This window comes from Thamnophis sirtalis, unplaced genomic scaffold (genome assembly GCF_051295495.1).
Source record: "Thamnophis sirtalis isolate CommonGarterSnake01/CBP01778 unplaced genomic scaffold, rThaSir2_p1.2 scaffold_6, whole genome shotgun sequence".
Lineage (NCBI taxonomy): Eukaryota > Metazoa > Chordata > Lepidosauria > Squamata > Natricidae > Thamnophis > Thamnophis sirtalis.
Genome location: NW_028261386.1, coordinates 7789012 through 7933190, shown reverse-complemented (window position 1 = coordinate 7933190; position 144179 = coordinate 7789012). Strand labels below are relative to the sequence as shown.

Sequence of the window (144179 nt, the reverse complement as noted above, 5' to 3'; positions counted from 1 at the left end):
CTCCCCAACCTCCTTGCTGTCCGACTCTACTGCCAGCTCCGCAGGCCGCCGGTGGACCACAACAGGTTGCCCCAAAGGTGCTTTTTCAGGAGGCAACTGGACTTTCTTGTTTTTCCTTTTGAAGACGTTTTGCTTCTCATCCAAGAAGCTTCTTCAGCTCTGACTGGATGGTGGGAAATGAAAGTATTTGTATTCCTTGCAGACAGCTGGTCATTTGCATCCTTTTAGAGGGTCATTGAAGCGCTTGGAGTTTATCTGTGTCCTCAGGGTCACCTGACTGGTGCTCCTGGTTCCTGTAGTCTGTATTTTTCCTCTAGAAATCCATTCCTACTCCCACACTATTCAAAGGGTCTTCATCCCAATTGTATAGCAAAAGGGTCTGTAGAGATTCTCAATCATCCAGATCATGGTTGTCCCAAAGGTGTTTTTTTTAAGGAGGCAACAGGACTTTCTTGTTTTTTCTTTTGAAGACATTTCACTTCTCATCCAAGAATGGAAGGATTTGGAAGGATTTATTTGGAAGGATTTCCTCTGATCGGCTGGGTCTTCTTCTGTTGCCCTGCCCAGGAGAACGGAGCTGGAAAGCAGGTTAGTGGGGTGGGGAGGGAATGGGGATTTTGCAGTATCCTTCCCCTGCCACGCCCACCAAGCCATGCTCACCAAGCCATGCCACACCCATAGAACCGGTAGTAAAAATATTTGAATCCCACCACTGGTACCGATCCATGGGTCCTTCTCTGCCTATGGAGATTCTCCGTCATCCAGGTCATGGTTGTCCCAAAAGTACTTTTCTTCAGGAGGCAACTGGACTTTTTCTTTTCTTTTGAATGTGGGAATAGGAATGGATTTCCAGAGGGAAAAAATTGCAGACTACAGGAACCTGGATCACTACTCAGGTGACCCTGAGGACACAGTTAAATCTCCAAGGGCTTCAAGGAACCTCTAAAAGGATGCAAGTGACCAGCTGTCTGCAAGGAATATAAATCCTTTCATTCCCCACTGTCCTGTCAGAGTTGAAGAAGCTTCTTGGATCAGAAGTGAAACGTATTCAAAAGAAAAAAAACAAGAAAGTCCAGTTGTGTGCTCATTTGCGAACCGGTAGGGGAGGTAAGTGAATCCCACCACATTTCCTGTATAGGAAATGTATCATAAAAACTTTCTGAGAGATGGGGCAAGTTATTATTTTATTTTGTCTTCAAAATTTCCTTCTATAGAGATGAAATGGTAGGACGGAGAGGCAAGGAAAGCTAAGCAACCTTGTCAAAGAGTCACAGAGGTTTGTCATAATATAATACAATACAATAACAGAGTTGGAAGGGACCTTGGAGGTCTTCTAGTCCAACCCCCTGCCTAGGCAGAAAACCCTATACCGTTTCAGACAAATGGCTATCCAATATCTTCTTAAAGACTTCCAGTGTTGGGGCATTCACAACTTCTGGAGGCAAGCTGTTCCACTGATTAATTGTTCTAGCTGTCAGGAAATTTCTCCTTGGTTCTAGGTTGCTTGATTAGTTTCCACCCATTGCTTCTTGTCCTGCCTTCAGGTGATTTGGAGAATAGCTTGACTCCTTCTTCTTTGTGGCAACCCCTGAGATATTGGAAGACTGCTATCATGTCTCCCCTGGTCCTTCTTTTCATTAAACTAGACATACCCAGTTCCTGCAACCGCTCTTCATGCGTTTTATAAATGTGTTTTATATGAAAAGCACCTTTGGGACTATTTATTTACCAAACCTTGCTTAAAACCAACTACATTTTTTTTCTCTTTACCCAACTGAATAAGTACGTGGTTATTTAGTGGTTTTGTTGAGGAAGTGTTCTTGAAATTCCAAGGGGCACTGAACTGGAATGGATAGTCATCTTTGAATTCTGAGAAACGGAGCTATCTGCCGTGGACAACTCCAAAATACAGTCAGCCATGGAAAAGCACTTAACCGTCTATTCAAAAGTAACTTTTTCTGGAAGGGTAAAGGCTACCACGCAAAGTGGCAGCACCAGCTGATCTTGATGGATCACAGAAAAGCTAAGATGGGTCATGCCCTGGTGTAGCATTGTTGAGGGTCAGAGCAGACGTGGGATTTAGCAGGTTCTGACCAGTTCTGGAGAACCGGTAGCGGGAATTTTGAGTAGTTTGGAGAACCGGTAAATACCACCGCTGGCTGGCCCTGCCCCAATCTATTCTCTGCCTCCGAAGTCCCAGCTGATTGGGAAGGAATGGGTTTTTTTTCAGTAGCCTTCCCCTGTCACGCCCACCAAGCCACGCCCACAGAACCGGTAGTAAAAAAAATTGAATCCCACCACTGGTAAGGATGGTGTTTCAATTTATGAATGTTGACAGTGTTAGGTAAGCTCCCCATTGGGAGTGTGAGTACGTTCAGCGAAGCATTGTGAGAGTTGTGTTAGAGAACACACAAAGGGATACTCCAGATAACATAGTCCAGTATCATATAATCAGTTCAGAACTCAAAGTTTGCTAGCAGTTGCAAAACTTACAATAGCTCACGGCACTCAGATCAGATCAGCCCAGCATCTAACGAACAGAGAACTAACAGTCATTCTGGCTCCCTCTTATGGCCGATTGAGGAACACAGCAACCAATCACATTTTACAGTATGATTTAAAGAAACAGGTACAACATTGTTACATGATTTATATATTGCCAACCCAACCGTTAGATTATATTCCTAACACTTGACTCCAGTTAGTCCTTATAGCAATAGTTGGGACCAGAGTTTCTGTTGCTAAGCAAGATAGAGAGTCATGCCCAATTTCATGACCTTTTTGTCATGATTGTTAAGTGAATCACCGCAGTTGCAGCAGAAGACTGTAGGCTCAAGTGCTGGCTTAGCTAGGAAAGTCAAGTGGGTGACTTTGGGCCAATTACCAGGTGATGGTGAGTTCTAGTCCTGCCTTATGTATGAATGTTGCCTGGGTGACTTTGGGCCAATCATTCTCAGCCCAACCCACCTGGCAGAGTTGTTGTGGAGCAAATAGGGGGAGGGGGGGAGTATTACGTATGTTCACTACCTTGTGTTATTCGTAAACATAACAAAAGTGGGATACAAACCAACCAATAAATTTATATGCTGCCCATCCAAAGAGATTCTGGATGATTTACAATGCAACGATACTCTACAACTGTGATGGTGAACCTATGGCACAGGTGGCACGCACAGCCCTCTCTGCGGGCATGCCAGCTGTCGCCCCAGCCCAGCTCCATCACACATGCATGCATGCCTCCTGCCAGCCAGCTAGTCTTTAGATCTCTGCCACACATGCAGGGGGTCGGGGCACATGTGGGAATGCATGCATGCATGCACAGGGGTGGGGCACATGTGCAGGGGGTGCTCGCATTGCATTTTGGGGCCTCGTTCCCTGTTATAGGCCTGGAAGCCTCCTGCCAAACCTGGAAGCCAAAACGGGCTGTGGAGGCATCATGTGAGGTCCCCCCATGTCCCGTTTTGGGCCTGGAAAGCCTCCTGCAAGCCTCCTGGGTTGGGGGGCACATGCATGGGGTCATGGGAGCATGGGGGGGTCATGTGCGCATGCACAGGGGGGTCGGATCACGGCTCCCGTGTGCATTGCATTATTGGTGCGGGCACGCGGGCACGCTGTCGCACAGGGACGCACACGCCTTCAGCAGGCGATGACGAAATGGTTAGCCACCGCTGCTCTGCAATGTTTAGAAAATGGTTTCTTTTTAAAAGGGTTCCTTTTGTCATGCGGAAGGCTTGTTTCCCTTTCTTGTCCTTTAAAAAAAACAAAAACATTTAAAGTATCTTAAAATCCAGACCTTGAAGAAACCGAACTCAAAGAGAATCAATGCTTTTGAACTTTGGGGTTGGAGAAGACTCCGGAGAATATCCCGAAAGAGCCAAGAAATGAGTCATCAAACAAATCGACCCGGCGTTCTCACTCCAGGCAGACGTGGCCGGGCTCAAATGATCCTACTTCACACCCTTTACGGGAAGATCCCGCTCTTTGGGAAAGTCTCTCGTCCTGAGAATGGCGGAAGGGAACCAAAGAAGAAGATGGATGGCAGCAAGATGGATGGACTTAGTTCCAGTAGGGATGGTGCGTTATTAGAAGACTTGAAGGACCAGATAAAATCACAATAGAATTCTCTATGCCGCCATCCAGTGGTGGGTTTCAAATTTTTTTATAACCTCTTCTGTAGGTGTGGCCTGCTTTGTGGGAGTGGCTTGCCGGCCACGTTCCTTCCATATTTGGGCATACCAGGGGTTGTGACTTTTATATATTTATTTATATATTTATATATTTATATATTTATACAACCCCTCCCTTTATTTATTTATCAGCACAAAATAAAAAAACCATATATATATATATGTATATATATATATGTATTATATATACATATATATATATATGGTTTTTTTTATACTTATAAAAAAATAAGTATAATAATTTTTTATACTTATAAAAAATTATTATACTTATATAATAATTTAATGTAATATAATAATTATATTATACTTATATAATAATTATATATAATAAGTTTATACTTATAACTGTTATCTTATACATGCTTGACAAAATAAATTTTAAAATGAATGAATGAATGAATGAATAAATAAATAAATAAATAAATAAATAATACTCCTTGGAGGAAATGTTAACCTGGGGGGGAGGGGGGGTGATAAACCCACGTAGCCCCGAACTGGTTAAAAAAGCTCATCTGCCAAGTATTTTAATTGCCACCCAGAGAATTAGCGCAGGAAGGCTCAGTTCATTATTTTGCGTGAGGGTGTAATGGCCGGTTCCGCTTTGGATCTACGGCGTGATGGGCTGATTAGCAGGTCTCGATGCTTTCAAGGTTCAGAGGTTGAGATTAATTAGCGATGCCCTTGAGCCACAGTCCTCGGCTTCCAAACGAGGGAAGCAAAACTTCTGGCGGTTCGCTCTCTGCCCTTATTCTGCACAGCGGCCCTTGATCTGAGCAGCAGCTTCAGAAGGGTTGAGAAGGAAACGGCCGGCTGTTGAGAGAGAAGAAAAGGGATAATCTCCCAGGCATCTTTCAGCAAAGAGAATCTTTTATAAAAAGGATTTCACCCTCCTCCCTTTGGGTACCCTGGTTTGACTACTAATCTCTCTCTTTCTTTCTCTTCTCTTCTCTCTCTCTCTCTCTCCCTTTCTCTCTCTCCTCTCTCTCTTCTTCTCTCTCTCTCCTCTCTTTCTCTTCCTCTCTCTCTTTTCTCTCTCCTCTCTTTCTCTTCCTCTCTCTCTCTCTTCTCTCTTCCTCTTTCTCTCTCTCCCCCCCTCTCTTCTTCTCTCTCTTCTTTCTCTCTCTTTCTCTTTCTCTCTCCTCTCTTCTTCTCTCCCCTCTCTTTCTCTCTCCTCTCTCTTTCTCTTTTTCTCTCTCTCCTCTCTTTCTCTCTTCTCTTTCTTTCTCTCTCTCCCTTTCTCTCTCTCCTCTCTCTCTTCTTCTTCCCTCTCTCTCTCTTTCTCTCTCCTCTCTCTCTCTTCTTCTCCCCCTCTCTTTCTCTCTCTCTTCTCTATCTTTCTCTTTTTATCTCTCTCCTCTCTTTCTCTCTTCTCTCTCCCTCTTTCCCTCTCTCCCCCCCTCTCTCCTCTCTCTCTCTCTCTCTGTTGTGTGTGTATACAGGTAATTTTCAATTTACAGATTACAGATTAACAGAGTTGGAAGGGACCTTGTAGGTCATCTAGTCCAACCCCCGCCCAATCAGGAGACCCTACACCATTTCTGGCAAATATTTTTAAATAAATCTTACAATCTTTGGTTTATTAATTGTTGGACGTTATTGACAAAAGTGACTTATGGCTGATCCTTGCACTCACAACTGTTGCAGCCTTCCCCAAAGTGATGTGCTCAAAATTCAGGCGCTTGGCAAGAGGCATGTGTTTGCAAAAGTTGCAGCATGCCAGGGTCACATGATCACCATTTGGTGACCTTCCCAGCCAGCTTCCCACAAGCAAAGTCAATGGGGGAAATTGGATCCATTTAACGACCACGTGATTCACTTAATTGCAGTGGTTCGCTTAACAACCATGGCAACAAAAAGGTTATAAAATTGGGTGCGATTTAGTTAACAACCATCTTGCTTAGCAATGGAAATTCTGCTCCCAGTTGTGGTCATAAGTCGAGGACTACCAGTATGTATAAATGTAGATAGGTAGTCCTCAACTTACAACAGTTCATTTAGTGACCCCTCAAAGGTACAAAAGGCACTGAAAAAAGTGACTTATAACCAATTTTCATACTTACGACCGTTGCAGCACCCCCATGGTCACGTGACCAAAATCCAGCAACTGACTCATATTTATTCCTGGGGTCATGTGATCCCTTTTGCGACCTTCTGACAAGCAAAGACAATGGGGAAGCCAGGTCCAGCCGTGTTGCTAACTTAACAACTGCAGCGATTCACTTAACAACGGTGGCAAGAAAGGTCATTAAAATGGGGCAAAAGCAAAACTCGCTGAGCAAATGTCTGGCTTACCCAGAGAAAGTTTGGGCTCAGTTGCAGTCGTAAATCAAGGATTACCTGTATCCTTTTAAGAATTCCTCCTTTACAATCACTGCACTTTAGTATCACAACAGCCTGTTTTCCTGACTTTGAAGTTAATGAATTGTGGGTCACACGCAATTCCCTTCTCCTCCCTATCTACCCATCTGGCAGCCCAGAGGAAGGCATCTTTGGGGAAAAGCCAACGTGCACATTGTTAAGAAAACATCACAGCACGAGGTCCGTAAGTGGAGAATTCCAGCATCCTTATTCTATTTTGCATTACCTTAAATCTTCCATTTTTCTCTCTAAAGCAAGGATGTCCAAATTGGGGCCCTTTAAGACTTGTGGACTTCAACTCCCAAAATTCCCCAGCCAGCCAAGTCCACAAATCTTAAAGGGGCCAAGGTTGGACACCCGTGCTCTAAAGTTCTCTTTTATTGGCTGGGGAATCCTGGGAGTTGAAGTCCAGAAGTCATAAAGTAGCCAAGGCTGAACACCCCTGCTCTAAAGTTCTATAGCAATAGCAGTTAGACTTATATACCGCTTCATAGGGCTTTCAGCCCTCTCTAAGTGGTTTACAGAGTCAGCATATTGCCCCCAACAACAATCCGGGTCCTCATTTTACCCACCTCGGAAGGATGGAAGGCTGAGTCAACCTTGAGCCGGTGAGATTTGAACAGCCGAACTGCAGAACTGCAGTCAGCTGAAGTAGCCTGCAGTGCTGCATTTAACCACTGCGCCACCTCGGCTCTCTCTTTTATTGGCTGCGGAATCCTGGGAGTTGAAGTCCAGAAGTCCTAAAGTGGCCAAGGCTGAACACCCCTGCTCTAAAGTTCTCTTTTATTGGCTGAGGAATTCTAGGAGTTGAAGTCCAGAAGTCTTAAAGGGGCCAAGGCTGAACACTCCTGCTCTAAAGTTCTCTTTTATTGGCTGGGGAATCCTGGGAGTTGAAGTCCAGAAGTCTTAAAGGGGCCAAGGCTGAACACTCCTGCTCTAAAGTTCTCTTTTATTGGCTGGGGAATCCTGGGAGTTGAAGTCCAGAAGTCTTAAAGGGGCCAAGGCTGAACACCCCTGATCTAAAGTTCTCTTTTATTGGCTGCGGAATCCTGGGAGTTGAAGTCCACAAGTCCTAAAGTGGCCAAGGCTGAACACCCCTGCTCTAAAGTTCTCTTTTATTGGCTGGGGAATCCTGGGAGTTGAAGTCCACAAGTGGCCAAGGTTGGACAGTTCCTGCTGTAAAGCTTTCTTTTCCTTTCATTTAGGATTCCTTTGGATCTATAATGATGGGAGGGGGGGACACAGAGAGGGCTGTGGGGATTATCTATTGTCCCCTGCTGGTTTTGCTAATGCGTGGTTGATTGCCCTTGACTTCCAGACAGCCCCTTGGAAGAAGTGCCCCACCTCAGCAACCGTAGCTTACATCAGTCAAGTGGCATGATTGAATTTCAATGCATGAATAACTTCTAAATAAACCCCTTTGTGAGGACTCTGTGAGTGTGTGTAACCCACAACCCAGAAGAGGAGCTGCTCAGGGAGCATGTGCTCACCGGAAAATGAACGTCTGGTTTCTGGTGCGTGGATGCTCACCGGCCAGCTAGTCTTCCAGTTATTGGTGCGCATGCGTATGCGACGATCAGCTGGTCAATGCGCATGTTTACTCTAGAAAATGGAAGAGCGGCTCTTCATTTCCGGCACTGCAACACGGACAAAGTTCAGCTGATTGTCACACGCACATGCATGCAGGAAATCTGGAAGAGGAACAGGCAATGCCACCTGTGCCAGGCAACATGGCTCCGTGTGCCACTTTGAACACACATGCCATAGGTTCTCCATCGCAGTCCTACATTTTGTTGTCCACATATCAGATAGATCGTGGCACGACAAAACTGCACTTGTCAAAATCGCGGTGATAAAATTGCAGCACTAAAGCCGCGATGTCATCACCGCGCGTCATCACTGCCGTGACAACAGCGCGGCAACAGAAGGGTGCTTTAAAACGGTGCCGCAGCAGAAAGCCGACTTCAATTAAGGTAAGGGTTAGGATTAGGTTTAGGGGTTTGTTTTAGGGTTTGTTTTAGGGTTTGTTTTAGGGTTAGGTTTAGGGTTAGGTTTAGGGTTAGGTTTAGGGTTAGGTTTAGGGTTAGGTTTAGGGTTAGGTTTAGGGTTAGGTTTAGGGTTAGGTTTAGGGTTAGGTTTAGGGTTAGGTTTAGGGTTAGGTTTAGGTTTAGCGTTAAGTTTAGGGTTAGGGTTAGGTTTAGGGTTAGGTTTAGGGTTAGGTTTAGGGTACTGAGTGCTTGGGAATGCGCGAATTTACCCTCCGCGATTATGTCATCGCGGTAGGGTCGCGTTTTTCCTTAGCGCTTAGAACGGCGCAAATTAGTCTTCGCGCTTATGTCTACGCGGATAAGGGCTTCGCGGATTTGTGGTGGAACCCAGATAGATAGATGATCGATAGGTAGGTAAGTAGGTAAGTAGGTAGGTATGTAGGTAGGTAATGATGATAGATCCATGATGGTGAACCTATGGCAAGCATGGCAAAATTTCTGGGGGCACGCAAGGTGTTGCCCTGTCAGCTCCAGCGCACATGCATGTGCCGGCCAGCTAATTTCGGCCGTGATTTGGGCCATTTTTTGCCTTCCGGAGGCTTCAGGGAAGCTTCCTGAAGATTAAGGAGGGAGAAAAACAATTCAAAGGGCAACCTGGAAGTCTGTTCCCGAACTTCCGGTTTGCGTGTTGGGCTGTTTCCAGCCTCCGTAGGGCCTCCAGAGGGGGCAGGGGAAGCCGTTATTGCCCTCCCCAGGCTCCTAGAAAGCGAAAAACGGGTCCACCATGTCATCACACACCAAAAGTGGGGGGAGGGTGGGGGGGATAGTGCACGCATGCACGGGGGAGAGTGCATAGAATTATGGGTGTGGGCACGCCCGTGCACAACCCCCCGCACTCCCCCTGCTTTTGGCATGCAATGGCAAAAAGGTTAGCCATCACTGTGACAGATGAGAGATGATAGATAGATAGATAGATAGATAGATAGATGGATGGATGGATGGATGGATGGATGGATGGATGGATGGATGGATGGATGGATGGATGGATGGATGGATGGATGGATGTAGGTAGGTAGGTAGGTAGACATAGGTAGGTAGGTAATGATGATACATGATAGATGAATGGATGGATGATTAACAGATAATGATAGGTAGGCAGGTAGGTAGGTAGGTAGGTAGGTAGGTAGGTAGGTTGATAGGTAGGTAAGTAATGATGATACATACATACATACATACATACATACATACATACATACACAGTAGATGATAGATAGATAGATAGATAGATAGATAGATATAAATAGATAGATAGATAGATAGATAGATAGATAGATAGATAGATAGATTTGTAAATCACTGATTGTATGACCTCTGTAGGTGACATATGATAAATAAATAAATTGCTCCTTTTCTGCACACTATTGAAGAGCAAAACATAGGTTAAGTTTGTCAAATTAGAGGGCTATTTTTTTTATTTATACAGCTCGCAAAGGCAGGCGGGCCTCCCCACCTGAGCAGAAAAATGAAGCTGCAGCCAGGAGAAATGTATTTTTTATTTTTTATTTTAAAAAGAGGGGTTTACAAAAAGACCCCAGTAGTTATTTCTTTTTTCTCCGTCATGCATGAAAATCTTTCAGGTTACGGCAGCCTGCTTCAAGGTCCATTAAACTACACAATGAAGGAACTGTGACAGTTCAAGGCGTTCAGACTGGGTGTGGGAGAAAGCCTTTAATAGGAATATTTTAGAAGCAAATACAGATTGGGAGGAGAGAGAGGGCAAGTGGAGTTGGTGGCAGAGGAACAAACGTGGTGCCTCAAACCTCACACCTTGACTTGTAATTGGGGAACTCAAAGAGGGGAAGCAGGGAAGTGGCTGGAGTTAAAGGCAATTCAGAACATCAGAATAACAGAGTTGGACTTTGGAGGTCTTCTAGTCTGACCCCTGCTCAACTAGGCAACTGGCATGTATGCGCACTGTTCCAAGGATTTGGGAATCCCCATTTGTAACCAGGGGTGGGTTCCTGCCAGTTCTAACCTCTTCTATAGAAGAGGTTCCACAAATCTACAGTGCAGTTTAGAACTGGTTCCAGCTCCCTCCCCCTGCCCATCCGCACATCATCAACATGAAGAGCGAGAGGAGGAATTCTGGGGGTTGAAGTCTACAAGTCTTAAAGCTGTCAAGTTTGAACACCCCTGGGTTTTTTTTTTCTAAAGGGTTAGGGGTGCAAGGGTCTTGTAACTTGACAGCTTTAAGACTTGCACACTTCAATGCCAGAATTCCTGAGCCAACATGACTGGAGGAGGAATTCTGGGAGTTGAAGTCCACAAGTCTTAAAGCTGTCAAGTTTGAACACCCCTGGGGTTTTTTTTTCTAAAGGGTTAGAGGTGCAAGGGTCTTGTAACTTGACAGCTTTAAGACTTGCGTGCTTCAAATGCCAGAGTTTCTGAGCCAACATTTTGGTTGCTAAGCAAGAGCGTTGTTAAGTGAGTTTCATCACATTTTACAAGTTGGCCATGCCCACCCAGTCACATGGCCGGCAAGCCACTCCCACAAAGCAAGCCACACCTAAAGAAGAGGTTCTAAATTTTTTTGAAACTGTTTGTAACCTACCCAGGCAAGCAAAGTCAGTGAGGAAAGTCAGATTCACTTAATGACTGTATTGTTCACTTAACAATTGCAGTGATTCACTTAAGGACGCTGACAAAAAAAGGTTGTAAAATGGGGCACAATGAACAACTGTCTGTCTCAGGGACATTTCCCAAGGGAAAGTTTGAGCTCAACTGTGGCCGTAGGTCGTGGACTACCTATGCAAAAAAGATAAATGAATGCATAAGTCGATGGTGCTGTTTGACATTGTGGTGGTCATAAAACCATATTATTTCTAGAAAACTGGGAGTCAAATGTGGTTTGGGAATTTGGGATCCCTGCAGATCTGGGTTCATGAGCCTGCAGAAACACACACACACACACACACACACGCACACCCCTCTATCTCTCTAGCTCTAACTCTTTGTTGTTGTTAGTTGCGAAGCCGTGTCCCACCCATTGCGACCCCATGGACAACGTTCCTCCAGGCCTTCCTCTCCTCTACCATCCCCCGGAGTTCATTTAAGCTCACATCGACTGCTTCAGTGACTCCCTCCAGCCACCTCATTCTCTGTCGTCCCCTTCTTCTTCTTTTGCCCTCCATCATTCCCAGCATTTGGCTCTTCTCCAGTGAGTCCTTCCTTCTCCTTAGATGGCCAAAGTATTTGAGTTTCACTTTCAGGATCTGCCTTCTAAAGAGCAGTCAGGGTTAATCTCCTCTAGGACTGACCGGTTGGATGGCCTTGCAGTCCAAGGGACTCGCAGGAGTCTTCTCCAGCACCAGAGTTCAAAGGCCTCAATTCTTTGGAGCTCAGTCTTCCTTATGGTCCAACTTTCACAGCCATCCATTGTAACTCTATCTCAATCTGTCTGTCTGTCTGTCTGTCTGTCTGTCTGTCTGTCTGTCTGTCTGTCTGTCATCTATTCATGTCACCTCTCTTGCTGCTACTGGTGGCTTTTCAAGGTGGTTCAACTCTGACAGCTTCATCACAGCTTTGATATGACTGGAACTCATTTGTTTAGCAACGCCGGGCCAATAAATTGTTCCACCTCATTATTCCCATAATAATTATGGAATAGCTTCAAACCGTTTGCAGCTGCTTTTGTTTCGAAGCTGAGGATTAAAAGAAATGTCAAAGGCATGCTTCTATACATCCCCAGCTGGGGAAAAAAATACTTTTATTTATTACAGATAGTCCTCGATTTACAACCAGGATGTGGATCAGAATGTACATTGCTAAGCCACTCTGTTGTTAAGTGAGTCACGGGCAATTTTATGACTTTTGTTGCTGCTATTGTTAAGCAAATGCAGAATGCTAAAGTTCAAAATGTAATCATTAAATTCATCAGCTTCCCCAATGACTTTGTTTATCAGAGGACGGAAAATCACCAATGACAATCATATGATCCTGGCATCTTGCTACTATCATTGTATTTGTATTTGTATTTGTATTTTATTATTTGTATGCCGCCCTTCTCCGGGAGGACTCAGGGTGGTGAACAATTCAAGGGGGAAAAAGGGGGAACATAAAAGACAAAATACAAATAATAAAAGTAGACAACAGTCGCACAACCATACATGTCGAGAGGGGCGGGAACTCATCACCCCCAGGCCTGCCGGCAAAGCCAGGTTTTGACGGCTTTTCGGAAGGCCTGGAGAGAGGTGAGGGTCCAAATCCCTGCAGGGAGTTCATTCCAGAGGGCTGGAGCTGCCACAGAGAAGGCCCTCCCCCGGGTAATAGCCAGGTGGCATTGGCTAGTAGATGGCACCCGGAGGAGGCCAACCCTGTGAGATCTAATGGGTCTGTGGGAGGTAATTGGCAGCAGGCGGTCTCTCAAGTACCCAGATCCAATACCATGAAGGGCTTTATAAGTTACGACTAGCACCTTGAAGCGTATCCAGAGACCGATCGGTAACCAGTGCAGCTCGTGGAGGATAGGTGTAACGTGGGTGTACCGAGGTGCACCCACAATCGCTTGCGCGGCTGCGTTCTGGACGAGTTGAAGTCTCCGAATACTCTTCAAGGGCTGCCCTTGTTATTCATAAATAACATAAATATCATAAACTATCATGAGCCTTGGTGGCGCAGTGGTTAGAGTGCAGTACCGCAGGCTATGAGGACCCAGATTGTTGGGGGCCATAATCAGGGGTGGCTGCCATGAGTTTGCAGCGGTTCAGGAGAACCTCTAGCTAAGATTCTGTGCAGTTCGGAGAATCCCCCCCCCAAATCCCACTCCTGTCTGGCCCCGCCCCGCCCACCCTGCCCACCCCAGGAGTTCCCACGCAACCTGATTTGGATGCAGGTAAGTGCAGGGCATTCACCAACACTGGAAGTCTTTAAGAAGATGTTAGATAGCCATTTGCCTGAAACGGTGTAGGGTTTCCTGCCCAGGCAGGGGGTTGGACTAGAAGACCTCCAAGATCCCTTTCAGCTCTGTTATTCTATATTTTATCCCTGATGTAAGAGGCAGCATGTGATAAGATAGCAATGAAGATCTTGGGGAAAGAATAGAATGGAATGGAATAGAATAGAGATGGAATGGAATGAAATGGAATAGAGATAGAATAGAGATAGAATAGAGATAGAATAGAGATAGAATAGAGATAGAATAGAGATAGAATAGAGATAGAATAGAATAGAATAGAGATTGAATGGAATGGAATAGAATAGAATGGAATAGAACAGAACAGAACAGAACAGAACAGAATAGAATAGAGATTGAATGGAATAGAATAGAATAGAGATTGAATGGAATGAAATGGAATAGAATAGAATAGAATGGAATAGAACAGAAGAGAACAGAACAGAATAGAATAGAATAGAGACTGAATGGAATGGAATAGAATAGAATGGAATAGAAGAGAACAGAATAGAATAGAATAGAATAGAGATTGAATGGAATAGAATAGAGATTGAATGGAATGGAATGGAATGAAATGGAATAGAATAGAATGGAATGGAATAGAAGAGAAGAGAACAGAACAGAATAGAATAGAATAGAATAGAATAGAATAGAATAGAGATTGAATGGAATGGAATGGAATGGAATAGAATAGAATAGAATAGAATAGAATAGAATGAGTCCCTATACTTTTTCAGACAAATAGCCCAGCAGGGGAAGACGAGGAGGAATATTTCCTGATGTGTAGTAACTCCAGTGACATATTTTTTGGCATCAGCTTAGCCGACGATTTCCCAAAGTGACGAGAAGGCTGGTAGAGTAAGAGAAAAGGGACATGTCCTTTTTTTCATGGGGAGGACTGGGGAAGCCCATTGACCGTTCGGTGTTGCTGAATCCGAATAAATAGATTGGTAAACCAAACCTGGAAATATTGGCCTATAATCCCATCTGAAAATTCTGCAATTAGACGGATTGCATGTTTCTATGGCAACTTCCCCTTTTTTCCTCCCCTCCTTCTGGGCAACTAAGGCACCATGTGCTGCATCAGAAAGCATTTTTCCCCCTTGATCAATGAAGAATGCCAATCCAGATGTGCAAATACTATTCCAGATAAGGCAACTGCCGGATAAGGGCTAAAACGGATAGACAATTCAGCTGCCATACGAATCAGGCTGGGACCATCTCTGCCATACAGGTGTCTACAGGACGGGAGCAACTGGTCAGAGGGATGGGAAGATATAAACTCCGCCTCTTATATACAATGTGTGATAACACACCCATGATGTGTGATGTTGCAAGTATGAAAGAGGGGTTCATTGGGCTATGACCACCTTGAGGCCTCATTGTGCCCAGCTCCCATCATTAAGATGGTGGTCGTTACATGATTCACGCTGTCAGGGTTCCAAGTAATACACCCAAGGTGAACAAAACTCTGAGGCAGGTAGATTCCTCAAAGAATAATTTTATTTGGGTATATCATATTTGCACAGTTCTGGTGAAAACCAACTCTGAAGTTTCCTGCAGTTTTCACCTAATTAAAAGTTTCCCCCTCTCTCCAAACAATTAGTCACATGGGCCAATCAAGGCACCATCCAGTTGCCTGGTTGAATCATTTCTTCTCCCTCTGACCAGGTGTGAGAATGTCCTTGCTTCCCAAGAGAAAGTATTTTGCTTTGGCTAAAAAACCCCAGTTATCTCTAATCCCACCCACTCCTTATCCCTCAGCTCCAGTGTGGGTCAGGTCAGCTTCAGGATTGGCACACGCTTGATTTTACAACCTAACGAGTTGATGTAATGGGACGGGTGATGGACACACCTGACAAAATATGTCCAATTTTTTTTTACTACCGTTCTGGGGCCAGCCTGAGGTGGTATTTGCCGGTTCTCTGAACTACTCAAATTTCCACTACCAATTCTCTAGAACCTGCTGGATTTCACCCCTGGCTTGTGTTCTGAAAGGATGTTGGGCAATTTCTACTGTGGCTTAATGGCTTTGTCCTGTGTTGGATCTTGAATCAGGGGTAATCCTACCATTCTGCCTTTGTTTCAAAATATCCTGTCTTAAATGGATTTCTGCCTGCAGTATTTGCTTTGCCTATGAATAGAGCGATCTAGATATTTGTCTTCCTTTTTCAATAAGCTCTTTATCTCTTAATAAGTGCTGACATCTGCTGTAGGCTATTAAGGAAAGTGGGGTTTGCTTTCTGCCACTAAATAAACATGTTTCTCCATTTCTCATTTAGGGAAATATAAATATTCTGCCTTTTTAAAAATACCGTATTTTTCAGAGTATAAAATGCACCGGAGTATAAGACCACCAATGTTTTGAAGAGGCAATTTTTTTTTAAAAAGTTTTTGCAATCTGCAAACTTCCCCAAAACAGCCTGTTTTTCGCAAAAACAGACCCATTTTTTTTTCCAAAAAAAGGGCATGAATAGCCTTTAGGAGACTTTTACAGTGCTCTGGGGATGGGGGGAGGGGGCTGCTAGGTTGGCAGGACTGCTGGGTTGGCAGGAGCTAGGGTGAAGACAGGAGCTCACTCCGTCACGTGGCGTTTGGGTCTTGAACCTGGTCTCTCCAGCATTTTAACTATCGTATTTTTCAGAGTATAAGACGCACCTTTTTCCCTCGAAAAAGAGGCTGAAAAGCTGGGTGCGTCATACACTGAATACAGCATTTTTTTTCCTCCCGAAGCCCCTCTCCCTTCACAAAATGGCCGTGCATACTTTTATGGAGGCTTTCAGAGAGCTCCTGGGGGCTGGGAAGGGCAGAAATAAGCAAAAAATGGGCCATTTTTTGCCCCCTCTTAGATACTGCAGGTTGTCAGCGATTTCCTTCTCCAGCACATGAATAAATACACCTGGAAACATCTACCTATCTACCTACTCTCTCTCTCCCTACCTACCTATTGTATCTCTTTCTCTTTCTCTCTCTCTCTCTCCCCTTCTATCTACCTACCTACCTACCTACTCTCTCTCTCTCCCTACCTACCTGTATTTCTCTCTCACCCTCTCTCTCCCTCTACCTACCTACCTACTTTTTTTTCAATTTGCCTCTTCAAAACCTTGGTGCATCTTAAACTCCGGTGCATCTTGTACTCCGAAAAATACAGTATTGAGCCACCAAGCTTCCCTCCAGTCGCAAGGAATGCATAATATTCCTAGACATGACCTGGATTTCCCTCCCCTCCTCAATATTTTTCCCATGCTTTTTTGAAACTATTATGCCTATTTTGGGATCTACAATTCTATTTTTATGTGTTTCTCATTTTAAAATGGTAACAAACATGCTTTTCCAATAATTATATCATGATTATATATCTAGCCCTTAGCTGAACAGTGTGCCTGGCTAAATCTGGTTAATAGATTCTGGACATCGTTTATCCTGTGGTTCCTTTACTATTGTTATTTTTACAGTTCTTTTCATTTCTTTCTTTTTATTTATTGCTGTAAGCTTCTCTAGAGAAGCCCCACAACAGGTGGCAAATAAATGAAACAAAAATAATAATAATATCTGGATGAGAGACCACCAGAACAATATGCAACTATAATAAATAGGCTCCAGTAGAATAGAATAGAATAGAATAGAACAGAAAAGAAAAAAAAAAGAAAAGAAAGTTCTATATTGGCTAAATGTGATTGGACACATAAGGAATTTGTCTCTGGTGTAAAAGCTTTCAGCATGCATACAAGAAGCAACTGATAAATCATGTTCTTCTTCTCCTGCTTCTTGTGCCATATCCGTCCTTGGACATTGGCGATCATGTTGGCAATCCTTTTTTTGGTCAACAGCCACATGAAAAAGTGCTGCTGAGTTTTCTCCAAACCAGTCCCTTAGAGCCGAGGTGGCGCAGTGATTAGAGTGCTGTACTGCAGTCACTTCAGCTGACTGTTATCTGCAGTTTGGCTGTTCAAATCTCACCGGCTCAAGGTTGACTCAGCCTTCCATCCTTCCAAGGTGGGTAAAATGAGGACCCGGATTGTTGTTGGGGGCGATATGCTGACTCTGTAAACTGCTTAGAGAGGGCTGAAAGCCCTATGAAGTGGTATATAAGTCTAACTGCTATTGCTATTGCTATTTTGAAGCCATGATGTTCTTCTTCTGCCTGGACCTCATTTGCCTTCAATCTTTCCCTGGAGGATTAAGTGAAGGATGGCACATTTTTCTGGGTGTCGCATCACATGTTAAAATATTCTAACTTTCGCTTTTTTATGGCTTTGAAGATTTCCCTTGGTTTTCCCAGGCGCCTTATCCCCTCCTCATTTCTGATTTTGTCAACTCAGCTTATACGTAACAGCCGTCTGTCAATCCTCATTTCAAAAGTTTCTAGTTTCTTCAAGTGGTTTTCTGTTAGAGACCAACTCTCTACTCCGTAGAGCAGGATAGAAAAGATGTAACATCTGACAAGCCTGATTTTCAGTCTTAAGCTGAAAATCATGCTCATAATCATAAAACACCATCATTATAAATCATACAATAAAACAGTGAGGATTAGGGCACTAAATAAGCAATCAACCTACATCCTAATAGGATACTAAATAAAAACAATCAACATAAATCATAGATGCATATAACAAAGTTATAAGAAGCTAATGTAGGAAGTTAGCACCCACCCCACTCCTAGAAAAAATGAAATATTTTAGGAAATATTAAAAGGACAGAAATGTTCCCCTAAAAGGGAGGCAGAAACTTAGCCCCCCCCACCTTTGTCAATGGGCCATTAAGTCCTGAGCCATTCTATTCTACATAACAAAGATCTACCTCCTTCAGACAGAGCCATAATAGGAATCTCAAAGCCCTTTCATTACATCATCACCCAGCAAGAGTCAACCAAGCTTGGGACTCAGGACAGCCTACAGAGTTGCTCCTGCATGGCGCCATGGGAGTCTGACAACCAATCAGAATACAAGCTCAAGTTCAAAAGCCCAGAGAGGGCATAAAACCAGGACACTCTCAGCATCTCTTCCCTTCCAAGACCTCAAACCATCTGGTCCTGTCCCTCATCAATAAAACTTATTTTCAAGCAACTTCCATGAATCTAGTGTCTTTTTCCCCACTTGGAACTGAACCCAGAAGGACATTTCTTCCAACACTAAGGAAATAGGTAACAGGAAAGATGAGAAAGGTGATAGTAAATACAGCCTTACTCTGTGGTTTGACATCTCAGGGCAAAGACAGTGTTATGGGCATTAGTTGTTTAGTAGAGTGATAATAGGGGAGGGGGGAGAACTATTCCTGTGTCAAGATGTTTTAGCATGCAATACCCTGTAGTGTCGTCTTGAGGGAAGAAATTAAAATAGTTTGTGTCCAGGATATGTGGGGTCTCAAAGAAGGGTGGGGTCCGTAAATATTTTCACAGCCCACTTTCTAGGTTGTGCAGGAACACAGGTCCCCAATGGAAGGCAGGTTGATTGAAATAGCTTTTTTTTTTCTTTTTTGCAGTCCGAACAATCCGTTGAAGTCTGTCTCTGTCTTGTTTGGTTGCTGTGCCAAACCAGATAGTTATAGTATCTCAAGGGTTACCTATAAAGGTGAAGTTTACTAATGTCAAGATCCATTTTGCCAAAATGCCCTGGGGAAGATCCTGACCCCTGGGGGGGGGGGGGATCAAAAGGCAATTGAAGAAAAAGGCCAGAAGGCAAGAATGGGACGGTTGTATTCCTACTGTGATCAATAGGTGGCAGTGTTGGCATTAAAATCCATGTCTTTATGGCACTCAAAACCTTTCAGCTTTTCTTTTAGCGTTTTTATGAATACAGAATAACAGAGTTGAAGGGAGCTTGAGGTCTTTTTGTGCAACTCCCTCCTCAAGCAGGAGACCCTATAGCACTGGTGGCTAACCTTTTTCTAAAGGTGCGCCAACCTGTGTGTGTGCGTGCTACCTCGCTATCGTGCAGGTGGCCACCCATCTGCGCATGCGTGAGACCCCACCCCCCCCACCATGTATGTGCAAGCGAGCTCTGTGCAAGAGGGGGGAATTTTCACCCTCCACAGACTCTGGAGGCTTTCCTGAAGCCTGGGGAGAGCAAAAACAACCTCCCCCAGCCCTCCAGAAGGCTGAAAACCAGCTGGCTGGCGCGCGCATACACACCGGAGCTGATGGCTGCCGAGGGCTGCTGTGCCAGCAAATATGGCTCCGCATGCATGCCACCTGTGGCACACGTACCATAGATCCACTGTCATGGCCCCATAGTGCAGTCATGGCGAACTTCTTAGACACCAAGTGCCCAAAATCAAAGGCGCACAGATGCATGCACAGCAGAGGTGGGTTGCTCCCGGTTCGGTCTGGATCGGGCGAACCAGTAGTGGTGGGAGGCTACGCCCAAGCACCTGGACACTTCTGCGCATGCACAGAAGCATCACACACACATGCCCACGAGTGGGGGCGTGAGCGCGCACAAGCAAACTGTAGTAAAAATAATTGAAACCCACCACTGATGCATGGACATGCGGGCAGGCGCAGCAGAGACCTGAAAACCAGCTGGCCAGTGGGAGACGGGGCATGCCAACACCAGCAGCGCAGCAAGGGGCAAGATGTTTTTTTCTTTCGTGAGCTTCTGTTTCGTCGTTTGCAGGGAAACAGAAGCTCACAAAAGAAACGCCATGGGGATCTGACCTGGGGAGATGGGGCGCGTGCCAGCAGAGAGGGCTTTGTGCGATTTCTCCGCGGGTCGCCCATGAGGCCAATGATGAAGGAAGACACGGACACAAGTTCCCTTCGGGATGAGACGACCCAGAGCATAGTCTGGATGACTCTTTTATTGAGAATACACAAAGAAAGGGTGGAGTTGCAAGGTCTATGTAGGCCAATCATGGTTGTACAAGTCTATGGTATATGGTAAATCATCTATTTGCCACACAAACCTCTGACCCTAGTAATGCTCATAGTCAGCAGGTAAATCTTTTACTAGCATGCAAACTTCTGACCCCACTTAATACTCAAAGTCAGCAGGTTGTAACCTCTGCCCTACATAATGCTGAGAGTCAGCAGTTTGTATTACTGACCTTATGGTAAATCATTACTGCTGTTCCGCATAGTGTTCCAGCATATCTATGCATGCCTACACTTATGCTACAACAGCTTTGCGTACCACCTCTGGCGCATGTGCCATAGGTTCGCCATCACGCTAGCGTGCATCCTGGTGAACCGCTGGATTTAGCCCCGAATGGGCAGAATTTATCATTCAAGAGGTTGCTGATTTGTTTGCAATTCTTGTTCTAATCTTTTTTCTTTAAAACACCTACAAAATTTGAGGGCCATTAACCCCTCCCATGTGACTCAGTTTGTCGTCTGAACATTTCAATAGCCTTCTGAAGGCCAGGGCCTGTCAGGACACACGAGAGCTTCCTTAACCCCAATATTATATCTGTGGAACTGTCTGCTCATGAAATTACGGTAATTTGGGTTCTGCCACCCAAAAGAGTCATGTAAAAATATCGATTCCCTGCAAATTTTGCTCCGCTAGTTGTTGCAGATTATAAAGGGTGATGCTCATTTCTGTTTCAAGGCCATTGAGCCAGGAGGTTTCCATGTGTTCAGCATGATATCATGGAGTGCAATTGTCTTTTCCCCACCAAAGTGGTACCTATTTACCTACTTGCATTTGAATGCTTTCAAACTGATAGGTTGGCAGGAGCTGAGGCAAGGACAGGAGCTCATCCCATTGTAGCGCTTGGGGCTCGAACCTGGGCTGCCAGCTTTCCAGCTGACAAGCCCAGCATCTTAACCACTGAGCCGCCACCACGCCACCCGATCTTTAAAGTGCATTTCTTCTATTTTTCTTTATTTAATTGACACTGCTTTTATTTTAACTTCTTTTTAATGCTAGATTATTACCGTTTTTCAAGTCTGCTTTCATGTTTGATGTGACTGTAAGAAGAAAATAGATGGTAGAGACACATGCCTGTGCATTACATCTATATAAATTCATTTTTGAAGTCAAACATTCTACGAATGTGGCAGTTACAGTATAGCAACCAGAACTGTTCATTGTCTGAAGTTTTCTTTATTTACTTATTAAATTTATGTACCGCTCATCTTGCTCAACTTACAGCAATTAATCAGGGTTAATTAATCAGGTGCTACTTACCACCTATAAAGCCCTCCATGGTAGTGGATCTGGGTACTTGAGAGACCGCCTCCTGCCAATTACCTCCTTGCGACCTATTAGATCACACAGATTAGGCCTCCTCCGAGTTCCATCTGCCAGTCAGTGTCGACTGGCAACTACGCGGAGGAGAGCCTTTTCAGTAGTAGCTCCGACCCTTTGGAACGATCTCCCCGTGGAGATTCGTACCCTCACCACCCTCCAGACCTTCCGCACAGCCCTTAAGATCTGGCTATCCCGTCAGGCCTGGGGTTAAAGATTATAATCCGTCCCCTCCCGAATGATGAATGTTGCTTTCACTTTTAATTACGTACTGTTTTTATATGTCATTGTGTGTACTCCCTTCCCTATACGTTGTAAGCCGCCCTGAGTCCCCTCAGGGAAAAGGGCGGCCTATAAATAAATTTATCTAAAATCTAAATCTAAATCTTAAACAGATTGCTTCCTCCACCTCAACCCCCAATTCAAGTCATGAAACATCACACCACAAATCAGCCCAGGGATTCTATGTGTTGTGGCCTGCCAGCGGAGCTGGTAGCAGATTCGGACAGTGAGGAGGTTGGGGAGGAACAGTCCTGGAGTCTGAGGAAGGCTCTGATGAGGGCTCTGTGTCAGAGGCAGAGAGGGGGCCAGGGCCGTATGCCACTTACCAGCTGCCTTCAGAGTCAGACATCAGTGAGGCAGATGAACAGCTGGAGCCTGTTCCCAGTGTGCACATGCGCAGAGTTGCCAGACGAAGGGAACAGCTAAAGAACAGGAGCCGACTTGGGAGTAAAGCCACAGGTCGACAATGAATGGCCCCTCCCAGAGGAAATAAAAGAGGAGCCAAAGGGGAGTGGAGTTTGCAGGAGACAATTAGTTCATTTCTGCATTCTTGCCAAGTATTGCAGGGTCTGAAAGATACCAGCCTGGCCACTCTCCAAGCCTGATAACCATTGATAATTGTGAACTATCTTGAAAGACTCTGGGCCAGGACTTTGCTTGAAAGGAATTCACTGTCAATTAAATAAAAGGGGTTTATCAGGACGAGGACTCGGCTTCGTGCTGCTGGGGAAGCCTAGGTCAGAACACTATGCTAATCTACAAAGCTGAAAATCTAAACAATATTTCCTCACCTGTACAGAAAAAAAGTACACCAAATAACCAACCAACCATCAATTGCCTTGTTTGCAATCTTTTATCACACAGTATCTTTCCCAAACGATGAACTCTTTGAGTTTGCATGCATCACGGTTTCCAAGGAACGGGGTTACATCAGGATAAGGGTTTCGCTTTAAAGCCGCAGCTGTAATTTTAGGGACCTTCCTGCCACGCCAGGATTTAAACAAGAGAGCCACTTTCTGCTCCCACAATGTCCCTGGGAACCGATCTTGGGTTGACGGAGCTTCCCGATCAAGGATCCGCTTTATGTTCCCCCCCTCATCTGACTGTAGGGGGGGGGGGACTCTCAACTTGGCAAGGAAGTCACTTACACAGCAAACAAACGGGCTATTGTGCGGCTGAACCCAGCACATCCCAACTTTTTTTTTAAGGAAGAGAGATTGAGGGATGTCCGAGCTAAAGAAATAGCTGTGGTTGCACAAGGGGGAGAGGCAGAATTTGGAAATCCATTCCTTGCATATTGGTTTCTTCTTCTTAACAAATATTCAGTATTTATTCACATACAGACACCCCAGTGGAGGTATTCTGCTGGTTCTTACTAGATCGGCCGAAACGGTAGCGGCGGTGGCTGGAGGTTCCGCCTGCCCACCCCAATGTAATGAGCGACCTTTGGCACATGCGCAGGTGGTGCGCATGCACAGAAGGTGGTGCGCATGCACAGAAGGTGGTGCGCATGCACAGAAGGTGGTACGCATGCACAGAAGGTGGTGCGCATGCACAGAAGGTGGTGCGCATGAGCAGGTGGTATGCATGCGCAGAAGGTGGTGCACATGCACAGAAGGTGGTGCGCATTCACAGATGGTGTGCATGGACAGAAGGTGGTGCGCATGGACAGAAGGTGGTGCACATGCACAGGAGGTGGTGCACATGCACAGGAGGTGCACATGTGCAGAAGATGGTACGCATGCACAGAAGATGGTACGCATGCGCAGAAGGTGGTACACATGCGCAGAAGGTGGTACACATGCGCAGAAGGTGGCCCATGTGTGAGCGCACTCACATTTGGGAACCGGTAGTGAAGGTAAGATAATCCCAACACTGACACCCCGCCCCACATGGAGATTTCCATGTGTTCAGAAGATTGAGAAAAAACAGATTTTCCTCAACTTACAAGTGTTTGCTTAGTGACGATTGCAGCATCCCGATGGTCACATGATCCAAATTCAGCTTCTTGGCATCTGGCTCGTATTTATGATGGTTGCGGTGTCCCGGGGTTATGCGGTCCCCTTTTGCAACCTTCTGACACGTAAAGTCAACGGGGAAACCAGAGTCACTCAACAACTGGGTGGCTAGCTTAACTACTGTAACTATTTAGTTAACAACTGTGGCAAGAACGGTCATAAAATGGGGCAAAACTCACTTCACAAAAGTCTCGCTTAGCAACATAAATGTTGGGTTCAATTGTGGTCATAAGTCGAAGACTACCTCTATAGACATTGAATTGCATGCCAACTGCAGGGTCTGAGTTCACTTGAGGGTAAAATAGGCTTGGATGATGTAAAGTTTCCGTCAGGAGGTGGCAGCACTGAGCTATACTTTGAAATTAAACAAGGTTTGGCCTAGTTCAGTGTTTCTCAACCTTGGCAACTTGAAGATGTTCGGACTTCAACTCCCAGAATTCCCCAGCCAGCGAAGGCATTCGCTGGCTGGGGAATTCTGGGAGTTGAAGTCCGGACATCTTCAAGTTGCCAAGGTTGAGAAACACTGGCCTAGTTGGATGAGAAAACGAAAAAGAAACCCAGAACTTTAAGCTATCTTAGTTGGAAAGTTTTTTTTTTAAATTTTTTTTAAAAAGGGCAAGACATTTCTACATTGTTAAGATGGGAACTATCAAGAAAGAAATGGAAGGTTTAATACTGGCTGCTTAAGAACAAGCACTGCAAACTAATGCCATGAAAGCGAAGATACAAAAATCCACTGACAACCCAAACTGCCGACTTTGCAATAACAAAGTCGAAACTGTTTCACATTTAATATGTGAATGCAGCAAAATCGCACAAACTGATTACAAAGCTAGACACGACCGAGTTGCTAAATTAATCCCCTGGTCATTATTTAAAATATATGATTTACCTGCATCCAGAAAGTCATGGGAACATAAAGTGGAAAAAGTTATTGAAAATGAGAAGGTGAAGATCTTGTGGGATTTTCGAATACAAACGGATTGTCACTTGGAACACAACATACCAGATATCACGGTTGTAGAGGGCCGAACTGTACAGTTTATTGATATCGCTGTTCCTGGAGATGCCAGACTCGAAGAAAAAGAACTAGAAAAAAGAATGAAATATCGCGACCTGGCCATCAAAACTACACAGCTATGGATGAAGCATATAACAGTGATACCCATTGTCATTGGGGCACTTGGCACCATGTCCAAGAATTTTATAAGCTACACCAACAAATTGTAGCTTCCTGCAATAACTCAGAACATCTTATATTTTAAGAAGGTACTTGGTTGATACCTAGGACGCTGGCAGCAACCCGTATGAACCATTAGCACCAGTCACTGGTATTTGTGATGCATTTTTGAATGTTCAGTTGGCTGAGTTTCATGTTTAATGAATGAAGCAATAATAATAATAATAACAATAACAATAACAACAACAACAATAATAATAATAGCAGCAAACTATATCAACATACGATTTGGAGAATAAGGAGATTGCGGTAGTAATTGAAGAGCTGAAGCAGAGGGTTGTTGCCATTGCTGAAAAGATTAAAAGATTTGAAAACCGAGTAACTCAATTCAAGGAAAACTCACAGTTCAGAGCACATCCGCACGAGTTTTATAAGAGCTTAGAAAGTGGAGAAGGAGTAACAACAAATGAAAAGCTTGATAAAGAGAAAGCTCTGAAATTTTGGAACAATTTGTGGGGAAACAACAAGAAGGACAACAGAAATGCAAAATGGATCAAACAGATTGAAGATTCTATTAAAGTGCATAAAATGGAAGATGTGAAAATAACAAAAGAAATGGTGCAAAGACAGTCAAGAAAAGTGAAGAACTGGAGTGCACCTGGACCAGATGAGTTACATGGCTTCTGGTTAAAGGCACTTACAAGTGTGCACAAAAGATTGGCAGCCCAAATGAACCAGATCTTTAAAACACCTGAAAATGATGAATGGATGACAACTGGAAGGACATTTTTGATCCAAAAAGATAAAGAAAAAGGAAAGGATCCTGGAAACTACAGGCCGATGACCTGTTTGCCAACAACATATAAGCTCTTTACTGGTATCATTGCAAACCAAATTTATGGATACTTGGAAAGAAATAACTTGCTTCCTGTAGAACAGAAAGGATGCTGCAAAAATTCAAGAGGAACAAAGGACCAACTGCTGATTGACAAACTAATCCTAAATAATTCAAAGAAAAGACGAACCAACCTGTTCATGGCTTGGATAGACTATAAGAAAGCATTTGATTCAGTTCCCCATAGCTGGATCAAGAAATGCCTGAAAATCTTTGGCATCAGCAGCAACATACAAAAATTCATGGAAACTTCAATGAACTTCTGGGGTTTTTTCTTCTAAAAGGTTAGGGGTGCAAGGGTCTTGTAACTTGACAGCTGTAAGACTTGCGTGCTTCAAATGCCAGAGTTACTGAGCCAGCATTTTGGTTGCTATGCAAGAGCGTCATTAAATGAGTTTCACCACATTTTACAAGTTGGCCACGCCCATCCAGTCACATGACTGCCAAGCCACTCCCACTCAGTCACATGACTACCAAGCCACTCCCACCTGGTCACATGGCCAGCAAGCCACTCCCACAAAGCAGGCCACACCTACAAAAGAGGTTCTAAAATTTTTTGAAACCCACCACTGGTGCCGGGGCACCAGAAAATAGCCTGAAAATTGCTAAAACCAGGCCATTTTGGGGCTGTTTTCAGGCCGTTTGGGGGGCATTTTCAGGTAATTTTTTCAGCCCCCCCCCCCAATGGCCTGGAAACGCCCAAGAAAGAGGCATGCATGCACCAGCCAGCTGGTCTTCAGGTTTCCAGCGCTCTGGCGTATGCACTGGCACACAAATTCTGGTTTGGGCACTCGGTGCTGAAAAGGTTCGCCATCACTGGTATAGGTTCTGCTTGAGCATAGGGCTGGACTAGAAGACCTCCCAGGTCCCTTCCAACTTCTATTCTATTCTATTCTAATTTCTATTTCTAGCCTAATATAAAACATGTGACTACGGAGATGCTGCAAAGGTCGTAAGTGTGAAAACTGGTCACAAGTCACTTTTTTAGTGCCGTTGAAACTTCAAATCATCATTAAAGGAACTGTTATAAGTTGAGGACTACCTGTATTCTGTGGTCTCGGGGTATTGCAACGTCCAACTATCTAGACTGGTTTTGTATTTTTCTTATTGGTAATTATTAATCTCGGATGTTAACTGCCAGTCTGTTTGAATTCTAAAGTCACTTCAATTAGGTCATTTTTCTATGATTTTGTCTATTTTATTCCTTGCTTGCAGGTGTAGGAAGTTACCACCCAGCCCTCTCCCCGAAAAATGAAATATCCTAGGAAATATTGAAAAGGCAGAATATTTCTCTGGATGTAAAAAGGAAGAAACATTTTAAAAGACAGAATAGCTCTCTGTAGCTTCCTGTCCATCCCCACTTTGTCAATGGGCCATTAAGAAGGCCGAGCTAGTCCACTTTACATAATAAAGAGTTCTCCCCTTCAGTTCTAGGGGGAATGGGATTAAGGCGTGATAATATTGGCCCTTTACCCAACTCGCCACATGGCATCTGAGAACTCAACCAAACCTGGATTCAAAACGCAGCCTAGAGAGTTGCCCCTGAATGGCTCCATGGGAGGCTGACAACCAATCAGAATACAAGCTCAAGATCAAAGGCCAGGGAGGGCATAAAACCAGGGACTCAGCATCTCAGCCCTTCTTGCTCTTCTTCTCCACCAACATTGAAGCATGTGATCACCTTTCCTGTTCAGGACTCAAGCCATGTGGTGCTGTCCACCATTTAACCATCTTTCCAAGCAGCCTCCATGTCTCCAGTGTCTTTTTCCCCACTTGGAGCCGAACCCAGAGGGACATTTCTTTCAACACAGGCAAATGGCATTTCTTGGAGACCTTCCAGTGTACCATTGTTGCTACTTTGTCGTGCTGTTCTTTGTAGTCCAACTGTGTGATCTTCTTACAGCAACTAAACTAGGTGCTTCAGCTTCTTTGCACACAATTTTGGCACACCGTAAGAAAAAGGTTCGCCATCATAAGAGGTGGTAGTATAGGAGGGTTTCTCCTAAAATCTACCATTTCTACGGTTTTGAGTGTGTTCAGTTCCAGATTGTTCCGGTCTCACCTTGGGGCTAGTTGTTTAATCCCCCATCTATATGCAGATTTGTCTGCATATAGATGGGACCAATCACTGTTGTATCATCCGCAAACTTCAGTGCTTTAACAGAGGGATCTTTTGAGATGCAGTCATTGGTATGGAGAGAGATTTGGAGAGAGCATACAGCCCTGGGAGACTCCTGTGCTAATTGTGCAGGTATCTGATGTGATTTTGCTAACTTCACCTGCTGCCTCCTGTCTGTTAGGAAGCTTGTGATCCATTCACAAGTGTGGTCAGGCACAGCTGGCTGATTAAGTTTAGACAGAAGAATATCTGAATGATGGTACTAAATGCTGAGCTGAGAGAGACCGTAGTTTACATGATACAGATATGATGTAGATATTTTTATATATATGAGGGCTGTAAAAATATCTACAGGCCCCTCACATCCTGGACATAAATTGTTTCAACTCCTACCCTCAAAACGACTCTATAGAGCACTCCACACCAGAACAACTAGACACAAGGAGTTTTTCCTTGTGTTTTTCCTTGACGAATGTCATCACTCTGCTTAACAACTAATTCCCACAACACTGTCAAACTACCTACTAAGACTGTAATACTGTTCTTCTCTTTCTTTCTAGTATCTCTCTCTCTTCCCACTTATGACTATAACCATGTGGCTTGTATCTTTAAAATCTGTACGTTTTTTTCCTAGTATAATTTGATTGCTTATTAGTAAACTATAACTGTCACTAAATGTTGTATCTTGATTCTTGATGAATGCATTCTATTTTATTTGTCTTTATGTACACACTGAAAGCATTTGCACCAAAGACAAATTGCTTGTGATGTCTGCCCAATCACACTTGGTCAATAAAGAATTATATTCTCATTCTCTCTATATATATAAATACATATATACACATACATATACAAGAAGATGGGAGATATATAGATTAGATACAAGAGAGAGAGAGAGAGAGAGAGAGAGAGATTAGATAGATAGATAGAACAGAATAGATAGATAGATAGATAGATAGATAGATAGATAGATAGATAGATAGATAGATAGATAGATAGATAGATAGGACAGATAGATAGATAGATAGATAGGACAGATAGATATAGATAGATGGAACAGAATATATAGATAGATAGATAGATGATAGATAGATAATAGATAGATAGATAGATAGATAGATAGATAGATAGATAGATAGATAGATAGATAGAGGGACAGAGAGGGAGGGAGGGTGATGAAAGACAGGGAAAGAAAGAAAGAAAGAAAGAAAGAAAGAAAGAAAGAAAGAAAGAAAGAAAGAAAGCGAGAGAGAGAAACATAAGCGATATATTTATTCTCCAGAGAAAGGAAGAGCAGGTGCGGAAGGGCCTTCCCTCGTTTTTCCAGCGCAGCAGCGAAGCGATGCTGCAAACTAAGTGGCTCCTTTTCCCGCTGTAATGCAGGAACAGTATCTCTCCAATGCAAGTGGAGCCGCCGCCGCCGCTTTATAGCGCACCGCAGAGCCACGTGCTTTCCCCTCCGCCTCTTTCGGCGACAGAGGGCGGCGTCCTCTTGAAGAGGAGGCCAGCGCTCCGCTTTCCCCCCACCCGGCCATGACTAGGCAGACCGGCTCGAAGAGGTCTCCGGGTTCGGCCAAGCCTCGCCTCCCACTCACATCAGGCAGGTGGGCGGGGTCTGGCCTCGCCCCGCCTCCTCGCCTCAATTTTTCTCTCTCTCCCACCCCCGGCTATTGTGAAAGGAAGCACGTCTCGTGCTGCAAAACCGCGTGTCCCGCGCGCGCGCGCGCCTTCCTCTGTCTGGCGTTGCGGATGGGCCAAGCCTCGCCCAGATGGGCGTCCGGCCTCGCAAGGCGTAGGACTACAGCTCCCATGCGGCTTTAAAAGAAAAAGAAAAAAAACCTCTGAAGGCCAGAGAAGTCTGGAGGGCAGACGGAGGCGTTTCTTGCCCCCCCCCCCGTCCGCGTAGGGCGCATTTCTGGGGCACTTAAAGGGACTCTTAAGGGAAAAATGCTTAAGGTGGGGAGGGCCCGATCTACCTCCCCCCCCCTTTAAGTATTGGCTCCCACCTCTCTCCCCATTGCACAGGGCAGCCCCCTAAGGTCAATTTGGTCCCATGGATCTCATTACCCCTTATTGCCAGATTCTGCCCTTATCAAGTAGAATCAAGTAGACATTTTTTTCAGTGTGCATTTGAACGCAACATTATGTTGTGTGTTGGAATGAATACATGTACCAAACTCTGGGAGTGATTTGAAATTCACAATATTATTAACGTTTGCCATGCAGTTTCCCAACCTTTTGAAAGGGAAACGCCTAGAAAAATGCATATATTGAAATGTTCCCAAAACATTACTTGAAAATAAGCATTTCGCAAAAAAAAAAAATGTGAACGTTAGTCAACATGAGAAAGAAAACGTTCTATTAGGCCAGAGGTATATCTAAATAGTGGGGACACGGTAGCTCAGTGGCTAAGACGCTGAGCTTGTCGATCAGAAAGGTCGGCAGTTCGGCAGTTCGAATCCCTAGCGCCACGTAACGAGTGAGCTCCCGTTACTTGTCCCAGCTTCTGCCAACTGAGCAGTTCGAAAGCACGTAAAAATGCAAGTAGAAAAATAGGAACCACCTTTGGTGGGAAGGTAACAGCGTTCGGTGCGCCTTCCACGTTTAATCATGCTGGCCACATGACCACAGAGACGTCTTTGGACAGCCCTGGCTCGTCCACTTTGAAACTGAGATGAGTATCTTCCCCTAGAGTCGGGAACGACTTGCACATATGTGTGAGAGGAACCTTCACCTTTACCCACCTCTCTCCCCATTGCACAGGGCAGCCCCCTAAAGTCGATTTGGACACACACACACACACACACACACACACACACGTCTCATCGATCTCATTACCCCTTATTGCCAGGGTCGTGGGAACAAATGAAATCTGTCCTTATTGGGATTCCTAAGTGGTGTGTGTGTGTCAAGCTGCCATCCATGGTTCCCTTCCCTGGACAGCAAAATCTTCTTTAAGACCAGGGTTCAGGTACCGGATTAGAAACCGGGAGATTGTGAGTTCTAGTCAGGCCTGCGACATAAAAGCCCACTGATTCTGGGCCAGTCGCTCTCAGTTTAGCCTACCTCGCAGGATTGTAATGGTGGGGAAAATAGGAAGAGGAAGGAGAGTTAAATAGAACAGAATAACAGAGGTGGAAGAGACCTTGTATCTATGCTGGCTGGAGAATTCTGGGAGTTAAAAGTCCACAAATCTTAAAAGTTGCCAAGTTTGGGGACCCCTGCTGTAGGTCATCTAGTCCAACCCTCTCTCCCCCCAAGCAGGAGATCCAACTACACCATTTCTGACAGAAGGCAGTCCATTCTCTTCTTGAAAGCCTCCAGTGATGGCCTCAAAGCGGCTTTTTTTTCAAGAGGCAACTGGACTTTCTGGTTTTGCTTCTCATCCAAGAAGCAGAAGCTCCTTCAGTCTTGGATGAGAAGCACAACCAGAAAGTCCAGTTGCCTGTTGGGGAAAAAAAGCACCTTTGGGACAAACAGTGACCTGGATGTCTGAGAATCTCTATAAGCATCTCCAGTGATGAAGCTCCCACAACTTCCGAAGGCAACTTCTGTTCCATTGGTGGATTCTTCTCCCTGTCAAGAAAAATTCCTCCTTATTTCTAGGTTGGATCTCTCTCCTCCATCAGTTTCCATCCATTAGTCCTTGTCTTGCCTTTGGGTGCTCAGTGAGGGGCTTTGCTTGATGGATCGGCCTTACCTTCATTTCAATGTGCAGCTCTGGGAACAAACCGACCCAGGAGAGAATATATTTTTTAAAAAGCTACAATAGGATTGCAATGTTTGAGCCACTTCCTTGCGTGCTTCTCCTTGAACCCTTTTGATCCCATTGATCTGGAACAAAAGCTCATCTAACCCAAACCTTTACCTCTGACCTGCCGCTTAACCAAATCCATGGGTCTCTCGCCCTGTAGGGATTTGACGCGACCTAGGATCGTCCGAAGGATGCTTTTGAAAACCTCCGTGAAGTTTTCCTACAAATAAGAATAAACCTTCCGGAACACTTGCTGATCACTCTGCACAGGATGGGGGCAGAAGGTTGGGGGAGGGGACACACACAGCTGCAGCGCCCAGCAGGTGTACAAGCATTAGCCTAGCTGAAGAGGATGACTCCTGGATCCTGCCGAAAGCCAATGGGGCAGAGAAGATGGGCATTGTAGTCCGTCCTATGTGGACCGGGTCACAGTTGCGGCAGGCTATAAACTTGTTCCTTGGGCATCATAGGAAACGTCACTCCATGGATCTTATAGACTAGAGAAACATGGCATAGATTTCCTTGAAAAGACACAATAAATGCTGGCTGGTGAATTGCATGATTGATTGATTGATGGATGGATGGATGGATGGATGATTGGATAGATATAGATTAGATAGAGATAAAGAGAGAGATGGATGGATGGGAATAGAGATTAGATAGGTAGGTAGGTAGGTAGGTAGGTAGGTAGGTAGGTAGGTAGGTAGATAGATAGATAGATATAAAGATATAAAGATAAGAGAGATGGATGGATGGATAGATTAGATAGATAGATAGATAGATAGATAGATAGATAGATAGACAGACAGACAGACAGACAGACATAAGAGAGAGAGAGATATGGTTGGAGATAGAAATTCGATAGAGATAAAGATAAGAGAGAAAGATGGATGGATGGATATAGAGAATAGATAGATAGATAGATAGATAGATAGATAGATAGATAGATAGATAGATAGATAGATAGATAGATAGATATAGTTAGAGAGGGGGGAGGGAGGGAGGACTCGGCTGTTTTATTTCCACATGAGCAAAGCCCGATTTCAACCACCACCGCGGCGTAGGAAGGAAAATCCTCGCCTTTTTGGCACGCAAGCTGAAGGAGCAGCTCCCTTTTCCGGCGTGGGGGTGGGGGAGAAGGACCAGGTGCTTTCCTCTCCCCCCTCCCTCCCTTCCCCGTTGGTCCTGTCCGCGGGAGGGGGGGGGGGCAGACGAGGAGGAACTCCGGCAAAAGCGATCGGCCCCTTTAAAGAGGACGCTGTCGGGGACACGCGGCGCGGAGTGCCCATGTGGAGTTGCTCCATGCCTTGTTGTTCTGCGAGGCGATTGGGCCAGCCTCGGGTGACGTCTTTGAGCAGCCTGCAAATGTGCTGCGGAGGGGGCGGCGGTCGGCCGCAAAACCCGGAGAAGGGAAGTTGCCGCAGCCCAGTAAGGAGGAATGGGGTGGTGGTGGAATGGAACGGAGAGAGGAAGCGTGGAAAAATAACTTCGTTGTGCAATAGAGTCGGACCGCGGGGAGGAGGGAGGAGGAGGAGGAGGCAAGGAAGACCGAGAAAGCAATGGCTCTTAGAGCAGTAATAGAATAAGCTGCAGGTTTGGGGTCTGGCTAGTCTAAAGAAAAGAATTATGGGTGACATGATAGCAGTATTTCAGTATTTGAGGGGCTGCCACAAAGAAGAGGGGGTCAATTTATTCTCCAAAGCACCTGAAGGCAGGACAAGAAACAATGGATGGAAACTAATCAAAGAGAGAAGCAACCTGGGATTAAGGAGAAACTTCCTAACAGTGAGGACAATTAAGCAGTGGAACAACTTGCCTTCAGAAATCTTGAGCGCTCCATCACTGGAAGTTGTTAAGAAGAAACTAGATAGTCATTTGTCTGAGATTCTGTAGGTCTGTGATGGGGAACTTTTGGCACACGTGCCAGAGGTGGCATGCAGAGCCCTCTCTGATGGCATGCGAGCCCTCGCCCCACTTCAGCTCTGCTGTGCATGCGTGCGCATCTCCTGCCAGCCAGCTGGTCTTCAGGTCTCTTTAGATCTCTTCTTGCTTTTGAATGGCTAGGTTGGCAGGGGATGAGGGAAGGGCAGGAGCTCATCCCATTGCATGGAGCTCAGGTCCCGAACCTGGACTGACAGATTTCCAACCTACAAGCCCAGCATCTCAACCACTGAGCCACCGTGCTGTCCAAAAATAAGATGCATCAGGAGGCAGGGGCATGGCGGGGGGAAGGTCTGTGCGCTGGGGAGCGCATGCATTACATTTTGGGGGTTTGGGCGTGAATGCACATGTGCCTTCACATGTGCCCTTTCAGCACTCAGTCTGGAAAAGGTTAGCCATCACTGGTATAGGTTCTCCTGCTTGAGCAGGGGGCTAGACTAGAAGACATCCAAGGTCCCTTCCAACTATTCTATTCTAGTCTAGTCTAGTCCCGGGATGGCGAACCTATGGCACACGTGCCACAGGTGGCATGCGGAGCCATTTGTCAGGGTTAGAGTCTCTCCTGTCCCCCCCATCCCCCCTCAGGCCCTCTGGAGGCTTCAGGCGCTTCCCTGAAGCCTCCAGAGCGCAAAAAACCGGCCCTATGGGCAAACCGGAAGTTCGCGAACGGACTTCCGGTTTGCTCGTAGGGTGGGTTTAAGCCCTCCAGAGACTTCAGGGACCTTCAGGAGGCTTAAACCAGGAAGTGACTTCTGGTTTGCTCGTAGGGTCCTTTTTAGTCCTCCGGAGGCTTCAGGGAAGCCTCCTGAAGGTCCCTCAAGCCTCGGGGGGACGACGACGAGGGGGCTGTTTTTGCCCTCCCCAGGCTCCTATAAAGCCTCTGGAGTCTGGGGAGGGTGAAAAAAGCATACAAAAATAAGGGGGAGTGCCTCTCATGCGCACATGTGCACTGGGGGGGTGCGCATTGCATTATGGGTGCGGCACGCCTGCACACGACCCCCCCTGCGCTCCCCCCTCTTACGGCATGTGAGCCAAAAAAGGTTCCCCATCTTTGGTCTAGTCTATTCATATATTCCAATATATTAGAGCCTTCCAGAAGGGTTGGACCGCAACTCCCATCAATTCCAGTCTGCATAACCTCTGGAGAGTACAGTTAGTCCTTGACTTCTAACTGTTCATTTACTGACCTTTCAAAGTTACAGCTGCACTAAAAAAAAAAAGCAACATGACCATTTTTCACACTGAAAACTGTTGCAGCATCCCCATGGTCACATGGTCATAATTCAGATGCTTGACAAGTGGTTCGTATTTATGACGGTTGCAGGGTCCCAGGGTCATGTGATCCGTTTTTGCGACCGTCTGACCAGAGAAGTCAACGAGGAAGCCAGATTAACTTAACAACCCTGTTGCTAACTTAGGAGATGCATTGCTTCACTTAACAACTCTGGCAAGAAAAGTCATAAAATGGGGCAAACTCACTTAACAAATATTTCGCTTAGCAACATATATCTGGGCTCAGTTTTGGTCAGAACTGGAGGACTACCCGTATCAGGATGGAGAGTACTATATTTTGAAGTAATGCTATATAGATGAGAGGGAGCCAACAGATATTCTTCAGGTATTTTAGACCAGTGTTTTTCAACCACTGTGCCGCGGCACACTAGTGTGCCGTGACATAGTGTAAGGTGTGCCGTGGGAAAAACACTTTATATATAGTCAATATAGGCACAGAGTTAATTTTTTTTTAACATTTTCTAATGGTGGTGTGCCTCGTGATTTTTTTCATGAAAAAAGTGTGCCTTTGCACAAAAAAGGTTGAAAAACACTGTTTTAGACTTCACCTCCCATCAGACCCAGCCAGCATGTCGGCAGCAGTGGATAGTGGTAGTTTTAAACTTCTAGGCAGACCATATTCTGTGATTGACCTAATCAGGAGAATCTCTATTATCCTTAAATCCAGAAATTCTACCCGCACAATTTATCTTTTGTGATCTCTACTTCATATTTTGGGGATTACTCATTGCAACGGTCACCAACTGGTGGTCCATGGACCACTGGTGGGCCACGAGAAAATTTTGGTGGTCCACAGAAAAATTATTTGCATTTTTTATATTACACTAAATATTTATATATTGCCCCCCAATTTTATATTGCCCTCCAACTACAGCCCCTGGGCCGGATACATACAATGAACGCTTGTGTTGCTGCAGAGAGTCTCCCCCTTCGGGGTCTTTTTGTGTGGATCGGAGGGGGCAGAAATTCTTACTTGGCGTCTGCTTCAGCCTCCTGGTGTGGGGCTTTGGGCGAAGGCTGGAGGGAAATGCCGCTGGGGGCAAAGAGCTGGAGGGCTTTATTCCACTGGGACTGCATCATGGCCTGGAACTGGCTGACCATCTCAGCCCACTGAGTCTCCAGGCCTCGGTACCTGGCCTTGCCCTCCCGCAGGTCTTCCCTCTGCTTGGAAAGCCTATTGCTCATAGTCCTCAGTCAAGTGCTTCTGCTGAGCCTCCTTCTCAGTCCGATCCAATTTAAACTGAGCTGTTTTGCCAACTTTCTCATGGTAACTTCTTAGCCCTAGCAACTGCTTCCTATTGGGGCCCTAAGGAGCCCAGGCGAGGAGGTGAAGAGTGGCGAGTAGAGGCTGGCAATGCACCCCTTGATGTGCGTGACATTGAGTTGGCCATGCCCACCCAGTCACATGACCACCTTCCCATGCCCACCCAGCCGGCAGATCATATTAGTGGTCCATGGGATTTAATTTAGTGATATGAATTTAGTGGCCCCTGAGGTCCGAAAGGTTGGTGACCCCTGACTCAGGACCAGTGGTGGGTTTCATAATTTTTTAGAACCTCTTCTGTGGGTGTGGCCTGCTTTGTGGGAGTGGCTTGCTGGCCATGTGACTGGGTGGGAGTGGCTTGGCAGTCATGTGACTGGGTGGGCATGGCCAACTTGTAAAATGTGGTGAAACTCACTTAACAACGCTCTTGCTTAGCAATCAAAATGTTGGCTCAGAAACTCTGGCATTTGAAGCACGCAAGTTTTAAAGCTGTCAAGTTACAAGACCCTTGCACCCCTAACCCTTTAGGAAAAAAACCCAGGAGTGTTCAAACTTGACAGCTTTAAGACTTGTGGACTTCAACTCCCAGAATTCCTCCTCTAGCTCTTCATTTTGATGATGAGCAGACGGCCGGGGGTAGGGAGCTGGAACCGGTTCTAAACAGCACTTTAGATTTGTGGAACCTCTTCTATAGAAGAGGTTAGAACTGGCAGGAACCCACCCCTGCATAGGACTGTGCCATGCAGATGACCTGACACCGAGCAACTATCAATAGGACTTCCTCCTAACTAAACATCAGAGGACTTTTTGCTAGTACAGTACAGATCTGCTGCTATTTCAACAGATGCAGGTGACGCACAGAGTCCCTTCAGAAGATGGAGATGCAGTCAAAAATTACTTTAAAGCAGTTCTTCCCGATCTTGGCCACTTTAGGACATGTGGGCTTCCAATTCTACATCGTTAATTTAGGTGAGCACTGAAAAGCCTCTTTCTCTCATTCCTGCCCCCTCCCCCTTTGCTCTGGGATGCAAGGAAGGGCCAGAGAGTGTGGCCAGGCTGAGATGGGAGAAAAAAAGCATTTCATCCTATATTTAAATTTTTTTTTGGATACCTGCTGTTAACAGTACTCATGTTCTCTCTGTTTCTTTTTTCCCATACATCCTGCAGGGGTGTCTGTAAGGATATACGTGAAAAGGGCGACCTTACAATCGTGCCCTTGTGACCTCTAGACTGGACTACTACATGGGGCAGCCCTTGAAGAGCATTCGGAGACTTCAGCTTGTCCAGAATGCAGTCGCGCGAGCGATTGTGGGTGCACCTCGGTACACCCACGTTACACCTATCCTCCGCGAGCTGCACTGGCTGCCTATTGGTTTCCGGATATGCTTCAAGGCGCTAGTCGTCACTTATAAAGCCCTTCATGGTATTGGACCTGGGTACTTGAGAGACCGCCTGCTGCCAATTACCTCCAATAGACCGATTAGATCCCACAGATTAGGCCTCCTCCGAATCCCATCCACTGGCCAATGCCGATTGGCAACCACCCGGAGGAGAGCCTTCTCTGTGGCTGCTCCGGCCCTCTGGAACAAGCTCCCCGTGGAGATTCGGACCCTCACCACCTTCCAGGCTTTCCACAAAGCCTTCAAGACTTGGCTGTTCCGACAGGCCTGGGGCTGATGAGTTCCTGTCCCCGCTCGAATGGTGTGTCTGTTGAGTTGCTTTTAAATTGTGGTATTGTCTGTCCATGTCTTTTTTGCCCTATTTGTATCCCCTACCCCCCCTGACTTGAGTTGTGAGCCGCCCTGAGTCCCCTCGGGGAAAAGGGAGGCATAGAAATATAATAAATTCAATTCAATTCAATTCATACAACAGTAGTATGGTTCAATTGCATGGTTGTGGCTGCTGTTGTGATGTTTTTCATGTGTCTTCTCTGGTTGAGAGAAAGGGAGACCCTGAATATGTTGGGCAGAGTGGAAAGAAATCCTCAGGAAGAGAGAAGCCTCTCTGCTATCATTTGTTTACTGGATCCAGGTCTTTCCTGGATATTGAAACTGGCCAAGGAGTTGACCCATGGTTACATCCATGCTGTCTGACTATGGAGATTCTCCATCATCCGGGTCACGGTTGTCCCAAAGGTGCTTTTTCCAAAAGGCAATTGGACTTTCTTGGGTTTTTTCTTTGAAAATATATCGCTTCTCATCCAAGAAGCTTCTTCAGTTCTAATGAGATGCAAAATATTTTCAAACAAAAAAATTAAGAAAGTCCAGCTGTCTTTTGGAAAATGCACCATGCTGTATCATTGACCTTTAGGACAAAAGAGGTAGTATCCTCAACCTTGAAAGAGGCAAGGATGCACCCCCTCCTTAAGAGGCCATCCTTGGACCCAATCATCTTTTAATGACCCCATAATCCCTTGCAGGGTGGCGTGACCCGTCAAAAGCGCAGACGTCATAAGCGCGCCGACAACACCGCGGCGCTAAAACCGCGATTTCAAAAGCGCGCCGACAACAGCGCGCCGACAGAAGCGCGATTTCATTTAAGGTAAGATTTACAATTAGGTTTAGGGTTAGGTTTAGGGTTAGGTTTAGGGTTAGGTTTAGGGTTAGGTTTAGGGTTAGGTTTAGGGTTAGGTTTAGGGTTAGGTTTAGGGTTAGGTTTAGGGTTAGGGTTAGGTTTAGGGTTAGGTTTAGGGTTAGGGTTACGTTACAGCGCACTTCTGTCGGTGCGCTTTTGTCGGCGCGCTTTAGGGCTAATTAGTCGCTCATTCGTCGCGCGGTTTTGTCACCGCGCTTTAGACACCACGGTTTAGTCAGGCGCGCTTTTGTTGTGCGCGCATTTGTGGTGGAACCGCGGGGTGGAGCCTGGGCAACTGAATGAGGTTGAGTGTTTACTGGCCAGATGCCTTTCCTGTTGCCAATGCGGATTTATATTCAGCAGCTATATTCTCATCGTGCCCAGAAAGAGCAACATCTTCCTCTACCCTGGGACCGAACTCACAGCCACCTGATTGTGAGGTGAGAGCCCCACCGCTATGCCACCACACCCCTTGATCCTTGGACCCAATGGTCTGCAGTAACGTATCTACCAGTCTCCAATCTTGTCTTTCTAGAAAAGATTGCTGAAATGGTGGTTGGGTCTGCAACTGATGAGACCCCTGATCTACCAGGATTTATAAACCCTGGTGGGAAGATTTGGTGGGAAAGGAGTGTTACTCCTTTCCCACCAAATCTTCTGAGAAGAGATGCTTTTGGAACTCCCAGTAGTCTAAATGTCATGAGGCAGGCTGTTCCACAGGAAGAGGCTTTAAATAGGAAGCTGAACAGTGGTGTTCATGCAGATTCCATTAGTGGTGGGATCATCAGAAAGCCCCGTCTGTCCTAGATTTGGGCAGATTCATCATGGAATATATGGTCCTGGAAGTCTAGAACAGTGATGGCTAACCTTTTTCCCATCGCGTGCCATAAGCGGGGGGAGTACAGGGAGGTCGCGCACGGGTGTGCCCACAACCATAATGCTATGCGCGTGACCCCTGTGTGCATCCACGCACGACCCACCATCGCCCGATGGATCCATTTTATGCCCTCTCCAGGCTCCAAAGACTTTCTAGGACCTGTGGAGTACAAAAACAGCCTTCCCCACCCCCATGGAGGCCATCAGGAGGCTTTACTGAAGCCTCCGGAACACAAAAAATGGCCCTACAGGCAAACCGGATGTTCGGGAACGGACTTCCGGTTTGCCCATAGGGCAGTTTTTCACCCTCCGGAAATGGCCTTAAAAGAAGGCCAAAGTCAGCTGGCCAGCGCGTACATGCGTGCTGGAGCTGACAGGGCAACGCCTAGCGTGCCCTAACAAATGTTTCCGAGTGTACACCTGTAGCATGCGTGCCATAGGTTCGCCATCACGGTTCTAGAAGAATTGTAAAGGTATAACGAGGACCTTGAATTGCATCCAAGAACTACCTGAGCCACCTCCCTTAATATGATATGATACAGGGGTGGTATTGACTTATCTTCACTTTGCTCACATGCGCCAACTCCACGCATGCTCACAGCCTTCCGCACATGCGCTTTTGGCAAAAAAAAGGGCCCTAAATGGAATGCCATAGAGCCAGGGCAATTTCCACTACTGGTTTGGGTGAAGCAGTTTCACTGTGATTATTCTCACTGTCAAAATTTCTCCTTATTTCTAGGTTGAATCTCTCCTTGATCAGTTTCCATCCATGATTCCTTTTCTGGTCTTCAGGTTTCTTGGAGAATAGTTTGACCCCCTCCTCTCTGTGGCAACCCCTCAAATATTGGAAGACTGCTATCATGTCTCCCCTGGTCCTTCTCTTCACCAGACTAGCCATGCTCAGTTCCTGCAACCGTTCATCGTATGTTTTAGCCTCCAGTCCCCTAATCATCTTTGTTGCTCTTCTCTGCACTTTTTCTAGAGTCTCAACATCTTTTTTTTTAATAGTGTGGTGACCAAAACTGGATGTAGTACTCTAGGTGTGGTCTTACTAGTGCTTTACAGAGTAGTATTAATACCTCACTTTATCTTGATTGTATCCCTCTGTTAATGCAATTTAGGATTGCATTGCCTTTTTTTATTGCCGCTGCACACTTCTGGCTCCTATTTAGCTGGTTGTCCACTAAGACTCCAAGATCCCTTTCACAGTCACTGCTATTAAGCCTGGTTTCACCCAGTCTATTTGTGTACCTTTGCTTGCTCTTGCCTAAGTGTAAGACTTTACTTTTCTCTCCACTGAATTTCATTTTGTTAGATAGGGTCCAGTGTTCACGTCTGTCGAGATCCATCTGGATCCTGAGCCTATGATCTAGGGCTGTGATGGCAAACCTATGGCACATGTGCCCAAAGTGGCACACGAAGCCATGTCACCCGGCACACACAGCCTTGCCTGTTTATCTTCCAGGTTTCTGGCGTGCATGCGCGTGCAATGAATAGCTGTCCTTTGCACGCACAGTAGTGCTGAAAACTGGTGTGTGCATGTGACCAGCTGATTGTCGGTTGTGCATATGCGCTGGGACCTGGAAGTTCGGCTTTTCCAGAGCGTGATCCCTTCGTGCGCGTGGTAGTGCCGAAAATCGGCCTGCACATGCGCGCCAGCCAGCTGATTGTAGGGGCAATAGAACCCGGAAGTTTGGCTTTTCCGGAGCGTGGTCCCAACGAGCATATGTGTGCACGTGCGACATTTCTGTGCAACCTTTTTGACACTCGGTGCCAAAAATGTTCACCACCACTGACCTAGGGTGTTGACTATTCCTGCCAGCTTAGTATCATCTGCAAAGTTCCCTCATCTTAGTCATTTATGAAGATATTCTAATCCACCACCAACCGTACCGTTTCCCCCAAAATAAGACCTCTCCGGATAATAAGCCCAATTGGGCTAAAATAAGCCCTCCCCTGAAAATAAGCCCTCCCCCAAAATAAGCCCTCCCCCGAAAATAAGCCCTCCCCGAAAATATTGCAATATAGCAGCAGCCATGAGGTGACCATGCTCACCGCCTCCTTAACCTCAAAAATAATAAGACCTCCCTGAAAATAGGGCCAAGTACTTATTTCGGGGGTCAAAAAAAAATAAGACCCTGCCTTATTTTCGGGGAAACATGGTAGTAAGATGATTTCTTTGCCCTGTGTTTTCGTAATTTTGTTAGTCCCCTCTGGCCTCTGGAAACTCCCAGCTTCAACGCGTGCTTCCCCTGCCTTGTGATTTGCCACTTGCTTTTTTTTTCTGTAAACAAAAACCGGAATTCGTCCCGCTGCCTGCCATTGCCATGTGATTGCATTCAAACGTGCAATGCCACCCCCTCTCAAAGATACAAGGGCGGAGGGGACGTGGGAGGGAAGACTGGAAGAGGTACTCTTAGCTTCCCTACTATTAGAGACTCTTATTAAAGTTGCAAAGAGACTCGGCCTGATCTCCTACTTTGCTAACTCTTCTGGTATGTGTATGTGGGTCTGTATGTGTGTGTGTGTGTGTGTTTTAATTGACAGGGAAAGACATTAACAGGCTGGTGTCCACGTGCACTTTCGAAAGGGTCCCGCCCAGGAAAAGTGATCAGCCCCTTTACTGGAAAGGGAAACTCTCTACTCTTTCCCCGCCCTCTCTCCCCCCCCTCCCAAAAAAAAACCTCATGAGCCTCGCTCCTGCCCCGTCCAACGCAAAACTCCGGCCCGGGTTTTGGACGCCACTCTAAGCATAGTAGCTGAGGGCAGTGTCAGTCTCTTTTTTTCTTGTTGTGTTTCTGTTACACTTCGCCATCTTGTTACAAAGCCTTTTTCTCGTCTGGAAGCTTCGCAGGAGCTCGGCTTGGCGGGCGATCGTTTGGCCGGCGTTGCGGTTTTCTATTTATTTTTTGGGGAGGGGGAGATCCACCAGCCCAGCAAGTTCCGGGGGGGTGGGGGGGACGGGGAGGCGAGGAGGGGTGTTTTTTTTTTTTGCCCCTCGAATTAATTTCTTTTTTTTGGAGGGGGAGGGAAGGGAAAACTTTGAAGTCTCCCAAGACTTTGGATATCCTTCCTTCCCCGAGCCTTCAAGCAATGAGCATTGAGACCTTGTTAGAGGCGGCCAGATTTCTGGAATGGCAAGCTCAGCAACAGAAAACACGTGGTAAGTGAGCGCGGGGGCGGCGGGGGGGGGACAGAAAAGAAGAGCGTGCAAAATCGGATTTTTTTAAAAAAAAAAGATGGAAAAAGACTTTTTAATTTTTTTTTTAAAAAAAGGAGGAGGATGGCGGCGCTGGTTTTTGACAGGGGCAGCGCTGCTCCCGACCCCAACGGAATTTTGACTGCCCAAAGGAGCGAGAAACAAAGTTTGCAGCGCAATTGGCGAAGGGGCATCCTTTTATTCGAAAGGGGGACGCGAAACACGCGTGGATTTCGGTGGGATTCGGGGAAATCCCCCGTCCGTTGCAAAGCGGCGCCTACGGATCGGGTTGTTTTTTGGTTTTTTTTTTTGGACCTGGGTGCAACTTTGATGGAAATGGTGGGTTTGTGTGTGTGTGATGTGTGTGTGTGTGTTTGCACAACGCCCCGTTCGTCGGAACTCGCTTCCGTGTTGAAGAAGAAAAAGAGAAAAAAAAAATTGCACGGTGGATCGTGCCCGTTTTTTGGGCGGGTTGGCTCGAAGGCGGGGTGGGGGTGGGTGGGCGATTTATTTCCCTTTGGATCCGGTAAGCGTGTCTTTTATTTTTTTTTATTTGGGCTGTTTCTCAGCTGAGAGATGTTGTAATGAAAAGAAGAAGTCACCTGATTTGTCGTCAGTTTCCTATTTGGAAGTTTCTGTTTTGTCCCTTCCATTTCCCCCAGTCCGGGATGGATGGATGGATAGAGATAGATAGATAGATAGATAGATAGATAGATAGATAGATAGATAGATAGATAGATAGATAGATAGATAGTTTTTTAAATCCAAATTTGGGCGGGGAGAATAGAAAAACCCGAGTGTTTTTTTAAGGGGAGGGGAGCAGATTACGCAAGGGGTGAACCTCGCCATTGTCTTCTCCGCCCGTCTACTCTGAAGTAAAAGGCGCCGATGACTTAATCGGGGAGTTTATTGCCCGGCCACCAGCACGATCTTCTTAAAAAAGGATCGCAGCTTCCCGAAACCGAGTCTGTTTTTTTTTTCGGTTTCTTGCTTGGGCTCTTAAAAGATTTGCTGACACACGCTAGCCGGAAAGTAAAAATAAATAAATAGAATTTAAATTAATTTCCTTTCCTGCAGACTTCACAGCTCCTGGGTCTTCCTTCCTTTCTGCAGCTCTTCCTTAAACAAAAAGAATAAAATAAAATCGATACCCGCTCCCGCTTTGTAATCAGACGGTGGAGGGAAATAACACCTTGGCCCATCTCGTCGCTTAAGCAGATCAACACCCCCCCCCCAAATAAAACGAACCCCGATACATTAGAAGGCTTTCCAATAGCATCTCTTCCCCCCCCCCCAATCTATCGCCAGGCAGCGCCCGGTTTGTTCTCCTCCGCGTCCAAAAGCTGCCTTTTCTGTGTCTTCCCCCCTCCATCCCCCGATTCCTTTTCTTCCACCCACCCCGCAACTTTTAATCAGACGATCCGTGCAAAAAGCCCAACGCGTGGCAGACGGAGAGAGGCGGGGTGTGAGTTTTTAAGATGTCATGTAGTTATGCGCCAAACGGGGGTGGGGGGTAGGTGAGAATCGACCTCCCCGCAAGCCCAAATTAATTAGTTAATTAAATAAATAAAAGCTGTTTTTGAAAGAGGAAGACCTTCCCCCTCTCCCCCCCCCTTCGGTAGGGTGATCCATGTCTTCCCGGATCCCGGCTTTGGGATCTGCTGGATTTCCTTAAGTGGAAGAGGGCGGGGGGGGGGAACAAACACACACACACACACACACACACTCCTGTTTGGCGCTTCCCAGGGCGGTGGCGGCGAGGCAGTGGCTTTTTTCCCCCCTCTCCCCTTCTTCTCTCCTCCCCTCCCCTTTATTTGCATAATGAAAATGACATGGGGGGGAGGAAGAGGAGGAGGAAAATCATATGATAATACTTAATACTTGTTCCGCCTCTGTCTCTCTCTCCCTCCCCCCAACCTGTCTAGTGAGACGCCTTTATGAGAAACGTGCTTTTAAAGAAGAGGCTCGCTCGTTTGAATGTGCTGTTTGGGGGGGAGGGAGGGAGGGAAGAGAAAGCGCTGGTGGGGGCTAAAGCGGCGGGGCTGAAAGTAAAAATAAAAAGGGGGCGGGGCTTGAGGGAGAGATGCGGTAGCGCGTGGTCGGGATCTAAGGGCACAATGGAACGTTGGCGTCGCCTGTGTCTCCTTTCTCCTCCCTCCCCCTCCCAGTTTTGGAACGTTGCGTGTTTGCTCCGCGTTCCAAACGCCTCCCATTGGCTGAGGGGAAGCGGATGACGTGTCGAGGCCCTGCCCCCGACCACGTGCGCTGGGGGACACATCCCTCTGGGGCGGCTGCTCCTGGCCTGCGAGGTTTGCGTGCCTGGAAAAGCGTGCGAGTGTGTGTCTGTGTGTGTGTGTGCCTGCATCCGCGAGGGGGGGGGGAGAGAAAAAAAAGGAAGGTGCCTTCCCTTGTCTGGGGGAAGCGCGAATAAAAAAATAAGGCAGAGGGGAGCTGATCAGAATTACGACATAATGCTACAATGTGGTGCCCCCTCCCTTCTCTTTTATATATATAAATCCTTTCCTTTTATTGGTTTTCCGGCTTCTGGAACTGATCTTTGCATCCATGATATTATTATTATTATTATGTCAATCTTTGGTGAGATTCACAGCCTTTGGGGCTGGTTGGTAGCTCAACAGCTCCAGTCCTAACCAAGGTTGTTGTTGTTATTATTATTATTATTAATTAAACATGAAATTCAGTCAACTGAACATTCAAAAAACGCATCACAAATACCATTGACTGGTGCTAATGGTTGATACAGGTTGCTGCCAGCGTCCTAGGTATCAACCAAGTACCTTCTTAAGATGTACGATGTTATGAGTATTATTATCATCATCATCATCATCATCAACAACAACAACAACAACAATTCAGAAAAGATTCTTGCAGAGGCAATTTATTTTTATTTTTATTTTTTTTTTTGAAAACACCCTTTTACTGCAATCTGTTTATCATTATTATTCCAGCAAAGTATATGAAGGGAGACCATTGTTATCCCACTCTTGAAATGGCCCTTTATTTATTTATTTTTGCTGGCTTGTGTTTTTAATGTGTTAAAGAAAATGTCAAGCTGTTTTATAGCATAAGGAGATTGTACTTCTCTAGGTGGATTCTGGAAATAGTTGAAGGACAAGATTCCGGTCGTTTGTTCCTGCAGTTCCCCCTTGTTTACTTCTGGGGTGGAAAAAAGCTTAATGTTTAAACTGAATTTGCCCTGCACCCTCTAATTCTAATAACCTTCTAGTTTTCTGCTTATATAATAGCAAACATTCCTAATGATAAATGTCTATGGAGAGATTCTCAGTCATCCAGGTCATAATTGTCCCAATGGTGCTTTTGTTTCAAGAGGCAACTGAACTCTCTTGTTTTTCTTTGAAGACATTTTGCTTTTTATCCAAGAAGCTTCTTCAGCTGTGACTTCCATTACCCACCATCCAGTCAGAGCTGAAGAAGCTCCTTGGATGAGAAGCAAAACGTCTTCAAAGAAAATACCAGAAAGTCCAGTTGCTTCTTGTAATGATAACATCACAAGTCTCTGAGCAGTGACATGCCCCCCATGCCTAATTCTTAGCTTGCAACCGTTTGCTTAATGACAATTCAAAGATGCAAAGGCACTGAAAAAAGTGACGAATGACCATTTCTCACACTTAACAACCATTCTCACACTTAACAACCGTCGCAGCATCCCCATGGTCATGTGATCAAAACATGGGCCCTGGGCAACCTGCATATGTTTACGATGGTTGCAGCATCTCTGGTTTGTGTGATGGCGAATTTGTGACCTTCCCAGCCAGCTTCCAACAAGCAAAGCTAACGGAGGATACTGGATTTGCTCAGCAATTGTGTGATTCACTTTTAACAACCGCTTCTTCGCTTGTCAACAGAAATTCTGGCTCCAGTTGTGTTTGGGAGGATGACCTGTACCCCATTTTAAATCGACATCTCAGAAGGAATTTAAAAAAAACAACAGCTATGTGTTGCTGCTAAAAATAAAGGAGCAATAATGGTTTGGATTGGGTTGCTTCTGTTGTGTGACTGCCAGGCTTAAGGATGTAGTCATTTTTGTTCAAAGTTGGCCTAGTGGTTAATTGCATGGTTAAATCGATGTTTAAAAAATAATACCGTGTTTCCCTGAAAATAAGACAGGGTCTTATTTTTTTCGCCCCTGAAATAAACATTTGGGCTTATTTTGGGGGAGGTCTTATTATTTTTGAGGTGCAGGAGGCCCCTTAACCTCAGCCCGCAGATCAGCTGATCCATAAAGGGCCCGAAGTTCTGTCTCTGTTTCTGGCACAGTCTTGCCAGCCCTAGCTTTGCTCAGCCCGCCGCTCTTTTTGCAGCTGCCACTAAGAGAATGGGCGCGGTAGGTAGGGTTTGGAGACCATTCCGCGTAGATGGCAGGTACATCGAGGGCGCGTGGGGCATGTTCCCCCCTTTCTGCCCCTAGGAAATGGCTGCGTGTGTATTTAAATATTATAGGGGAGGGCTTATTATCCAGGGAGGTCTTATTCTTGGGAAAACAGTATATCCCAGAGAATTGGCTGCAAGAGGAAAAGAGCAGACGGGAGCTTGATTATTTTGCATCTGGTTTGTGAACTTGCCTCCAGGCATAAGATTTGAATGTACATGTTCCTCTTAAGTTGGAATGAATATTTGTTTGGTTTGGACCTAGAGCAAGGAATCTCACTGGCCATCCAACCTAAACCATCGCTGTTACGGGAAAATAGTTAACAAAGGAGAATCTTCCTCCTTTAAAAGCCATCTTCACCCACATCCAAAGAGTTTCTACTGCCGATAAGTTCTTATTAAGATTTGATTTGCAAGGAATCCTTTTCTTGGCCCTGTTTTTTATAGCAGTGTTTTTAATTTTTGCATGCTGACGGGGGAATTCTGGAAGGAAGTCCACGGTAGAGGGTTGAAAAATACTGCTCAACAGAAACAGAAAACATTTCTGGGGTGGACGTGATGTTCTTGTATGGTGTGTTAACCAGCTTTTCTTCAAGTTAGGGACACACTAACTTGGTCATCAGGCTTTCTTCATAAGTCTCTTGGACCATGTTTCTATTCTTCTGCACCCAGCTTTTTGGGAATGTTTCAACGTTGTGTAATGTAAGGCTGGGGGGGGGGGTGATCTTGGAGACCATCTAGTCAACTCCCTACTCAGAGCAAGAATCCACCACTACAGCATTTCTGATAAATTGTCATCTTAGTTGCAAAGTTGTGTCCGGCCCATCACGACGCCATGGACAATGTTCCTCCAGGCCTTCCTGTCTTCTACCATCCTCTGGAGTCCGTTTAAGCTCAACGCCTACTGCTTCAGTGACTTCATCCAGCCTCTGTCGTCCCTTTCTTCTTTTTATGCCCTCAATCTTTCTTAGCATTAGGCTCTTCTCCAGTGAGTCCTTCTTATTAGGTGGCCAAAGTACGTGAGTTTCATCTTCAGGATCTGGCCTTCTAAAGAGCAGTCAGGGTTGATCTCCTCTAGGCCTGACTGGTTTGATTGTCTTGCAGTCCAAGGGACTCACAGGAGTCTTCTTCAGCACCATAGCCCAAAGGCCTCCATTCTTTGGCGCTCAGCCTTTCTTATGATTAATATATTGTTCTAATCAGAGGCCCCCAAACTTGGCAACTTTAAGACTTGTGGATTTCAACTCCCAGAATTCTCCAGCCAGCTATGCTATGCTACACTGCACTATCCTATGCTGGCTGGAGAATTCTGGGAGTTGAAGTCCACAAGTCTTAAAGTTGCCAAGTTTGGGGACCTCGGTTCTAAATGATTGACATACGGCAGTAAGCCTGGCTTGTTTAATCTTGGTTTATTAAATAGACATAACATAAGCAACAACAGTAAAAAAAACAATTCCTCAAGAGCTCCTCTCTTCATAAAAACCTCCAGTGATGGAGCATCCACAACCCCTGGTGGCAAGCCATCCCACTGATTAATTGTTCTCACCATCAGGAAATTTCTTCTGAATTCTAAGCTGGATCTCATTATGTTTTTAAATGGGGAAGTGTTCTGCCCCCCCTCCGTCCGGTAATGAATGATAGCTGTTTGCCACTCCTTATTCACAGCAATTATAATCCTGTTGGCTGAAAGCCCACACCCGACTCACTGGCAAGAAGTTGGCAGCAACCCAGACTCCAACAGACATGGGAACACAAGGCAGACCCCAGACAAGGAGTTCTCAAGATTAGTACGAACGGTTGTGTCCTGCAAAAGGACTCCTCCCAAAGTCTCTTCTTATATACTCTCTTGGGAGGGGCCAAGTCACAATCACCTGGGCTTGATTATGTCTTATGAGTCTGTCTCCGTAACTGCTGCTTCCATTTCTCCGTCCTCAGTTGCCTGGCATCAGGGACAAACTCCCTTTGATCTTCCCCACTTCTCCATGCCTCAGGCGCCTCCTGGTGGCCAACCAGCCTCTCTAGTCCCTGCTCTGAGTCAGAACCCTGCCCAGGGTCCTCCATAGCTGACTCATAGGGTTCCTCGCTATCTGAGTTCATCGGCAGCTCCAACGGCTCCTCCTGGGCCACAACAGGGAAGTATGCAAAGATTATAGACCTGTGCCTGCCTTCTGTTCTTCTGGCTTTTCTTATAAGGAAAAGGTCACCTGAAGGGAAATGTTTACTTGCCAACACCACCACGAACAATGTTCTTTCAGCAGCTGGAGTAGCACCAGCTGGTGACAGCCATGGTAACCCTCCCAACTGCTCCAATCATTGCAGAGGCCGGAAAAGACGACACAGCAGAACTCATCTTCTTTTTGTCAACCCCTGAGATATTGGAACACTGCTATCATGTTTCCCCTAGTCCTTTTTTTCATTATACTAGACATGCCCAGAATATGGGAGCCATAATCTCGGCTTGGGTCATGAGAAATGGGTTATTTCAGAGCAAGTGGGAAAAGTGGACCAGTAAAAATTCGTGGCACGACAAAACCGCGCTAGTCAAAATCGCTGTGATAAAATCGCGGCGCTAAAGCCGCGACGTCATCACCGCGTGTCATCACCGCCGCGACAACAGCGCGGCAACAGAAGGGCGCTTTAAAACGGCGCCGCGGCAGAAAGCCGACTTCAATTAAGGTAAGGGTTAGGATTAGGTTTAGGGGTTTGTTTTAGGGTTAGGGTTAGGGTTAGGTTTAGCGTTAAGTTTAGGGAGGTTCAGGTTTAGGTTTAGGGTTAGGTTTAGGGTACTGAGTGCTTGGGAATGCGTGATTTTGCCCTCCGCAATTATGTCATCGCGGTAGGGTCGCGTTTTTCCTTAGCGCTTAGAATGGCACGAATTAGTCTTCGCGCTTATGTCTCCGCGCATAAGGGCTTCGCGGATTTGTGGTGGAACCGTCAAAATTGGCAAGTGAATTCTACTCGTGATTTTTCTCATCGTCATGCAGAAAAGGAGTAAAGAGAAGAATGAGGTTCCCCCCCACCCCAAAGTGCAAAGACAAAAGACAACACTAAAAAGAGATTTGAGCCTGCTCAGGCAGGATTGGAGACATAGGATGGGGATGAAAGTGCACCTCCTGCTCGGAATCTTTAGCCATTAGCTTCCTAAGTGATAAGGCAATGTTCTACATACCATGGAAGTATTCTGCATACTATGGAAGATAGGAAGGAAACGTTAAGCATTAACCCTTGTGGGATTTGGATTGAGAAGATCATCTTGTAGATCAGCGGTCCTCAACCGTTCTGGTTCCACAGACCGGCAGCTGCAGGAAGAGGTGATGGTTAACATGCGCGCAACCTAGCTCCAGCGCATGCACAAATGAAGCTTCGTAGACTTGCCTCTTGTGTGGCCTGGTAAAGGTACCACTTAACTTACTTAGATAAAGGTAAAGCTTCCCCTCGCACATATGTGCTAGTCGTTCCCAACTCTAGGGGGCGGTACTCATCTCCGTTTCAAAGCCGAAGAGCCAGCGCTGTCCAAAGACATCTCCGTGGTCATGTGGCTGGCATGACTAAACGCCAAAGGCTCACGGAACACTGTTACTTTACCACCAAAGGTGGTTCCTATTTTTCCACTTGCATTTTTTATGGGCTTTTGAACTGCTAGGTTGGCAGAAGTTGGGACAAGTAACGGGAGTTTACTCTGTTATGAGCTAGGGATTCAAACCGCCGAACTGCCGACCTTTCAGTTCAGCGTTTTAGCCGCTGGGCCCTTTCCCGGTTCCCAAGGCATCACCTAAAACGGGTCTGCAGCCCCCCAGTCCCCAGACAGTATCAGTCTATGGATCAGGTGCTGGGGACTTTGGATGATGCTTTCATACAATTTGTGTCATCTCAGCCGCGGTGGCGCAGTGGTTAGAGTGCAGTACTGCAGGCTACTTTTACCAACTGCTAGCAATTTGGCAGTTCAAATCACACCAGGTTGAAGGTTGACTCAGCCTTCCATCCTTCCAAGGTGGGTAAAATGAGGACCCAAATTATTGGGAGCAATATACTGACTCTTTAAACCGCTTAGAGGGGGCTGTAAAGCACTGTAAAGTGCTGTTGCTATTGCTATTCAAAATTGAAAAAAGTGAATTATGACCGTAGCATCCCCTATGCTCAGCTGATCAAAATTCGGTTCTACCACAAATGCGTGAACGACAAAAGCGCGCCTGACTAAACCACAGTGACAAAACCGCACCGAGAAAACCGCACAACGAATGAGCCCGGAAACGCGCCGACAACAGCGCGCCGACAGAAGCACGCTAACCCTAACCCTAACCCTAAACCTAAATCTTACCTTAAATTAAATCGCGCTTCTGTCAGCGCGCTGTTGTCGACGCGGTTTTGACATTGCGGTTTTAGCGCCGCGGTTTTGTCGGCGCGCTTATGACGTTCGCGCTTTTGTCGGGTCACGCAAAATTCAGACTCTTGGCAATGGACTCATTTATGACGGTTGCAGTATCCCAGGGTCATGAGATCACCTCTGACAACCTTCTTACCAGCAAATTCAATGGGGAAGCCGATCCACTTAACAAGTTAGTGTGACTAACTTCATCACTGCAACGATTCACTTAACGACTTTGGCAAGAAATATTGTAAAATGTTGTAAAAAAACCACTTAACGACTGTCTGTCTTAGCAACAGAAATTTTGGGTTGTAAATTGTAAGTTGAGCGCTACCCATGTGCATCTTTAACATTTGAGCACATTTGGGAGGTCACAGGCAAGGACGGATGAGTCTCGGGAGGGGGGGAATTCCTTAGGGGGCAAGTAAACAGAAGAGCCACGTTTTATGCTCTCTACCAGCTCCAGAAACAACGAGAAGCAACCCAAGATCAAAGGAAGTGATACGTCACTTATGGATGTTGTGCAATAGAATTCCTTTCTGTTTTTCTGACTTTCTTCAGTTGCTTTCGATTCTCTTTTTTATCCTGCTGAAGGAAATGGGAGCTGGAGAGATGGCATGAGTTTTAGACTGCTGGGCAGATATTATCAGGCATTGAACTTCGATGATGGAGACATTAAAGCCCAGAAGCTACCAAGCAGAAGCTCTCATACCATGCAATTTCCTAGTTTTGGTAGATTATTGATGATCTACTTAAGTCAAGCCTTCCAATTGGAGGTTCCTCAAAATGTGTGTGTGTGTGCATGTGCGCAGGCATATGAGAAGAATGAATTCCATTACCAAAAGCTGCTCTTTGGCCTGGTCCTAGCTTTCAGTATTTACCAGAGAGATGGTTGACCTTTGTGGGATACATGAAGATGTCCTCATTTATGTGCATAATGTGCTTCTCAGAACATCCCCTGTGAAGAAAGCAGCGAGCACCCCAAGGACTGGGGTCTCCAACTTTGGCAACTTTAAGACTTGTGGACTTCAATTCCCAGAAGTCTTAAAGTTGCCAAGGTTGGAGACCCCAGCTCTAGGAGTATGTTTCTCTGCTCAGCCTTGCCAAGAGCAAATCCCACACCTGGAAATTTCCTTCAGCATGGAGTAAAAGAGTCTTCTTCAGATTTTATAGGGCTGTGGAACTAACCTGAACACTGGAAACACTGGAAGACTATAATGTCTAATGGACTTGTCCTTCATTTCATTGCCAGATAATCTGATGAATGGATACCGTGTTTCCCCGAAAATAAGACCTGGTCTTAATTTAATTTTTGCTCCAAAAGATACACCAGGGCTTATTTTCTGGCTGGATCTTATTTTGGGGGAAATACGGTACAAAATGCATCCATCTGGCTGACAATCTTAACTGGGGCTTATTTTGTGGGGGGTGGGTCTTATATTACGAGCATCCTGAAAAATGCTAAAACTTATTTTCCAGTTAGGTCTTATTTATGGGGAAACGGGGGGGGTATAGGATCTGGGTATGTCTGTAGTCTAACAAAGAGAAGGATTAGGGGTGACATAATAGCAGGCTTCCAATATTTGGGGGGCTGCCACAGACAAAAGGGGGGGGCTATCTATTCTCTAAAGCACCTTGAGACAAGACAAGAAGTAACAATGGGAAGAGAGAGATCGGACCTAGAATTAAGGAGAGATTTCCTGTCAGTGAGAACAAGTAATCAGTGGAACGACTTGCCTCCAGAAGTTGTGGGTGTTACATCACTTGAATTTTTTAGGGACAGATTGCACAGCCTTTTGTTAGGAATGGTATAGGATCTCCTGTTTGAGCAGGGGATTGGACTAGAAGACCTCCAAAGTTCCTTCCTCTGTTAATTTTAATCTCGTGGTTGCGTGACAGCGTCAAGCAAGTTAGACCCATCATGATATCTGGCATGGGGAATGGTACTGAGGGCTGCTGCAGGATGAGGTGACCATTGGCGTGAGCCTAAAGATGGGAGGATCTACTTCCAAAACAGATCCACTACAGGGATCCTGATTCATTGTCTACAAATGGTTTAGGTGGCAGATTGAATTGGAAGGGACCTTGTAGGTCATCTAGTCCAACCCAAGCAGACCCTACGCAATTGGAAATAGGAATTGAAGACAGTACAGCTCTCTCTGAAGCGGAGATGGATGTACTGGAAGATCTTATACTTTTGGACCGGTTTGACAGTTTAAAACTTACATAATGTTTGTTTTTTCTGGTGTGGTTCTAAAACATTGAAATGCGGTCATAACACTCCTCATTCCCCTAAACGTAATGTAGATTAAATACTTGTGTGGCTATGATTTAGGGTTAATTTTCTTCTCTGAAAAACCCGTCTCTCTGCTCTGAGCGGGCGTAGACAGACAATATTGCTGTCAAAGCTTGTGTAAACAATTAGAGTGGATTCGGATCAAAGGTCATTCAGGGCCACATGACGATTAGCATGGGATTCTCCATCTCAGCAGAGGTTTTATAGAGAATACGTAGGCCCACAGTTGACTGGTTTAATCGTAGGGCTTCTAGCCTGGCTGGGGAATTCTGGGAGTTGAAGTCCACAAGTCTTAAAGTTCCCAAGTTTGGGCACCCCTGTCCAAGGGAGAACACTCAGATCTCACATCTGGAGAACTTCACGAAAGCTCAGCAAGATGGGATTCCTTGAGAGACCGCCTCCTGCCAATTACCTCCCTTCGACCTATTAGATCGCACAGATTAGGCCTCCTCCGAGTTCCATCCGCCAGTCAGTGCCGACTGGCGACTACGCGGAGGAGAGCCTTCTCAGTAGCAGCTCCGACCCTTTGGAACGATCTCCCCGTGGAGATTCGCACCCTCGCCACCGTCCAGACCTTCCGCACAGCCCTTAAGATCTGGCTATCCCGTCAGGCCTGGGAATAAAGATTCTAATCCGCCCCACCCGAATGTTGAATGAAAGTTGTGTTTTATCGTTTTATTTTTTATTCATGTATTGTCTTATGTTTTGTCTTGCACTCCCCCTCCCATGAATTGTAAGCCGCCTTGAGTCCCCTCAGGGAAAAGGGCGGCCTATAAGTAATAAATAAAATCTAAAATCTAAATCTGAATCTTTCACTTGGCCTGAACTTGATGGAGGATTCTTCACACCATCTCCTAAAACCTCTGGGCGTCTTGTTTCATGGGTTGATCCTCCACTTGGACCCAGATTGGTTCAAAAGTGCCCCCCCCCCCGCAACTAAGTGAGCTCTGGATTTCCAGGGTCAGCTGTGGAATTCACCTTGGTTCTAAGCCAGTGATGGCAAACCTACGGCACGCGTGCCACAGGTGGCACGCGGAACCATTTGTCAGGGCACACGACACACTGGCCAGCTGAGTTCACCCTTTTTTAAAGCCATTTTTCGCCCTCTCCAGGCTCCAGAGGCTTTATAGGAGCCTGGGAAGGGTGAAAAGAGCCTCCCCTGCCCCCCCCCCGGAGGCCCTCCGGAGGCTTCATGAGCTTCCCTGAAGCCTCCGGAGCGCCAAAACCAGGCCTGTGGGCAAACTGGAAGTTCAGAAACGGACTTCCGGTTTGCTCGGAGGGTCGTTTTGACTGCTTCGAAGGCTTCGGGAAAGCCGCCTGAAGGTCCCTGAAGCCTCCGGAGTGCTTAAAACGACCCTTCGAGCAAACTGGAAGTGACTTCCGCTTTGCTCATAGGGTCGTTTTGACTGCTCTGGAGGCTTCAGGGAAGCCTCCTGAAGGTCCCTGAAGCCTCCGGAGGGCTCCCGGGAGGACGGGGGAGGTTGTTTTCGCCCTCCCCAGGTTCCTATAAATCCTCTAGAGCCTGGGGAAAGCGAAAAAAGCATACAAAAAACGGGGGGTTGTGCTGTAGTGTGCGCATGCGCACTGGGGGGGTGCGCATTGTATTATGGGTGCGGCACGCCTGCACACACACCCCCCCCGTGCTCTACCCACTTATGGCACGCGAGCCAAAAAAGGTTTGCCATTGCTGTTCTAAGCTCTCAGTCATCACTTAAGATTCTGTCTGTTCTGACCTAGGCTCCACAAGAGCATGCAGCAAACTCCTTGTCCCAACAAAAAACCCTTTTATTAATTTACTGTGAATTCTGCTCATTCAAGAAAGTCTTTCAAGGGAGGATTTACAGTCACAGACCTTATCTGGCTTGGAGAGCTGACAGGCTGGAGCCAATTAAGGGAACTAATTGTCTCCTGCAAATTCCACTCCCCTTTCGCTCCTCTTTCATTTCCTCTGGCAGGGGTCATTCATCATCCCGTGACCCGTCAAAAGCGCGGACGGCAAAAGCGCGATCGACAAAATCGCGCCTTTGACGTCATCACAGCGCGACGAAAAAGATCGAAAAATTCAAATAAAAATTAATAAAAATTAAATTAAAGCAAGCCGATTCGCATAAAGGTAAGGGTTAGGGTTAGGGTTAGGGTTAGGGTTAGGTTAAGGGTTAGGGTTAGCTTTAGAGCGTTAGCGTTAGCGTTAGGGTTAGGATAAGGGTTAGCGTTAGGTTTTTCGTTACTTTAACGGTTAGGTTTTGGGTTAGGTTTAGGGTTAGGTTAAGAGTTAGGTTTAGGGTTAGGTTTAGGATTAGGTTTGGGGGGCTTAGGGTAAGGTTTTCGCTTTATTTTTACAATTTTTCGATCTTTTTCGTCGCGCTGTGATGACATCACAGCGCGCTTTTGTCGAGCGCGATTTTGTCCTACGCGCTTTTGTGGTGGAACCCATCATCCAACTGTGGGCTTACTCCCAAGTCGACCCCCGTTCTTTAGCTGTTCTCTTCTTCTCACAACTCTGTGCATGCGCACACTGGGAACAGGCTCCAGCTGTTCCCCTGCCTCACTGATGTCTGACTCTGAAGGCAGATGATCACTAGCCCAGGGCTCTGGCCTGCTCTTTGCCTCTAACACAGAGCCCTCATCAGAGCCTTCCCCAGACTCCAGGACTGGCCCATGTTCCTCCACAACCTCCTCACTGTCCGAATCTACTGCCAGTTCAGCTGGTCACTGGCGGGCCACAACAGTCAGGTGGCTTGCCATAATGTTAAACAGTGGTGCAGAAGATAATATAATTGATGCCAGGTGTATAATTGAACTGCTAGCTGCAGTTCAACAGTTCGATTCCCACCGGCTCAAGGTTGACTTCCATCCTTCCGAGGTGGGTAAAATGAGAACCCAGATTGTTGGGGGCAATGTGATGACTATGTAAACAACTTATAGAGGGCTATAAAACACTGGGAAGTGGTATATAAGCCTTATTGCTATTGCAGTCTAACTCTGCACGCTGCTAGGAGTTCAATCCTGACCAGCTCAAGGTTGACTCAGTTTTCCATCTTTCTGAGGTGGGCAAAATGAGGACCCAGATTGTTGGGGGCAGTAGGCTGACTCTGTAAACCACTTAGAGAGGGCTGTAAAAGCACTATGAAGTGGTATATAAGTGCTATAGCTATTGGATAAGTTTCCATTTGTTACTTCTTGTCCTGACCTCCGATGCTTTGGAAAATAGGTTGACCCCTTCTTCTCTGTGGCAGCCCCTTGGATATTGGAGCACCTCATGTCACTTCTAGATGCCCCCTAGGTATGTGTGATTTGTAAAAAAATAATAATATGAGGATTGTCCATATTGCTGGCATACAGCGCATGCACAAATACACTCTTGGATTTTATTGGGACCAAGAGGGAACGTCATGAACACATCAGTGTGTAATTTTGTGTCATTGAAGGGAGTGGTAATATGTTGTCATGTCCCCCGCCCCTCTTTCTTGATTGGAGGGAGCCTTGTAGTTTTCCCATGGAAAAGCCCCTCGCTATGCACAATTGCAATTAAACTTTCCGTCTGCACAATTAGAGAGATGTGCAGAGAAGCGGGAACAAAAGGCTTCTGCGCTATTCCTGGCTGGAAGGAATGTGCCCACCCAAGGAGGGTGGCATGGGGGGGGGAAGGCAAGTGATGTCACACAGATTGTGATGTCATTGTGCATGCAAGAGGAAATTGTGTGATTTGTATCAATTGCCTGGCGAGGTCGTTGTGAGTAAAACATCATTGTGGCTTCTACTGGATCCCTCGGGTAGGGGGTGGGGGAAGAGACTGCCTATCTTAAGTGGGCAGAGAGAGATGCAACTGGCAGGAAATATGTGTGAATAAAAGGGATTAAAATCTTCCAACATAGGAATACCCTGTTTCTTTGAAAATAAGACCTCCCCAGATAATAAGCTCAGTTGGGCTTTTGGAATGTTTGTTTGGAATGTTTATTAACATTTGTAGGCCGCCCTTTTCCCTGAGGGGACTCAGGGCGGCTCACATAAAATCAGGAAGGGGGATACAGACAATGACGTAGACACATATAATAAAAATAATAAGCAACATTCATTCATCATTCGGGAGGGGCGGCTATCTTTGTCCCCAGGCCTGACGGGCTAGCCAGTTCTTGAGGGCTGTGCGGAAGGCCTGGACGGTGGTGAGGGTACGAATCTCCACGGGGAGTTCGTTCCAAAGGGTCGGGGCTACTACTGAGAAGGCCCTCCTCCTTGTAGTTGCCAGCCGACACTGGCTGGCCGATGGAGTTCGGAGGAGGCCCAATCCATGAGATCTAATTTTGAGGCCATACGCTAAAATAAGCCCTCCCCCAAAATTAAACCCATTCTGAAAATATTGCAACACAGCAGCAGCCATGAGGTGACCACGCTCGCCGCCACCTGTCCCTCAAAAACATGAAGACCTCCCCCAAAATGCCAAGTGCTTATTTTGGGGGTCAAAAGAAAAGTGCCTGTCTTATTTTCGGGGAAGCATGGTAGCAATAGCATTTAGACTTACATACCGCTTCATAGTGCTTTACAGCCCTCTCTAAGTGGTTTATAAAGTCAGCCTATGGCCCCCAACAATCTGGGTCCTCATTTTACCCACCTCGGAAGGATGGAAGGCTGAGTCAACCTTGAGCCTGGTGAGATTCGAACTGCCAAACTGCAGGCAAGCAGCAGTCATGGATATCTGACAGGCAGATCTTCGTCAGAAGAATCTTTAGGCGTTGTGGTGGTTTTTGTCGATGTTCAGCCTGAGTCAACTTGGTGGTCTTGTAGAGGAAGAAATGATACAGGTAGTCCAGCTCGCTTAGTAACTATTCAAAGTTACAACGGCGCAGCACTCGATGGTCATGTGATTTTTACAGTCGGCTGCTTGACAACTGATTCACATTTATGACGGTTGACTTGTCCCGAGACCATGTGATCGCCTTTAGTGATTTTCTGACAAGTAAACTTAGTGGGAAGGTCAGATTCACTTAACAACCATGTTACTAATTTAACAACAACATTTGCAGTTGTTCACTTAACAAAGGGGGAAATTAACAACTTTCTCACTTAACAGCATAAATCTTGGGTTCAGTTATGGTCGTAAGTTGAGGACTATCTGAATCTCATTATGGCTGATCCTGAGGTGTGGCTCCAACCTCTTGTTTCTGCACTAAGAAAAAGTCCTACGGGCAATTTCTTGATAAATAACATGCCCTTTATATGGAATCGATTGCTTTCTGAATTTGTAGCATGGAACTGATGGTTTTCTGGGGTTGTAACATACGGTGAACCACAAAGAGGACTAGCAATGTTGGCCATGCACACTGAGCCACAGTTTGGTCATCTGGTTTGTGGTTTGGTGTGCCGTCCAAATACAAGTTATAGGAATGGCAAAAGAATTTGCACCCAGACCACATGGGTTGTTGGGTCACACTGCAGGTAGTCCTCAATTTATGACTGCAAAGGAGGCTAATTTCTGTATTAAGGTATCCATGTGACCATCTTGATTTTACAACTTGTTTTTCAGCAGCCTTAAAGTGAATGTGACGTGACGTTTGTAAGGTGAATCTGTTCATCCTGTGGTTTGGTGAGGAGGTTTTTTGGGGGGGCAGAAACTGGCCAGAAAACAGGAAAAAAATGTACATCACAATCATAGGACCACAAACTCTGCAGCTGGCCATAAAAGTAAGTCGGTTGCCAAACGCACAAAGTGCAGATCATGTAATGCAAGGATTGTGCTGCCGTCAGAATTCTGGAACCAGGTCGTAAGTAGCTCCTGGGGGAAGTCTGTCATACCTTTGAACAGTCTCTAAGTGACAGTCATTAAGCGGGGACTACCCTGTATATGCTAAAATATGAACCCTGGTTTACAAAGGCAATCAGTTGAGTTTGTCCCATGATAGGCACAAACCGTATGTGGCTTTTGTGCATCGCAATGAACCAAAGTGTGGTTCGGGAAAGGCATTGCATGAAGTCAAGCATTTTGAAGGGAAGGTGGAAGAGGGTGACATATCCTGGGGAACAATGGCAAGAACCTTCTACATAGCAACTTTGTACTGGCTGCCGGTGTCGTTTCTGTTTTGTTAAGTGGTCCTGGATCTGTTCTCCTGTACCGCTTTAAGACAAAACACAGCCTACTAATGTGCTTTGGCAAGGTGTGAGATTCTCATATTGTGAAGCTCTGTTCTCCTTTCCATAGGCTAGGGTTGGGTTGGGTTTGGTTTGGTTGGAAGGGACTTCGGAGGTCTTCTAGTCCAACCCCCTACTCAACCAGGAGACCCTATATCGGGGTTGGCAACATTAAACACTCAAAGAGCAACAAAGGTCCTAACCGGAAGCCCCCTTCCTCCCCCCCCATTCAATTCTGGAAAGTCTAGTTCCCCCCACCATAGAGTCTCCTAGCGCAGCATCCTTTTTCCTCTACCTGTCCTATCTGAAAGCCCTATCAATTGTGGAGCCCACCTGTGACACGGAGCCGCAGCAGAGGGATGAAAGAGCCACATGCGGCTCCTGCCCTAAACCCTTCTGGACAAATGGCAGTCCAATCTCGTCTTCAAAACCTCCAGTGACGGAGCACCCACAGCTTCTGGTGGCAAGTTGTTCCACTGATTAGGTGATGGTTGTAACTGTCAGGAAATTCCTTCTTAGTTCGAGGCTGGATCTCTAATTACCCTGCATTTTTTGATTCCCACAGATGTGGCAGAAGAGGAAGGATCTCTCGATAGGAAAAAAATGTATGGGGGTTTGAGGACATGGACTTTGCTATAACTTGCTTGTCGCAGTTGAATGACTCCACAAAGAAGCTGGACCCATACAGGGAGTTCAACCACCAACAGTTGAAACCCCCCCCCCCAATAGAAGCTCAATAGGGATGCCCAGGAATAGTTTCTATAGGTGGGATGAGGGGTTGGGCCTCCTCCTGTCCTCTCTCTATTATTCTGATGCTCTTGGTGATGTGGAGCTGTGGTGGCACAGCATTGCAGGCAAATTATGCCTGCAGCCAGGAGTTCAATCCTGATCAGCTCAAGATTGAACTCAGCCTTCCATCCTTCCAAGATAGGTAAAATGAGGATCCAGATTGTTGGGGGCAACAGGCTGACTCTGTAAAACCACTTAGAGGGGGCTGTAAAACATGGTGAAGCGGCACATAGTAAGTGCTGTTCCTATTGTTTCTGCTCAAGGAGTTTAACCAAGTATCTGGTTCAGTTTGCCTGCTCTGGCAGCCTCGGATTACAATCCTTACGCAATCTTGTTTTCTGAGGATGATGGGGATAAAAAGCTTTTTTAGAGATGTCTTTGAAGCCCTTCAAAGAGGCCAGGCAAATGCCTGGGCCCTCAGCAGTGCCTTCATTTCAGTGGGAAACCAGACGAGTAGAAAACCCATGGTCCGCAAGGCTTTACATCTTTTACATCATACCATACTTTATTTTAATAAGCCATCATGCAACTCTAGTCACAAACCAAGTTTTTACAAGCCATGATGGCAGGCTTCATCCATCGCTTTCTTCTGAAGTCAGACCTGTTATGTCTGAGACTGGGAAAACGTGAGGTGTCAATCATCTCCACCCGATGATAGGATTGGTCGGTTGGTCAATGTAGGTGGCGCCTAAGGAAGCTAACGGCATTCTGATTGGTTGCTGGTTTGACAGCTCCGATATAAAAGAGCTGTCAAACAGGAGTTTCTCTGTTCTGTCATGATTTGTGCTTAGTTGATGTTGAATAAACCTTTACTGTTGAACGGATCGCCTCAGTCAAGTAAATAATATTAGTACATAAGACCGGTCTCATTATAGTCAAACACAGGGGTCGGCAAACCCATGGCTCTGGAGCCGCATGTGGCTCTTTCATCCCTCTGTTGCGGCTCCCGGTTGCCGGTTGGCTCCATAATTGATAGGGCTTTTGGTTAGGACAGGTAGAGGAGAAAGGATGCCGCTCTAGGAGGAGACGCTATGATGGTGGGGGAAACCGGACTTCCAGTCAGCAGAGGAAAAAGGACACTGCGCTAGGAGGAAACTCTATGGATGGGGGTCTTCCAGTTAGGACCTTTGTGGCTCTTTGAGTATTTAAGGTTGCCAACCTTGGGCCTAGCATGATGTGTAAATCCAGCCAGTGGGTAGCGCATTATGTTAGTCCTTGTTTCCCCAGTCTGTAAAATGGAACCAACTGTGTTTACCTCCTGCATCCTTAAAGCTTGCAAGATGTGTTCTTGAGTAGAGCCATTCATTCCTCCCTGTGTATTTTTCTTGGCAGTAATATATCAAAATATACAGGTGACTTACAACCATTCGTTTAACAATTTTGCTACCGTTAGTGAATCAACATGGTCGTTAAGTGAATCACACAATTGTTCAATGAATCCGGCCTCTCCTATCGATTTTGGTTGTCAGACGCTGACTAGGAATGTTGCCAATGGCAATCACACAACCCCAAATTTTGATCATGTCACCAGGGACATGACTGATGTGATGGTCATAAATGGAAGGACTGCTTGTAAATCTTTTTTCCCCCCCAGCACCTCTGTAACTACAAACGATCACTAAAACTGGTTGTAAGTTGAGGACTACCGTAATCGACCTTTAGCTGATAAGCTTTGTTTAATTAATTAAATAAAGTTTAATTAGCTTCGAAAAGATACCAAACCAATAACTAGAGCAGGGGTCTCCACCCTTGGCAACTTTAAGCCTGGAGGACTTCAACTCCCAGAATTCCCCAGCCAGCTGGGGAATTCTGGGAGTTGAAGTCCTCCAGGCTTAAAGTTGCCAAGGTTGGAGACCTCTGTACTAGAGGACATGTATATTAGTGGCTTGTTGAATGGATGCTACCTCCAGATAATGGAGTCACTCCACCTCAGAAATTTGGTTCCTATAACAGAAAATATGGTTTTTGTTCATCTCCAGTTTGTGGACTTCTTAAATGTATGTGGTGTGGGCCACTTTTGAGAGGCTGAATTGTTGCCTTGGCCTAATCCCAGCGGGGACTGTTTTCATGAAGAGGAGCAAGAAGAGAGACGGCCAAAACTGTGGCCTTGCTGTCCAGCCAACATTGAAAACCTGGTTGTGAAATGTATGTTTACAAACCTAGAATTATGCTGTCTGGTAGCGTCAAACTCCAGCTGTGATCGAAGAGGCTGTCAGACGCTTGAGAATGGGTCGTGCTTTAGCTCTTGTTCACCCAATATGCTAAACGTTAGTAAGGGTTGGGAGCTTGAAATTGATTTGGTGAACCCTAAATCACGATTTATCGCTCAGCACATAATGTGTACGAGAGCCAGCTGCAGTTTAGTCCATAAACCATGATTAAGCAAACTGCTCTTCAACCTAATGTTTGCATCCAAAGACAGAATTGAATGTTGAGGTTGAACAAAGAGAGATTTTGAAGCACGTTGGAGGATCCCAAACATTAACAACACAGGTCAAAAGGTTGCAGTTTTGGAGAATAATCCCCCCTCCCCTTCCTCCAATTTGGTCCATTAATTCCGTGAACCCTTGTGCCAAAATAATTATTGGCAAAAGCTTCATTGCATCGGTGGGTCTTTCCCCATTGGTCAGGAATGTAGCAGTGGGTGTGGCTTCTGCACTGTAACCAATCAGCTTTGGGCGACGCATGATAGGCAGTTGGCAGGCTTCACCCATGAGTCACCCATCGGTCTAGCGCCTTCTGTTTTGAGCTGCTCTTCATTCCGTCCCTCCCTTTTAAATTTGTACTGGGTGGGGCTTAGGCACTGCTTCACAGCTGATTGATTTACAGGGTTGCACATCATAGCAGGCTAAGAATTGATGCAAAGCAGGCGTAGTATTCAGCCGGTTCGGACCGGTGCACCTGAACTGATAGCGGAAATCGTGGGTCCCGTCCCCCTCTTGCCCTGGCTGTATGCCATCCTATTTAGGCACATTTTTGAGACCGGGAGCATGCGCGGAAGGCGAGAGACAGAGAGCAAAGTGCATGCACAGAAGGCTGAGGGCATGGGCGGAAGGTGCACCCGCAGCTGCTTCGTGTGTGCAAAATGGAACGTTGCGTGTGAGGTGAACCGGTAGTAACTAAATATGCAATCCACCACTGATACAAAGACAGATGCCGTTTTGCATTGCATCCCCTCTTTCTGGCCTTTCCGATGCTGATGAGGTTGGCATCATTCACAGGATGTAATACCCTGGTTTTTGACCCTAGACAAGCTTCCAGTCTTTACGTCAGAAGGCAGATATGAACCTGAATCTCCCTGGCTTCCGTAACCAGTACACCATGCTGCCGCCTGAATTTCCACCCTGCAAGGCTCCTGTAGTGTCTTTGTTTTGGGTCTGGGAAGTTGTTGTTGGGCAAGTGGCAAGGAGGAGGTTCCCCTGAATAAGTCAACGGCAACCTGTTCAACAGGCTGCCCTGTGTCATTTTGTGGTGCCTCTTGCTTGAGGACGGGGAAACGCCTCTCTCTGTCCCCTAGGAACCCAGGTGAGTTAATTTTCCCACAGGAAGTGAGAGGAAAAATTCTCCCCAGACAGGTGACTCCCTAGTGAAGCTTTCAATTGGGTCAGCTGCTGCCTGTTTGTCATAGGCTGATAGGTCTCCACCCTGCCAGGCAGGAGAAGAAGGTATGAGTCATTTCTGGAGGCTAGGAGATGTTTGGCATCAAGAAAAGCCTCCAGAGATCCAGGCGGGGTGAAATATGATTCACTCCGGTGCTTGTTCTGAAGCACCTGAGGTTTTCCTAGGAAATGGGTTCCTTTACCAATGGCCCAGCATTTTTCAGCATCTTGAACCCTGCTTAATAAAATCGTTGTGTACCCTACAGGTGGTCTTTGACTTACTGTTCTGACGTAGGGTTCCCAAAAGCACAAAGCCAACTTCTCGTCCCAATAAAACCCCTTTTATTTAGCTTAAAATGAATTCCTCTCCTGCAAACTCCCCTCCCCTTTTGCTCCTCTTTATTCCGTATGGGAGGGGCCATCCACCGTCCCTCTATAGCTTTACTCCAAAGTCGACCCTTGTTCCTTAGCTGTTCCCTTTCCTGGCAGCTCTGTGCATGCGCACTTCGGGAACAGGCTCAAGGTGTTCTTCTGCTCCACCAACTCTGAAGGCAGCTGATAACTGGCATACGGCTCTGGCCCCCTCTCTGCCTTTGATGCAGAGCCCTCATCAGAGCCTTCCCCAGACTCCAGGACTGGCCCATGTTCCTCCCCAACCTCCTCACTGTCTGAATCTTCTGCCAGATACATTGGCTGCTGGTGGGCCACAACACTTACATCCATTCATTTAGTGACTAAATGTTCAAAGTTACAACGGCACTAGAAAAAGTGTCTTATGATCAGTTTCCACAGTTACAACATTTGTAGCATCCTCATGATCCCTAGCCACAGATTCATACTTATGACCTTTGCTGGGTCCCGGGGTCATGTGATCCCCTTTTGCGACCTTCTGACAAGCAAAATCAGTGGGGAAGCCAGATTCACTTAACCGTGTCGCAAACCTCAACTGCAGTGATTCACTTAACAACTGTGGCAAGAAAGCTCGACAATCGCTTAAAACTCGCTTAACAAATGTCTCACAACAACACAAATGTTGGGCTCAATTGCGGTCACAGGTCGAAGAGTACCTGCATTTAGAACTGTTGCAGTGGTGGGTTCCAGGTGGTACGGCCCACTACGGGCATACTGGTGGCAGCTGGGAGCAACGGCCACCATCCCGGAACGGTGTTTCGGTGGGCCCGCCCGCCTGCGTTCCTTGCCTCTTTTTGAGGGAAACGGGCTAATTGTGCACGCGCGCACAGCGTACAGCGCCTGCGCGACCTCGCAGAGCAGCTGGGGTGTTGCAGGGCGGTGGTGTGCACATGCTTGTGCAGCATGCGCTTCCCAGGTGGATGTCCGGCCCCTGTCACAGCATACCAATTGCGATGGGATCTGGAACCCACCACTGAACTGTTGTATTTGGAACCTCATGGTCACGTCATCAAATTTTGGGTGCTTGGAAACTGGCATGTATTTATGATGATTGTGTTGTTGTGGGGTCATGTGATCACCATTTGCGACCTTCCCAGCTGGCTTCTAACAAATAGAATCAAGGCTCCGGGAGTCAGATTCACTTAACGACTGCAAAAAGGTCATAAAATGGAGCACAACCCACTTCACTGTCTTGCTTAGCAACAGAAAGTTTAGGCTCAATTGTGGTCACAAGTCGGGGGCTGCAATGCTTCTTTCTCTTCTTTGGAGGAGGAGTAGACTAGTGATAGAGCAGAGGTACCACACCGAGTAGTTCCTTCTGGTTGAAGTAAGCATGAATCACTCACTAGTCTAATATGAAGAAATTACCTAAGAAATTACGTTATTTTGAGCCCAAGTGGCGTAGTGGTTAGAATGTGGAATTGCAGGTTGACTATGCCCATTGCCAGGAGTTCGATCCTGACCGGCTCAAGGTTGACTCAGCCTTCTATCCTTCTGAGGTCAGTAAAACGAGGACCCAGATTGTTGGGGACAATATGTAAATAATGCTTCCGCATTGTAAACCACCCAGAGAATGCTATAAAGCGCTGTGGTCATCTAGTCCAGCCCCTTGCTCAAGCAGGAGACCCTATACCATTTCTGACAGATGGCAGTTCAGTATCTTCTTGAAAACTTCTGAAGGCAAGTTTGGAAAACTTTGGAAAATAGGTTGACCCCCTCCTCTCTGTGACAGCTCCTCAAATATTGGAAGACGGCTATCATGTCTCCCCTGGTCTTCCCCTCTTTAGACTAGCCATGCCCAGTGTTTGTACCCATTCTTCATATGTTTTAGCCTCCAGCCCCTAATCATCTTTGTTGTTCTTCTCTGTACTCGTTTTGGCTTTATTAAAAACTAGTCGATAAGCTGGTGTTGCCCGAGTATTTATTTATAGGGGGGAAATGTCCGGACCAAATGTAATTTTTAATGTTGGATTTTCCACCTTACCAGAGGGTACCCCTGTGTAGCACTGTGAAGCTGTTACCATGGCTACTCCACTGTGCTGTATCGTAGAAGCTATTTTACCGCAGTACAGTAGAAGCCATTTAAAGGCACAACAGGCTATATCTTAACAGAACACACAAACCCAGGGGTGTCTTACCCCCACAGTATTTGTTTCCAGAGAGTAAGTCATCTGTGTACGAAGTTTGGTTGAAATTGCTCTAGGCGTTCCAGAATTATGCTAGAACACACACACACACACACAAACACACAATATGTGGGATTGAACAATGTAGCTCAGTCAACAAACTACAGTTCAATGTAAAGAATAAGTAAATCAGTCCCATCCCCTCCTTTATCACCATCTCCAAGATTGTCCTTTGCCACCATTTGATTTCTATCCAGAAGATCCCCAAATTCAATTTATAGCATTGGGGGGAATTGCCAATTCTGAAACCTGACTTTGCCTATCTTCGGAATCTTAAGCCTTGATTTAAAAAAAAAAAAAGAGAAAAATGTCCAGCTTTCAAAAGTGCTGAAAACAAGTTAATCTCGGATATGTTTAGAGGTGAAACTTCAGAAGTCAATGCAGGTAAGTCAACAGAATGGCTGTTGCAAAGAAAGGTAGCGAAATGATTTGACTGCAGTTCACTTTTAACCTATCTGGCTGCTGGTCTGGTCTGTTCTTTTAAATAAACAGGGCCAGACAGGACATGCCCACTTGCATCGTATCGAGCGGTAAAGGTTACCGAAAGCTAGGCTTGGGGATAACAGAATTGGAAAGGGACCTTGGAGGTCTTCTAGTCCAACTCTCTGTCCAAGCAGGAGACCTTATACCAGTGATGACTAACCTTTTTTAGCTCCTGTGCCAAAAAGCAGGGGGAATGCAGGGGGGGGGGTGTCGTGTGCTGGCATGCCATACCTATAATGCTATGCGCTTCCCCGTGCGCGTGCATGTGTGTGTGACCAGCCCCCCCCCCCATTTGGCACAGTTTTTTTGCCCTCCCCAGGCTCCGAAGCCTTTCTAGGAGCCTGGGGAGGGTGAAAACAGCCCTCGATAGGCCCTCTAGAGGCTTCCCTGAAGGCTCCTGAGGACAAGAAACGGATCTATGGGGAACCCGGAAGTTCAGGAATGGTGACTTCCGGTTTGTCCATAGGGGCGATTTTTGACCTCCGGAACCTTCCGGAGGCTTCCCTGAAAGTTCCGGAAGGCGAAAAACAGCCCTACAGCCAACCCGGAAGTGACTTCAAGGAAGCCTCTGGAGGGCGAAAAACGGCCTCAAAAGAAGGCTGAAGTCAGCTGGCCCAGTTCGCACATGCACGCTGGAGCTGACATTGCAACGCCTCTTGTGCCCTAATAAATGGCTCTGCGTGCCACCTGTGGAATGCTATATAAGCCTAAATGCTAAATGCTATGCTAGTTCTAGGGTACTTTCTTCCTTGATTAGCTTCCATCCATTGCTTGTTATCCTGCCTTCAGGTGCTTTGGAGAATACCGTATTTTTCGGACTATAAGACGCACCGGAGTACAAGACGCACCATGATTTTGAAGAGGTAATTTTTTTTTATAAAAAGGTTTTTGCACTCTGCAGGCCTCCCAAACCCTCTTCATGTCCATTTTTGCAAAGGGGAAAGGGTTTCGATAGGTCAAAAATACTGTATTCAGTATATAAGATGCACCTAGATTTTCATCCTCTTTTTTGAGGGAGAAAGGTACGTTTTATACTTCGCAAAATACGGTAGGTTGACCCTTTCTTCTTTGGGGCAGCCCCTCAAATTTTGGAACATTCCTATCGTGTCAACCCTAGCCTTCTTTTCATTAAACTGGACATAACCCAGTTCCTGCAAGCCGTTCTTTCTATGTTTTAGTCTCCAGTCCCCTAATCATCTTTGTTGCTCTTCTCTGCACTCTTTCTAGAGTCTCCACATCTTTTCTACATCGTGACGACCAAAACTGAATGCAGTATTCCAAATGTGGCCTTACCAAGGCATCATAAATCAGTCAAAATGGCTTTCTGCTTCATTAGAGTTCCGTTGGATACTTTCTCAGTGAGGTGAGGGGTTTTTAAGTCAGGTTGGTCTACCCGTCACTTGAGGAAGAGGTCCATACAGGAGTTCTCCTGCAGCAGGATTGCCTGGGATTGCTACACATCCTCTTCATGATAGGTTTTCCTTGTTACCTTGTGGGAGGGGACTTCGTGGTACCCGAAGAAGAACATCCGGATTCAGTCACAGTTTTCTTCCATCTAGCATCAACCTTGTGAATTCTGATGTTTCTCCTTTCCGCTACATCTTCAAAATGGACAGTGGTGTGTGTATGTTGTATGTGTGTGTGTGTGTAGCTAGATGGCTAGAAATGGATGGATGGATGGATGGATGGATGGATAGATACATCAGGTGTGTGTGTGTAGCTAAACAGCTAGAAATGGATGGATGGATAGATGGATGAATGGATGGATATATCAGGTAGGTGTGTGTGTGTGTAGCTAGATGGCTAGAGATAGATGGATGGATGGATAGATACATCAGGTAGGGGTGTGTGTGTTAGTGTGTGTGTGTGTGTGTAGCTAGATGGCTAGAGATGGATGGATGGATGGATGGATGGATGGATAGATAGATACATCAGGTGTGTGTGTGTGTGTGCGTGTAGCTGGATGCCTAGAGATGGATGGATGGATGGATGGATGGATGGATGGATACATACATACATACATACATACATACACATACATCAGGTAGGTGTGTGTGTAGCTAGATGGCTAGATATGGATGGCTGGATGGATAGATAATCAGGTAGGTGTGTGTGTGTTTGTGTGTGTGTAGAGAGATGGATGGATGGATGGATGGATGGATGGATACATACATACACACACACACACACACACACACACACATATATCAGGTAGGTGTGTGTGTGTAGCTAGATGGCTAGAGATGGATGGATGGATGGATGGATAGATACATTGTGTGTGTGTGTGTGTGTGTAGCATGTCTGTGTGTTATATATATGTTTGGGTAGATGCACACTTTCTCTTGAGAGTGGCTACAGAATTTCATTTTTAATGTGGGCCTGTGTTCTCATACTAAAAAATAAAATGACAATAAAGTTATTTTAGCTTCTCGACCTATGACTGAAATCGAGTCTGCCGTTTTGGTTGTAAGTTGTGATGGTTGAAAACCACATGACCATGCCCAATTATAACACCTTTTATGTAGCAGTGGTTGAACAAACACTGCAGTTGTTAAGTGAGCCCATCGTTTACTATGGAACGTGTTTTGACAGAAACTGGAAGTAAACGCCAATTTTAATCAAAAAACCATTGGAAATTATGGTTATGTGACGGGGGGGGGATGCTACATAAAGTTGTAAGTCCCGGATGGTTACTGAACACTCAATATGTGGTCACTTGACCACAGAAAGGGCTCAGATGTTGAAACTTCAAATTTGGGTAGTAAGTTTCTATCTTAATTTCAAATGTTTGCTAAGGATTGTAAGTTGAGGTTTATCCTCTGAAAGAGCAACACAACATGGAGAATTGGCAGCTTTCTGCTCTACTGCATTCCAGAAGGTACAAGAAGGAAGCATGTAGTCGGGGGCTTCGTCCCCTCCTTGCCTCCTCTCCCGGTAATCTAGAGTTTGGGCAGAGAAAGGATTTTGCCCCTGCAGCTACTTGCAATTAAGTATTTCACTGTTTCTGTCTTCGTCCCTGTTTCTGCTTGCCCGTTTTCCTGCTGCGGATTACAGCAACAGCGTACAGGGAAGGACGGCCGATTTGAATGGCTGAGCACTTCAAAAGTGGTAGGGGGAGGTGTTTCATTGCTCACAAGGAGGGGGCATTTGAGGTTTAAGCATAGCAAGCCTGACATTAGACAAGGCTCTCGCACCTCTCTCTAATCCAGGGGTGCAAATTCAAGGCCCAGGGCCCAGATCTGGCCCACAGGAAGCTTAGATCTAGACCACGGGTGCTTAGATCTGGCCCACGGGTGCTTAGATTTGGCCCACGGGGTGCTTAGATCTGGCCCACGAAGTGCTTAGACCTGGCCAACAGGTGCTTAGACCTGGCCCACGGGTGCTTAGATCTGGCCCACGGGTGCTTAGATTTGGCCCACGGGGTGCTTAGATCTGGCCCACGAAGTGCTTAGACCTGGCCCACGAGGTGTGTAGATCTGGCCCACTGGGTGCTTAGATCTGGCCCACGGGGTGCTTAGACCTGGCCCACGGGTGCTTAGATCTGGCTTGCGGGTGCTTAGATCTGGCCTGGAGGGCTGCCCTGAAAACCACAAAGGACTGGCCCCAGGTGTCTCTATCAGTGAAAACAGAGCTCGGGAGGGCCACATGTGGCTCTCTGGTAGAGGACTGCTGGAGGCCGTCACAGCAGAAAACGGAGCTTGGGAGCCCGTTTTGCTGGCAGAGTGCTCCGGCCACTACAGGCGCCCCTTAAACAAGTGACGTCGAGCTGACCATGCCCACCTCCAACCATGCCCACCCACCCCCTCCCAAGGTCAAACACAACCCTGATGTGGCCCTCAATGAAATCAAGTTTGATACCTCTGTGTCTAATCCCTAGTTTTCTCAATAAATAAGAACTGCCTGGTTTCCCACAACACACTAACGCACAAACCCTGGTTTTCAGAATAAAGAATGCTCCCAGTGACTTTTAATGCAAATTATCTGTAGGCACTGACTCCAGAATCATATGGCAAGTAGCAAAATTCTGTTGGGCAACTGGGCCGTACCATTGCAAGGAGAGGCAGAAAGTGTAGGGAGGTAGAAATCTATATTTTCTTTTCCTTTTATTACTGTATATCATCATCCTGGGTGTTGATTTTAGAAAATTTGACGGACCTTAGGTATCTTTTATTTGATATTGCTCTCCAAAGCAAAGACACTGGACTGTACTCAAGATTGATTGGTAAAATCAAACAAGACACTCTTATTCTTTAGAGAGGGTTAGGAAGCCTGGTTTTAAATCACTGTTCCCATCCTGAGGTTCTTGAGAGAGGATAGTCCTTACCTATTTGGAAAATGTCAATTTGGAGAAAACTGGATTAAAACCATCCCTGACGATTCTGGCCACAGGGTTTAATCTCATATCTTGCACCACCCCTGAACCTGATGATGACTTGATTCATTTTTGTAAATTAGCACAGTATGCCAAACTATTCACAAATTAAACCCCTTGCACAACAGTTCAAGCCATAAAAACCAAACTGGATTGAAACTAATTAGGTTTAGCAATTTGGACTATATTCAGGTGCTAAGCCTTTACCTGAGATCTAGTATGGATCCTCCTCCTTGTCTAAACACTTTGAACACCAGTTCCTGGAGGATGAAGTGGCAGATTGTCATACGTGATGTGGGATGATGTTGTCATAAACTCTTTCTAGTCTTTTTCATATAAAAACCTGGGGGCTGAATTAGTATTATGTGAGAAGTTATTATCCATGCACTTATAAGATACCAGCAAAGGATCCAAGTATTCCAGATTTTTTTTTAACCAGTCCTGTTGAATCATAGAAACACAGGATGATAACATGGAAAAGGATTTTGAAGATCATCTACTCCAGGGGTCTCCAACTAACCCCCGGTCTATGACCAGGTGCTGGGCCACAGCTCATTTGGAACCGGGCCATGGAAGTGTTGGGTGAGACCCTGCGTGCAAAATCATCTCCCATCTCTGCCGAGCCAGAAAGATTGGAGATGGCTGATCCAGTCCACTCCGTGTCCTGTGCAGGTTTCATTATTAGAATATTCCTGTTAATCCCTTTTGGTTGAGGGAGTCTACCATAGAGCCAAGGTGGTGCAGTGGTTAGTGCTGTACTGCAGGCTTCTTCAGCTGACTGCTTGCTGCAGTTTGGCAGTTCAAATCCCACCAGGCTCAAGGCTCAGCCTTCCACCCTTCCGAGGTGGGTAAAATGAAGACCCAGATTGTTGGGGACAATCAATAGGCTGACTCTGTAAACCACTTAGAGAGGGCTGTAAAAACGCTATGAAGCGGTATATACCATATTTTTTGGAGTATAAGACGCACCTTTTTCAAGAGGGTGAAAATCTGGGTGCGTCTTATACACTGAATACAGCATTTTTAGACTCCCCAAATCCCACCCCATTTGCAAAAATGGCTGTACATAGCCTTTAGGAGGTTTGTAGAATGCTCCTGGGGGGTTGGGGAGGGCAAAAATGAGGGGAAAACGGGCTGTTTTTTGCTCGTTTTTGCCCTCCCCCCCAGCCACCAGGGGTTATGCATGCCCTTTTTTGGGGGGACAAAAAATAGACCCATTTTCTCAAAAAAGGGCCGTTTTGGGGAGGTCTGCAGAGTGCAAAAACTTTTTCTTTTAATTTGCCTCTTCAAAATCTTGGTGCGTCTTATGCTCCGAAAAATACGGTAAGTCTAAGTGCTATTGCTATCTTCAGAAACAGTCTGTTCCACTGCTGAATAGCTCTTATAGGTAGTCCTCCATTCACGACAATTTGTTTCATGCCATTTAAAGTTATGGCAGTGCTAAAAAAAAAAAGTGACAGGTCCTTGCACTTGATAACCGTCTCAGTGTCCCTGTGGTCAACGTGATTGGGAATATATGCTTGGCAACCAGCATGTGTTTACAATGATTGCAGTGTCATAAGTCACACGAATACCATTTGCAATCTTCTCAGCCAACTCCCCAGAAGCAAACTCAATGGAGTAAACTGGATTTGCTTGGCAACTACAGGATTCGCTTGACCATAGTGATTCACTTTAATAATTGTGAAGTTGAGCATCGTTCATTTAATGACTGCGTTACCCAGCAATGGAAGTTCCAATCCCAATTGTGGTCGTAAATTGAGCATTACCTGTGTTAGGATTGTTGTTGTTGTTGCTGTTCTTCTTCTTATTATTATTATTATTATACAATTGTATCACAGCGGCCAGTTGTTTCGCCGGATTTGGCATTTGTTACTTGTCGGGCCCAACCCATAATTATTATTATTATACAATTGTATCACAGCGGCCAGTTGTTTCGCTGGATTTGGCATTGGTTACTAGTCGGGCCCCACCCAGGGGCCTAGGACGTCGTAACGTATTTTCGTAATATGCGTGCAGATCCAAGCAGTGCGGCTTTTTGCATTTGACTGATGGTGATTTTGTCAATTTTTAACTGTTTTAAATGTAATTCCAGTGCTTTTGGAATAGCACCCAGTGTGCCAATTACCACTGGAATTACCACTGCTGGTTTGTGCCATAGTCGTTTTCATACATTCGCTTTAAATATCCTCTTTTTTCTGGCTCTGAGTTGTAGTAACAGGCCATTATGGCACGGTTTTCATCTGCACTATATTTTGTCGTTTTGTTGGCTGGTCCACTTGTAGCCCACTTGTCGACGGATGTCCAGGGACCCCAACATCCGCCGCGGCCCTTGTTAACCCGCGCGACGACCGATGCGGTATGGAATTCTTATTCGTTTTTTTCACCATATTGTATGGGTTGGCAGGGGTTTTTTTACGGGACCAGATGCCAACCTGATTCCAACCTTCCTCCTTTCTCATCCGGGCTTGGGACCGGCAACGGCGGAGTTGTTGTTGTTGTTGTTGTTATTATTATTATTATTATTATTATTATTATTAAGATTTTTTTTTCTGATGTCAAACTGTCTCCTGCTGCATTGTAATGTAAATCTGTTGTATGTGTTTTGTTCTGCCTTCAGGGCAATTCTGAAGAATCTCCCCCTCCCCCTCAAGTTTTAGATGGCAGATCTTAAAATATACGTAGTCCTCAACTTACAACCATTTGTCTAGTGACCCTTTGAAGTTGCAATGGCACCGAAAAAAGTGGCACGATCATTTTTCACACTTACACCTGTTGCAGCATCCCCACAGTCACATGATCAAAACTAAGGTGCTTGGCAAGTGTCTCATATTTATGGTGGTTGCATGGTCCTAGGCAGTGGTGGGATTCTTTTTTCTTTTTCTTTTGCTACCGGTACTGTGGGTGTGGCTTTGTGGGCGTGGCAGGGGAAAGTTACTGCAAAATCCCCATTCACTCCCCACTCCAGGGGAAGGATACTGTAAAATCCCCTTTCCCTCCCCACTCCAGGGGAAGGATACTGCAAAATCTTCTTTCCCACTTCACTCCAGGGGAAGGATACTGTAAAATCCCCTTTCCCTCCCCACTCCAGAGGAAGGATACTACAAAATCCCCTTTCCCTCCCCACTCCAGTGGAAGGATACTGCAAAATCTCCTTTTCCTCTTCACTCCATGGGAAGGATACTGCAAAATCTCCTTTCCCTCTTCACTCCAGGGGAAGGATACTGTATCATCTCCATTCCCTCCCCACTCCAGGGGAAGGATACTGCAAAATCTCCTTTCCCTCCCCACTCCAGAGGAAGGATACTGCAAAATCTCCTTTCCCTCTTCACTCCAGGGGAAGGATACTGTATCATCTCCATTCCCTCCCCACTCCAGGAGAAGGATACTGCAAAATCTCCTTTCCCTCCCCACTCCAGAGGAAGGATACTGCAAAATCTCCTTTCCCTCTTCACTCCAGGGGAAGGATACTGTATCATCTCCATTCCCTCCCCACTCCAGGGGAAGGATACTGCAAAATCTCCTTTCCCTCCCCACTCCAGAGGAAGGATACTGCAAAATCTCCTTTCCCTCTTCACTCCAGGGGAAGGATACTGTATCATCTCCATTCCCTCCCCACTCCAGGGGAAGGATACTGCAAAATCTCCTTTCCCTCCCCACTCCAGAGGAAGGATACTGCAAAATCTCCTTTCCCTCTTCACTCCAGGGGAAGGATACTGTATCATCTCCATTACCTCCCCACTCCAGGGGAAGGATACTGCAAAATCTCCTTTCCCTCCCCACTCCAGAGGAAGGATACTGCAAAATCTCCTTTCCCTCTTCACTCCAGGGGAAGGTTACTGAAAAATCTTCTTTCCCTCTTCACTCCAAGGGAAGGATACTGCAAAATCTCCTTCCCCTCTTCACTCCAGGGGAAGGATACTGCAAAATCTCCTTTCCTTCTTCACTCTAGGGGAAGGATCCTGTAAAATCTCCATTCCCTCCCCACTCCAGGGGAAGGATACTGCAAAATCTCAATTTCCTCCTCACCAACCTGTTTTTCAGCTCCGTTCTCTTGTTCAGGGCAACAAAAGGCTGGGAGGCAGTGGGGGACCTATTTGCCGGTTCTCCGAACAACTCAAAATTTCCACTACTGGTTCTCCAGAACCTGTCAGAACTGGCTGAATACCACCTCTGGTCCTGGGGTCATCTGATCCTCTTTTGAGATCTTCTGACAAGCAAAGTCAATGGGGAAGCCAGATTCACTTAACAACCGGGCGACTAATTTAACAACGGCAGTGATTCACTTAAACAACTGGAACTTAACAGCTCATCAACTCAGCTACTCTCCTCTGAACGGGTACACCCTAAATGCCCCGCCTAGAACCAAACACATACTTCTAGCTGTGATTTCATCAAATCAGATAGACGGGAACAATGTCTTTCCTTGATCTTGACTTTGTCCTTTTGTTGATGCAATCTAGGACTATGTTTGCTTGTTCTGAAAGTGCATCGCTCTGTGGTCTCATGTTCAGCTGGTGATTCACTAAGATCCTTTCTGTGTGTGCTGCTGTCTGTCAGCCATGCTATCTTCTTAGTTTTGATATTTCTTTCCTCTCCGTGTGTAGGATATTACATTTGCCTTGTTTTAAAATTCAACTTCCTGGTTCCTGCCCATTGTTCTAGCTTGTCAAGATACTCAGAAATGATTATATTCTTATCTAAGGTGTTTGCTGCTCCTCCTGTCTTTGACTCATCTACAAATATGATTATGATATTATCTAATTTAGTGTTTCTCAACCTGGACAATTTAAAGATGTCAGGGCTTCAACTCCAGCAATACTGGTTGGGGAATTCTTGGAGTCCAGACAATGTATATCATTGCCAACAAGGTTGAGAAACACTGCCCTTAACTTTTCATCCAAATCATTTATAAGCCCATGGAATAGCTTGAAAGCCAAAATGGAACCTTGTACTACAAATCCTTTTCCTTCTGAAGAAATTTGAGTATGATTATTTTGAAAGTGTAAATGTGTGTTTTACCAAACAGGGGGGGTTTAAACAGGCCAAGGCAATCTACAAATTTGATTCCTAAAAACTTCTCTGAATTATTTAGGGGCAGAATTATAGCACATCTCTGCAACTCTTTAAAGCAGCTATATACTTTCTGAGAGGGACGTGGTGGCTCAGTGGCTAAGACGCAGAGCTTGTTGATCAGAAAGGTCGGCAGTTCGGCGGTTCGAATCCCTAGTGTTGTGTAATGAAGTGAGCTCCCTTTACTTGTCCCAACTTCTGCCAGCCTAGGAGTTTGAAAGCATGTAAAAATCCAAGTAGAAAAATAGGGACCACCTTTGGTGGGAAGTTAACAGCGCTCCGTGGTCATGCTAGCCACTTGACCACAGAGACTTCGGATAGATCTGGCTTTTCGGCTTTGAAATGGAGATGAGCACCGCCCCCTAGAGTTGGGAATGACTAGCACATATGTGTGAGGGGAACCTTTACCTTTACCTATCTTTTCTGAGGTCTGTGGTTGCTCTCTGTGTTCCCAGGTACGAAGGTCACATTTCAACCTTGGCGATGAAATTTTGACCTTAGAGAAAGCAACTCCACCTATATTTGACCTCTGCCCGTCCTTGCGGTTGGCATATCCTGAGTGTAGCGGTCCACGAATCTGGAAAAAATCTTAAAATGTGCATCTTGGAAATAGGGCAAGTCATACTCATAACTTGCAAACGTGGAGGAAAAAAACATTTATCATTTTTTAGATGGGAGGGAGAACATTGAATCATTGCAGTTTTTCTGGAGGAAAAAGTCTGCAGAGATTCTCAGTCATCCAGATCATAGTTGTCCCAAAGATGCTTTTTTCAGGAGGCAACTAAACTTTCTTGTTTTTCTTTTGAAGACTTTTCGCTTCTCCTCCAAGAAGCTTCTTCAGCTCTGACAGGGTAGTGGGGAATGGAAGGGTTTCTATTCCTTGCAGACAGCTGGTCATTTGCAGCCTTTTAGAGAGTCGCTGAAGCCCTTGGAGGTTTATCTGTGTCTGTCTTGGAGGTTTATCTGTGTTTATCACTCAGAGTCACCTGAGTGGTGCTCCTGGTTCCTGTAGTCTGCAAGTTTTCTCTGGAAATCCAGAGAAATTCGAGAGCAGTGTTTCCCAACCTTGGCAGGTGCAGATGGGTGGACTTCAAGAATTCCCTAGCTAGCTGGGGAATTCTGGGAGCTGAAGTCCACTTATCTTAAAGTGTTGGGATACACTGATCTAGAAAGCTACTAGCATGGGAAGGTGACTTTTGTCCTGATCTGCTCTTGAGTTTCCTTAGAGTGGGTCAGAAAATTCAAGATGGTGGTGGTGGCAATGGGAATGATTTAAGCCACACCCCATATACAAAGGGCAGGGCCTTGGTCACACTGTCATGGTCTGGTCACCATCTTGACTTTTTCGACCCCTGTCCTCTGCTTATTCTACTGTGTTCGAAAATTGAGGATTGCAGTCTGTCTGTGATTAAAACTTAATGTAATTTAATAAATTAGTAATTTAATACATTTATATGCCGCCCAATCCCGTAGGACTTACAAAAACAAGATAAAAGATAAGAGTTAAAAATAGAAAAAGAGAAACAAATTTAAAAACAACACACCATACATTCTGTCTAGGTGGGGCTGGACCTCGTTCATGAAGTCAATAGCCCCAGGCCTGCCGGAATAGCCAGGTTTTATTGGCTTTTCAGAAAGCCGAGAGTGTGGGAAGGATGCGGATCTCTACGGGTAGATTGTTCCACAGGGCTGGAGCAGCTACAGAGAAGGCCCTCCCCCGAGGGGCTGCCAGCCAGCATTGTCCGGTCGACGGCACCCGGAGAAGGCCCAACCTGTGAGATCTTATCGGCTGTTGGGAGGTACGTGGCAGGAGGCGGTCTCTCAGATATCCAGGTCCTAAGCCATGTAGGGCTTTAAAGGTAATAACTAGCACCTTGAAGCGCGTTCAGAGACCAATAGGAAGCCAGTGCAGCTCGCGGAGGATGGGTGTAACATGGGTGTATCTAGGTACACCCGATATCGCTCGCGCGGCTGCATTCTGGACCAACTGTAGTCTCCGCACACTTTTCAGGGGCAGCCCCATGTAGGGCGCATTACAGTAATCGAGCCTTGAGGTGACGAGGGCATGAGTCACCATTCGAAGTGCCTCCCGGTCCAGGTAGGGCCGCAACTGGTGCACCAGGCTAACCTGGGCAAAAGCCCCCCTGGTCACAGCCGACAGATGGTGTTCTAACGTCAGCTGCGAATCCAGGAGGACACCCAAGCGAGATGTGCGAGATGAATTTTCCTTATGCAGTTGTAAGTAAAGAATATGGCTCCCTTCCCATCAGCGTAACAAAGTTTTTGTAGTTAGTTAAGCAGGTCAGATTTCCTTGAAAGTCTTTAAAATCTTTAGGCTTAAATGAATCTCATTGGGATTTTTTTGGCTTCAACTTCCCGTTAAATCTGGTTTATCAAACGACTGCATAGACGTTTGATGTTAGATGTTCAGATTCTTTTTTGAGATCAATCAGGATTAAGTTGAAAATAAATGGCTGCTTAAGATCCCTGGTGAACACACACATACACCCAAGACATGAGTTTGTTCCAGATGTTTCTGTGAGGCGAGGAAAACCCCTCATTGAATTCTGAGATTAGTGTATTGAACTCTGTTTCCTAATGCCTATGAATCGATCCAACACAAGAAATCAGTTCTGGGTTTTATTGTTCATTTTGGTAAACCAAATTATATTTCGTTGGCCCAGTAATATTCAAAAATCTGGGAAATTACCTTGCCCCAAATTAACAGAATTTTGCGAGGAAAAAACAAAACGTTTTGACTAAAGGACGCATTCATATTTGATCAATATTTACTAGACAGGTTAATAAACGTTAGTGGTCTGTCAAGACTTGCACAAGCCAATTGATAGAGGAGTCAGAGGAAGGTGAGAACGAGAGCAGTGGATGTAGCCCTCTGGTCTTCCCTTGTGTCACATGTTAGGAATATAATCTAATGGTTGGGTTGGCAATGTATAAATCATATAGCAATGCTGTACCTGTTTCTTTAAATCATGCTGTAAAATGTGACTGGCTGCTGTTTTCCTCAATCGGCCATAAGAGGGAGCCAGAATTAGCTCTCTGTTAGATGCTGGGCTGATCTGATCTCTGTGTTTTGGAAGCTGGCTGTTAGAAAGTGGCGTGAGCTATTGTAAGTTTTGCAACTGCTAGCAAACTTTGAGTACCAGACTGTATGATTATGGACTATGTTATTTGGATTATCCCTTAACTGAAATTGATGACTGACTGTCTTATCCGTATATGACTTGGACTAATGGACTCTGATACCTCTATTTCCACAAAAGTAAAAGCCTATTCAAACTGCAGTGTCTCTGTATGCTGGTTTGTGTGTTCTCCAACACAACTCTCACAACGCTTCTCTGAACGTACTCGCTCTCCCAACAGGGAGCTTATCTAACAACCTACAGGTTTCTGGGAGGCGTCATCAGAAGGCGCGATGATGCTGATGTGGTCACAGTTTCTCCAAATTTCACTCCCACGGGAGTCATGGGTCCTGGCATGATATAAGTTAGCCCCTTTGGATTATCTTGGTTCAATCATTGTTGCTCTATACCTGTGATGGTGAACCTATGGCACACCCTCCAGAGGTGGCCTCTCTGGGGGCATGCATGCCGTTGCCAGCTGCTCTTCTGGTTTCCAGTCAGCTGGTCTTCGTGGGTGCCGGAGCGCTGAAAAACTATTGCCTATTTTTTAATGCCTATTTTCAGGCCATTTTAGGCAGTTTTCCAGGCCATTTTTGACCATAAAACATCCCGTAAAATGGCCCAAAAATGGCCTGAAAATAGGCATGTGCACGCTGGCCAGCTGGTGTTTGGGTTTTTGCCACTCCGACACATGCACACACATGCACGCATGTTCCGGTTTGGGGTTGCTGAAAAGGTTCATTATCACTGCTCTATACCCTCCAATTCCGCCCAGTTGAAAGTTACAAAGAGGCACAAGAGTTTTTTTTATAGATAGATTCCAACAGAAGAGAATATTTGAAGCCCGTAGTTGAATTGTGGAATCCTTGGTGCTTTCTGTGCTTGGTTGTTTCCTGACCCAACAGTGAATGGGATGATGATGATGATGATGGAGAGGACATGAATACAGGGAGTTCTCGACTTACAACAGTTCATTTAATGACCGTTCAAAGTTACAACGGCACCGGAAAAAGTGACTTTCATGAACATTTTCCAGAGTTACGGCCTTTGCAGCCTCCCCATGATCACGTGATCAAAATTCAGATGCTTGGCAATGGGTTCGCATTTATGACCGCTGCTGTGTCCTAAGGTCGTGCGATCCCCTTTTGCGACCTTCTGACCAAGCAAAATCAATGGGAAAGCCAGATCCACATAACAACCCAGGTTGCTAGTTTACTAACTGCAGTGATTCGTTTAACAACTGTGGCAAGAAAGGTCGCAAAATGGGGCAAAACTCACTTAACAACAGAAATGTTGGGCTCCGTTGTGGTCGTAAGTTGAAGACTACTTGTAGTGTTTCCTAAATTGGGCCACGAGACACTTGCAAGTAGTGGGCATCCAAGCTCAGAAAGCACCAAGTTATTGTTTAATAGATTCTGCATACCAGTGACAGCGAAGAGCTATTAGAATGGTTCTTGAAGTAATATTTCAAAATACCTTAAAAAGTTAGTTATTAATTAAAAGTGACAGAAGGGTTGACAGCATCAACTGGTGTTGATTAGAAAGGGTGGCACCAGAAAAGCCACTAGGGAGGGGGAAAAAAACACCAAACTTTAATCCTGTGGACTAGCAGCTTTTTAAGTATGGATGAAAGGATGGGATTAACAAGATAATATTAATGAGAAGATATCTCTTTGAGAGGTAAATACTTTTCAGTTTGCTTTTTGTGGGGATCGGATCCAGATGGGAATCCCTTTGGTGGTGGTCTTCCATTGACCCCTTCCTTGTTCCTATTTGAATCAGCACACAAAAAAAAAGTCTAGTGTATCTCTGTTGTTGTTGTTGTTAGTTGCAAAGTCATGTCTGACCCATCACAACCCCATGGACAACATTCCTCCAGGCCTTCCTGTCCTTTACCATCCTCTGGAGTCCATTTAAGCTCAGGCCTTCCCCTTCTTCTTCTGCCCTCCGTCTTTCCCAGCATGAAGCTCTTCTCCAGTGAGTCCTTCCTTCTCATTAGGTGGCCAAAATATTTGACTTTCTCCTTCAGGTTCTGGCCTTCTAAAGAGCAGTCAGGGTTGATCTCCTCTAGGACTGACTGGTTTGATCACCTTGCAGTCCAAGGGACTCGAAGGAGTCCTCTCCAGCACCAGAGTTCAAAGGCCTCCACTCTTTGGCGCTCAGCCTTTCTTACGGTGCCAACTTTCACAGCCATCCATTGCACCTGGGAAAACCAGAGCCTTGACTATACGCCCTTTTGTTGGCAGGGTGATGTCTCTGCTTTTTAGTATCCTCTCTAGATTTGCCACAGCTTTCCTCCCCAGGAACAAGCGTCTTTTTAACTTCTTGGCTGCAGTCCCCATCTGCGGTGATCTTGGAGCCCAGGAAAATAAAATCTGTCACTACCTCCATTTCTTCCCCATCTATTTGTCAGGAATTGGGAGGGCCGGATGCCATGATCTTAGTTTTCTTAATGTTGAGGTTCAAGCGAACTTTTGCACTCTCCTCCTTGACCCGCATCAAGAGGCTCTTTAGTTCCTCTTCACTTTCTGCCATTAGTGTGGTATCATCTGCATATCTGAGGTTGTTGATATTTCTCCCAGCAAATTGTGGATTCTTGAAAATTCTCTTGTGGTGACTTCACAATAGGTAGAACCATGCACATTGCTTATTAAAGGTTTTCTCTCTCTCTTCTCTCTTTCAGAAGAAAATGAAAAACATGAAAAACTCTGCCAAGAGCGTGAACAGGAGCAGAAGAAGGCCAGCGTGCAAAGGGTTAACCACGTCGCCCAGCCGGAAGAATCCCCTTCCCGCAATGACCTCCAAGCTGGCCCTTTGTCTCCGCCCACTCCAGCTCCTCCCCCTCCTCTTCCCCCCTCCCTGGCAGCTCCCATTTCTGTCATCCCCATCCCAGTGGTCACCAGCCCCCCTCAGCCAGCCCCCCAGAACACCTTGTCGCCCCCACTCATCCAGCGGCACTCGCCTATGTTAAACATGAGCCTCAGCAAGGAGCCCCCACTGATGGCCCCCGTGATCCAGAAGACTTCGGGGCCACTTCTTCCGGACATCAAGGTCCCCACGCCCCCTTCGGCCAGCCCCAGCCAGCTGCCCCACTACGCCACTTCCGTCTTGGCTATTTCCCCCCATCACATGGCTCAGCCGCCAATCAAACCCCAGCCACCCACCCACCAGCCACTCCTCCCGCATCACGTGCCTCCGCCACTCAATGTCAAAGTGAACCCGTCAGAAGAGGCCAAGCCCAGCGATCAGAAGAAGAGACCTGGCGGGTGAGTAGACGGGCCTGTGTGCAGCTCTGTGTGTGTCTGTGTGTGTTTCAGTAGATGTAGTCCTTGACTTAGGTCGGCTCATTTAATGACTGTTTGAAGTTACGACCGCCTAGGAAAACGTGACTTATGACCTGCACTTGCAGTAGCATCTTCCTGGTTACATGACGGCAATTTGCAGCTGAAAAACGACCCCGGATTTATTACCAATTACAAGATCCTGCCAGCCCATGATCTCAATTTATATCTTCTTTTGATAATTTTAGGCCAAAAAAAAATATGCCTGAAGAAGCATTGAAACGAAGAAGCTGGATTTGTTTAATGACAGTGCAATTTGCTTAGTGACTGTGGTGATTCACTTAATGACCACAGTAAAAATCCGAAGACCGGCTAGCCAGCGCGTGCATGCCTGTTTTTTGGCTTTTGCGGGGCCGTTTCCAGCAATCCAGCACCCACGAAGACCAGCTAGCCAGCACGCATTGCATACTGGAAACCAGGATAGCAGCTTCTGGGGATGGCGCATGTCCCCACAGAGAGGGCTGTGTGTGCCACCTCTGGCACACGTGAGCTCTAGGTAGTCTTCATTTAGGCACCTAAGACCCAACAGCACTAAACAAAGTGACTCACCATTGGTCCCCATGGTCATGTGATCATGATTGGGTGTTTGGCTACTGGCATGTATTTACGACTGTTGCACTTTCCTGGGGTCACATGATCACCGTTTGCAATCGACGAGCTAAATCAATGGGGAAGCCGGCAGGGAAGGTCCCTTAACCACCATCGCAAAACATGATCATAAAATCAGCGCAGTCCCAGGATGCCCCACTTAATGGCTGCACTAATTATGGATGACTTTTTCAATCCCATTGGTGTTCAGGCGCGAGCAATCAGATGCGCACATGTAGGCGGTTCAAGCCAACTGCAGTCATACCTCGGCACTCGACTGCTTCAAGATTCGTCAAGTTCAGTCTTTGACGGGTTCTGAAGCAGAAATCTTATCCCAGCGCTCATCTTTCTCCTGGTCGGCCTACAAGGAAGAACATGCTGATGTTGACTGGCTATTCCTTCCAGCCAAAATAGTTGGTCATGTGATAAGTCACATGCTTTTCTCAGTATCCATTGGGTTTAGTATTCAGCATATCTTCCGGAATGAATTACCGACAAGGACCGAGGTACAACTATATTAAGATAAAGGTTCCTGTTGCACATACGTGCTAGTCGTTCCTGACTCTAGGGGGCGGCGCTCATCTCCGTTTCTAAGCCAAAGAGCCAGTGCTGTCTGAAGATGTCTCTGTGGTCATGTGCCTGGCATGACTAAACGCCGAAGGTGCATGGAACACTGTTACTTTCCCACCAAAGGTGGTTCCTATTTTTCTACTTGCATTTTTTACATGCTTTTGGCAGAAGCTGGGACAAGGAATGGGAGCTCACCCCGTTACACAGCACTAGGGATTCAAACTGCTGAACTGCCGACCTTCCGATCGACAAGCTCAGCATCTTAGACATTGAGCCACTTAAACAACTCTATTACTTCTGCCTATTATACAGGAATCTCCCTGTATTGTTGCATTGTCTATTACACAGAAATATCCCCACATTGGTAACCTTTGACTGGGAACACATAGATAAGGCTCTATGGAGCTTAATGGGTGTCAGTTCTTAGCACTTGCAGCTGTGCAAGGATTTGAGGCTAATTACACGCTTGAAGCCTTCCCTTCTAAATGACTGGGCATTTCCCAGGCCCGGCGTCGCCCACATGTGTCGTATCTGCCAGCGATGCTTCCACAAGCCTCCGCGACTCTCCAGCTGCTCGTAGGAGCGTCGCGCAGGCACTGTATCGTCCATGCGGGGAAGCGCCGAAGGCTTTAAAGGACAGGTAAGGAGCTCGGGCGGGCAGGTGGGCCCTCTGGAGCACTGTACTGGAACTGTACCCGGTGTTCCAGGCAGGCTCCAGTACACCCGTACTGGGGCATACCGCCTGCAACCCACCACTGTTGTGGCTGTAAGTTGAGGACTATCTGTAAGAAGCTGCTTTATCCCAGATAAGAGTAAGATAAAGTCCCCAGGATGAAGATTTTCCCATGCTTGACTCGTTAGGATCCCTCATCATAGAATAGCCTTGGAAGTCTTCTAATTCAGGGGTCCCCAACCCACGAACTGTGGACTGGCATTGGGCCATGGCATGCTAGAAACCAGGCCACACAAACAAGCGAAGCCCTATCTGTGGGATGCAGGCAGAACATGAAATCACGCCCCCCTCTCGTCCACAGAAAAACCTCTCTCCACGGAACTGGTCCCTGGTGCCCCAAAAGTTGGGGGCCGCTGTTCTAGTTCAACCCCTGCCCTGTCCAATGCCGTGACCCGACAAATGGACGATAGACATATGCGCACCGACAAAATAGCGCCAATTAAAACGTGACATCAAAATCGCAACGACAAATTTGCAACGACAAAAGCGCGATGTCAAGCACAATAAAATTGAAAAATGTGACCACACACCATTTAAAAACTCAGCAGTAAAAATTTATATCACTAAATAATTTTAATTAATTTATATGTCAATATTATGACATATGGCACGCAGATAGTCCGTAAGATCACGCGCCAATATCAATATTCTTCATACAGCAATTGTTGTTTTCCTTTCTGTGACTTAATAATATCCATGGCTTCAGTAAAGCTAAAACGTATTATTCAACTGGTGTGTGCTGACTGCATTATAACGTATAACGTACGTATACGCGCCCCGCTATATTAAAGGCCCAACACACTCACTGGGCTATCTATAGTTTGTTGATGACGCGATTTTGTCATTGCACATTTGTCGGCACACTATTGTCGAAAATCAATTAGCGATTTTGACGGCGCTCATTTGTCTGGCGCTGTTTTTTCGGCGCGCATATGTCTATCGCGCATTTGTCGGTGAACCGTCCAATGCAACCCCCTGTCCAGTCTTTGACATCAAGAGAGCCATGGAACATTTGGTCCCAATTTTCAATGTTTAGAGCTATCTATCGTACATGCCAATGGCTGAAATTGTACAAGAACGATCATTTGGGTTAGGTCAGGGGTCGGCAACCTTACACACTCAAAGAGCCACAAAGGTCCTAACTGGAAGTCCCCCTTTCAATTCTAGAGGGTCCGGTTCCCCCACCCTTAGAGTCTTCTAATGCGGCATCCTTTTTCCTCTACCTGTCCTAACCAAAAGCCCTATCAATTGTGGAGCCGGCTGGTGACAGGGAGCCGCAGCAGAGGACTGAAAGAGCCACATGCGGCTCCAGAGCCGTAGATTGCCAACCCCTGGGTTAGGTGGGTTTCGGCAATTTTCTTAACTGTCCATTGTGGGAAGCAGACGTCTGAACTAGAACAACCAGTCTTTTCCAACCTGGTGCTCTCTAAATAGGCCGAGACTGGAACTCCCAGAATCACCTGTCTTTTGTCACAATTGCCAAGGGGATTCTGGGATCTGAAATCTCAGCCTCTGTGAAATACACCAATTGGGGGAAGAGCCAGTAATGTACGCATGAGCATGCATGTGGAATACCTACAGAGCTCCCAGGAAATAAGCTAAAGCAGTGCCCCCCCCCCCAATCTTTCAGGTTTTGCAGACCAGCGGCGGGCGGTGGAGAGGGGGACGGTTCTGGGTGAACGGCAGGCAAACGAACGCAGCTTCATTTATGTGAGCAGTAGGCCTGCCACTTGTGCAAATGGAGCTATGCACACTCACATGCACGCTTGCTACTTGCACAAGTGGAGCTGCCCACATGCGCCCTCCCAGGCGGCTTCCCAGTTCCAAACAGCCTGCAGCCCGCTAGTGGGCCGCAGCCTGGTAAGCTCTGAGGTAAAGTAACAGTTCACGCCAAATCGAATCTGTACGTCTGGTTCCCTCCAGAATCCCTTAGAAGTTCCATTTTTGCCTGTTTGTTTCCCTGCAGTTCCTAAAAATAATCTCGCATTGTGTGATCACGATGACATATTTCTAGTGTCCTGGATTTTCCTCGTCAGGCGCAGAGGCTGCAAGGGCTGCGCGTTTCCCCTCAGCAGGTTTCCTGCAAAACAACAGATGCATTTGTTACCAGGGCAACAAGGATGTGGCGATCGGTGCACCATGCACGTCTTGTGTGTCTGTGATGTGGGACTGGGTGTGTTTGGCTCGATGAGCAGTTAAGAGTCTGCATTCTTTCCGAATTCCTTCAAGAAAAATGAAGGGAGAAGATACAGGTAGTCCTCGACTTCCGAACCACAATCGAGCCCAAAATTTCTGTTGCTAAATGAGACATTTGTTAAGTGAGTTTTGCCCCGTTTTCTTGCCACAGTGGTTGATTGAATCACTGCAGTTGTTAAGTTAGTCACAGGGTTGTTAAGTGAACCTGGCTTCCCCATTGGCTTTTCCTGTCAGAAGGTAACAAAAGGGGAGACCCCCTGAACCTGCAGTGGTCATAAATGTGACTCAGGATTTTGATCATGTTACCATGGGGATGTTGCAGTGGTCGTAAGTGTGAAAAGCCGTCAAGTCATTTTTTTTGAGTGCTGTTGTAACTTTGAACGATCCTTTAAGTCAGTGTTTCTCAACCTTGGTGACTTTAAGTCCTGTGGACTTCAACTCCCAGAATCCCCCAGCCAGCATAGCTGGCTGGGGAGTTCTGGGAATTGAAGTCCACAGGACTTAAAGTCACCAAGGTTGAGAAACACTGACTTAAATGAACTATTGTCATTAAGTGAAAGACCTCACTTAACAATTGTGGCAAAAGGATCATAAAATGGGGCACGACTCACTTAACAACCGCTTTGCTTAGCAATGGAAATTTTGAACTTACCTACCTGTACGTGTGCAGACACATGCACACACCTTCCCCTCCTTATGCAATAAAATACATCCTTCCCACTGCTTTTAACAACACCTAGCAGAGTATAAAAATCAATATGCTTTCTCTTCCAGAAATATTCCTAATTTTACAACTTAACTGCTTGGCAATGACTTTGCTTTTTTTTCTGATATTTTCTCTCCCTTCCTTTCTGTATTTTAGGGTTGGCACCCGAGAAGTCCATAATAAATTGGAGAAGAACAGGTACGTACCTTTTTCAAATTCCAAAACAATCGTCTTTCCACATATACTGGAGAAAGTTTTTGAGTTTTCCAAGAAGTTATTTTCCAGTTGTTGTTTTTCTGAGCATACAAAGGTTCTTGAGAATATTGGTAGTAGTTTGTGAATGTGCCTAAGAAAGAAACTGTTTGGTTAAGGCACCATGCCAAACTGTGGTTTGCACTAACCGTGGTTTGCACTAACTTTGGTTTGCATTTGGTCAGTACACAAACCAAACAATGAAGCTGCTTGTTTGCATTTTTCATATCTCCAATTTTGTTCAAAGCTGTAGGTTTTGCTGAATAGAATAGAATTCTTTATTGTCACTTTGAATGTACACTAATCAGCATATATTAAAATGAAATTACATTCCATGCAGCTCGCAAAAGGTCTCCACCTCTAAAATAAACATGACAATATAAACAAACAAACAAATGAATAAATAAATAAATACAAAATTACGCATGTGCCCACATGTCTTATATGACATGGAGAAACAACACATGTTATGTTCAAACTACCGTGTTTCCCCGAAAATAAGACAGGGTCTTATTTTCTTTTGACCCCTAAAATAAGCACTTGGCCTTATTTTCGGGGAGGTCTTATTATTTTTGAGGTGCAGCAGGCGGCAAGCATGGTCACTTCATGGCTGCTGCTGTGTTACAATATTTTCAGGAAGGGCTTACTTTAGCACATATGCTCAAAACCCCCGATAGGGCTTATTATCCAGGGAGGTCTTATTTTCAGGGAAACAGGGTATAAGTTAGATGCCCTCTTCAAACAGTTTTTGGCTTTTCTTTTTTGCATTTTGCATTTCAATAGTTCTATCAAGTGGGTTTTACGCCCAACTAATGTGCAAAGCCACTTCCAAGTATGATTTTCTGCTTTCAAAGCTGATGATTGCTACCCATGAGTTTACATAACCTGGTAATGAAAATATATGGAGAAAAACAGCCAAATCCAGAGAAAGTTAAGAATCTTACAGTTTAACCTTTAGTGAATCTACTCTATGAGAATTCCTGCATTGGATTGCAGCTGTGCTGAGCAGTTTTTTCCTCTGTGTCTTTCACTCTTTTTCATTTTGATACCTTCTCATTCCGTATCTTACTTGTCAGAGTTTGTGGCAGAAAAATCAAATCCAGAAAGCAGAGATAACTGACTCAGCTGGATTCATTAACATAATAACAGATGAATAAATGAACAATAGTAGATTCTTCTAACGTGGCAGAAGTTACAAGCAGAACACAAGCAGGGGAGAACAGTTAGTTTCATTTCAAAGTTCAGAGCAGACAAAGTAGTTTCAGTTTCGATTCTCGGCACAGACTCAGATCTGTTTAAGCTCCCATTGGCTGACTTAGTTGCCATGCCTCTTCATTGGCTGACCTTGTAACTATGGCTCTCCCAGTCATGAATATTCTAACATTACTTGGATTTGTCGATCAGTTGCAATGCTCCACCTCAACGTGTCTTCTCCCAAACCTACATTTTGTCCCCTGACAGTCATTTTTTTTCTTGCTCTGATGTGCCTCTTCCTGAGAACATCCCTGCATGTCCAAAACATCTGCTAACGTTTTAAGAATCTCAACTGAGTAATTTCTAAGATGACCTATCAGTGGACCTGAGCAAATGACTACAGGTTGGGTAGGCCGCAAAATATTTTGCATCCACCCAGAATTGCTTCAAAATGAGACAGGTGGCAAATACATTTAATAAATAGGTAAATTCTTTGTATGTTAGGCAATGGAGGAAATGCGAGTTATTGGGAGCTTCTGTTGACTTTGTCCTCTTGTAAGGCACAGCAAAAGTTCAAGTATACAGGTGTGTGTGTGTTACTTCTTTGGGTGTGGGGACTTTTATTTGTTCTGCTACCACACCTCCACTGGCTTCATTCAGATGCCTGAATGAATGAAACAGTTGTGTAAGTTACCTTCAACAATCCTGAGCATTGCAACAACAACCTAAATCATTAGGTCTGGATTTAGTCACCTTAAGAAGCATCTGGTGCCTCCTACAAGCAACATTAAAACAAATGAAATTGCATGAAATCATCAACGTCATTGAGACTATTCAGTTTTGCACAAGAAATTCATGCAAGTTAACTATATTCACCCAAAATATTGTAAAATTTGAAGTAATTTTAAAATACTTTAAAAAAAAATAATTTCAAATGTTCACCGAGATCATCTATATTTCTCAAACGTGGCCACTTGAAGATGCGTGGACTTCAACTCTCAGAATTCCCTAGCCAGCATTAATCCCCAGCTAGGGAATTCTGGGAATTGAAGTCCACACACATCTTCAAGCGGCAAAAGGTTGAGCGACAAACACTGCATTAAGGGAACTGAGGGTCTGTGTTGTTAAGCCTACTTTAAGCCTCATGCCCAATGGTTTCCTCATTTCATGCCCATCGGCACATCATCTTGATCAGGGCTGTCCAAATTTGGGGACTTTTAAGACTCGTGGACTTCAACTCCCAGAATTCCCCGGCTGGGGAATTCTGGGAGTTGAAGTCCACGAGTCTTAAAAGTTCCCAAGTTTGGACACCCCTGATCTTGATCAAAGTCAAGATCAAGTTTGTTCTGCAGGCTGACTAAATTTGGGGTTTTGTTTCTATATAGACGTGCCCACTTGAAAGAATGTTTTGAGACCCTCAAGAGAAACATCCCCAATGTCGACGACAAGAAAACCTCAAACCTCAGCGTCCTAAGGAGTGCCTTGAGATATATCCAGGTAGGGCCTATAACATGGATTGTTTTTTTTGGGGGGGGGGGAGTTGGACTCTGTTTTGAGGTGTGAGGAACACTATTGTGAGCACCGGCTGTTGGTCTTGTCCAGACTGATGTATTGGACTTCTGTTCCCAGAATCCCCTTGACCTAGAATGATGGAAGCTGAAGTGGTGCGGATTGGGTGAAAACCAGCCTAAATTTTGACCCTTCCTCCCTTTTGAAAAAATGAAACGGCTTATGTAGCAAAGGATAATTGAAATTAACAATATGTCATCTGCTAGGAGGGATTTTCCCACTGTCTCTTCTATTTCCTGGTAGGTGGAAAGTTCAGGACAAGCAGACAAAGATTTCTTGTCGTGCGGTGTATAACTAATTAAATCACAGTGTGTCGACTGGTGCTGTAAGTTTCTGAGAACATTTTGAACAGGAAAAAAAATGTCCCATGTATAATGTTGTTGTTAGTTGCAAAATTGTGTCCGACCGATTTTGGGTATAGACTGGCAGCTCTGGTTTTTGACAACGGATCAAGAGCTGTGGTTTGGAGTGAGTGCGATGGCCCAGAGGTGAAGTTCTCACCTCACAATCACAGGAGGCTGTGAATTCGATCCTAGGTAGCGGCAGATATTTTTCTCTCTGGACCCGCTGAGAATATATCTGCCTCACAAAACTCCCCATTGGCAATAGGAAGGGCATCCGGCCATTAAAAAAAAAACCACTCCGCTAGCTCCATTTCAGTTGCCCAGATTCCTCCCTGCAAGGGACGGTGGAGCTGTAGTTTGTCCCATTTAGATAAATGGTTTTAAGTTTCTTGAGCTGGAATCTGGTGTGGTGCCTGAAGGCAGTCGTGAATCTAGTGCAGCTGGGTTTTATTGCATGCCAACAGGTCATAGTCGTCTTCTCTGTGTGTTGACATTAGTTGGCTGAACTGAACAACTCTTGCGTAATTGGATGTGTTGATGAACCACCCCATTAGAGGAACAGCCTTTGTTTGAAAACTGATGACAAAGTTTTTAAACTTGGGTTTTTTTTTTAACTGCTTGTGGTAGCTGAAGGGATCCTTCATCTGGGCTCAGTGACGTGCAGGGGAAGAGGATTTAGAAAGCAAACGTGGCATTTATGGTGGAAGGAGAAATATTATTGGTGTGTGTGTGTATGTATGTATATGTGTGTGTGTGTGTGTATACACACACACACACACACACATACACAGAGTAGAAAGCCCAGCTTGTGCCAAATGACCTTATGTATTGATTTGCTGACAGCTTGCATATGATTCTCATGGCTTGCATATGCCAGAAGCTGGCGTGAAGCTATTCCTTGGAAAAAGCATGCAAATATTTTTCTCATAGTGGCAGACGCCAAAGTTTTACTCACGTTGGTTACTGAAAGTATGATTTTCACTGAAGAGGAAATTGAAAACGTATGAAGCAATGGCATCTCTTTTACTTAGCGTCGGTCTCTGCAAAGAACAATCCCAAAAGGATGGGAATATAGAGACAAGAGACCAGCAGATGAATAGGGCAAAGCGGCTTTCGTGCAATCTCGGCTAACCTGTGGAACTTTCTGCCACATGATAGTTGTGTTTGCATAATGTAACTGACTCAGGATGCTGTTGTTCCAGGTTAAGTTAAGCCCTCACCTCTATGAGCTGGCACTGGATAAGCAGGAAGCTTCACTATTGCAAAACCTGTGTATGTGTTTGTGTGTTAAGTAATGCGTTTGACTTTTATCACACTGTGTACTGTATCCTCAAATGTCTAGCAGACGTAACTCATGTTTATCAGTCAATAAAAATCAAAATCCTAATTGAGTACACGTGGCACTCAATTCCAGCACAATTGACCCCAAAATTTCTCTTGCTGAGTGAGACATTTTTTCAATGAGTTTTGCCCCATTTTGCAAACTTTCTTGCTACAGTTGTTAAATGAATCACTGCAGTTGTTAAGTTGGTAACAGGATTGTCCAGTGAATCTGACTTCCGCATTGGCTTTGCTAGTCAGAAGGTCGCAAAAAGGGGTCGCATTACCCTAGGGCACTGCAACCGTCATAAGTACGAGTCATTTGCCAAGCATCTGAATTTTGATCACATGATCATGGGGTTGCTGCAACGGTCTTGAGTGTGAAAAGCAGTTGTAAGTCACTTTTTCCCAGTGCCTTTGTAACTTCAAACAGTCACTAAATGAACTGTTGTAAGTTGAGGACCACCTTTATACACTTCCTGTAGCTTAGTCTGGATGGGAGAGGCTGCAAATGCAGTTAAATGAGAGCTGTCCCCTTTTTCTGTGCCCTTTTACCAAAGGTTGGGAATAAGATAGGGAATTTTTTTAAATTTTAAACACTGCTTTTATTGCCCACTTTTGACATTCATCGCTGTTTCCAGCTTCTGAAAGAAAATCAGAATATCTGCAAGGTAATAGTACTCAAAAAAGGAAACACAGCAATTTTGGCCCCTCTTTTTGCACAATGGGTGTTTACATCGATGCTCAGAGAGAGATTCTTGCTTTGCATTTGGTATATGGGAAATTCTTTAATCTCATATAGAGTAACAGAGTTGGAAGGGACCTTGGAGGTCTTCTAGTCCAACCTCCTGCTCAGGCAGGAAGCCCTATACCATTTCAGACGAATGGTTGTCCAATCTCCTCTTAAAAACTTCCAGTGTTGGAGAATTCACAACTTCTGGAGGCGCTGATTAATTGTTCTCACTGTCAGAAAATTTCTCCTTAGTTTCTAAGTTGCTTCTCTCCTTGATTAGTTTCCACACATTGCTTCTTACTCTACCCTCAGGTGCCTTGGAGAATAGTTTGCCTCCCTCTTCTTTGTGGCAGCCCCTGAGATATTGGAAGACTGCTATCATGTCTCCCCTAGTCCTTCTTTTCATTAAACTAGATCTGCAACCGTTCTTCATATGTTTTAGCCTCCAGTCCCCTAATCATCTTTGTTGCTCTTCTCTGCACTCTTTCTAGAATCTCAGCATCTTTTTTATATTGCGGGAACTGAAACTGGATGCAGTATTCCAAGTATGGCCTCACCAAGGCATTATAAAGTGGTATTAACACTTCACGTGATCTTGAAAAACCTCTATCCCAAATCTATAACATGAATGGGTTTATCTGTTGAGCTATACGGTAATACTTTTTAACACTCCCCTTGTATCCTGTATTGTCAGCCATTTTGCTATAGTGGTTAAGGCATCAGGCTAGAAACTGGGGAATCATGAGTTCTAGCCCAGTCTTGGGCACAAAGCCAGCTGGATGACCTGGGGCCAGTCACTTTCTCTCAGCCCTAGGGACGATGCAATGGCGAACCACTTCTGAAAATTCTTGCCCCCCAAAACTGCAGTCTCCGAAAATCAGATATGATTTAAAGGAACAAAAAATATCCTGTACGTATTTATTGGGGGATAAACCCATCCAGAAAAGAGCTGACCCCTTGAATGTTTAACCAGAACGCCATGAAAAATGCTGGTTGGCTTATCTGCGGATGGCACATTTTTCATACTATTTTGGTTAAACAGTCAGGAGTCTGCTTACCTGTACATGAGCTTATATGTAAGTATATACGGTATTAACCAATTCTGACCCAGCTTATTGAGCTCAGCCAATAAGTAAGCTTAATCCAGCTGCTACCTGGGCAATGCCTTTGTCGGGATTGGTTCAAATGTTTACGATTTATTTCCATTTATATAGCTGCCCCTTTTGGACAAAACAACTCTAAGGGATGAACACACAACAATCTAAATAAGTTTTTCCTCAACTGAAGCAACTTTATGATGGGTGGACTTCAACTCCCAGAATTCCCCAGCCAGTTGTGCTCTGGGAGCTCAACTCTGGAATTCTGGGAATTGAAGTCCACCCATCCTAAAATTGTCTCAGATGAGAAACATTGATCTAAATTAAAACACATTGATCTAAATTAAAACACAATATAATCCAAAGGCACAGCCGCCAAACCTCAACATGTAATCACAAAGGATTGCTAAAGAATGTGCAAGTTGCCAAATGCTCTCTAGTGTTCTTCATGAGGCAAGTTGTTACTTATTATTACTTCTTTTTAATAATTTATTTAATTAGATTGGAATTGGAATTGGAATTGATTTTATTTGTAGGCCGCCCTTTTCCCTGAGGGGACTCAGGGCGGCTCACAGAAAACCAGGGAGAGGGGAATACAATACTAAGACGACAACACATAATAAAATAATACGCAACATGCATACAACATTCGGGCGGGGTAATGGTCCTTATCCCCAGGCCTGACGGGCGAGCCAGTTCTTCAAGGCTGTGCGGAAGGCCTGGACGGTGGAGAGGGTACGAATCTCTACGGGGAGCTCGTTCCAAAGGGTCGGGGCCGCTGCTGAGAAGGCCCTCCTCCTTGTGGTTGCCAGCCGACATTGGCTGGCCGATGGGATGCGGAGGAGGCCTAACCTATGAGATCTTATAGGTCGTAGGGAGGTAATTGGCAGAAGGCGGTCTCTCAAGTATCCAGATCCACTGCCATGTAGGGCTTTATGGGTGATCAATAGCACCTTGAAGCGCATCCGGAGATCGACAGGTAGCCAGCGCAGCTCGCGGAGGATAGGTGTAATGCGGGTGAATCGGGGTGCACCCGCAATCACTCGCGCGGCTGCGTTCTGCACTAGCTGAAGTCGCCGGATGCTCTTCAAGGGCAGCCCCATGTAGAGCACATTGCAGTATTCCAGCCTAGAAATCACGAGGGCCCGAGTGACTGTTGTGAGGGCCTCCCGATTCAGGTAGGGTCGCAACTGGCGCACCAGGCGTACCTGGGCAAATGCCCCCCTGGTCACAGCCGCTATATGATGGTCGAATGACAGCTGTGGATCCAGGAGGACTCCCAAGTTGCGCACCCTCTCTGAGGGGTGTAGAATTTGACCCCCCAGCCTGAGTGTTGGATTAGTAGCCGAATTTTTGGGAGGAAAACACAACAGCCACTCGGTCTTTTCTGGGTTGAGCACAAGCTTGTTAATCCTCATCCAGTCCATGACGGCTTCAAGCCCCCGGTCCATTACGTCAACCGCTTCATTGATTTGGCACGTGGCGGACAGATACAATTGAGTATCGTCCGCGTATTGATGGTATCTAATCCCGTGCCTACGGATGATCTCTCCCAGCGGTTTCATGTAAATGTTAAATAGTAGGGGGGATAAGACCGAACCCTGCGGCACCCCATATTTCAGGGGCCTTGGGGACGATCTCTGCCCTCCCACTAACACCGACTGCGACCTGTCCGAGAGGTAGGAGGAGAACCACCGTAGCACGGTGCCTCCCACTCCCACCTCCCGCAGTCTTCGCAGAAGGATACCATGGTCGATGGTATCGAAAGCCGCTGAGAGGTCAAGGAGGACCAGGATGGAGGGATGTCCTTCATCTCTGGCTCTCCAAAGATCATCCATCAATGCGACCAAGGCGGTTTCAGTGCTGTAACCGGGTCTGAAGCCTGACTGGAAGGGGTCTAGATAGTCTGCTTCCTCCAAGGACCTTCGGAGCTGGAAGGCCACCACCTTCTCAACAACCTTCCCCAGAAAGGGGAGGTTGGAGACCGGGCGGTAGTTATTAAGGACAGCTGGATCTAGGGATGGCTTCTTCAGGAGGGGTCTCACCACCGCCGCCTTCAGTGCGGCGGGGAAGTTCCCCTCCCGAAGGGAGGCGGTTACAACCGCCTGGATCCAGCCTCGTGTCACCTCACTGCAGTTAGAAACCAGCCATGAGGGACACGGATCCAGAGCACAGGTGGAGGAACTCACAGCTCTCATGGCCTTGTCCACATCCCCGGGGGTAACCTCCTGAAACTCAACCCAGAGCTGTTGTACTTGGTCCCCCTGAGTCTCGGCTGGAACTGCAGGTGTGGAGTCCAAGTCCGTCCGAAACCGAGCAATTTTGTCCGCTAAGAATTGGGCATATTCTTCAGCTCTGCCCTGCAAGGGTTCCCCCGCCTCCCTTTTGTTCAACAGGGAGCGGGTTATCCTAAACAGGGCGGCTGGGCGGGACTCAGCGGACGCAACCAGGGAGGCTATATGTGATCTTTTAGCTGTCCTAAGTGCCCTAGTGTATTCCCTGGTGCAGGTGGTTACCATTGCTCGGTTCGATGCGGACTTATCGGACCTCCAACGGTGCTCTAGGCATCTCCTCCGGCGCTTCATCTCCCGGAGCTCCTCGGTGAACCAAGGTGGTCTCCGGGATCCGCCGCCTCGGAGGGGCCGCAGTGGCGCAATCCGGTCGAGGGCCTCTGACGCTGCCGAGTGCCACGCAGCAGCCAGAGTCTCTGCCGGACTGTGGGTGAAAGTATCAGGAATAACCCCAAGCTCTGTCTGGAACCTTACTGGCTCCATAAGACGCCTGGGGCGGAACCACCTGGTCGGTTCCTCCTCCCTACAGTGGGGGTTTGGCCTCCGGAAGTCGAGCCTCAGTAGGCAATGGTCTGACCACGACAGGGGTATGATGTCACTCCCCCTCAGACCAAGATCACACATCCACTGCTCCGAGAGAAATACAAGGTCAAGCATGTGTCCCGCCGAATGGGTTGGGCCTTCCTAGGTCAAACAATGCAGCTATGGGTTGTGTGCAACACACCCAGGAACAAAAAGGCCTACACAAAATAAACAATACCAACTAAAAATCACAAACTGAGCAATACCAGCTGAAAACTGGGACAGGAGAGGCAGAGTTTAAAAATAAGGTAGATGTTGGTTTGTGTGTGGTTATTTTTTTTACTGTTCCCTATTTTTTAACGTTTTCAGTAGTGACACCTTACTTAACCAACAGCTTTGGAGAAAAACACTAGAAATTCTTTTTGGGGCATTTTGAGTGCTCCCTATTGTAGAGATACAGATAATCCTTGACTTAACAACAGTTTAATGGCAGTCTGAAGTTATGATAGCACTGAAAAAAGTGACACGACCATTTTTCATACGACTCTTGCAGCATCCCCACAGGATCAAAATTCAGATGCTTGGCAACCGACTCATATTTATGACGGTTGCAGTCTCCTGTGGTCATTTAATTGCCTTTTTGTGATCATCTGACTAAGGAAAATCAATGGGGAAGCTGGATTGGCTTTAACAACCATGTGACTAACTTAACAACTGCAGTGATTCCCTAGGCAGGAAAGGTCATAAAATGGGGGCAAAACCCATTAGCAAACATCTCGTTTAGTAACAGAAATGTGGAGCTCAGGTGTGGTTTTAAATTGAGGACTACCTGTTCTTTAGATTTGAAGTTGGGGTTTCTTTCTTTCTTCCTGTCCCATTTCCTGTCCTGTTTGAAATGAAATGCCCCTCAAAGCTTAGAAATTGCTCAATAGTAGTAACTGTGAAAGGGATCTTGGAATCCTAGTGGACAACCATTTAAATAGGAGCCAGCCATTTGCAGCAGCTGCCAAAAAGGCCAACACAGTTCTAGGCTGCATAAACAGAGGGATAGAATCAAGATCACATGAAGTGTTAATACCACTTTATAAAGCCTTGGTAAGGCCACACTTGGAATACCGCATTCAGTTTTAGTCGCCACGATGTAGAAGAGATGTGGAGACTCTAGAAAGAGTGCAGAGAAGAGCAACAAAGAGGATTAGAGGACTGGAGGCTAAAAATATGAAGAAAGGTTGCAGGAACTGGGTATGTCTAGTGTAATGAAAAGAAGGACTAGAGGAGACATGATAGCAGTGTTCCAATATCTCAGGGGTTGCCACAAAGAAGAGGGAGTCAAACTATTCTCCAAAGCACCTGAGGGTAGGACAAGAAGCAATGGGTGGAAACTAATCAAGGAGAGAAGCAACTTAGAACTGAGGAGAAATTTCCTGACAGTTAGAACAATTAATCAATTTGGAGCTTGCCTCCAAAAGTTGTGAATGCCCCAACACTGGAAGTCTTTAAGAAGATGTTGGATAGCCATTTGTCTGAAACGGTATAGAGTTTCTTGCCTAGGCAGGGGGTTGGACTAGAAGACCTCCAAGGTCCCTTCCAACTCTGCTATTGTATTGTATTGTATTGTATTGTATTGTAAATAGAGAAAAAACTTATAAGATACAAGGAAAAGATTTGGCATTCCTGATTTTGGGATGTCTCTGGATAGGCTGTAACTTGTAAAAGGATCCGGATGTGTACTGTGTTTGTATTCACAAGATACACCTAATTCAGTGCTTCACTCAACCAATTTTCACTCTTTATAAAGAGTAAGTAGTAAAGTAAGCCGGTGGTTTTTTGTAATCTACTGGATCATAAATGCACCCAAAACCCTCACTGAGATTAATACTCAAGAAATTTAACACGTTGAGCAAACACAGTAGCTACAGTGCAGTTATTTATGCTAAGCCTTGTGTGCAGTTCCTTAGCATAACTTTATATCCAGGGAGTAGCTGGCATAACTTTTGTAGCCTGGGCGTAGCTGGCCTTGTGTACAGGAACCATCTGCACAGAATAGGGACTACTAGACTCTGCTAAATCCAGATGAGAGATTACACAGAATATTGTGGAGAATAAGTGGGCTAAGATACTGTGGGATTTCCTGATCCAGGCAAGTATCAACCAATTAACCAGATGTTGTAGTAGCAGACGGTTCCACCACAAAACCGCGGATGACAAAATCACGGACGACGAAAGCGCGCATTTGACGTCATCACAGCGCGGCGAAAACATCGCGCTGTGATCGAAAAATGTAAAAATAAAGCGAAAACCTTACCCTAACCCCCCCAAACCTAACCCTAAACCTAACCCTAAACCTAACCCTTAACCTAAGCCTAAATCTAACCCTAAACCTAACCTTTAACGTAACGCTAAACGTAACCCTAACGCTCTAATCCTAACCCTTAACCTAACCCTAAACCTAACCCTTACCTTTATGTGAATCGGCTTGCTTTAATTTTATTTTTATTCCAATTTTTAATTTTTTTCGTCGCGCTGTGATGACGTCAAATGCGCGCTTTCGTCGATCGCGCTTTTGTGGACCGCGGTTTTGACGGGTCACGGTAGCAGACAAGGATGAGAAGACAGCAGTGGCAGATAGATGTCGTGATACCAAGCGGCAGCAACATTTAGATTCTAGAAGAAGAAATAGCAAAAGATGGAGACATAACAGGGCCTGAAAGAGGAACTCGTTAGTTGCGAAATCATGTTCGACCCATTGCGATCCCATGGACAACATTCCTCCAGGCCTTCCTGTCCTCATGGCAAAGATACTGGAGTGGGTTGCTATTTCCTTCTTCAGTGAGCTCTCTGCTATGACCTGTCTGTCTTGGGTGGCCCTGCATGGCACAGCTCAGTGTTTCCCAAAGTGTGGTACGCGTACCCCCAGGGGTACGGGAAGAGTTTGGTGGGGGTACGCGTTGCACCGGAGTTTGGTGGGGATCACGTGGGAATATCCACTGCACCGTGCTTAGCTGCGCCCACAGAACAAAGAAAGAAATAGGCGCGTATCGCAGTTTTTACATGGGAACTGGGGCCATCGTACATCGTATCGCAACTCATTATGGCGGGAACTTCTGCGCATCCTTCGCGCAGCTCGGGTTCGGCCATTTTTAAACTGCGGGAACATTAACAGTTGACGTTGAGCCTTGGAGCTGTTTAAACGCCGGAGAACTGCAGTGTTATCTAACGGCATTGAATCAAATAAATGTTCTTTATAATATAACTTTCGTTTATTTTGCGTATGTACCAAAAAAAGAAAAAAAGAAAAATATTTTGATTTTTATTAAAGCATATGTTTTTTATGAGGGGTACTCAGCGTTACGAAAATTATAGAAGGGGTACACATATGTCAAAAGTTTGGGAAACACTGGCATAGCTCATAGCTTCATTGAGCTATGGCAAGCCCCCTCGCCACAAAAAGGCAGTAATCCATGAAGGGGGGAAAAGAGGAACTAGAGATACGGAAAGTAAAATGTGATTCCGATGTGGGTAGGAACACTCAGGATTGTGGCTCCTAAACTGGTAAAGGGGCTCCAACAGATCCCAGGAGTGGCATTAGAGCTCTCTGTCCAGAAAAGTGCAGTGCTAAGAACAGATAAGAATCCATGGAAAAATGATCTTCCATGGAACTGGTTCCTGGTGGCACAAAGATTGGGGGACTGCTGCTGTACACAATCCTTAAATTCTCAGGTCTCTGGTAGAAGACCCCCGAGATTGAGGAAGACCAAGATCCCCCAAAGGGATAAAAAGGGAATTGTTTTTAAATTATGAATATCCTGATTTGGGGCAGAGAAAAGAAACTGTCTCCACCTGCATGTCTCCCATTGCTTTAATCAGAAAGGAGTTGGAAGGGACCTTGGAGGTCTTCTAATCCAGGGGTCTCCAACCTTGTCAACTTTAAGACTCTCCCAGAATTCTGGGAATTGAAGTCCACAAGTCTTAAAGTTGCCCTGAGGAATTCTGGGAGTTGAAGTCCACAAGTCATAAAGTTGCCCTGAGGAATTCTGGGAGTTGAAGTCCACAAGTCTTGAAGTTGGCAGGGTTCTAGACTCCTGTTCTAATCTATCCCCTTGCTCAAGTAGGATGTACCATTTCAAACAAGAGACAGTGACTGTCCAATCTTTTATTAAAAAACCCCAGTGATGGAGCGCCCACAATTTCTGAAGGCAAGGTGTTCCACTGGTTAATTGTTAGGAAGTTTCTCCTTAATTGCCTCTCTCTTTGCTTAGTTTCCATCCATTGTTTCTTGTCCTGCCTTCTTGGTGCATTGGAAAATAAGCTGACCTCTTCTTTGTGGCAGCCCCTCAAATACTGGGATGCTGCTATCATGTCACCCTTAGTCCTTCCTTTCTCTAGACTGACCATACCCGATTCCTGCAATTGTTCTTCATATTTTTTTGTCTACAAGCCTTTAATCATCTGAGATGTTCTTCTTTGCACTTTTCAACATCTTTTTTGTAATGCTTTTTGTTAGCAGTTAAATTGTATTAAAAGTAAGTGGCATTCAATAAAGAAATTTGCTGTTTAAGCTTGATGGAGCCGAGAGCAAATTCCAATTTCTTACCCCAGGTTACCTCTCTACTACTACTTTCACTAGTAGCGAAAGTGGAACAAAAGGCTAAAAATGAAAGAGAACCAAGTTGGGAAAAGGGTGAGGCTTTTCTTTTCACAAGTCTTTTAATTCCAGTGTTGGATAAAATTCTCACCCAACACTGAAATAATACTGTTCGGTTTTGTCTGTGTTCTGCAGATGGCATAATTGAATAAGCCATAGTTTGTTTAACAGCAGTAAACCATAACAAGCCATAGTTTGTCTGTGTATTGATGGCAGCCATGGCTTTGTGTGGTATCTGGAAATGGAGAATTGTAGTTGGTTTGTGTTTGGTTTGACCTGGATTTTTGGCAGGGTCTCTTGATTGGCAGGGTCTAGGAAAGGGCTCTTATAACAGGGTTTATTCTCACGCCCGTAAAAATGTTTATAACTTTTAAAATTTTCAAGTCTAAAATTGTAACTCTAACCTTTTCATTTTTATATACTGTTTTATGTTTTACTGTATACTTCCCAGAGTCCCTTTTTGAGGGAGACAGGCGTTTTAAAAATGTGAATTAAAAATAAATAATTTTTTCTACCCAGGTTTCTTCCTAATCCACAAAATACAAAGGTAGAAGAGAAAGGAGAGAGGGAAACAAACCAGGAATTGGCTAAACAAGCCATGATGACTTTTTAACTGCAACATAGATTCTAGCTTGTATCTGGTTCGTTCAATAAAGCATGGTTAAAACATACCCTAGTGTTGTGTAATGTGTGAATATATGCATTGTTTCTGGCAGTGCTTTGAAAATTGTGCTGGTATGCATGCTTGTACCCTGGCAGCATAGATTGAGAAAGCTGCTTGCAAGTTACTTGAAAGCATTTGACTGCCCACTACAGGTAGTACTCGAATTAGGACTACAATTGAGCCTCAAATTTATGTCGCTATATGATACAGTTCTTAATTGAGTTTTGCCCCATTTTACTATCTTTCTTACAGCAGTTGTTAAGTGAATCACTGCAATTATGACATTAATAACACTGTTGTTAAGCGAATCTGCCTTTCCTATGACTTTGCTCGTCAAAAGATAACGAAAGGTGATCATATGATCCTGGGACACTGCAATCGTCATAAATATGAAGCAGTTCTCAAGCATCTGAATCAGTGGTGGGTTGCTCATCCCGTTCCAACTGGTACGGTTGGAACGGGGCTAGCGGCGTCCTCGTGCACGCGCGCAGTTTACGCATGCATCTGAGCGCCTGCGTGATGCTCCAGCTGCTTGCGAAGAATCGCGCAGGCGCTGTATGTGCCATGCACCTGTGTGGAAGCGCAGAAGCCTTCAAAGGCCAGTAGGAGCGCGGGCGGGCGGGCGGGCGGGCTTTTCGCCGTTCCCGGAAGTTACTTACTTCCGGGTTCGACGACCAACCGGTTCGCAGGGACCGCCGCGAACCGGTTGAAACCCACCCCTGGGTTTCTGAATGTAGATCACGTGACCAAGGGGATGCTTACAATGGTCCTAAGTGCGAAAATGGTCAAAAGGCAAAAGTCACTTAGCACATTTCTGACTTAGCAACGTAAATTTGGGGACTCAATTACGACCGTCAATCAAGGACTATCTGTATTTTGTGCGCCTGCCGTGCGCCTGGCCCTACTAGCAAGCTAGCAAGGCAGCTGGCCAAGAACCCGCTTCCCACCCCTGTTGCCGGGGGCCGAAGGTCGGCTTGGAGTCCTGCCTTCCCTCCTTCTCCTCTTCTAGCCTCCCCCTCCTCCCCCTGTGCAGACGGAGCGCTCTGCTCTGCGCTCATCTGTGCTCGCCAGCACAACCACATGGGAAGAGAGCACATGGCTGGCTCTGGCCGTCTGACGTCACCAGGGCTGCCTGCCCAGACAGGAATGTGAGCTGGAACGAACTGGGGAGGCCTGGAAGGAGGGAAGGGGCCCCTCCCTTCCCTGGGCGGAGAAACGTGCAAAGGCTTTGCAGCCAGCAGTATCTTCTGAGTCTCAATTGCCCTGCCAATTGTTTGAATCCCTTTTCCCCCCCTTCTTTTCCCCCCCTTAGAAATGCACCATTTCTCTCTCTTTTTGGAAATCTAGAAGGCTAGAGCTAAGTAAAAAGCTGGTTCATTTCCCCCTCCCCCCCCCAAAAAAAAACATTTTTCTTTTTTCCCAAATAGCTTCGTTTTAAAATGTGGAGCTCTTCTGCTCGTGTCCAAGAAACTGTTCGGAGAGGCTATATAATAAATTGTTCTTATTTCTACATAAGTATGCCAGGCGGTGAAATCTTCCCCATGACAAAGGTAGAATTCGGCAGCCTGTAAATAAGGTTGGCTTGGACTTCCTGCTCTTTCTATTCTGTTTCTTTCTGTCCCCTTCATTTTTTTTAAAAAAAAATTGCCTTTATTTTTTTTTTAAAAAAGCCTTTTTTAAGGTTATATAATTGCTTTGATTTCCACTTTTTCTGATTTATTTATTTATCGAATGGCACATTTGCATCACATTTTGAAAAAAACCACAAGAGGTAAAAATACAAAAGATGAAAAATAAAATATGATAAACGTACGGTTATATTACAGATATAGCAATAGGTGCTACAACGCTTCACGTTGCTTTACAGCCCTCTCTAAGGGGTTTACAGAGACAGCCTATTGCCCCCAACAATCTGGGTCCTTAGGATGGAAGGCTAAGTCAACCTTGAGCTGGTGAGACTCGAACTGCTGACAATTGGCAGTCAGCAGAATTAGCCTGCAATTCTCCATTCTAGATATACTTTTTTACTTCATTTGTCACAGACGTGACATCTGTAAAGTCTCCCAATATAGGCTCTATTTTGCATTCTTGCATTCTATATTGGTTAATTTGTTTTTTGGCTCCAGAGTCACATTTGGTTGATGGTATTTTTTCCCCTTATAGAGGGTGGCTGCCTATCCAGCATGGCCAGTACGAATTTGGTTCTTTTTGCTTTTATCCCTCAATATACAGGACCTCCCAAATAAATCTTTGCATTTTAAGGAATGACTTAATGTATTAAGACAAAATGGCCTGATTAATTTTTTCTGCCAAGGCACTATCCACCATCAGAAATGTATCTTAAGTAAGTCTGCCCTTTGAGCAACATTGCATGGATATTCCTGCCTTAGTTTCAACTCACTTTTTTCTTCCCCTGCTCTCAAGTCATTTCCAGACTTCATTTAAAAGTCTTTAAAAGCAGAATGTGTTCAGAAGTTAGCTTGTCCTGGCTGAAAAGCCAGTAGAAAAATTACGGTATACGGGTAATCCTTGACTTACGACTAAAATTGAGCCCAACATTTCTGTGGCTAAGTGAGACATTTTATTCAGTGAGTTTTGTCCCATTTTATGACCTTTCTTGCCACAGTTGTTAATGTGAACCACTGCAGTTGTTAAGTTAGCAACACGGTTGTTAAGTGAATCTGGCTTCCCCGTTGACTTTGCTCGTCGGAAGGTCGCAAAAGGGGATCACATGAACCCGGGACGCTGCAACCATCATAAATATGAGACAGTTGCCGAGTGTCTGAACTTTTTATCGCGTGACCATGGGACCGCTGCAATGATGGCGTTAACAACGGTCATAAGTAACTTTTGTAACTTTTGAAGAGCCGAGGTGGTGCAGTGGTTAGGGGTGCAGTACTGCAGGCCACTTCAGCTGACTGTTATCTGCAGTTCGGCGGTTCTAATCTCACCGGCTCAAGGTTGACTCAGCCTTCCATCCTTCCGAGGTGGGTAAAATGAGGACCCAGACTGTGGGGGCAACATGCTGACTCTGTAAACCGCTTAGAGAGGGCTGAAAGCCCTATGAAGCGGTATATAAGTCTAACTGCTATTGCTATTGCTATTGTCAGTGCCGTTGTAAGTTTGAATGGTCACTAAATGAATTATGGCAAGTCAAGGACTTGTGTGCTTATGAACAGGGTGTCGTTGTGTCCCCCCCTGCAGAAATTTCATACTGAAAGCAGATTACAGCAATCTGACTCAGGTGATGATTGCCTTTGCACCCAAGGAAAAAAGGCCCTGATAATCTCTAAAGGCAATTAGAAGATATTAATAGGATTAATGTACATTAAATTTCATTTCTAACCGTGTTGGGGCAGCTGCATTCATGTCTGTTTTTTGCTCAGCGCTGTTTCGTGCATCGTTTTGATGCTTTCACCCACATAGAGAAGTCAGTGCCCGCTGCTGAGCAGCTTAAACGTGCCTGAATGTTCCTTTTCAGCAGCTCCTTTTCCTAGTGCCAGTGGCTAAAATTACTAGAAAATCTGCCAACATGAACGAAATGCTGTTGCATCGAACCGTGTCTGGGATTTTGTAATTCTTCTAGCAACCAGAACCTGATGCCAATGTTTAAAGTCAAATCCAAGCATCTTGGAGAATTATAGGGCAGGGTTCGGTTAAAAGTATGGTTTGATGCAAGTGTAGTTCCTCAACTTAACAACAGTTCATTTAAACTGAAAGAGCCGAGGTGGCGCAGTGGTTAGGGTGCAGTACTGCAGGCCACTTCAGCTGACTGTGATCTGCAGTTCAGCGGTTCAAATCTCACCGGCTCAAGGTCGACTCAGCCTTCCATCCTTCCGAGGTGGGTGAAATGAGGACCCGGACTGTTGGGTCAAGTTGTTGACTCAATTTGCTAAAAAAATTTGTAAACCGCTTAGAGAGGGCTGAAAGCCCCATGAAGCGGTATATAAGTCTAATTAATAAATAAATAATAAATGAATAAATTTAGTGATCGAAGTTACGACGGCACTGAAAAAAGTGACTCACGGCCATTTTTCACACTTAACGACCATTGCATCAAACCCGTGGTCATGTGATTTATATTCGGATGCTTGGCAACTGACTCACATTTATGACGGTTGCAGTGTCCCGGGGTCATGTGTTCCCTTTTGGTGACCCTTCTGACAAGCAAAGTCAATGGGGAAGCCGGATTCCCTTAACAACTGTGTTGCTCATTCAACAACTGCAGTGATTCAGTTAACAAATGCAGTAAGAAAAGTTGCAAAATGGGGCAAAACTCACTTAACCAATTCACTTAGCAATGTAAATTTTGGGTCAATTGTGGTTGTAAATTGAGGACCACCTGTATTTTGCTCCTGGAGAGGAGCTCCTAAACTTTTCAAAGACTGATAGTCTTACCTTCCTTCCTCACTTAGCAGCCTGACTTTAGTAAGTTCGTAAGTTGAGGACTATTTGTAATTCCTCTCTCTTCACAGAAGCTGACAGACGATAGTTTGGTGGTAGCATGCATGAACCTGCTGAGTTACAAACAGTAGCAAATATTGCAAATAGAGGTAATAGCAATAGCACTTAGACTTATATACTGCTTTACAGTGATTTACAGCCCACTCTAAGCGGTTTTACAGAGTCAGCATATTGCCCCCCCCCCCAACAATCTGGGTCCTCATTTTTCCCAACTAGGAAGGATGGAAGGCTGAGTCAACCTTGTGCCTGGTGAGATTTGAACTGCCAAGTTACAGTCAGCCGGCAATCAGCAGAATGAGCCTGCAGTACTGCACTCTAACCAATGCGCCACCACGGCTTCTAATCCTCCTAATCAGAATTTTTCCACTTGCTAGGCAGTTGTAAAGTGAATTGCACATGATTTTACAACCTTTCTGGCATGGTTGTTAAGCGAATTACTGCAGTTGTTAAGTGAATCACCCGGTCATTACGCAAATCTGTTCCCCACACACACACACTGATTTTGCTTGTCGGAAGCTGGCTGGTAAAGTTGCACGTGGCGATCACATGACCTCAGGATACTCAACCATCATAAATATGTGCCAGTCGCCAAGTGCCTGGATTTTGATCACATGACCATTTGGAAGGCTGTGATAGTCATAAGACCGAGGATTAATCATAAGTCAGTGTTTTTTCAGTGTTGTCATAACTTCAAACAGTTGTACGTCCAGTCAAGTCAAGGGGTACCTCTATGTTGAACCAGGGAACATGTCTTTCTAGATCAGGGGTCAAACGCAAGGCCCATGGGCCGAATTTGGCCTGCAGGGTGCTTAGATTTGGCTTGTGGTGCCTCTGCCAACAAAAATGGACTGTTTTCTCTGGCAGAATCCTCGGGCCACTACAGATGCCCCTAGCATGAGTGACATCCAGTTGGGCATGCCCTCTGGCCATGCCCCTCCCTCCCAGGTCAAACACAAACCCGATGCAGCCCTCAGTGAAATCGAGTTTGACCCCCTTGTTCTAGATTCTTGCTGAGTTTGGAAGTTTTTGTCTTCATTTTGCTAGCTTTGAATGTGTGTGTGTGTGTGTGTGTGTGTGTGTGTGTGTGTGTGTGTGTGTGTGTGTAGTGTCACAACCCCTGGTATGCCCCAATTATGGGAGGAAGCACGTTCGAATCCCAGTAAGGGTATGGCTAGCTGATGAGAGCTAAATAGCTTGAAATAGATCTATACTAGTCTCCCTTTATTTATTTATCAATTAGTGTCACAACCCCCTGGTATGCCCAAATATGGGAGGAAGCTCACTGCTTCCATTCTCTGTCCATCGGCTCGTCACAAAAGACCATCCAGACAGAAACCCAATATTTTTACTGTTGCCTTTATTACATTTGTGTTGTATTTGTCCTTTATTTATTTATCAGCACAAATACAAAACACACACACACACACACACATACACACACACACACACACACACACACACACATACATATTTCGACCCACCGTAATCTGAAGACTTTGGGGTGGGTAACAGTTTTTTATACTAGGAACTGGGAAAATAAATAAATGTTATTTTATTCCAGCAAATTTTTAAAAAACTAGTATTGTTATTTAGTTGCTATCTTTTTCCGGGACTGCTTTTGTTTTCATTGTAAAGGAACTGGCATAATAGCAATCTATACCCAAGGCTTGAAGTGTTTGGTTATATCTTGCTCTTGTCTAGGTTATTTAATTTGAACGATGGATCCATTTTATTTTATTTTCATTTCTGTTAATGTATTTCAAGAACGATAATGGTGGAGCTGCTTTCAATTAAATGAGCCGCAAAGTTAATTGATGTTTTGTTAGGCAGTTAGATAACAAACAGGAGTAATTGTTACTCAATACATTTGTTTATTTGGCATATGGCATATCATACATGGATTTAACAGAAGCTGTAACAGAAATACAGAGTTGGAAGGGACCTTGGAGGAGGTCTTCTAGTCCAACCCTCTGCAGAAGCAGGAACCCCTTTATCAGGGGTCCCCAAACTTGGCAACTTTCAGACTTGTGAACCTCAACTCCCAGAATTCTCCAGCCAACTGGAAGTTGAATTCCACAAGTCTTAAAGTTGCCAAGTTTTGAAGACCTCTGCCCTATATCATTTCAGACAAATAGTTGTCCAATGTCTTCTTAAAAACTTGCAATATATATTAGCATTTCATCCATTTAGGGTTAAACTCATAAAAATGAATGTCCAAATAATCTATATTCAGATAGCAATGTCTTGGCCAGCTAACTATTGAAGCCCACAGCATTATTTAAAAAAGAATCAGATATTGGATTGGTATCTGTCCTCAGCTTACAGCAGGTGATGAGGGACCCGCAGTCCCAAAGGTGCTTTTTTCAAGAGGCAACTGGACTTTCTTGTTTTTTCTTTGAAGAATTTTCGCTTCTCATCCAAGGAGCTTCTTCAGCTCTGCCTGGAGGGTGGGGAATGGAGGGATTTATATTGCTTGCAGACTGCTGGTCAGTTGCATTCTTTTAGAGCAGGAGTCGGCAACCTTAAAACACTCAAAGAGCCACAAAGGTCCTAACCCCCTGTTCAATTTTGGAGCTGACCAGAAGTCCGGTTTCCCCACCATGGAATCTCCTTCTAACGCGGTGTCCTTTTTCCTCTACCTGTCCTAACCAAAAGCCCTATCAATTGGGGAGCTGACCAGAAAACCCACTCCTTGCCATAGAGTCTCCTCCTGGTGCGCCCTACTTCCCCCACCTCCAAACTGGAAGCTCCTCTCAAAATTCTGGTGCCTACTGGCGACAGGGAGCTGCAACAGAGGGATGAACGAGCCACATGCGGCTCCAGAGCTGTGGGTTGCTGACCACTGTTTTAGAGGTCATTGAGGACACTTGGAGGTTTATCTGTGTCCTCAGGGTCACCTGAGAAGTGCAAACTGGTGTGGAGACTTCTTGGAACTGCTGAAAGGTCTATGTTATGGAGCTGTGTTTTCTGCAGGATGTTTTTCTCTGCCCTGAGTTCCTTCACTATTAAACACAAACCTGTTGGGGATGACTCTGTGTTGTCACCCTGCAGTCTCACTGATGGGAGGATGATATCACTCATTTATACAGTGAATCCCAGCAGACACCGCGTGAGTTGCAAATCTTATTCAAGGTAGACCATTGATGGTGTGGTCATTCAAAACATGGGGTCATTTATATAAAGGGGCGTGGTGGCTCAGTGTCTAAGACGCTGAGCTTGTTGATCAGAAAGGTTGGTAGTTCGGCAATTCGAATCCCTAGTGCTGCGTAACGGAGTGAGCTCCCATTACTTGTCCCAGCTTCTGCCAACCTAGCAGTTCGAAAGCAGGTAAAAATGCAAGTAGAAAAATAGGAACCACCTTTGGTGGGAAGGTAACAGTGTTCCGTGCGCCTTCGGTGTTTAGTCATGCCGGCCACATGACCATGGAGATGTCTTCGGATAGTGCTGGCACTTCGGCTTTGAAATGGAGATGTGCACGCCCCCTAGAGTCGGAAACACATAGCACATATGTGCAAGGGGAATCTTTACCTTTATATATCTACCTGTGACTAGGCATTCAACAGCCCATTTGGCTCAATAAATAACAAAAAGAAATAAGCTATAGAAAGGCATTTTCACCCTGTTTTTCAACATTCTCTCTTGGATGAGGGCCAGTAGATTAAAAATTGCTATGTTTCATGCTAGAAAAATGATTTACTTTTAAGGTTGTTCGCTTTTTTAAAAGAAAAACCAATGACCTTTTCAGACCTTCCTTTGCAACATTGCTGCTCTGTTAACATTCCCCAGATTTCTAGTTTTGGATAATTTTCCAGCGATCCAGGGCATAAGCAGCATAACAAACCAGAGGCTCCGGTAAATGACCTTTGCACTTCGTCCTTTAGAATTCCGACTATGGAAAGAATGAGTTGCAGGGATTGTAGTGCCGATCACCCTTTGCAAGATACAACAGGATGTTTTGCAAGCTTTAAAAAAAAACATTGCTTCTAAAGCATGCCCCCTTGTGCTGTGCCCAAGAAACGTGTCATGCTTTCCCTTCTCTCTTCTTCCAAAGAACAGATCTTTTTTTAAAAATATTTTTTATTTCCCATATATACATTCACAATTATATGATCTCATAACTGTTATTAATAATATGTATTTGTAACAATTTTTCTCCCCTACAGTTGACAATATACTTGAAATTGCTTTCTTACCATCCCATAAACCCATCTTATCTTACAATAATCCTACTTCTTCCTTCCTTCCTTCCTTCCTTCCCTTCTTTCCTCTCCTTCTCTCCTTCCTTCCCTCCTACCTTCCCTCCCTCCTTTCCCCTTCCCTCCCTCCTTTCTTCTCTCCTTCTCTCCTTCCCTCCTTCCTTCCCTCCTTCCTTCCCTCCTTTCTTCTCTCCTTCCTTTCCTCCTTCCTTCTCTCCTTCATTCCCTCCTTCCTTCCCCCCTTCCTTCTCTCCTTCATTCCCTCCTTCCTTCCCTCCTTTCTTCTCTCCTTCTCTCCTTCCTTCCCTCCTTCCTTCCCTCCTTTCTTCTCTCCTTCTCTCCTCCAAAGAACAGATCTTATATTATGGCATTCATTGCTTGCCTGTGTGGCTTTTACATTCCGATTCGGAATCCCAGTTTAATTATTTTTTTAAAGTCAAACTTCTAGACCTCAAAAGGTATCCGAGATTAGGACTAGGGAGGAAGAGATCAGCATTCCAGTGTTTGAGAGGCTGCCATAAAGAGGAGGAGGTCAATTTGTTTTCCAAAGCACCTGAGGGCAGAACAAGAAACAATGGATGGAAATTAATCAAGGAGAGAAGCAACGTGGAACTGAGGAGAAACTTCCTACCGGTAACAGTGAGAACAATTAACCAGCGGAACAGTTTTCCTTAGGAAGTTGTAAATTTTAAGAAGAGAAGTGGTAGGGTCTCCTGCTTGAGCAGGGGGTTGGACTAGAAGACCGCCACAGTCCCTTCCAGCTATATTCTGATTTGAGATCGGATTTGAAAAATCTTAAAAGCAAATTATTTTTCCAATAGGGGTCTGAAACAGTGTTTTATAAGCTTCTAGCCCTTCTTTTCCAAGGGAGAATTTTTAGAAAACATTGCAGCTGGTGAGTTTTTCTCTCCTGGTCATTGAACTGTATGGAGTCTTTCCTCTACCATGTTATTCTTCCTTTTTTTTTTTCTTCCTGGGAGATTGGGAGATATCTGGGTTAATCTCATTTTGCTTTAAATGTCATCCCTCCTGAAAAGGCAAAATTGCTTCCTGTAAAACTGGGGCTGCTTACTTTTCTTCGCAAAATCAGCACGCAGTCAAGACTCCACAATGTCAGGCTGAGCTGTCTCTGTTTGTTTACCTGGCCTGATCCGTTCTACCCTTTACAAAATCCAGGCCAATTGCATTCAGTTTGGTTGGCAATTTTCACTTGCAGATAGTCCTCCACTTATGATGGCTCCCCCCCCCCACAAAAAATGGTACTTCTTATGACCTACTTCAACAGAAATTTTGGGCTCAGTTGTGATCACAAATTGAGGAATGTTTACACCTTGTATGAATGATGGGCATCCATAGTAGACAGGACTGTGAAAGGCCAGCTCAGTTAACTCCAGTGCCGAAAGCAATATGTAAATAAGAGGGTTCCACCACAAATGCGCGAACGAAAAAAGTGCGCCTGACTAAACTGCGGTGACAAAACCGCGCCGACAAAACCGCGCGATGAATGAGCCCTGAAGCGCGCCGACAACAGCGCGCCGACAGAAGCGCGCTGTAACCTAACCCTAAACCTTACCTTAACTTAAATCGCGCTTCTGTCGGCGCGCTGTTGTCGACGCGCTTTTGACATCGCGGTTTTAGCGCCGTGGTTTTGTCGGCGCGCTTATGACGTTCACGCTTTTGTCGGGTCACGAAATAAGAGCAGGATTTAAGGCAGTAGAGGAGAGAACGATCTTTCTTTTAAAGTTTTTTTAAATTTCTCATACATATGTTCACAAATATACAATCTCATAACTCTCATTAATAATATGTATTATCTTTTAATATTTATAACAGTTTTTCCTCCTCCTAAAGTTAAAAATATAATTGAGATTGTTTTTCTGCCATCCCTTCCACCTATCTTACTTTATAACAACGCTCCTTCTTCTTCTTCCTTCCCCTTTTCTCCTTCCCTCCCTTCTTCTCTCCTTCTCTCCTTTCTTCTTTCTTCCTCTTCCTCTCTCCTCCTCTCTTCTTCCCTTTCCTACCCTCTCTTCTACTCTTACTTCCCCTCCATTTCTTCCTCTCCTTTTCCCTTTCTTGAAGGAGATCTTGAAGCCCTTAGTTCAAATCCCACTTTTGGTATCGGCCCAACCCACGACCTGGAGCAGAACTATTCCGACGTACTTTTTCTGACAGCAATCTTGAAAAGTATAGCATGTTTTTGAAAACAGCAGATCGTGACTAACAGCAAGATGCCTCAGAGGCCCTTCAAATTGACCTCTAATAACTTTTAGAAACAGGAGTGAAAGTATTTTGCAGATGGATCTCACTGAAATTTATTTACAAGTTGACCATTAGGGCTGTGGAAAAAAACCTTTCAGCAAATGTGTAGGAGGGCAGATGGAGTGCTCCTCTTTACATTTTTAATCCCACTTCTGATTGCTCCTTTGTGCAACATGTCCATATGCCAAGAAGCTGGGAGGAGGAGTGAAATGAAAAACACTTCACATGGAGTGGGCAGGAGGAGTGGGTGGTGACACAGTGGCTAGAATGCAATATTTGGAGGCTGATGCACATTGCCAGGGGTTCGATCCTGACTGGTTCAAGGTAGACTCAGCCTTCCATCTTTCTAAGATTGGTAAAATGAGGACCCAGATTGTTGGGGGCTATTTGCTGACTTTGTAAAACACTTAGAGAAGCACTATAAAGCGATATATAAGCCTAAGTGTTATTGCTATTCACATATACAGGTAATCTTTGACTTACCTTGACCACAATTGAGCCCAAAATGTATCTTGCTAAGTGAGAAATTTGTTAAGTGAGTGTTGCCCCATTTTACGACTTTTCTTGCCACAGCCGTTAAGTGAATCACTGTGGTTGTTAAATTAGTAACGCCATTGTTAAGTGAATCTGGCTCCCCCACTCACTTTGCTTGTTGGAAGGTTGAAAAGGGTGATCGCATGACCCCGGGACAATGCCCTGGTCATAAATATGAAATAGTTGCCAAGCATCTGAATTCCGATCACGTGATTATGGGGATGCTGCAAAGGTCACAACTGTTGTAAAGTTTCTAAGTTACTTTTTTCAGTGCCGTAGTAAGTTCAAACGGTCACTAAACAAACTGTTGTAAGTCGAGGACTGCCTGTATACGCGATAGCTTCTGAAGTTGACGATTCGTGGAGACATCATTGCATCTGTTGACGATTTGTGGAGACATCATTGCATCTGTTGACGATTCGTGGAGACATCATTGCACCTTTTGACTGCTAAATTTAACAGCTAAACATGGAACATCGGACTTAAGAGGATGGCTTCTCTTTTAGTGTTATATCAGAATCCTCGACTTATGGCCAATCCCTTAGCAATCATTCAAAGGTATGACAGTCCCCCCCTCCCAAAGGTACTTACGGCCCAGTGTTGAAGTTCTGACAGCCAGGGGTTCCTGTAGTCACATGACTGTGTTTTGAACACTTGGCAACCCACATTTACAGTTGTTTACAGTGTTGTGTGGTCACACGACTGCAAATTATGCCAATTTTGCGGAAAACCAACATAACTCCTGGTTTTTAGCAAAAAATGCCCCATAGCAAACAATGGGTTTGTCTAATAGCCATTCACTTAATGACTACGGCATTCACTTAATGACTGCAATGGCCATGTTCCCTTTATGGCCATTGCAAAAAAGAGTTTATAAAATCAAGCTGGTTGATCCTGGAGGAGCGCTTTATGACTATCACGACAAATAACAACCATGATGGACAGTCTCTATTACAGTCGTAAGTCGAGGCCTAGCTGTAATTTCCAAGAACTCCATGGATTGCAGGCTTTATCACTCAGTTCTGGACCAAATCCATTAGCAGAAACTCAACATATTTTAGACATGTGATGTAGGCTAGAAAAATCAAACTTGTACGGCGGAGTCTCGGGCTCATTTTGTAGAAAAAGCGCAAGCAATCTTAGGCGAGCATCCACTTAGTCCTGGGAAAGGGAAAAGCATCAGAAACAATTGTTTAAAAATAATCCTGCCCTGATTCTCTTTGGCATGACAGGGGAGCGAGAGAAACGTCTACAGGCTTTCAAGATGTTGTGATGCTATCATCCAAGGTTCCAGTATTTCTTGGGGTTACTATTTTCTAGCCTGACCTACAGAATAACAGAGTTGAAAGGGACCTTGGAGGTCTTCTAGTCCAACCCCCGGCTCAAGGAAGAAACCCTATACCAGTGATGGTGAACCTTTTTGCTGTTGCATGTTGAAAGCGCATGCATGCCCCCCCTAATAATGCAATATGTATGCAATCTCCTGCGCTACCTCCCCCCGTGCATGTGACCCCCCCCCCCCACGCACATGCATGTATGACCCACCCGCCTGCGCCCCGTTTTGGGCCTAGTAAGCCTCCCTGCAGCCTCCTGGGAGCAAAAAACGGACAATGGGGGGCCTGCACCCCTTCCCGCTTCCTGTTTTGGGCCTAGTAGGCCTCCCTGCAGCCTCCTGGAAACAAAAAAATGGGCAACGGGGGGCCTGCACCCCTTCCCGCAACCTCTTTTGGGCCTAGTAGGCCTCCCTGCAGCCTCTGGGAGCAAAAAACGGGCAACGGGGGGCCTGCACCCCTCCCCGCATCCTGTTTTGGGCCTAGTAGGCCTCCCTGCAGCCTCCTAGGAGCAAAGAAAATGGGCAATGGGGGGCCTGCACCCCTTCCCGCATCCTTTTTTTGGGCCTAGTAGGCATCCCTGCAGCCTCCTGGGAGCAAAGAAAATGGGCAACGGGGGGCCTGCACCCCTTCCCGCATCCTGTTTTGGGCCTAGTAGGCATCCCTGCAGCCTCCTAGGAGCAAAGAAAATGGGCAATGGGGGGCCTGCACCCCTTCCCGCATCCTTTTTTTGGGCCTAGTAGGCATCCCTGCAGCCTCCTGGGAGCAAAGAAAATGGGCAACGGGGGGCCTGCACCCCTTCCCGCATCCTGTTTTGGGCCTAGTAGGCATCCCTGCAGCCTCCTGGGAGCAAAAGCAGGCAACGGGGGGGGGGACGCAGCCCCCACCCACTGCACGTGTTCTGCCTCCCATGCATGCACTGCAGAGACCTGAAAATCAGCTGGCCGCCGGGCAGTGTGCGCGCATGCACAGTGGAGCTGAGCTCGGGCGACGGCTTGTGTGCCCGCAGAGATGGCTCTGCTTGCCACCTGTGGCACATGTGCCATAGGTTCGCCATCAGGGCCCTGTACCATTTCATGCAAAGGGTTGTCCAATCTCTTCTTAAAAACCTCCAGTGATGGAGCACCCACAACTTCTGGGGACGAGTCGTTCCACTGATTTATTATTCTTAAAAAAACACACCAAAATTTGAAAAAAACACAAGAGTCTTGGGCAGAGATTTCCACTTCCCTGCCCATATTTGTTGCACTGATGTGGCAGGAAAATTTCAGAAAGGAAACCTCTGCCAGTGGCGACGCTGTTGGCGCCGCCGAACGAGCCGGTTGCTATGGAAACCCTCGCTTTTGTTCCCTAGGAAACAAGTGGAGTTCTCACACACATTGCGGCACCTCTTGTAGACGTCATTACTGGGTTTGGCTTGCCAGAACCAGGACTGCATTCTTATATTTCTCTGCATCGACACCCTCTGCTGCGTAAGGCCCAGACAGAAGGGCTGAGCTTTAGAAAACAAGATGCAAGGTTGCTAGACCTCATGAATAGACTCCAGTGAAACGACAGAAGCTTTTGTCTGTGAAAAGGAAGGGCTCCTTTTAGGATTCCCACCGATTAGTATAATTTATGCAGGTGTAAGACAGTTATGCAAATCTATGTAAGTATATCTCATCCATAGTGCTGAATTAAGTGTTTGTTTTTGCCTGGCTTCTGCACCAGAGGGTTGATTTTGAATGATAATTGATACCTGTTGGAGGAAGGGAAGTAGAAACCCTGACTCTGACCAATGTTGTTCTTGGCATCTGTTGCATCATGAGCTTTTCGGTCTCCTTGCAAGTCATAGAAAAGGCACAGATATATCCAGGACCTGTTTAACCGAGTATTCTGCAAGTATATCAGATTCAGAAGGCATTTTTCTGAAGGGGTAAAAACCAGGAGAATTTCAATGTGCTGCTGCTTGGGCTGATTTTCTCCTTGTAGAAGAAAAGGAAAAGGCAGCTGGGTGACTTTGAGCCAGCCTCCGTCTCACAGCCCAGGAAGGCGGACAATGGCAATGTTAATTAATGCTGTAAGCTGCCTAGAGTCATTTTGAAACAAGAAGGCTGGCAAATAAATGTACTGTATTCATAAATAAATAAAAATAATAAACATTATAAATAGATATAGACAGATGGTGGATGGATGAATGGATGGATTGATGATAGATAGATAGATAGATAGATAGATAGATAGATAGATAGATAGATAGATAGATAGATAGATAGATGATATATAGATGGATGGATGGATGGATGGATGGATGATATATAGATAGATAGATAGATAGATAGATAGATAGATAGATAGATAGATAGATAGATAGATAGATAGATAGATGGATGATAGATAGGTTAGGTAGGTAGGTAGGTGGATGGATGGATGATAGATAGATAGATAGATAGATAGATAGATAGATAGATAGATAGATAGATAGATAGATGGATGATACATAGGTTAGGTAGGTAGGTGGATGGATGGATGATAGATAGATAGATAGATAGATGGATGGATGGATGGATGGATGGATGAATGAATGAATGAATGAATGAATGAATGAATGAATGAATACAGAATAGCAGAACTGGGACCTTGGAGATCTTCTAGTCCATCCCCCTGCTTAGGCAGGAAGCCCTACACCACTTCAGACAAATGGTTATCCAACATCTTCTTAAAGACTTCCAGTGTTGAAGCATTCACAACCTCTAGAGGCAAGTTGTTCCACTGATTAATTGTTCTAACTGTCAGGAAATTTCTCCTCAGTTCTAAGTTGCTTCTCTCCTTGATTAGTTTCCACCCATTGTTTCTTGTCCTACCCATAGGTAGGTAGGTAGATAGATATGAAAGGTAGGTAGAGATGGATGGATGGATGGATGGATGGATGGATGATGGAGGCAGGCAGGCAGGCAGGCAGGCAACTTCAAAAATCTTGTCAAGAAAATTGCAGAGTCCAGGCAGTTGTGAGAAGTCAACACTGACTCAAAGACATACATGCGCATACGAATACCTAGTGGGTATGTCTTTGCATTTTTGTTTCTTTATATACTGGGCCAATCTCCTTTCCTCCTTGTGTTTAGGAGTTTCATGTTTGCTCTCCTGCTGTTCCCCGTAAACAGCCACTCTGTGAGGTGGGGTCAGAATGAAAGAGAAGGACAGGCTCCAGGTCACTCAGAGGCATGTTATATGGCTTTGTGAGATGGACAGACAGGTGCTGACTGGGGTCAGATAAGAGGGAGCGTAGCCCACAGCTACATAGTGGGCAGGACAAAAGACTCAGAAGTGACTCTCTCTATTTTGGGGGCTGTAAAAGGATGGTGGGAGAATTGTACTTTCAGACTTTCAAGATTCCATGAATGTAGCTTTACAATATAGATAGTCCTTGACTTACAGTTCTGACCAAGGCTTCCCAAGAGCATGCAGCAAACTCCTTGTCCCGACAAAAAATCCTTTTATTAATTTACTGTGAATTCTGCTTATTCACATCCAGCAAAGTCTTTCAAGGGAGGATTTAGGGTCACAGACCTTATCTGGCTTGGAGAGCTGACAGGCCGATATCTGCAAAACTTGGCAAGGAGTCTCAGAGAGTCAGGAACCAATTAAGCGAACTAATTATCTCCTGCAAACTCCCCTCCCCTTTCGCTCTTCTTTTATTTCCTCAGGGAGGGGCCATTCATCGTCTACCTCTGGCTTTACTCCCAAGTCGACCCCTGTTCTTTAGCTGCTCCCTTCGTCTGGCAATTCTGCGCATGCACACACTGAGAACAGGCTCCAGATATTTGTCTGCCTCAGTGATGTCTGACTCTGAAGGCAGCTGATAACTGGCATACGGCTCTGGCCCCCTCTCTGCCTCCGACACAGAGCCTTCGTCAGAGCCTTCCCCAGACTCCAGGACTGGCCCATGTTCCTCCTCAACCTCCTCACTGTCTGAATCTGCGGCTGCTGACATAGCCATTTGTTTAGTGACCACAACATAGCCATTTGTTTAGTGACCATTCGAAGTTACAATGCAAAGGTGCTTTTCATACTTGCAACCCAGGTAGCATTCCCACAGTCATGTGTCCAAAAATTGAACACTAGACAACTGGCATGACTAAGCTATGCAATGCCCCGGGGTCATGTGACCACCATTTGCAATCTGCTGTCAAGGGGGGAAGACTGATTCACTTAATGACCACATTAGTAACTTAACAATTGTGGCGATTCACTTAACTACTGTGGAAGAAAGGTCATAAAATGGGACAAAATTTAACAACAGCCTTGCTTAGCAATGGAAATTTTACCATTTCTTCCTACAGCGCTGGTTTTTTGTTTTTTGTTTACAAGCGGGTAGATTTTTCTGTGGGCAATGTCATTCAGATTTATGGCTTTCCTGCCTGCGGCTTATAATTGCACCACCACTGTCTCTGTAATTCATAGAACAGCTGTATTTCGCATGCGTCTTATTTCTACTACAATGTTCACGGGCATAATGTGACTCCTTCCCCCCCCCCCCCCCAATAAAACCTTTCAACCAATTTCCCAATTCCAAAGTGCACAGCAGGCAAACGGAAGGTTTGGTGGTAGGAGGTACTCCTGAAATGTTACGGGTTTTGGGGAAGGAGGGTGGGTTTCACCCAGATTCTCCAGACAGGAAACTTAACATACACCTGGCTGTAAATCTGGAGAAAAATACTGGCTCCACACCAATTCAGGTGTTGAGTTATATAACCGATATGTACATTTGAGGAAAGTAAAGCATGAAACAAATTGGAATTGGGTATCTCCTAAAGCACTGAAATTATTTTATCAGTTTTACCAGTTTCTACTCTAGGGGAAAAAAATGCTGCTGCTAGTATCAAACTTCAATCCAATAAGCAGTGTTCCTAGGGCTAATTCAGATAACAGTGCATCAGGTGTTTAAATAACATGGGCACCATTATTTTTGACACAAGCGCTTATGACACCTCAAACTGCAGGTGCTCCTTTTGGCAGGCAATTATTTATTTCGACTTCAAACACAGGGCAGGTTGTAATACACACAATTCCATTAAATGGCTCTTGTGATTTGCTGTCGCCGGAGCGGGGGTTGGTGGGAGATGATTTTGTTATATTGTGCTATATTAATTAATTTATTTAGTTTTTATTCTCTTAACTGTGGTTTTATATTCTGTAGGCTGCTTGAGTCACCATGGACGAATAGGCGGCAATATAAATTAAATAAATGAATAATAACTAAATAAATACAGTGTATTTTACTATTGCCAATGACCAGTGGAATTCTCATCTGTCGCCATGAATGGGATTCTGGGAATTGAAGTCCACAGACTTGAAAATCCCCAAGGCTAGATAACAGAATAATAGAGTGAGTGGGAAGGGACCTTAGAGGTCATCTAGTCCCAACCCCCTGCTCGAGCAGGGGACTCTATACCATTGTAGGCAAATGGCTGTCCAGTCTCTTTTTGAAAGTTGCCATTGTGCTCTATCTATGGTAGTGTTTCTCAATCTCAGCAAATTTAAGCTATGGCAACTTCAGAATTCCCCAGCCAACAACATATGTCCATCTGTCTTATTAAAGCATACTGGCTGGGGAATTTTGAGAGTTGAATCACGTTAAACTTGCTGAAGATGGGAACCACAGTTCTAGAAAATAGGAAATGGATGCCTCCTTTTGGAAAGGGTGCAATTTCCTATAATAATTTGCTTTGTCTCTGGCATGGGAAACTTTTAATTGGGTTGGGGGTTCATTCAGCATTTTATATTGCAATCTATTTAATGTAGGTGCTGCAAGTGACTCTGAACAGTTAGTTATGCAACCCCACAAGATAATATAATGAAGAAATGAAGGGAGTTTGTTAATTCTATACATTAACTATTTTATGTATTTTATATGTGGCCCAAGACAATTCCTCTTCACTCAATGCAAGCCAAAAGATTGGACAACCATGATTTAATGTTTCATTGCCTATAAGAAATATTATGTTAGAGGTAAAGATAAAGGTTTCCTTCGCACATATGTGCTAGTCGTTCCCGACTCTAGGGGGCGGTGCCCACCTCCGTTTCAAAGCCAAAGAGCCAGCACTGTCCAAAGACGTCTCCGTAGTCATGTGGCCGGCATGACTAAACGCCGAACACTGTTCCCTTCCCACCAAAGGTGGTTCCTATTTTTCTACTTGCATTTTTTACGTGCTCTCGAACTGCTAGGTTGGCAGAAGCTGGGACAAGTAACGGGAGCTCACTCTATAATGCGGCGCTAGGGATTCAAACCGCCGAACTGCCGACCTTTCAATCGACAAACTTGCATGCACAAATAGATAAAGGAAAACTAGAAAACTGCACGTCACCCTATGCAAAAAAATTCCCCTAAAATTCATTCTTCTGCTTTTTTCCCCAAACTTATTGATGATTGGCATTGGATGCACATTTTAATCTCTTGTAAAATCCACATTGAAGGTGTAGATTTAGTTGACTTGCTTCCTTTTAAAAATCCCCTGGACTGGGCATGCATACAGCTTTCTTTTGCTACATCTGTCTTAGAAATGATGGGAGATTGTGACTCTTTTGTTCAGGTTGTGATTGGCTCTGACATGAAGGTACCAGAAGAGCTAGGCCCTTATCCACCCCCTTGCCCACCCACCCCAAAATAAAAAAAATTAAAAGCCACCCAGGTGCAAAACATGTTTTAGATATGCAGTTAGCTGTAGCCATAGGAGCTGGTAGGTGCATGGTTGCTATAGCAACCACTCCCTTGAGGTAGCCTGTCTGATGGTGTGTGTACACACACACACACACACACACACACACGAAATTATTGAAAGTTGCCATCATGCATCTGTAGGAACTTAGCAAGAAAGGATTCCTTTTCCCAAAAAGAGTGAACAGTCAGTTGTGTTTGTGTGTCTATGATTATGAGTTTGGGGGTGGATGGGTTGTCCAATGTTCCTTTGGCCTTAACAGTTAAGTTCTCAATTTACAACCAGAATTGAGGCCAAACTTTTCTGTTTTGACAGTTGTTAAGTGAATTTTGCCCCTCACCATCACAGGTCTAAGCTTCGTTCCTGTGACCACGGGGAGGCCGCAATAGTCATACGTGTGAAAAACGGTCATAAATCCCTTTTTTATGGTGGTGGTGTAACTGTGAACAGTCGCTAAATGGACTGTTGCAAGACTGCCTATATAACCCTAGAAGCAGTGAAAAGGATGCGCCTAGTCCAGTGTTCCTCAACCGTAGCCGTTTCAAGACGTGTGGACTTCCCTCGCCGGCTGGGGAATTCTGGGAGTTGAAGTCCACCCATCTTAAAATGGCTGAACTTGAGAAACTCATTAGCCCGACTCTGCAGTACCTTGAGGTAGCCTGTCTGATGGTGTGTGTACACACACACACACACACAAGAGCCAAGGTGGCGCAGTGGTTAAAAGCAGCACTGCAGGCTACTGCTAGATCAGCAGGTCAGCGGTTCAAATCTCACCGGCTCAGGGTTGACTCAGCCTTCCATCCTTCCGAGGTGGGTAAAATGAGGACCCAGATTGTTGGGGGCAATATGCTGACTCTCTGTAAACCGCTTAGAGAGGCCTGAAAGGCCTATGAAGCGGTATATAAGTCTACTGCTATTGCTATTGCAGTATGCAGGGGGAGAAAAGAAACTTTGCAAGCATCCACGCCAGGAGTTTGCCTCTTCTAGTTTCCCCACTAATTCTCCCTGTTGATTTTTATCAGGTCTGGCACGGGTCTCTCCACCGTCCCTTCCTCCACCCTCTAAAGGGGAAAATATCCAGCCAGATAAGTCAGGAATTTCCTGGCAGCCTTAAACTTGGCTGTGCTTGTCTCCCAACAGACGGTGGGTAATAGGAACACCGACAGAGCTATTGCTTGGATTCATTCCTCCCCTTCTTTTAACCCAAATTCTCTCTCCAGCATTGTCAAGTTCATTCATTTACATTTCTGAACTGGAATGGTGATTCTTAAGATTTAGCACGTCTCTTCTGTTTTTTTTTATTGTTTCTTAACAAATGGGACGTGTCCCATTAACAAATGGGACACGGTGGATCAGTGGCTAAGACGCTGAGCTTGTTGATCAGAAAGGTCAGCAGTTCGAATCCCTAGCACTGCGTAATGGAGTGAGCTCCCGTTACTCGTCCCAGCTTCTGCCAACCTAGCAGTTCGAATGCACGTAAAAAATGCAAGTAGAAAAATAGGAACCACCTTTGGTGGGAAGGTCCTCCTTAAATCATACAGGTAATACTTGCCTTATGACCAAAATTGAGATGAGAATTCCTGTGGTTACATAAGTTGGTTATTAAGTGAGTCACACCCGATTTTACAACCTTTTTCACCATAGTTTTTAAACAAATTGTTTGCAGTTATTATTTATATAATCGTTAAACAAATAAGGCCTCCCCCATTGGTTTTGCTTGTCGGAAGCCAGCTGGGAAGGTCACACATGACTCCAGGACACTGCAGCTGTCATCAATCCATGGGAGGTGTCAAGCACCTGAATTTTTTTTTTCTTCATGTAAATATGTTTTATTTTCATTTCATTTCGTACAGTCACATATATACTGTGCATAACCGGGGCATATAACATTGAACAATAAACACAGCCCTTCCTCTTGTCAACAATACCCCCCAAAATACAAACCCAATATACCACTTCGACCCACCATACACCCTTTCTTTCGCCCCCCTCCAACTTTCGTTCTTCCCTCCAACATTCCCCTCTACCCTACTTCCCCTCCCCCTCTACCACTCCTCTCTCCCAGTCCACTCCCTCCCTTCCTTCTCACCCTCCCTCCAATCCTCTCTCCCACCCTCTCTACCCCTCTTTCTTCTTTCCCTCTACTCCTCCCTTCGGTGTATTTCTACTATCTATCAATATATTCAGCTTGTCCTATTTTTACACTAGAATTAAAGAGCAACAGTATACAAGTTCAATCATATTACTTTAAAATCTAGCACACACTATATTTCCCCCCTCTCCCCCTAAGACTCCACCTCCCTTCCCCCCCCCCCGACTTCCCAGAGCCCGTACACGGTGTAGCTTTTTAACAAACACAGTCTAAAATATATTAAAACAAAGGAGGTTTTTTTAAAAAAAGGGAAATTCAAGCACCTGAATTTTGATCACATGACTATGGAGATGTTGCAACGGTTGTAAGGGTGGACTCGAAGACCTCTACGGTCCCTTCCAACTCTGTTATTATAATTCTAGTGAGTAATGGCTGTACGTCACTTTTTCCAATGCCACTGTAACTTTCAACAGCTGCTAAATGAATGGTTATAAGTCAAGAACTAATTGTACATCCCTGCCTGTACTAAAAGCACAAACTTATTTTTGCTTCCTTGCCAAACAGTAATGTTCAACTATCCTATCCTAGAGGTGTACAGCTGAAATGGTTTAGGGCAGGTGTGGGTGTGTACAGCACACACCTGCTCCTGCTTTGCCTTTTTTTTTGACCTGGCAACGCCCTTAGAATGATAACCTGCTGGAATTCAAGAGGCCTCTCTGAAGCACTTTTTGAGTTGTCCATCCCTAATGAACAGATAATGGAGGCCGTGAACTTGATTAGCCAAGATTCCTTCTGATTTGTTTCTTCAAGTAGATCAGGGAGTGCAGTCCTGCCTTGGCAACTTTAAGACTTGTGGACTTCAACTCCCAGAATTCCCCAGCCAACAGCATGAAGAAGCAAGCCAAGTGTGGTTCAGAATCCAGGTGTTAACTTAGCAAAGCATTTAATGGACGTGAATTGTGAAGAACAGTTGATTTATTGTTGACCTAGCCCTTTTTCTGGCTGCAGGAAGATGTCATCTGTGTATATAAAAATGGCTCTGTGTGTGTGTGTGCATAACTCTGGAACGCCTCAAACAATTTCAACCAAACTTGGTATACAGATGACTTACTTTCTGGAAAAAAATACTGTGGGGGTAAGACACCCCTAACACCCCTTGGGGTGTGTGTTCCGTTAAGATACAGGCTGTTGTGCCTTACATTGGCTTCTACCATACTACCGTAAAATGGCTTCTACTGTACAGTGCAGTGGAGTTGCCATGAAAACGGCTTCACAGTGCTCCACAAGGGGGCTCCCTCTGGTAAAGGGGAAAATCCAACATTAGAAATTATGATTGGTCCGGGATTATTTTTGAGGACAAATATATGGATTAGAATAAATAAATACCCGGGCAACGCCAGGCTATCAGTTAGTTGTATATAACTATTAACTCCTGACTTACAGGATTTTTTCAGGGAACCTCCTTCCATTCCTCCCCCACACATCTAGTATAGGGGGGTCTCCAAACCTGGCAACTTTAAGACTTGTGGACTTCAATTCCCAGAATTCCCAAGCCAGCATGGCTGGCTGGGGAATTCTGAGAATTAAAATCCACAAGTCTTAAAGTTGCCAAGGTTGGACCACACTCCTGCTTAATTCATTGCAGAAGTCTTGATCAGAGGTCCTTGCTCAAGTGCACTGATCCTCTCTTCCTGGAAACCCAGCTTAAACCTTTCTAAGCCACATTTTTCCCAGTGCATTATTTTGTGCCAGCAAATACAGCTGCTGTAATTGTTGCATCAGCATTGAGGCAACCATGGCTTGCCAAGATCTGGGAAATAGTCTTAAGCTTGCCTGCCTCTTTTTTTTTCCTTTTCTTTTCTGTATTTCTGTTTCAAAGCTGCCTACTTCAGCATTTTTCCTGACTGTTTTCAGATGAACAGGTAGTCGTTGACTCACAACCCAAATTGGGACCCGGATTTCTGTCGCTAAACCCAGGCAGTTCTGGAAGTGAGCTGCACATGATTTTCCAACTTTTTTTTTTTTTTTGCAACAGTAGTTAATAGAAATAGCACTTAGAACTTCTATACCGCTTCATAGTGCTTTTACAGCCTTCTCTAAGCAGTTTACAGAGTCATCCTATGTCCCCCAACAATATGAGTCCTCCTTTTACTGACCTTGGATGGATGGAAAGACGAATCCGTGACCTGTCAAAACCGCGGTCCACTAAAGCGCGCCCGATTAAAGCGCGTACCTGACGTCATCAGCAGCGCAACAAATACGACCGCGGAAAAAAAAGGGCGCTTTAAAAAGCGCTTTTAAAGCAAGCCGATTCACATAAAGGTAAGGGTTAGGATTAGGGTTAGGGTTAGGGTTAGGTTAAGGGTTAGGGTTAGGGTTATGTTAAGCGTTAGGATTAGGTTTAGGGTTAGGTTAAGTGTTAGCGTTAGGTTAAGGGTTAGGTATAGGGTTAGGTTTAGGGTTAGGTTAAGGGTTAGGCTTAGGGTTAGGTTTGGGTTAGGTTTGGGGGGGTTAGGTTTAGATTTCCGTGTTAATTTTAAGTTTACCGCTCACAGCATGCTGTTTTCGTCACGCTGTAATGACGTCACGTACACGCTTTCGTCGAGCGCGCTTTAGTCTACCGTGGTTTTGTGGTGGAACCAGACGAATCAACCTTGAGTCTGGTGAGATTCAAACTGCCAAACTGCAGGCAGCTGGCAGACATGAGAAGTAGCCTGCAGTACTGCACTCCAACCACTGCACCACCACGGCTCATGTTAAGAGAGTAGCTGCAGTTGTGACTCGTGTCATGTGGTCCTTAAGCAAATCTAGTTTCTCCCAATGACTTTTTGTTTATCAGAAACCAGCTGGGAAGATCGCAAATGGAGATCACATGACCCTCCAAGATGCTGCAACCCTTGTGAATACATGCTGGTTGCCAAGCACCCAAATTTTGTTCTTGTGACTGTGGGGGTGCTCAAATGGTCATACGTGTGAGAACAGGTTGTAAATCACTTTTTCAGTGCTGTCGTAACTTTGAATGTTTGTTAAGTGAGTTGTTGTAAGTCAAGGACTACCTGTAGTTTTTGCAACATTAGAACCGTGCTATATTTCTAGTCAAGGCTCTGGTTTTCCCAGTTGCAATGGATGGCTGTGAAAGTTGGACCATAAGGAAGGCTGAGCGCCAAAGAATGGAGGCCTTTGAACTCTGGTTCTGGAGAAGACTCCTGCATTGAGTCCCTTGGACTGCAAGGCGACCCACCTGTTCAGTCCTAGAGGAGATCAACCCTGACTGCTCTTTAGAAGGCCAGATCCTGAAGATGAAACTCAAATACTTTGGCCACCTAATGAGAAGAATATCATCCCTGGAGAAGAGCCTAATGCTGGGAAGCCTCCTGAAGGTCCCTCAAACCTCCAGAGGGCTTAAACCGACTCTATGAGCAAACCGGAAGTCCATTCCCGAATTTTCGGTTTGCCCGTAGGGCCGGTTTTTTGGCGCTCCGGAGGCTTCAGGGAAGCTCCTGAAGACTTCGGGGTGGGGATGGGGGGTAGGCTCATTTCGTCCTCCCCAGGCTCCTATAAAGCCTCTGGAGCCTGGGGAGGGCGAAAAATGGCTTTAAAAAAGGCTGAACTCAGCTGGCCAGTGCGCGCTGGCCAGCTACAGGGCAACGCTTCACGGGCCCTGACAAATGGCTCTGCGTGCCATCTGTGGCACTCGTGCCATAGGTTCACCATCCTGGCCCTACACCACTTCAGACAAACGGTTATCCAACATTTTCTTGATACAGATATTGTCATCAAGAGTCAAGCCCAGTCTGAAACAGCTTTGTAGGTAGTCTTGGACTTAGCAACCATTCATTTAGTGACTTTTCACAGTTACGGCGGCACTGAAAAGAGTGACTTATGACCGTGTTTCATACTGACGACCGTCGCAGCATCCTGCCACGGGATCAAAATTCAGACACTTGGCAACTGACTCATCTGACGGTTGCAGTGTCCCAGGTGTGCGTGGTCACCATTTGTGATTTTTCTGACCACCAAAGTCAACGGGGAAGCCAGTTATTAACTTAACAACTTCAGTGCTTGACTTAACAGCTGTGGCAAGAACGGTCACAATATGGGGCAAAATTGACTTAACAACTGTCTCACTTAGCAGTGGAAATCCTGGACTCAGTTGTGGTCGTAAATCAAGGACGACCTGCAGTTTACTTTTTCCAGGCTTCCAGAATATAATGTGTTCTGGTTTTTTTTTGAATGAGAGGTATTCTGTGTTGTATTTCTGTAAACTTTGCTTTAGTGTTTGTTCCGTTTGCATGTTTCGTGTTAGATTTCTGTGTATTTTACCTCAGTGCTTGTTCTGCCACTCAGGGCAAGGCAGATCTGCAGGTGGAAAAAAAAATATGACTTTGCAAATTATGTTGTAAGACCAGACAGGATGATGCTGGTTGGTCCTGCGTAATGAATGCCTTCAGCTTTCGCACAAATATGTGAGTCATGTTGCTTGGCAGCAATTACATACTTTTCTGTGTGAAAAAAGAATCAAAATGACAAAGTGTTGCAGCCTGTTATCCTTTTGGATAGTCTTGTCATTTTAGTTATCTGCTAAATATTTATAATTGTGAAACTTGCATAGAGAAGATAATTGTGTTATGTATAGCAGAGTTGGCAAGCCGGAGCAGGAGGGGGGGAAGGGGGGTGGTTTTATAGAAGGGGCGGGCGTGTATGCGTGCGCACAAATACCTACAACGTTGATGCATGAGTGGGGCCACAAGCGCATGTGACGAGGCTCGCATGAGTGTGGCTGCAACTGCCTGCGATGCTCACGCAAGTGAGGCCGTACATGTTCATGGAGGCATACACACCGGCTGGCCATTCACGGGGGCCCTGTGGTGATTGGCCGTGGGCCAGTGGTGGGCCGCAGCCCACAGGTTGGGGCCGCGTGATGTATAGGACTGCCCCGCATAGCTTCTCTCTCTTTCTTGTGACTTTTCAAATTATTCTGCATATTGACTGCACTTTATACCCTGTTTCCCTGAAAATAAGACCTCCCTGGATAATAAGCCCAACCGGTGTTTTGAGCGCATGTACTAAAATAAGCCCTCCCCTGAAAATATTGCAACACAGCAGCAGCCATGAGGTGACCACGCTCGCTGCCTCCTGCACCTCAAAAATAATAAGACCTCCCCGAAAACAAGGGCAAGTGCTTATTTCAGGGGTCAAAAGAAAATAAGACCCTGTCTTATTTTCGGGGAATCACGGTATATGCGCTTGGCCTTATTTTTGAGGTGCAGGAGGCAGCGAGCATGGTCACCTCATGACTGCTGCTGTGTTGCAATATTTTCGGGGAAGGGCTTATTTTAACGCATGCGCTCAAAAGCCCGATTGGGCTTATTATCCAGGGAGGTCTTATTTTGGGGGAAATAAAGTACTTTGCTTTTCGCTGGCCCCTTTGGCACATGCAGTAGCCTCGTGCACACACAATATACCCTTTTCACCTGCCATCCCCTTAAAAGCTTTGTCCCCCCCAGGCCAAACTGCCAATTTAACTGAATTCAATGAGGGGAAAGTGATAACACTGAAAAAGTTTCACAGAGTCACCCTTGCAGCTGAGCAATTAAGTTTGAATGGTTTGGTGAATCAACACCTGCCTTTCCTAAACTTCTGGCTAGACGTACCCATTAGGCCCATGATGGCAAATCTATGGCACTCATGCCCAAAGTGGCACATGAAGCCATGTCACCCGGCACGTGCGGCCTTGCCTTTTTGTCTTTCGGGTTTCTGGTGCGCTGTCCTTCACGCATGTGGCAGCACAAAACTGGTGTGCATATATGCGCCGGCCAGCTGATTGTCAGGTGCCAGAACCCGAAAGTTCGCCTTTTCCAGCGCGTGATCCCTTCGTGTGCACGGCAGTACCGAAAACCGGCCTGCACATGCGCACCAGCAAGATGATCGTTAAGCGTGCATACGTGCTAGAACCCGGACGTTTGACTCTTCCAGAGCGCAACCCCGACAAGCGCGCATGTGTGCACGTGACGTTTAACGCGCAACCTTTTCAGCACTCAGTGCCAAAAAGGTTCGCCATCTCTGCCTTAGACTCACGGAGAGAGCTGCAGCGATAAGCAGCCCTTTTCAAATCGAAGGGTCCATTTCTGAGCCCCGGATAAGCTCCCTTTTTCAACCCCAGGGATCTGCCGGATGATGGTTTGAGGACTAACAGTCTAATTAGGGTAGAGCCCTTTGTGCATGAAGTGGATCTCACACCAAGGCTCTTATAAATTGTGTTTCCTCCTCCCCACCTTCATTTTTTTTAAAAAATCTCCTTTCTGTTTGGGGTAAAATTAGAACCAGCCACCTTCCCTGCTGCACCCTTCTGATAAGGCTGTTCTGAAAAGATGACACATCGATGTTAGCCGAAATTTGCAGCCGGGGTGGGGTGAAGTAGGGGTGGGAGTCCAGCCATGCCTGAAAGGAATGAAATAGGCAGAACTACCAAAGGAAGGAAGCTCCTTCTGTTCCCCCCCTTCCCAAAATACAAACTCATAAATCACAAGCAAGACCACGCCCGCACTCACACACAAACACACACTCACAGAGATATACTCCCTTAAGTGTATTGGGAAATGCTCGATTTTTATCTTGGCTTGCAAAACCTTATAATCTATGTCTAGGGACATTTCCAGGCCTGGATGGTGTTCATTAAGAGATGCTTAATACAAACCGATAATATTTAATCGTTCTTAATGCAATGAGTTTTGTAGTTTACTCGTCTAAGCAATTTACAGGCGGCCCTCGACTTACACCAGCGATCGAGGCCAAAATTTCCTTCGTGAAGTGAGATGGTCGTTAAGTGGGTTTTGCCCCATTTTACGACCTTTCTTTTCACAGATGTCCTGCGGTGAGTTGGCCATGGCGAGTTGACTGCGGCAAATAGCCACAGACCAGGGGTGGGTTTCTCGCCCCGTTCCAACCGGTTCGGTTGGAATGAGGCTGGCGGCGTCCTTGCGCACGTGTGCGGCGTCCTTGCGCACGCGTGTGGTGTGCGCGTGTACGCGCGTGGCGTGCGCATGCGTACTAGCGTCTGTGCGATGCTCCAGCTGCTCCTGGAGGATCACGCAGGTGCTGTATGCGTCCTGCGCATGTGTGGAAGCGCAGAATTCATCAAAACCGGGTAAGGAGCGGGTGCGCGCGGGCGCGGGGGGGCTTCGCCGTTCCCGGAAGTTACTTACTTCCGGGTTCGGCGACCAACCGGTTCGCAGGGACCGCCGCGAACCGGTTGAAACCCAGCCCTGCCACAGACCCTAAAGAACAGGGAGATATCAGGCCTGCCAAGGCAGCACTTCCTTCAGTTCCTTTCTACCTTCCCTCTTTTCAAGGTCCTAGCCCTCATGGAGTTTCTTAAGCTGAGTCACAACTGGATCACTTAGGATAGGAGAATTATGCTGAGGTGGATTCTCCATTCTCTCCGTTTGCTTTGGGGTATGGAGAATCGTCCCATAAGGAAGAAAGCGAGACTTATATTCATTTTCCTGAGTTTTGTACTGCTGACCTTAATGCATCATGGCTAGTATAGCTCCAAACGGGCTTTCTGGAGCTTGGGAAAAAGAATAGCGGTTTGTCAAGGAATAAAAACGCGTCAGTTTGGCACATTGTTTTGTTTTGAGGAGAATGGTGCGTCAAGAGGATTGAGAAAACAACCCCATTAAGGAGCTTGGAAATCAGTTGGATGTTAAAATCAGCCGTTGCCAAGATTTCTGTAACCAGATCCCTTTTCTCTTCCATTAAATTGATTTAAAACAAAAAAAACCACCCTTTTTATCACAAAGGGGTTGCTTAGGGCTTAAAGGAGACAGGACTGCTCAATTGCTTTGCTTAGCTTTTTAAAAATTATCTTAATTTACAGGGTAAATCTGTCTTTAGTGCAGAGATGGGGAAGCTTCTCCCCTTTACAACTTGTGGACTTCAACTCCCAGAATTCCTGAGCTGGCCATGCCGGCTCAGGAATTCTGGGAGTTGAAGTCCACAAGTCGTAAAAGAGCCATTGTTCCCCACCCCTGCTTTAGTGGGCTCAGCAAATGTAACTCCCCCCAAAAAAATGTTGAGCACAGAGGCCCAACAGTTGCACCTCTTTAAAGCAGCCGTGGTGTGTGTCCCCTTTCCCCCAGTGAGGGCAGGCCAGCTGTGGAATCGTAGGACTTGAAGGCCCGAGTCTAAAAAAAACCCCTCAGTTGTGTTATATAAAATATGCTTGCACTCCATTCAGCTTCAAGCAGTTGGTTCCTTAATGTGGCCGAACGAGCAGAGCGTAACTGAATCATGTTTGAGTAGAGCTGTGACCTCATAAGCTCATTCATCCGGTTCCTTGGACCATTAAAACATCGTTTTTTCCCAATTTTGGTTTAGCCTCTGATTCCTTCATCTCTCAGGCTTCGGAGAGGGACAAAAGGCACTCTTAGGGGAAATGGTGGCTATTGTTTCCAGTGAAGAAAATCCTGAATCACCCCTACATTTGCTCAATCCTTATTCTTTTCCTTCCTTCCCAGTAGATGCCAATTGTATTTGAAATCAGATTTCCTGTGCAGCAAAGCCAGAGTGGACCTGAAAAATGGAAATCTCTTAAATATTCCCCCCTACCCTTGGGATTTGTGTACAGGTAGTCCAGTGGTGGGTTCCGGATCCCGTTGCAACCGGTATGGTTGCAACAAGGCTCGGTACCCACCACATGAATGTGCGCAGCACCCGCATGCATCCTTACCTCTTGCAATGCCTCCGCGAGCCTCTGCAATGCTCCAGCTACTCAGCGGAGCGTTGCGCAGGCACCAAAGAGCTCAAATACAGGTAAGGAGCTTGGACGGGCAGGTGGGCCGTCCGGAGCACTGTACCGGTACGGTACCTGGTGCTCCGGGCAGGCACCGATATGCCCGTACCGGGGCATACCACCTGCAACCCACCACTGAGGTAGTCTTGAATGCTTCCTCATTTTATAACCTTTCTTGCCACAGTTGTTAAGTGAATCACTGCAATGGTTATGTTAGCAACACCGTTGTTAAGTGAATCTGGCTTCCCCATTGACTTTGCTTGTCAGAAGGTTGCAAACGATGATTATACATGACTCTGGAACACTGTCATAATAACTATGAACTAGTTGTCAAGTATTTGAATTTTGATCACATGACCATGGGAACGCTACAAGTGTGAAAAATGGCCATAGGTCACTTTTTCCAGTGCCATTGTAACTTTGGTCACTAAGTGAACTGTTGTAAGTTGAGGACTAACTGTAGTTCTTTCGGCTTGCTATTAAGAGGGACACTTAGCTTGGCAGGGAGATCAAGCCTGCAACCTGTCTCAAGTGGTCTTGATGGATTTGTTGTCTGGTCACCATCATTACTTAAGAGAAGGAAAAAAACAGCATTTCGCTCTTCTCTCTGCTCATAGATGCTGCAACAGGAATGTACAAGAGGCATTCCCACATTCAATGCAGGGAAGATACCGCTTCTTAAATCAATTTCCCAATCCTGGGCCCTGAAATTGTTTTGTCCTGTGTGAGCCGTTGATCCCACTTGTCGAGGACAATGGGAGATGAAATCATAAACATTAGGAGAGGCCCATGAAAGCATGTCGGAAGTGGCAACCTCTTAGAAGAGGCATTCCGTGTTCCTTTTGAACGGTTCCTTCTAAAATCTCTAAAACATACCATTTTCAAAAGGTCGATGCAGAACTCGGCCTTTGTTGAAGAGGACAACTAATGGCCTACAGTCTTGTAAATGTGATATAAAAATTTGGTAGCTCAGCTTCTTCCTTATCTGGGTGTGCCAAGAAACGAGGATTTCCTGTCATTTATACAGTCCGTCGAGCAAAGTTCACAAGATGGGATTTTCTCTTCCAGAGCTCTGTTTCTGTGGAAGGCTGCGTTTATCCAAGGCGGAAAAGTTTTTCTTCCTCCTCCTTCTCCTTTTGGATCCTCCTTCTTCTGATTTCACATTTTGCTTTTCTTTGCAGACCTTGAAACGCAAAGAGAAAGAGTTTGAGCATGAGATGGAGCGGCTGGCTAGAGAGAAAATTGCCACACAACAACGTTTGGCAGAGCTGAAGAATGAGTTGAGTCAATGGATGGATGTCTTGGAAATTGACCGGATAATCCGCCAGACGGTTCAACCAGAAGATGATCAGGCATCCACTTCAACTGCTTCAGGTATGTTGGGATATTTTGGTGCCATTTCACCGCAAGATTCCATTTTGTGACAAGATAAAAGTTAAAGATTAAAAATAAATAAAATATAAAAAGGAAGGAAGGAAGAGAAAGAGAGAGAGAGAGAGAGAGAAATAAAGAAGCTGAGAGAGAGAGAGAGAGAGAGAGAGAGAGAGAGAGAGAGAGAGAGAAAGAAAGAAAGAAAGAAAGAAAGAAAGAAAGAAAGAAAGAAAGAAAGAAAGAAAGAAAGAAAGAAAGAAGTTCACATGCTGGAAAAATCACTTCAGTGGTAAGATGAGCGGCATATAAATTTAATAAATAAAAATTTACAAAAATGAATAAAGAGAGGTTTTTTTACTCGTCTATGTAACACTACTACTGCATGAGTAGTAGCATTATCTATCATCCTATCTGTCTAATCTAAGAACTGTGGTGGTGCAGTGATTAGAATGCAGTATTGCACTCTAATTCTGATGACTGCCAGGGGTTTGAGTCTCACTGTCTCAAGGTTGACTCAGCCTTCCATCCTTCCGAGGTCGGTAAAATGAGAACCAGATTGTTGGGGGCAATAGGCTGACTTTGTAAACGCTTAGAAAGGGCTGTAAAGCACTATGAAGCGGTATATAAGTTTAAGTGCTATTGCTGTTCATCCATCCATCACTACATCTATCTATATCATCTATATATCATTTATTATCTATCTCTATTTCTCTATCTACTGTATCTATATCTACTATTATCTATATCTATCATCATATCTATCTATCTATCCATCCATCCATCCATCCATCCATCCATCCATCATTATCATCTGCCTGTCTATCTGTCATCTATCTATCTATCAGCTATTAAATATCTACCCATCGCACCTAAGTGACTCTGGGCAGTTTATAATCCCTATAAGAAATAGGGATTTACGTGATCAAATGACCTGATTTGGCCCTCTATGGGTTCTTGCCTTTTCCCTCAGCCAGAATTTTACATCTGCCTTTGTTTTATCTCCCCGCAGAAGGAGAAGACAATATAGATGAGGACATGGAAGACAACAGCCCTGTCAATTCGTTGCCGAAGCTCGCACATCGCCAGCATCCCGAGCTCTTGAAAGCAGTGGCCCCCATCGCTGCTGCCCATCGGCCATCGGTTCTGCCGCTGGCCCAGAAGCACGTCACGCCCCACGCCCCACCCCCTCTCCAGCCCCAGACCCTGGTCCAGCCCCAAGCGATTGTCCCTGCACAGACTCACCTCGTGGCGGCCTCCAACGTGCAATCGACTGTTATCGCCCACACGGCCACTACCCACGCCTCCGTCATTCAGACTGTCAACCATGTTCTCCCGGGCCCCCAGCCCAAGCACATTGCCCACCTCGCACCCTCGTCCACCTCCAGCCCGGTCCAGCTGACGACCACGGCTCAGCCCATCGGCCACATCACTGTGCACCCGGCCACCCTCAACCACGTAGCCCACCTGGGGCAGCAGCTCCCCCTGTACCCACAGCCCGTGGCGGTCAGCCAGCCCGTGGTGGGCCACATTGCGCACGCCATCTCTCACCAGCAAGTGAATGGAACTGCCAGCCTCGGCCAGCCAGCAGTCATGGCGAAGCCCGGCGTTGGAACTCAAGTTGTCCACCACCAGCAGTTGGTGGGCCAAACAGTCTTGAACCCCGTCACCATGGTTACCATGCCCCCTTTTCCCGTAAGCACCTTGAAGCTGGCGTAGAATCAGCTGCAAAACAACTGGATAAAACTCCATACATTCCAACTGTGCCCCATGGCAGAGATGTTAGGAGTGAGAGGGTTGGACACACTGACCCTCCGCGACAGGATGGCGCAAGAGAGAGAGAGCGAGAGAGAGAGAGGCCGCGGGACGGGCAGAGATAACCTTTCCTCCTTCCACCTGTCCCTTCCCCAGTTTTTCCCCCCTGTTTTGATTTCTCTCGAGAAACTCGGTCATGGGAGGGGGGGCGTGGGGGGGATAGAAAAACCCATAAGGGCTGCTTCTGCACTTGAATTTCCCCTAATCAGAGAGAGAAAAAAATAAATCAATAAACTGTCCTTCACGGTGATTTTTTTTTCTTTTAACATGTAATCAGTGAAATAAGACTGTAATAAAGTTCTTAAGACTTCGACTTTTCCTTTCAACCACCCAGTCGCCACGACCTTTATTTTTTTTTAACTTTATTATTTTATTTTATTTTTTGATGTGTTGCTTCTTCATAGTTCCTTTTTTTTAATGGCTGATCTCTTTTATTAAGACTTTGCATAGAGGAAAAAGAAAAAGAAATCATAGAATATATATATATATAAAATATCTACCTGCGTATAGCTACATATATATATATATATATAAATATGGTTCTCTGTGACCACCATCGATGGGCAGATCCTTTTGTTTCCAGGAATAATGGACACATGTCATCATCACTCCTTCTGCTTTGAAAGGAGAGAAGAGATAGCATCCTTATTTGTTTTTAAAAGCATCTTGAAATGATAAAGATGGTTTTGTGGACCAGGGTATTTAAAAAAAAAAAAAAGGCAAAACACATTACTCCTTCCCTAACTCCCCACTATATTTACATTTCAGTAAAATCATCCATAATCACTGTGACTTGTTATGGCATTTTAAGGATACCCTCTGTCTAATAAAAAGGTAAAAAAATTGAGGTTGCACACCCGTGGATTTTGTGTTTATTGTAATACTAGCTGAATACCCGTGCTCCGCTATGAAACGATGTGATCGGGCTTGATAAATCGACACTTACAGCTTGAAAATTAATGAGTAACTGTTGGCCTTTCCTCACCTTTTTCTCCCTCAGGTTTTCCCCACAGAAGCCTCTTCTCTTCTATCCCCCTTTTCTCCCTCAGGCTGGCCCCATTGATCCTCTCCTCTCCCCTTCTCTCCCTCAGGTTTGCCCCACAGAAGCTCTTCACTTCTATCCCCCTTCTCTCCCTCAGGCTGGCGCCATTGGTCCTCTCCTCTCCCCTTCTCTCCCTCAGGTTTGCCCCACAGAAGCTCTTCACTTCTATCCCCCTTCTCTCCCTCAGGCTGGCGCCATTGGTCCTCTCCTCTCCCCTTCTCTCCCTCAGGTTTGCCCCACAGAAGCTCTTCACTTCTATCCCCCTTCTCTCCCTCAGGCTGGCGCCATTGGTCCTCTCCTCTCCCCTTCTCTCCCTCAGGTTTGCCCCACAGAAGCTCTTCTCTTCTATCTCCCTTCTCTCCCTCAGGCTGGCCCCATTGATCCTCTCCTCTCCCCCTCTCCCTCAGGTTTGCCCCACAGAAGCCTCTCCTCTCTCCCTCAGGCTTGCCCCACAGAAGCTCTTCTATCTCCCTTCCTCCCTCAGGCTGGCCCCATTGATCCTCTTCTCTCCCTCAGGCTTGCCCCACAGAAGCTCTTCACTTCTATCCCCCTTCTCTCCCTCAGGCTGGCCCCATTGATCCTCTCCTCTCCCCTTCTCTCCCAGAGGGTTGCCCCACAGAAGCCTCTTCTCTTCTATCCCCCTTTCCCCCCTCAGGCTGGCCCCATTGATCCTCTCCTCTCCCCTTCTCTCCCTCAGGCTTGCCCCACAGAAGCTCTTCTCTTCTATCCCCCTTCTCTCCCTCAGGCTGGCCCAGTGGTGGATTTCAAATTTTTTTTGAACCTACTCTGTGGGTGTGGCCTCCTTTGTGGGAGTGGCTTGCCGGCCATGTGACCTGGTGGGAGTGGCTTGCTGGCCATGTGTTCTCTCTCTCTTTCTCTCTCCTTCCTTTTGTCTCTGTCCCTTTTTCCTTTTTTTCTTTCATCTCTCACTTTTTCTTTCTTTTTTTCTTTTTTCTCTAGTTCTTTCTTCCTTTCTTTCTCTCTCTGTGTGAGTCTGTCTGTGTGTGTGTGTGTGTGTGTGTGTCAGGGGTGGGTTTCAAAATTTTTTGGAACCTCTTCTGTAGGTGTGGCCTGCTTTCCGGTAGATTTGACGAACCGGTTCTACCGAACTGGTGCGAACTGGTAGGAACCCACCTCTGGGCTGGCCCCATTGGTCCTCTCCTATCCCCTTCTCTCCCTCAGTCTTGCCCCACAGAGGCCTCGCCTATCTTATCCCCTTCTCTCCCTCAGTCTAACTCTTTAGCATTGTAGCGTTTTTCAGGTGGGGAGGGGGAGTAGAATGTCTACACTCCCAGCTTGCAGACCAAATGAGTCATGCACTGGCCATGCCCACCACCAAGTGGCAGTTGGAACAGTTCTTTTCAGGTAGGGTCAGGGAATAGTCTTAATTCCTTAGCATTAGAGTGTGTTAATAATATAAGAAATACTAAAGATCAGATGGTCATTTCAAAAAATCCTTTCTTAGCGAGCACCTAGAAGCCAAGAGGAACATAAGTGCCAAATTTCAAGTTTGTAGGCGTTCTGGAGATTTTGTGATGATGCATGAGTGGTATTTGCCTTTTCCATATATCAATTCAAACCACCTGATTAATTTTTAAAACATTCGTTTTCTTATCTGCTTTTATGCCTGACTTGGGGTTTGATTCTGGGTCTTTGGAGATCTAATGATAGGTCCCTGCATGGCTTGGATCCAACCTGTGGCTTGGACTTAGATAGAAATGAAAACTTTAAAAAAAAATCCTCAGGTTTTTGTGATCTGAAGAGCAGGGAGCAATTTGGAATTCTCTTTTTTGAAATGCATAATTCATCCTTAGCTCCTTGCTCCTAAGTTTTATTCCACCTTTTAAGCGGTACAAAAATGGAAGCCAACATGGTAGGTTTGTCGTAAAATGTTGGACCCTCCAAATCTTGAAGGGACCTTAAGGATAATCTTTAGGGATTTTTTCTTTACTTGCACGTTTTATTTCTAGTTAGATGTTCAGGGAATTGAAGTGTTCAGAAAAGCATGCAAAGGAGCAAACTGCTGGATTTTATCAAGCAAAATATGGTTAGCTGGTTGCACCAACCCAGCTGGAGAACTTTATCTGAAGTACACTTGGGTGGATCAAAGTGATTTGGTTAATTCAGTAAACAGTGATTAAATAAACGATGCCGTAGCATAAACAAACAACCGAGGAGGCTGTTATACGTGCACATTTCCCACAAAGGTTTGCCTAGGAGGGAAATTGCTCTGTGAATTAGCTGTTTTGGGTAGAAAAGGGAGAGAGAAAAACTTAATTTTCATGCTTGACCAAGCTTCTTTTGCCTGCTTAGCCAGTGTTATTCTGACATTAATTCCTTGAGATTTCGGATGGGATTTTTTCTAATCAAAATGGAAACCACCAAGCTAACACCTATTTTAACCGATCGTCTGCTACTAGCGGTTTGGGATAGCTAAGCCTATACCAAACCACTATGGCACGCGTGCCAGAGGTGGCACTCGGAGGCCTCTATGGGCATGCACGCTGTTGCCAGCTGCTCTTCTGGGTTCCGTCATGCGCATGCCCGCCAGCCAGCTGCTCCCTTCCATTGCATGCACGTTCATAGACCAGTGGTGGGATTCAGGCAGTTCGCACCACTTCGGGAGAACAGGTTGTTAACTTTCTGAGCAGTTTGGTGAACTGGTTGTTGGAAGAAATCATTAGGGCAGAGAACCGGTTCTTAAATTATTTAAATCCCACCACTGGGATAGACCAGCTGGCTGGCAACAGACTCTGGAAGAGCAGCTGGCCGGTGCGTGCAAGCGCACCTGCATGCACATACATGTGCTCAGTGCTGAAAAGAATCATCTCTGATCTAGGTAGAGATCTGGTTAAGAGTCAGGAAAGCGATTTTATCTGTTTTGAGATGGGTGAAAATTTAATTCCCCATCTTTGGGGATCAACCAGCCACCTCTTGCCATAAGCTAGTGTTGAGCATTGCATTCATTCTGCTTAAAAAAAAACCCGTTAGGGTTCCCAACACACGTGTATTTAGTTTCAGTTGTCAAGACAAAACCTCCTAGCAGCAGCATTCACACAGCACAATCTTGATGAAGATGGAGCAATTGTATTTATCCCACATGCTTCAATTGTGGTATGGGAGGGTTTGGTTTTGGGTGGGGGGGCTTAAATGTAGCTTGCAAATCCAGAGGGGCTTCTTCAGTAATTGGTTGCAGCTGTTGTGTGAACCCAGCCTAAAGGGTTCCAATTGTGTTTTTACATAGTTTGGAGTCTGTTTTCATCTTGACTTGTAGTTTAACAATCTGCCAAGAATAAATCCAGCAGAACGGATGCTCTCAATCATTCTGCATTTAGGTGCTATACCGAATCTGTCATGGGCTCCAGTAAGCAGGACTTTCTATCTAGTGGAAATTCATTGCTGTATCCAAAGTGGCTTTTTCAAATTTTAAGTGTGCTTAGAGTGGCTGACATAATTATGACAGAAGAGAATTGATACTCCCTTTTTCTTCTGTTTTACTAGCAGGTTGCCAGGCAGTGAAACTTTGTCTAATAATCCATGTTTGAAAACGTTTGTTTTTGTTTGGGGAAAAATGTTCCTAGAAGCTAGGGTCTGAATGAATGACCTGACAAATGCATGGGATTTTAACATATAGTCTTTGCTTAGCGACTGCCTCATTTAGTGAACATTCACGCTTCCCACAGGGATGAAAAAAAATAACTTTCCAATCCTTATTTTTATGACCTTCATAGGCCTGTGAACAGGAAAGCACAGTCACTGTTTCACTTAGTGAGTGCTTCACATAACAAATTGCAAGCCGCAATTGTGGTCGCTAAACAAGGACTCCCTGTATTTAAATATCTCCCATTTACCTAGTTGAATATTTTGGGGTGTTCGTCCTAGGAAACCCTTTAAATGGAAGACGTACAAACAGCAGCCACATCCAGAGATACAGTAAGACTGCACCAGTTTTGGATGCTGGTAAAGTTGTAGAGTTCTTTCATAAGAAAGGCCTTTCTGTCCTTATCCCAACACTCTGGCTCAGTTGGGACTACAAAGCCCAGGATCCCACTGCTAGGTTTAAGAATCTTGAGGCACAAATAGCCCAATTTGCCAGTGCCAAATACAGGTTACTGATGCTTTCTGGCTATGCCAGGGATGTCAAACTGAATTTCTTCGAGGGCTGGATCCATATTGTAGTTCTCCACTGAGGGCTGGCGGGGGACGGGACGCATGCCTCCTGCAGCACCCTGGCAGCCAAAATGGGGCATGGGAAGGGTCCGTGCGTGGGGTCCCTGTGCCTCATTTTCACCCTCCATGGCCCGCTTTCGGGCGCACTTTCAGGCTGGGTTTGGGGCCATTTTGGGGGCTGTTTTCAGCTTGTTTTTTGGACAGTTTTTGGCTTGTTTTGGGGGCTGTTTTCCCGGCCTTTTTTGGCCGGAGTGCTGCTGAAGGCCATGGAGGGTGAAAATGAGGTGCACGGGTGCTGCACGCAGCCCGTTTTAACCACCAGTGGCACCACCGGCCAGTCCTGATATTTCCAGCCCTGCAGGCCGGATTAAAGCACCCCTTGAGATTTGCCACTATGTGAATGGGCTACGTGAACGGATTGGGAAAGTGGAATGTTCTGAAATATATTTGCCTTAAAAGAGAGCGCGGCTGGTTGAAACTCTGATTTAAATCCCTCCTCCCCTCCCCTTCACTTATTGTGTTTGCAAGAGAATAGCCTGCCACCTACTGCTGACATTTAGAGGGACTGGAGTGCATTGACATAACTCAACAACAACAGGAGTTTCCAACTGACTCCTTTTTCTCCGCCAACAGTTGAGTTACCGATCTGTGCCTCTCCTCCAAAAAACTTGCTCCGATGCCCTCCCATCTCAGCCTTCCAGCGCAACACCCTCGTTGGACAGATTAGCCTTTGGGGATGGACGAACAGAGAGATACTAGTGTCAATCTTAGGAGATACCTGCTTGGAGAGTGCTGGAGGCTCATCATCATGTCAGGTTGCTGATTGAGGACATGAGGAACGACCCCCCTGAATTATCAGCGAGTGTGGATAATTGGCAACGGTGGTTTGTCCCACGCCTAGCCTGAAATGAGAAGACTGCTGATCGTGGCTTGTCCTTTGCATTTGGATTGGGGGAAGGAACTCCCAACTTCCCCCACAACATTATATGTTTATCCTGCCTTATTATAATTCAAGCCTGCGGGCATACCTAATTCTTCTGCTTCCTGGGTTCCCCCCAACAACCATTTCTTGCCTCCAGAAGTTATTGATGCTCCGATGCTGGAGGCTTTTAAAAAGAGACTGGACAGCTACTTGTCCGGAATTGTATAGGACCGTGATGCGCCTCCCGGGTGCCCCATATGCACACGAAGCCATTTCTGAGGGCATGCGAGGCGTTGCCCTGTCAGCTCCAGCGCGCATACCAGCTGATGTTCGGCCGTTTTTCGCCATCCGAAGGTTTCCCTGAAGCTTCCGGAGGGCTCAAAACCACCCAATGCGCAACCTGGAAGTCCATTCCCGAACTTCCAGTTTACGTGTTGGGCTGTTTTTCACCCTCCCCAGGCTTCAAGGAGGCCTGGGTAGGGTGAAAAACGGCCCAACGGAGTCAACTGGAAATTCGGGAACAAACTTCTGGGTTGCCCATCAGGCTGTTTTTCTCCCTCTGGAGGCTTCAGGTGGCTTTACTGAAGCCTCCGGAGGACAAAAAACGGCCCAACTTGCCTCACGGAAGTCTGGAGGCTTCAGTGAGGCCTGTGTGCATGCACGGGGGTGGGGTGGGGTGATTGTGCACGTATGCGTGGGGGGAGGGCATTGCATTATGGGTATGGACATGCCTCGACAAAAAGATTAGCCATCACTGGTATAGGATGTCCTCCTAGAGCAAAGGGTTGGTATAGAACAGGACTCCACAACCTTGGTCACTTTAAGACTTATGGACTTCAACACCCAGGATTCTTCAGCCAGCCATGCTGCAGGTTGGGCCCCATGCTGGCTGAGGAATTCTGAGAGTTGGAAGTCCATAAGTCTTAATGTTGTAAAGGTTGGAGATCCCTGGTCTAGAAGACCTCCAAGATCTGTTCCAACTCTGTTATTCTCTCTATGAGGTGGGATTGGGCTGAGAGGGAGTGAATGGCCCCAGTCACCCAACTGGCTTTCTCGTGCCTAAGGCAAGTCTAGAAATTACAGACTCCTGGTTTCTAAGCCAGGTCCTCAAGCTAAAATTTCTCAACTTTGACAACTTTTAAGACGTGTGGATTTCAGCTCCCGGAATTCCTCAGCCATTGTGGCTGGCTAGAGAATTCTAGGAACTGAAGTTCAGGCTGCTTAAATTAGGCCAAGTTTGAGAAACGCTGCCTTCACCACCACAGCAAACTGTCTCCATCAGTCTCACTAAAACACACACAAGGGTGGTTTTTGACCCCAAAATATAATCCAGAATGAGGATTCATGTGTGCACACTCAAAAAAGTGGCCCTATCTTTTCTTGCTTGTTAAAGACTTAGAAATCTCA

At 45.6% G+C, this 144179-nt stretch overlaps 1 protein-coding gene across 1 annotated transcript; it reads left to right on the top strand.

Moving 5' to 3' along the window:
- Positions 1 to 42847: 42847 nt before the first annotated feature.
- On the top strand, positions 42848 to 136951 carry MNT (MAX network transcriptional repressor). Its single transcript, XM_087717182.1, has 6 exons — positions 42848 to 43035; positions 83003 to 83585; positions 88610 to 88651; positions 91285 to 91396; positions 134637 to 134829; positions 135836 to 136951. The coding sequence occupies exons 1-6, from the start codon at positions 42966 to 42968 to the stop codon at positions 136540 to 136542; spliced, it is 1707 nt and encodes a 568-aa protein (XP_087573308.1). The 5' UTR covers positions 42848 to 42965; the 3' UTR covers positions 136543 to 136951.
- Positions 136952 to 144179: the final 7228 nt, after the last annotated feature.

Bases quoted from the DNA above. Each gene is read 5' to 3' on its own strand.
- MNT (XM_087717182.1), top strand. From the start codon at position 42,966: ATGAGCATTGAGACCTTGTTAGAGGCGGCCAGATTTCTGGAATGGCAA. The intron at 43,036-83,002 runs GTAAGTGAGCGC...TCTCTCTTTCAG, and splicing joins TCAGCAACAGAAAACACGTG to AAGAAAATGAAAAACATGAA. The intron at 83,586-88,609 runs GTGAGTAGACGG...TCTGTATTTTAG, and splicing joins CAGAAGAAGAGACCTGGCGG to GGTTGGCACCCGAGAAGTCC.